We start from the raw sequence: 102,450 nt of genomic DNA, 5'->3' as shown, positions 1-102,450 counted from the left end.
TTATTATATGATAGGACAAATTAATAATTAGCAGTTAGAGTCACAATGAGATGTTTTTACATTATCACCACAAGGTATTGCTTTAAAACTTGTAAAGTGAGATTTGGTGTGACAACCTACTTGCTCATCCAACAGTTATTACAGTTTCAGTAGTTTTATGGATTCTGATAAGAGTTGGGATCAAACGTAAAATATATGTAACTTTTTCAACAATCAAAACCAAAAGCAATCATTTGAAGTGAAGACATTCAACGTCTAAACTCTAGAATTGGAGACAAAACACAGAATTTCCAGATCACCGAGTGTGATACGCCCATTGTGAATGACTCTATTACTGTACAATATGAATGGTGATATTTGAACAGGCATGTTATCATTTATTTTGTTCATGTACAGTATAAAGGGAATAAATTCATATTTGCACCAGTGATGTGTGTTTAATCCAGGAAAAAAAACAAAACAACAACCAGTTTTTCAGTGCAGTCACTCGGTCAGTTTACAATTAAATGATGTGGAAACACAAAGTTAGAATATAAAAAAATTAGTGGTATAAACACATAAACACTGAGAGAAAGACATCATCTTTGAAATAATGTGGAAGTGAAACTCCATGCTAGCTTGTATACTTTAAATGTGTCATTATTAGCTAGACAATGAATCGGATGGAACGACTATCACTGTTTCTCTCTCACACACACACACACACACACACACGCACACACACGCGCACACACACACGCACACACACACGCACACACACACGCACACACACACACACACACACACACACACACACACACACACATACACACCTATATATAAATGTGTGCAGACTCACTGGGCGTACCCACAGCTGCACAAAGCTAAATCTGTTTATTTGCATAACAGTGACCCAGTTTGCATTACGTGTCTGCACGATAAGCCTAAATGAAAGACGTTTTCCTACAAGTGTCACTTTCTCAGCAGTAAATTAAAGGAGGAGGGGCGTGGCGCGGTTCGGTGCTAACTTCTGTAAATATCTGTGATAGAAATAGTTCTCGCTTGAAAAAAATGGCGGGCTCAGTTTTTAAATCTTTCCTCTTAAGCCTATTTAACTCTGACTGATATTCAAACATGATATAGATAACTGTGTGTTGTTTACTTCTCGCTGGCCTTGTTTTTGAACTTGACCACCATGACGGTGATGTTGTCGGGGCAACCACGATAGAAAGACTGCAGGACGATGCTCTTGGCGCCAAAATGAGGCTCAGCCAGTCGTTCCCTGATGAAGCGGACCGCTTCCTCGTTGCTGAAGGTGTCCCACAGGCCGTCAGACGCCAGGATCATGAACTCCGGCTGCAGCTTGTTCAGGTCGAACGACATGATGTCGGGATCAGGAATGACCACGTTGAGGTTCTTGAGCGGGTAGTCGCCCAGAGAGCGGGACATGGCCAGGATGCCCTGGACACGCCACGAGCCGTTGAAGCTGATGAAGCCGCCTAAAGGAGGAAGACAGAAGGGAAACGGTTGGAAAGTGTTGAAACAAAGAGCGGGAAGTGAAGAATGTGAGGAAGTGAAGAGGGTAGAGCAACACAAAGGTGGTAGGAAAAGTAGAGGACCAGATGGTTTCTATGTTAGTGCCATTCAATGCACAAGATGGAATTTTTCTGTTGTAAGGGACCTCTCAATCAAAATGATTAAAAAACAAAAAACAAGTTTGGTGGTGTGGTGAGGCAGCGTGGGATCTTGGGAGTTGTCTTGGTTGCAGTCAACTTCTCCTGTTGACATTCATTCAAACTTTGTACCAACTATGAGCCAAATCATCCAGAGGTCTCCTCCTCTCCAAACAAACAAACCCACCGGTAAAAAAAGAATAAGAATAAAGCAGTTCCTGCTTAAAAATCTGTTTTTTGCTGCTAACATTTGCTCAGCCTGTTTCTCTGACTTAAGATCCAGAAGTACACTACCGGTCAAAAGATTTAGAACACCCCAATTTTTCCAGTTTTTTATTGAAATTCAAGCAGTTCAAGTCAAATGAACAGCTTGAAAGGGTCCAAAGGTAAGTGGTGAACTGCCAGAGGTAAATAAAAAAAGGTAAGCTTAACCAAAACTGGAAAATAATGTACATTTCAGAATTATACAAGTAGGCCTTTTTCAGGGAACAAGAAATGGGTTAACAACTTAACTCTATGGAGTCTTGGGCTATTTTGTCCATTTTTGAATTCTTTTCATGTCTTTGTAAGTCATTTTGTGTCTTTTTTTGGTCATTTTGTGTCTTTTTAGTCATTTTGTGTCTTTTGGTGTCTTTTTTTTGTCATTTTGTGCCTTTTTTAGTCCTTTAGTCCAACATAAAATGCGATTTTGAATCTTTTTTTTACTTTCAAAACACTATCATGCTCAATAAAGAATTTTAAATGTTGCTAATGTGCATTCATTTCAGAGTACACTGAGACATTAAACTGCATAATTTTCAATTAAATTCTGGAAAAGTTGGTGTGTTCTAAAACTTTATTAGTGTATATGAACAAAATCCTTCATCCAGTTAAAATCTATAGTTAAAAACCAGAAAACCAAAAAGGTTTATCCTAAAGATGTGGCTTAAAACTTGATCAAAAGTCAATTAATGATGGCTTCTTGCTATCAACCACAATGCTGATGCATGAGCACAGAGTACATGACGCCATTTATATGATGATGCTGCACAACTCAACATAATATAACATAGCTGCAGCTGTTTTAGGATTGTTTTAATGCTGAAAAGTTCAATATTATACCAATAAACTGTGAAATAAAGATTATATTGTTGGTCTGAGCCAACTGGCAGCATGTCTATTGATTTAATAACGATGAGAACACTGTGTTCATATCGAAATGCTAATAATAATATGGATCAGAGCCATCGACATGTCTTCACTCCGCCTGCTCTTCATGCTGATGGAACGCATTTGTTTGTGTTGGATACTCTTTCAATTCATGTCACATCCTGCGTGTTCAGCTGTGTGTCCTCCGAGGCTGCAGCAGATCTGTGAGGAGGGAATTCTACTGGAAATGATAAGACCAAGACTTTCCCTACAGACAGGAAGCCTCCCTCGTTCCTAGTGAGCAGGCCAGAGCCAGGATTTAAAAACACACCGAGGTTGAGGGTTCAGGCTATAAAAAAAATCCCATTATGTGTAACTTTTTATTATAAACTGCACTTAAGTGAGCAAAAATCCTCCAAATCCCAGAGAGAGCAGAGGACGTGACCTCTGAGTCCCCAACATTAACTCCTGCAGCAGCTACTGCCGCTTTAGTTTACTGCTGTGACATCATTGTTGGGAAATGTTAAGTACAAACTACAATTAGAGAGCAGAGGGACATTAGTGGTTGAGGTATTAACTGGAGCAGTTAGCTGCTGAGGGCAGCAGTTACGCTAATAAAGACTAAAGGTTTTTAATCGTCTTCACATAAACGGCTTGTATTTATTACCGCTGCAACAAGGCTCTGACTTTAGTTCACGAGCAAGATTATAGAAAACTGCTGGCCCCATTTTCATCATTTTTCAGTTCGGATTTTCGTTTAAAATTGTGCAACTGGACATTTTGCCTTGGCAGAAGGAGGCAACTTCACGTTTTAAATGCATTTACATCATGATTTAATTAGTTCTCACTCCCAAATACAGTCAGTTTACTGAAACTGCAGCATTTGTCAGGCATCTAGTTCCACAGAGCCAGTTTCAGTGTTTGGGAATGGTTCTTTCTGCTATAGGGGGAAAACATTTTGTTTGTAATTTCATAACCAATCACAATCACAATGGTCACCACTCAGCCCAGGAGGCAGTGACTGGGCCCCTGCAAGGTAAAGTTGATAGCAGAGAAGGTAGAAAGGGAGGAAAATAACTGACTGCATTTAATTTAGCATGTAGGAGTTACAACAGTTTCAAGAAAATCAGGTTTCCCTCATTAATATGTAAATAAATGCAGCAAGTTGAGACTAATCAGATCATCAGCCCAACTTGTGGAGCCTGTGGTGTCAGGATAAAGTTTCTAGCATTAATTGAGGATGTGTTTACAGAGAAACTGACAAACACCTCTGGGATGAGATAATGCTCCTACTATTATAGTGTGGGAGCAGTTTTTATGAGTAAACTAGAAGTCCCTGTGTATGATAATCTATAATTAAAAGATGAAACACCTCCCCATCCTCTCACTGGAGGAAAAACAGCTGGACATAATCTGTAGTATCATTAATGCAAGCGTGTAACATGAATAAGTAAACTGCATGATGCAAATAAACTGTGTCAGGTTTCCTTTAGTACCCAGTGGGGCCACTAGGTGGAGATGTTGGACCGTGTGACGGTGACTCATCTGGCAAAACGCCATCAAACTCTCCTCAGCAGAGAGAGGATGCAGATAGGATGGAGGAGAATTATGCCTTCAAATACACCTTAAACACTGAGCACTGTCTGGCTGCTTTTGATAACACGCTGCTTCAGAAGCAGATTGTGTTATCAGTCACTGGTTTGATGTCAGCAGAGCACAGAGACACAAGATGTGGAAAGAAAGCATAATGGTGCTCAGCTTTGATCATAAGAGGACTTTTTTTATGCTTTCATGACAACAATCTGAGTTTTGATGTTGCCTGGAGTTGTGACTAAAGCTGGTTCTGCTGCTGAGAACAGTTGAAACAGAACCTCAGCTGGTCTGGACTGCAGCTGTTCTCACCAGCCTTCTTGATCCTCTTGCGTTCTTTCAGCTGGTACGGTTTGTGGTCGTGCGACAGAGGAATGGCGTTGCCGTCTTTATCACAGAGGACGCCACGAGAGTCTCCCACGTTGGCCACCGTCAGCTCCTTATCAGACAGCAGCGCCACCAGACACGTCGTACCTGAGACAGGAGGAGGAGAGAGGAGGAGAGGAGGAGGAGAGAGGAGAACAGGAGGAGGAGAGAGGAGGAGCAGGAGGAAGAAGCAGAGGAGAACCAGAATTAGGGTGATTTTCTGCCAATACATATTATAATTAGAGCGGTCACAATATCAGATTTTCACTATAACAATTTTATCGTTATATGAATAGAACAACTGGGGAATAAGTGAAACAAATTCATCTTTAACTTTGTTCATTGTGGGTTTTTTCTTTTCTATTTTTTTATTTACTTTTTATTCGTTTTTTCTTTTTTCTTTTTTTTTAAACATTTGTTTATTGATTTTTCAGTGACAAAACAAAATCAAGAGATGACATTACGAGAGTCAAAACAGTGTCAAGTGTAACAAGTAAAAAAAAAAAATAATAATAAAAATACATAAAATAAAATGAAATCAGATAAGGAATAACTAATAGTAAGAAGAATTACCTAAATAAATAAATAAATAAATAAATAAATAAATAAATAAATAAAATATTAGTTTTTTCTTAGTAACATACACATCAGTGCCAGTGGGCACAAGAACATACAACATAACATAAACATAATATAACGAGGGGAGGATTGTGCATTAAGTAAAACAGCAGTCAACATAAGCACATCATACATAAAAATATAAGGATGCTGCTTGGAAATAGCGAAGTAATTAAAAATAAAATCTTAAAAAGTTAAAAAGTTGTTTTGTGCCTTCTAAATATGGAGTTTTCCCATAATCCTCGTTATACAACATACATTTTAAAAGTTTTTTTTAGTAAGTTTAATATTTTTTACTTTATTTTATTCTAGTTTTATTGCCCTAACCTGTTTTACTCTGTCCTTGATCAATAAAGGAATATCTGATTTGATCTTACAAACAAAACAAGATATTTCAAGACATCACATGAAACTTTGAGAAACTGCAATGGACATTTGTCATGATTTTCTGTTATTTTAAAGAACAAAACTGTCCGATTAATCAACAATGAATATAATCATCATGTGCAGCCCTAATGATCTCTGATCTCTGAGTAGAGCTAAAGGTTAATGTATCAGTTCTGCAGGTGTTTGGTTATCGATCAAAGAAGCTGCTAATCTTAACTGACGCTGGAGGAAAAATCAGCTGACCAAAGCTCTGACGGTTCATCCTTTGGGGGACATGCATGTTTCTACCAGATTTCATGGCGGTCCATCCAATAGTTGCCAAGATGTTTCACTCAAAATATCAAGTATCATCCTCATGGTGGCGCTAGAGGAGAAGTCAGGTAATCACCAAGTCACCATGTGAGAGCAATACATCCAATAATTAATAGATTTTAGTTAAGGAGCAATATTGTTATTCATAAAGCCACACTTTAGTGCTAATGTGGCCAAAATAATGAAACAGTCCTGCTTAAAGATGATGTGGTGGAAGGTTTTATATCATTTTATACCAACCCTAAATATAGTCCCCGTAATTAAAAGCTGCAGTAACCTGAGCCAAACAATCGCCTCCTTTCCTCCTGCACTACAGTGAAACACATGAATCATGTGCAAACATTGCAACAACTCTTTGAAGTAGATTTCCTCCCTGTACCACTCTCTGAAACGCTTTCATTTCTTCTCCTCCTTCCTCTCTTTGTTTAGCTTCCCAGCCAGGCAGAACAGAGTCTGGACTCAGAATCTGAGGTCTATTGTGTGAGATCCAAAGTCCTGCAGAGAAAGAACAGATCTGCCTGCTGGACCATCTGCTCACACAGAGCAGAGACAAAACTGGAGAGAGAGATGGGGACAGAGGAGGGAGGGAGGAGGAGAAAAAGAGGAGAAGAGTCGGGGGTCCTACTGATCTGGACCACCCGGACGGAGAGAGAGAGGGGGGGCAGCAGGAGCACTGGACAGAAAGTCGAGGGTTTCATCTTTATTAGTTAGGTTGCTTTTGTTGTTGTTGTGTTTGCTTCTGTTTTGTTTCTCTCTTCTCTATCTACTTTTGCTTTCCTATTACCTAAATGTGCTTTATATCCTATGAACCTATTGGAGGGGTGGGAATAGGGAACTCACTGTACAACCTGGTCTCACAGAAATCCGTGGAATAGCCACGGAATCGCTCAAATTTCCGTGAAACTGACACGGATTTCGCTACAATGCAAGTTAATGCCAGTCATATCCCGTGGCTATTCCATGGATATTTGTTCCTATTGGTTTGTTCCAAGTCACGTGACTTTCAAGGTTCCGGCGGTCAGAATAAAAAACATGGCGGACAGTTCTCTCATTTTTAGTGAAAAAATTAATATTTTGACTTAGTTTCTGCATAAAAATGGATTTTGATCACATTTCTAGCGAGAAAATATATGTTTTATTTTCTAAATATTCACTCAGTGAATGTACATAATCACTTTGTATGTTGGAATAGCCACGGGATATGACTGTCATTAACTTGCATTGTAGCGAAATCCGTGTCAGTTTCACGGAAATTTGAGTGATTCCGTGGCTATTTCACGGATTCCTGTGAGACCATGTTGCACTGTATCAACATATTTGCTAAAAACTACACTTGTACATTTTTGGAGATGTACGGGTATGTGTAAATTGAAGTAATGTGCATATGTTCTGTATTTTTCATCTCTGTTGGATCAAAACTGTAAAAACCAATAAAACATATTTACAAAAAAAATAAAATAAAGTAGAGGGTTTCAGTGTAAAATGCCTCAGGAGGTAGCGGGAAGACGAACACAAAGCTGGTTTAAATAATAACCTGATAACTTCTGAGACTTCCTTTACAGTTTCACATCTCACTGTGATGCTGATTAGGGCCTTAAAAGAATATCACGATATTTCCGGCTATTTTTGCGATAACGATATTCTTGACGATATTGCAAAATACTTAAAAATATATAGAAAATATGTTGGTTTTTTTTAGTCTGTATAAATAAATAAAAATCCAAAATGTAGTGTGAAGTGCAAATCTCAACAGTTGCCAAATACAAAAAAATTTACTCTAGACTCTTGAGTATGAGAAAATAATAAAAATAACCATTTAGGGATTAAGGGATTAATGAAATTTTGTGAAGGAGAATATAGGTTCTTGTATGTTTTATTTAAGGCATCTTATTTTGACAGTCTTCTTGTAAGTTCTGTGGTGGATTCTGTTAACACACCGTGCTCTTATTTTGAAAGCTGCATGTGTTTAGCGACAGGGAGTAAGTAGCTTTTTGTGATTAAAACAACTTTAACCACTACATCAAGAAGTAGGAATGTTGCCAATATCATGATATGCATTTTTTTAACCATAAAAAAAATATACCGATATTATCGTGAACGATACGATATGGCACACCCCTAATGCTGATTGACATTTGATGTCTCAGGTGGATTAAATAAATCCATCTCCATCATAAAGGGTCCTTCCAATCAGGGAACAGTTACTCTAAACCTGACTCAGTCTCAGTATCTGGGCGGGGCGATTCATCAAGTTTTATTCTTAATTGTGATTTTGGCTTCCAACGATTATGAAAACAAGATAATCGAGATGAAACTTATTGTGCTGCAGGCTACAGTGATGCTCCCTTGTTTCATCTTCTGCCTGTTTTCACTAAGTTTCTGACTGGAATAAGCTGAATAACTGCAGAACAACATACTTTATGTACTTTATTTTGGCCATTTTTTATTTATGATTTTTATATAATATTTATTTAAATGTGTATATCTTTACACATTGTAATTATTATTATTATTTTTACATTTATTATATTTCTCTTTTTGTAAATTTTTTTTAGTTTTTCAGGATTTAAAGTTAAAGAAGCTGTTAAAAAAACGCTTTTCTTAATTTTTTTAAGTTAATTATTTTTTATATTACTTAAATGTGTGTGTATCATTATTATCATCATTGTTTTCATTATTTTACATATCTATTTTTAAGCATTTTCTTTTTTTTCGTAGATATTTGTTTTTCAGTATTAGCTTCTCTTAAAAAGCCAAATAAATGCACAATGTTTCTGAAGTTAATGAGTAATTGTGATGTCAACATTGGCCAAAATAATCATTTTTTGGCTGTAATCAAGCAGCTCTGCTCTGTATGCCAGTAATGAGAACTACAATCAGCAGTGGATGCAGATGAAATGAAGAGTATGAGTTGAGGAGGAGCAAAGAGAAAGAGAGAGATATGAGAAAAAGAAAGAGAAAAGAGATTACTTCTCAGCAGGAAGATAATTTTATTACTCCCATTTATAGCTTGGGGTGAGAAAAAAGTGATAAACAGGGGAGAGCCACAGAATAACTATGAGAAAGAGCAGCAGCTGGAAGCGAGACCATCATGAATGAAGTGAATATTGATGCCACTTAATTGTAAACGACTCACTAAATCTTTTACACAGTTTGTGAAAAATCCATTTCTATTAGTTTCATCATTGTATGCATCCCTAATCCTGCAGCTCAGCCTATAGCTGCTGCACTGTGCCATGCTGTCCAGCTAATTATCCTTATCTCCATCCCATGGCGCTGCAGATAATGGACTGAGGAGCCTTGCTAGCACACCCTTCCCCAATTAGCCCAGCCATGCCAAGCACACGTTCAGCATTCCCCATTAAAACGGCCCCGTGGCCTGCATGCACCCCGCGCTCACGCTAATTATTGGCTTAGCTTGGCGAGGCACACCTTCAACACTCCAACAAGATTAACATCTCCACCCCCAGTTATCTCCCACTCCAATCTGTATCATTGTCCTGATTCACTCTCTCTGTTAGCAGAAACTCTGGAGAATATAAGTGTCCATAAAGCAGCAGATACATCCCATGGATTTATGTTCTTAACCCAGCTGCTTGGCATTTAGGTGAAAAATGAGGGGGCAGACTGCCATCAGCCTGCTCACCCCGGCTCATCGTCTTAAAGCCTTTCTCAAAAACTCTACCTGCCCATTAGTCCACCCACAACATGAGTTTTGTCCCCTAAGAGCTGCCATCTCGTCTTATCTGCCCTCCCTGGACCTGCTCTGTTAACATTTACAGCGATGCTATTTTTAGCATTTTGCGCTGCATAAAGCATTTTAAACTGCTTTATAATGTCTGTGCAGCGCTCTGGATTTGCATACTATGTCACTATGAAGCTTGGTACTATCTCTGCTTTCTATAATGCATCGTTTTTACCCCATTCATTCCTTTCTATCCCAAATAACTAGCTGCCTCGGGGCCAGCCTCAGACTTTTTTTTGAAGCCTTATGTGAGATTTTGCTTTGGGCTCCTGAACCAATTATTTCTCTAGACTGTTTCTGGTTGCTTTTTGCAATTCATATGATACAAAATAGATAGTAGATGATTATTTATCATGAACTGCTGTCTGTGGCAGCCAGTATGATTTGACTGGCCTATGAAGCATGCATGATGGTTTCGGCAACCTTTTGGCTCAGGAAGTGGTTTAAAAGAGTAATCGACCAATTTTAGCATTGCAAAATTTAGCACTCCTATACCTCGTGGGACTCCTGATGGACAGTGTTTAACACTTAAATGGCCCAGATTAAAACCATTATGTCCTAAAAGTTGTAAAGTTCACTAAAAGTTATTTTTCTGTCTTCTGTTCATGTGAATGAGCCGGAGACTGATTGGATGGATGGAGGCGGGGCTTAAGGAAACACTCGTGTGCTTGCTCTAAGGGCCCAAATATGCAGAAGAAACCTGCAGGAACCTGGAGACAACATTACAGGTGAGATGGGGTATTTATGCTAGTAGCGCCTTGTGTAGCCTGGAGCTGAAATGATCAGGCTACAGGACAGGTGAGCTCATTTCCTTCCAACTCCACACCCACACACAGATTTTTACCTTTTTTTACTTGCTGGTTGAACTATTTTTTACTCCCTAAGACTTTAAAGTGAGCAGGGTTACCCCCCTTTAAGATAATAAGTCTCCTTTATCTCCTCATAACCACCTAGGTGCAGAAAAATAAAAATGCTCCGTGCCTGGTGTCTTTACAAAACTACTCTACTCTCTACTTTACACACACAAAAAAAAGTTCTTCATGCAGAGGTCAGGCAGCCAGAGCACAACATTAAACTTGCAAAGGTTTGGAATTTTCTTGACACGATAGATAATTTATCACAATGTAAATCCTCTCAATCTAATGCTCCTGCAGTCATGCAGGCTCCAGAAACTCATCAGGCATCGGCAGTTTAAAAGTCAGCTGCCAAAAACCGTTGCAATGATGAGCTGCGTTATATTTATTTATTTATTTCTTACTATATTTCTATAGCACCTCTCAAAACCAGGGTTACAAGGTGCTTTAAAAAGTACATTATCATATCATAAAATATGTGTAAGAACGTTAGAAATATATAGTAACAGTTAAAAACAGTTAAAAGTTTGGACACACATTTTCATTCAATGGTTTTTCTTCATATTATATTCACCTTCTGTCATTCTCTCAGTCAGATTCATGAGTTCATCACCTGGAAGGTTTTCAACTAACTAAGGTGTGTCTCTAGGAATGTGTGAGTCCATCATAAAAGTCATCTTAAAACCTATTTTTATTCCTTGGCTTTTAACCAGCATGAGACTCTGCTCTTGTTTTTAGTGTTTTATGGTTTGCTTTTATTTATTGTTTTTTAAATTGTCTTTTAACCCTATAAAGCCTGAACCATGAAACAATTGCCAGAAAATTCTATTTATGTTTATTGAACCTGCTAACCCAAAAAACAAACAAAAAAAATTAATATCAATTTGCATGTATGAATTCTAATTTGCATCATATTTGATACACCGGGTGTTTTCGTGCAACTTTTAAAAATTTTTAACCAATTAATCTTTGACTTTCCTTTCAAAATTTTTCTCAAACATACAAAATATTTTTTTTCCAAATAACACAACATCATACATCTGCTGATATGAAGTTTTCATGCCGCAATGATGGATCCACCAGTGGAACCTGCAAATTATTTGGGCTACATCTGGTGTTTATATAATTTTTTCTTCAACACATGTATACATCAGGTTTTTCAAGAAAAAAAAAAAAGTCACACTGATGATTTAGAGGTCTCAAAAACGTGTGTATCAAATATGATACACTTGGCTTTATAGGGTTAAAAAGCAATGAATCTATTTATTTTAGTGTTTATTTCCTGTTTTATTTATTTTATTGTCTCTTGTTCTGATTGTTTATGTACAGCACTTTGTTGCGGCTGTCGTTGTTTTAAAGTGCTTTACAAATAAAGTTGAGTTGAGTTGAATGAAAGCAAACGGTGGCTACTTTGAAGAATCTAGAATATAAAACATATTCTGATTAGTTGAACACTTTTTTTGTTTACTACATGATTCCACATGTGTTCCATCATAGTTTTGATGTCTATATTATTAATCAACAATGTAGAAGATTTAATAAAAATAAAGAAAAACATTGAATGACGAGGTGTGTTCAAATTTTTGACTGGTATTCTAAATGGGATATTCTTCTTCTTCTTTAATCTTTTTGTGTCTTTTGTCACTAGCATCTTTTACTCTCCTATATGTCAGTCTGTTGGTCCACAGTTTGTCCTAAAATACAGTATTAGTATGATCAAGGCATATTTTTTTATTCCACACTGACAGTGGGCACTAAACTTTCGGTTTTTAAAGAAACAGATGCTTCGTCTCTATTTCAGTCACATAAGACTCAGACAGTTTTGTCTCATTATGATGAAAATGACTGGATGGAGTCACCAGGTCACCTTTTGATCAGGTTGCTGTAGCTTCAAAGCCAAAACAAAGGCATCTATTCTAATGAATGACTGAAACGCATCAGATAAACTGAGTTAGTTAAGAACTGTTCGAAGCAGTCCATAGTTACTACACTCAAAAAAATAATTAAGCCAAAAATGTGGACTTTATGTAATTTAATTACATGTCAATTTTCCATGTAATTTTGTTCCATACTTTGAATTTAAAAGGTCAAATTAAATGCAATGTTTTCCTTTCATTTAAAAGTAACATAAATAAATTAAATAACGTTAATGCAAATTACATAAACTTAATGTGTAAATTTACTTAAAGTTTATGTATACTTTTACATAAACCTTATGAGTTTCTTTATTAACATTAAGCACCAAATTGGGGCAACAGATTACTGTTTAGGGAACACATATTCAACATTAATAAGTTGATTATTAGCATGCAAATAAGTAACATATTGGCTCTTAATGAGTCATTATTAAGTAGTTATTAATGCCTTATTCTACATGGCCTTATTATACAACCAGTGAGACATTAACTAAGAGTTTTCCCTCAATAACCTCAGAATTATTGCTTATTAGTAGTAAGTAAGGAAGGTTTTTTATATGAGTTATGATCTTAATAAGCTTTACTTCGTATGGACTTCATAAGTCTCTTTAACTTTATATGTAATATTGAATGAACTCATAAGGTTTATGTAAAAGTATACGTAAATTTTAAGTAAATCTACACATTAAGTTTATGTAGAAATTTGCATTAACGTTATTTAATTTATCTATATTACTTTTTAATGAAAGAAAAACATTGCATTTAATTTGACCTTTTACATTCAATGTATGGAACAAAATTACATGGAAAATTTACATGTAATTAAATTACATAAAGTCCACATTTTTGGCTTAATAATTTTTTTGAGTGTATAGTGATCAACAGAAAAATGACTGTATGATAACATTATACATAAGTGGAGCTGTGAGAACAGCGTTCGTGTTATTTGGCGCCAAACGCTTCAACAAACAAAACAAACTAAAGGAGGAAACACAAAGAATGTTTGCAGCAGTTTGTTCAAACTCTTCAGCATGAACAAACATTTAGTGAAAGGGGAAAGGAATGTAAAGTGTTTTTAAGTCATCAGACACTTCACTGAGAGAAACAACAGTCCAAACAATGATTAACATTATTGGAGTTGGAGTTGAAAAATGAAATGACTCATAGCAAAAACAAAACCACGACAACGACCACGTCAACATTCAGCTAAAAATAAACATGACAGCAAACAAATGCAAAGCTTAGAACAGCAGAAAGTGAACGACTATTTAAATGGTATTTAACTACACTGAGCTGCACTCTGAAGACGGTTTTTGTGAACATTTATATTGGCTTTGGCTCTTAAAGAAAACCTGATGAACTTTCTACATTTCATATAGTTATTATAGTGGTAAGATACATTATCTTGCAATACAATATCAATAGTCTGGCACCAGTAATATAAATACTTTCTGTAGAATGACTGAGGCAGAAATATTTCCTTCCTTCCTGCAGATATTTGATTTCTAAAAAGGTTCTGCTTTCTGGGACTTTCACCTTTTGCCAGTTTGACATTGAAATGATGCTGCATGTGTTCATGTTGCGTGTGACAGTTCACCCCACAATAAAAAATGTTCTTACCTTGCTATTTATGAGTCTGAGTTGCCAAATTATGCAAGAAAGAAAATACATGAAGCTGCTTGCAACAAGATCGGTGGATAATATTAAGTAAACATGTCATGATATCTGGAAAGATATATTACTGTTGAGTTTTTTAAATGCAGATTTGGTGCTTTGAACACCACAAGCAAGTTGACAAATAGTTCCGTTATATTGGAGAAAAGGCAGACATCATCTCCAACACTCCCACCAAAACTATCTAGGTTATTAAACAGTATTACAGGTAAGAGGAAAAATATGGATTTTTGATCTTGGGGTGAACTGGCCTTCATGTCCACACATTCTCTCATAGTTTACATCACCTGTCTATGAAACATAAATCACTCCATAATGTAGTGAATAATACAGTAAACATACACTGCAAAAAAGCCAACTTGTATTTTTTGGCCTTAAACAGTGATTTAAGTTGGTAAAACTTGGAAATATAAATGATTGACATTTAGGGCAATAATGTAAGTTAGCACAACAAAGGAAGCCAGTTGTCTGCTCAAAAACAAGTTGGTGAGTTGTTGTTACTTATATCTTTAAGTTGGGGTTCACAACAAGGGACAATAGTTCTGATAACTCTTATTTCTTTGTTGGGAAATTCGGTCATTAGCGAAAGCTAGCGGCTAACTGATGCTAGCGGTTAAGTGATGCTAGTGGCTAACTGATGCTAGCGGCGCTGCTTGTTACAGCTACAAGAGTAGCCATTAGCGTATCAATGCTAACTCAAAATTGTGGTCGCAACATTAGCTGACATTTCATAGCAGCGTTACAATCGTGCCAATTCAGCACATTGCAGAAGTTAGTAGAAGTAAGGATTAAAAGTTATTACAATGTAAAATTATAAGTTAGTACAACTTACAGTTGAGTTGACAAAAATCTGAATTCAGAGTTGAGCAAACTCAAAAACCAAACTTTAAATATTGAGTTTAATTGTCCGACTTAAAATTTTATCGACGTTTGTTGGCTTGAAATTTTGAGTTCACCCAACTTTTCTTTTTTTGCAGTATGTCTAATTGCTGCTTTTCAATGTATTTATTTTGCATTTTTAAGAGGTATCTTTTCTCTTCTGAATAATTGATGATAAAAATCTTCTCCCCAAAATATTCCTGCACATATTTCCATGAAGTAATGTAAAAAAAATGTCCGAACCTTTCCTTCCTGTTGCTCTGTATTGCTGCTTGCTATAACTTCAGATTATTGGACTAATGCACAACTGGGTGCTGTTGTGTTTCTGCGTGGGTGCCAATGTGTGCTGAGATGTGCCACGCAGCTACATAAAGGTTAGGACTAACAGAATACCACAGCGCATTAAGGAGACTGTTTCCATAATAGACTCTAAGCTCCTGGCCATTCCCTCAAAGTCCCATCTCCCTTATCTTTCTTTCAAGCGCTTTTGTTGGCTGATAAACAACAGAGGGATGAATGAACAAGGGGATAAATCTGATACGCTGTTGTCCGGGGGACTGGGAGCTGAATCGAGTGTCTCTCTCTATATTCCCTCTCTCTTCCTCCCCTGCCAGCTTAATTTAGGCCCTGATTGCAAGAGAAAGCAGGGAGCTGTGCAGCCTAAATGATGCGATTGTTGAATCAGATACCGGGACAAGAATGCACAACAATTACCTGATCAGCAGATCCCCCGAGACGCTGACAAGAGATAGGACAAATACTGCAGCAAATTCAATCCCTGACCGTCTAATGCTCGGATTAGACAACGCGGGAGGATTTTCATTGTAATGGAGCTCCACTGTACGTTTATCTATAAGCTCAGTGTCAGACCTTCTTGCTGTGCTGCCCAAATAAAGGGATAATAGAAATATAAAGGGATAAGAAAAAAGATATGGACAGATCTTTGGAGCCTGCATGCAACAGGTCACGTAGCTTAGGAACAGGATCAGGAGGGGGATTTACCCGAGAGGAGGAAAAGATCAGGAAGTATAAAACAGGATGAAGAGGTTGAGAGAAAGTAAAAGGTGAGGCAGCTGCAGCATATCAAGCTTTCTGTTCAGGTTGTGATGAGCTGTCGCTGGGCTCTGGAGATTGAATTCTTCTCTCCGACAATCAGTGTATCATATGAGCCATCGTTCTCTAGAGCAGTAGTTCTCAACCTTTTTGAGTCGTGACCCCCAATTTAACATGCATGTTGTCCGCGACCCCCGCTCACTGAACAGAATCTCACAGTTCAGATCATACAAACACAGTTGATACAACACATTTTGGACAAATAATGAAGCACAAAAAAGAAACCAGATGACCAAAAAAAGACACAAAATGACCAAAAAAAACCAAAATGACCACAAAAGACACAAATTGACCACAAAATGGCCAGAAAAGACACAAAATGGCCAGAAAAGACACAAAATGACCAAAAAAGACACAAAATGACCAAAAAAAGACACAAAATGACCAAAAAAAAAGACACAAATTGACCACAAAATGATAAAAAAGACACAAAAAAAGACATAAAATTACCAAAAAAAAGACAAAATGTCTTAAAAAAAGACATAAAATGACCAAAAAAAGACACAAAATGTCTTAAAAAAAAGACAGAAAATGACCAAAAAAAGGAAACAAAATGACCATAAAAGACATTAAATGACCAGAGGAATAAAACACATGAACACTTTAACACAGTGGAGACAGAGCTGACTTCCAAAATGATTTGGCGACCCCCAGAAATCATCTCAAGACCCCAATTGGGGTCCCGACCCCAAGGTTGAGAATAGCTGGACTAGAGGATGTGAGGACTTCTCAATGCTCTTTTCATACCAATAACCTTCCACCAAGCACAATGTGAGTCACATGTCAGCTGTCTGTGGAGCCTCAGTCACAACCTGCTCAGCCGGCCCGTTTGACTCCTTCTCTGTCGGACTAGCTACTGAACTACAAAACTTTTATGACACCAACAAAGTGCTTCAACACTATGGAGTTTCAGTCTCAGTGATGAAGTCTGCAGCAAGCTTGTGCCCAGATCCAATTATGCTGGTGATTGGCTATTGTTACACATTGTAGGGGAAAACACGATGTTACACCCAGAGACAGGGCTCACGTTGGTTTTGTTGAATTGTTTTCAAGACCTGCAACACAACACATTTGATTGAACACGCTGCAATAAGAAGAATGGACTAAATTCATCCTGCTTTCAGCATTTATCCTGGACAGCTCGCCAGACTATTGCAGGTCTGACACATAGAGACGGACAATCACGCTCTCATTCACTCCTATGGGCAATTTAGAGTCACCAATTAAACCTAAGTGCATGTTTTTGGACTGTGGGAAGCCGGAGGAACCAGAGAGAACATTCAAACTCCATACAGAAGAGCTGCAGGCTGAAGATAACATGAAGCCAACATGTTTAATCACTACATGGCTGTTTGCTTAAATTAGAGTTATCGTTAAAGGTACTGTGTGAACTTAAACTTGGATTTATATAACATTAGATATTGTTTGTGTTTGTTTAGCTTTTGGCCATAGATAGCTAGCTGAATTAAAACCTGATGCATTAAGATTAACATTAACTGATCAAAATGAAAAGGACAATGCTGCAGTCTCCACCTGAGATTTAAAAGGTTTGGTGTTTTTTTTCCTTCCCCAAAAAAGACTCCATGGCAGAGGTAAGCAGTTGGCCAATAGATTCTGGGTTATCTTTAAGTCCAAATCACTTTTTATATCAGCAATAACAATACAACTGTCCTGTTGTTGCAGCTGGTGATCTAAAGTCAATTAAAAGGGAACGAGGTAAACTGCTGAGTGTAAAACGCCAAGGAGCTAAAAAAAAATAAAACTCAAGATTTATACTGTCATGTGTAAGGTAACTTTATAAATTGGGTATGAAAAAAAAGGTTTATTTCTGGAGCCGGTATCAAAGTCAAGGCATCAGTAATGTAAATAACCCTTCTGTTTAGAGTTTCATTGTGTTCGCAGAATCTCAACAAATAACTTGGTGAGCATAAGATGGTTACTATAATTTATATGTACGATGAGGAAAACTTTAATGCTTTAAATGCCAGATTGTTTGAAACTGGAATATACCTTTACAGACTCTGTAACTCTGTATTTTTCTCTCATTCCTCCCATATATACTCATATATATATATATATATATATATATACACACACTCACATATGCTTCTAGTTGAGCTGAGAGTTAGTTTAATCTGAGGCACCGGAAGGAAAAGTGACATTCCCACAGGAGCGCTGAGCTCCATCAGGAGGTCACAACAGTTAGTCCATGTAATCATTTCATAATCACTATTTCAACTCTCTTGCCTGCATGTTCAATAAACCAATAATGTGTCCGCCATAGAAACAGAAAGATTCATCTCCAGTGTCGGTGCTCTTGACCTCCTCTAATTTCTCCCTTTAGTCTAGATGTTAAATGAACAGGGCTGGAGGAGAAACCACATGAAACTCATTACTCTGCTGCTCCTCCTCTACTCCTACTGACTCTCTGTTATAAACCTATTTTCCTTTGTTTTAGTCTTAAAAACAAGGCTGTCATGGACTCCAGAACACACACTGCAAAAAAAAAGAAATGTTGGGTGAACTCAAAATTTCAAGGCAACAAACTTCCATAAAATTTTAAGTTGGACAATTAAACTAAATATTTTAAGTTTTGTTTTTGAGTTTGCTCAACTCTGAATTCAGATTTTTGTCAACTCAACTTTAAGTTGTACTAATTTATAATTTAACATTGTAATAACTTTTAATCCTTACTTTTGCTAAGTTCTGCAATTTGAAGATTGTAACGCCGCTATGAAATGTCAGCTAATGTTGCAACCACAATTTTGAGTTAGCATTGATACGCTAATGGCTACTCTTGTAGCTGTAACAAGCAGCGCCGCTAGCATCAGTTAGCCGCTAGCATCAGTTAGCCGCTAGCTTTCGCTAATGACCGAATTTCACCGCTTTCCCGCATTTCCCAACAAAGAAATAAGAGTTATCAGAACTATTGTCCCTTGTTGTGAACCCCAACTTAAAGATATAAGTAACAACAACTCACCAACTTGTTTTTGAGCAGACAACTGGCTTCCTTTGTTGTGCTAACTTACATTATTGCCCTAAATGTCAATAATTTATATTTCCAAGTTTTACCAACTTAAATCACTGTTTTAGGCCAAAAAATACAAGTTGGCTTTTTTTGCAGTGCATACGTTGATGAATAAAGTCCTAATGGCTCTATATTGCACTGTTTGGTCTGTTTGGGGACTTTTTGTTCTCTTCTTCTCTCCCCAAAGGTTTGTTTCGGTTCATTCAGATTGAACCTTTTCATCACTCTTTGTACCAGTGTTCTGTCTCCTCCCCCGCTTTCTGCTGGTCCCTTTCCTGTCTTCCCACTTTATCGTCCTCCGTTCATTTCGCCTGTCGCCCTCTCGTCCCTCTCCACTGTACAGCTCCTACTGGTACCATGTTCTCCTTCCCTCTGACCCCTACACTACCTCTTTCCATCCATCACTCTCTCTCTGGTGTCACCGCTCCCTCCCTGCATCTCTCCAGAGATAATTACTACAAGCCTTGTGAAGATCAGCTTGTATTTAAACAGCTGAATAAGCAAGGCCTGAGGGTGCTGACAGTCACTGTTCAACAACAGTCAGAGTAGAAAATAATAGTTTGCGTGCAGCTTTATAGGGGACATTCAAGAACAAGAACAACGCCCCGGACTTACTGCTGCTTCTTTCTTATTGTGTCCCCAGTAATGAGCAGCACTTATGGTTTAAATCCATCTGTATGTGGCCTCTGCTCTCTATTGTGGCCACGCATTCAAGTTGATATATTGTATGCATACACTAAGATGACTGCTAGTTAATGAACCAGTGTTGTATCCAGACACACCAAAGCACACTTGAATATATCATGCAGTGGTGGTATTCAGTGGTGTTGTGAAATGCGGGAAAGCGGTGAAATTCGGTCATTAGCGAAAGCTAGCGGCTAAGTGATGCTAGTGGCTAACTTATGCTAGCGGCGCTGCTTATTACAGCTACAAAAGTAGCCATATTTTTGCATGCATACACTTGAATATATCATGCAGTGGTGGTATTCAGATCTCTTACTTAAAGTAAATAATACTGTGTTCTTGTTAGCTTGGAATGAGCCCTTCTTATTTACACTGCAAAAAAGCCAACTTGTATTTTTTGGCCTAAAACAGTGATTTAAGTTGGTAAAACTTGGAAATATAAATTATTGACATTTAGGGCAATAATGTAAGTTAGCACAACAAAGGAAGCCAGTTGTCTGCTCAAAAACAAGTTGGTGAGTTGTTGTTACTTATATCTTTAAGTTGGGGTTCACAACAAGGGACAATAGTTCTGATAACTCTTATTTCTTTGTTGGGAAATGCGGGAAAGCAGTGAAATACGATCATTAGCGAAAGCTAGCGGCTAACTGATGCTAGCGGCGCTGCTTGTTACAGCTACAAGAGTAGCCATATTTTTGCATGCAAACACTTGAATATATCCTGCAGTGGTGGTATTCAGATCTCTTACTTAAAGTAAATAATATAAACAACACTGAGAAATAAGTAAAAGTCCTGCATTCAAAACTACTTCAGTGGAAGTACAACATGATCAGCTTCAAAATGTACTTAAAGTATCAAAAGTAAAAGTGCTTGTTGTGCAGATTTTTTTTTTTTTTGTTCCAAATATATTATTAGATTATTTGTATGAATGCATTTATGTAAGCAGCATTTAGGCTTATTTTTTTACTTAATATACTGTTATGAGGTTTAATTTAAAAAAATGTCTGATCACTTTAAATTTACTAACTTAAAGTCACTAAAGCGGCCAACTAAATGTAGTGGAGTAAAAGTAAAAAGTTACATAAAAGAGAAATTCTCAAATTAAGTACACATATCTAAAAAAAAATTATACTTAAGTACAATACTAGAGTAAATGCACTAAATTACATCACACCAGTAGTTCTCAACCTTTTTGAGTCGCGACCCCCAATTTAACATGCATGTTGTCTGTGACCCCCGCTCACTGAACAGAATCTCACACGCACAGTTCAGATCACACAAAAAACAAACAAAAAAGGAAACAAAATGATCAAAAAAAAACACAAAATGACCAGAAAAAAACACAAAATGCCCTGAAAAGACAGAAAATGACCCGAAAAGACACAAAATGATCAAAAAAGACAAAATGACCAAAAAAAGACACAAATTGACCACAAAATGATAAAAAAAGACACAAAATGATGAAAACTCACAAAAAAAGACAAAAAATGACCAAAAAAAACCCACAAAATGACCAAAAAAAGGAAACAAAATGATAAAAAAAGACACAAAATGACCCGAAAAGACACAAAATGACCAAAAAAAAGACACAAAATGACCAAAAAAAGACACAAATTGACCAAAAAAGACAAAAAATGACTAAAAAACCCCAGAAAATGACCAAAAAAAGGAAACAAAATGATAAAAAAAGACACAAATTGACCAAAAAAGACAACAAATGACTAAAAAACCCACAAAATGACCAAAAAAACAAACATTAAATGACCAAAAAGACTAAAATACATGAATACTTTAACACAGTGGAGACAGAGCTGACTTCCAAAATGATTTGTTGACCCCCAGAAATCATCTTGCGACCCCAATTGGGGTCCCGACCCCAAGGTTGAGAATAGCTGCATTACCCCACTGATTTGATGTATATAGTGTGTAAAACATTTTTTTTTACAGTTTGTATTAAAACAAATCTATACCTGCTTCATTGTAAGTGGCGGAGAGCTTGTCCAGCATTTCTCTGTCCAGGTTGAGGATCTGCTGCTCCAGGATGGAGGGGTAGGACAGCCCGCCTCGCTCCTTCTTCTCATCTTTCTCCTTGTCTTTTTCTCTGTCTCGCTCTCTCTCACGTTCATAAGTCAGCAGCTGCTGGCGGAGCGCCTCGGGCAGGTGGGCCTTGGCAAAGTCAGCAGCCGCCTGTTAATGGAGACAGAAGAAGAGTTAGAGGGCTTGGTCAAAAAAAAAAAAAAAAGATATTCTGACCTACACATGAGTGGTTTTCTTTTTAAACTGAATCATGTCAACAAGAAAATTAAATCAACAGTTATTTTGATAATGGAATAGTCCTTTAATGAGGCAGTGTTTAGTATTCAGGGGGACCTATTGACAGAAATTATTCATGATTATGTTATATAATCACCTGAAACAAAGAATCACTGTGTTCTTGTTAGCTTGGAATGAGCCCTTCATATCTACACTGCAAAAAAGCCAACTTGTATTTTTTGGCCTAAAACAGTGATTTAAGTTGGTAAAACTTGGAAATATAAATTATTGACATTTAGGGCAATAATGTAAGTTAGCACAACAAAGGAAGCCAGTTGTCTGCTCAAAAACAAGTTGGTGAGTTGTTGTTACTTATATCTTTAAGTTGGGGTTCACAACAAGGGACAATAGTTCTGATAACTCTTATTTCTTTGTTGTGAAATGCGGGAAAGCGGGGAAATTCGGTCATTAGCGAAAGCTAGCGGCTAACTGATGCTAGCGGCTAACTGATGCTAGCAGCGCTGCTTGTTACAGCTACAAGAGTAGCCATTAGCGTATCAATGCTAACTCAAAATTGTGTGCAACTTAAAAAAAGCAAATCTAAAAACTCAAAGAGGTCAAATAAACTTTTCCCAAAATAAGATTGTTTCTCTTATTTAATGTAGTTCTCATCACACTGATATACACTTTATAATAGGTTCGGTTTCAATTTATTTCATGTTAAAAAATGGGGCTGTAATGTTATGACTGAGGGTTATTCTGTCTGACTTAACCCTTTATCAGGCGAAGAACCGTATTAGGTAACTTCAGCAGATATCCAAAATAAAAATTATTTAGAGAAAAAAGTTGCGAATTTACTAGATTAAAGTGGCAGATCTACAAGAAAAAAAGTCGCAGATTTAAGAGATTTAAAGTGGTGAATCTGCGTGGGAAAAAAAGTCGAGAGTACGAGAAAAAAGTGGGGGGAAAAGCAACTTTTTTTCTCGCAGATTCACCACTTTAAATCTCGTAAATCTGCAACTTTTTTCGTGCAGATTTGCCACTTTAAATCTCGTAAATCTGCAACTTTTTTCGTGCAGATTTGCCACTTTAAATCTCTTAAATCTGCAACTTTTTTTCTTGTGGATTTGCCACTTTAATCTAGTAAATTTGCAACTTTTTTCTCGACCCCATTTTGATATCCACTGAAGTTACCAAATATAGTTCATCGCCTGATAAAGGGTTAACAGCTCCCAACAGAGAGCCTCAATTAACATTATTGATATGAAAAATGTAACTTTGTTCCCAATCCTTTGCAAAAAAACGTGTATATATCTTCAACACATTCAGTGTATTTGGCAAGTGGCATATGCATCAGGTTACAGTGGCAGTAACCTGACTGTCCTTTCTGCCTTGCCGAAGCAGATGAATCAGAGATAAAAAGAGATAAAGAAAGAAAAAGTGCATCGGCAATCAAACGCACACAAGCTCCCACTCACTGTGGGATAGAGCTGAGCCAGAGAAACTCTATCCTCACCTCTATCCATTTTACTCTACGGATAACACCAACTAAACCTTTTCTCACACATCCCTACTGGCGTTTCACAGCAAATAATGCCTCCCTCCCCTGGCTCAGCGCCAAAACAGGGAAGACAAGCCAGTTCAAGGTCACAAAGTTCAAAAAGTTCCAAGTACAAATGTCAGATAATATTCTGCTGACTGGCCACTGATCTGCAGCATTCATAACGCTCATATTTCATACATGGTTTGCACTTACTATAGTCTGCAGTAATTAAAAAGCGGTGCATTAAGAAAACAGAATGAGGCCGTCAGGACTGCAGGAGAGAGAAGGTTTGCAATTTCCTGCTGCTGGATATAATGATTGAGGTCATATGACAGAGGCCCATAGATGAACTTATGTCTCGAGTGCTCACACACTGTCTCCATTTAGCTCTCTATCTATCTATACCTTCCTCTCTTTCTCTCTCTCTCTCTCTCTTTCTATATCTCACTTGGCTCTGGGAAATTACTTCCAAGCACTGAGATAACCCTGCTTCCTCTACTTCTTCTCTGAAAACAACTCATCTACTACTCTCTTGTTATATTTTTTTCTATGTTTTTGAAGCCTTACTCTGTCACTCCCCCCCTTTGTTATCCAGTGAAACCCTTCCAATTTTCCATTTCCCCAAGTCCCTTCTCTCTGCTTCCACAGTGATGTTCAGTCCAACATCACCATGGATCTCTCTGACACACTTCTTTCTCTAGTGTGAAGACAACAGCCAGTGACATACCTTCATCCTGCGGTTACCATGCAGAAAGCCAGAGTCATAAACGGAGTTCAAAGGTCATAAATATAACAAGAAGCCTTTTGTCTGCTTGGGTTATTGTGGTGCCAATTACTGAGTAGTTCAATTATCTGCCTGTCAGCTCTTCACAAAGCACTGGGGTCACAAAACCTTTTTCCCGGGCGCATTCCTTCTGACCGTTTGACTGCAATCAGTCTTGACTGCATGTGTGTCTCAGCTCTCGACAGAACGGGAAGCAGAGGCTAAGTCTTGATTATCGGACAATCTAACCTGCGGGCTAACCAGATCGACACATCGAACACCTGGCTGCAGCCTCTGAGGATGAAAGGATGGAAGGGGGGATGAGGGAGGGATAGCAGGGATGGATGAGGAGGAAGACTGTGGGATAGGGGGATGAAGACAAGATGGCGAGGATCAAGGATAGTAATACAGGAGGGAAGCAGACGGGGGATGAGATTAGCGGTTGGCATAAGAGCACAAGTGAGGAATGCAGGAAGAGAAGAAGCAGAATGCATGGAGTATTAATACTCTGTTTAATGGCAGAGTTATTCTAGCTGGAAGAGACAGAGAGAAGTCAAAGCAGCAGAGGTCGAGAGCTGAAACTCTTAACTTTCAGAGAAAGTAAACATGCTGAAAATGAACATGGTGTGAAAGCAAGACAAACAAAAGTTATATCTACATTCAGTGAGCAGCACATTGTGTAACCTTGAGGGCTGAGGAATGTGTTGAGCACATTTTCTTTTCTCATTAAATATCTGCAAAGCCGTTTTTAAAAAATATATTCAATGGTTTTCCTAGCAGACTTCTGCTTCCCTGGTTTCGTTGGTGCTTTTATGCCATTGATCAGTGAAATAGTGTGAAACCAACAGCAGGATGTTTGAATGTGCATCCCAGTGCGCAGTCCAAACGAAACAGGGAGCCATTTGTAAAAAAACAGTGTTTTATATTGCAGCATATGGCCAAAACCTGACAGTGTGTGTTGAATGACATCATAGAGTTACCGAGAGAGACGACACTAGGGATGGGAATAATTAATCCATGATCAATTAATTATAATCTCAGATTAATTAAATGGACTGCACTTAAATAGCGATTTTATCCAAAGCGCTTTACACGACAGACTACGCTCATTCACCCGTTCACACACACATTCATACTGGTGTTAGAGGCTACCAGGGCACACTGGTGCCACCTGCCACCATTGGGAATTCATTCACACACCGATGAACACAGCATCGGGATCAGTTTGGGGTTCAGTATCTTGCTCAAGGATACTTTGACATGTAGGCTGTCATGGTCGGGGATCGAACCACCAACCTTCTGATCAGTGGGCGACTGCTCTGCCAACTGAGTCACAGCCGCCCCAAGAAGTTTTATGATAGACAGGAAGTGTCTTTTCGCCCTTTCAAAATAAAAGCATCCATTATGAAAACAGGCTTTTGCATATATATATTAGGGCCGGGACTTTAACGTGTTAAGATGAATTCATTACGCAAAAATTAACGGGTTAAAAAAATTGACGCATTTTAATGGCACTTATTTTTTTTTCTTATTTACACTTAATGGAAAAAATTGCACTGGTCTGTTGGACTTGAACAAAAATAAACAATATTTTTGTTGCTTAAGCTTATGTATTCAGTCATTATTCAATGGTATACTAAAAATCCAGGAGAAAAAAATTACTTGTCACTGTTCTCAGGTCAAATATTTATATGCGATTAAAATGCGCGATTAAAAATTTCTAGATGACCCAAGCATCTTTTTGCATTATATTCTCTAAAACAAAGTTTTCATTAGCACATATCTTACAGCATTTACACAGATGCCGATATATCTGTGACAGGCCAATATCGGCTGATAAAATTGGCTAACTGATATATCGGTCCAGCACCAATAAAATATAATAAGAAAGTCCAAAACCCACTTTTGTACTGTCCCATTCCCATTTATACCATCTCGGGTCCTTGCAGCCTCAAGCAGGAGATGTCAGTTAAGTGTGTTAGGGTTCAGGCTTAAGGCCTCATGTGGGGACGTTGGGATTGGGCCATTGTGACTCCCAGTCCCAACACAGGAGAGCCAGCTCAGAGTGCAATCAGTCATGGCTGCAGAGCGTCACATTGGGCTCTCCTTCACACCACACTTCACATGCAAGCACAAAGGCTTGAATGCAAGTACACAAACCTACTCAAACACACACACACACTCACCTCCCAATCTCAACAGGGCCACCAACACACTCTCTATCATCTACCCAAACAATATCCCTGCTGACTGCTGACTGGGAGCCACTCAAACGGACGGCCCAACAGAAATAGTCGGGCCTTTTAAACACTTCCATCCATCACATCACCAGGCCGGCAGAAATGAGGAAAGTCATCCGAGTTTTCCTTTAGAAATCACCCTGAGGGAGTTTCATAAGCGAAGTAGCAAAGTCTCTTTCTGCGGTCTCTCTGACAGATCAAGCAGGCAGATGGAGTGAAGAAGAAGAAAGGGAGCGGAGGGGGGAGCGACTGAAGAGGAGTGTAAGAACTATTCATTAGCATCACTCAGGCACATCATTAAAGAAAGAGAAAGAGAGACAGTCCCTCCAGTTTAAAGACTGAGATAAGTGACAGAAAACCATCAAAGCTGTGCAATACAGAGAAACAGTAGATACTGGAGGTGAGAAAGAACACTTTTCAAAATATTTCTCTTTGTTGTTTTGATTTCCAATTCACAAGTTAGAAATTATAATCACTTGGTTGATCTTTGAGGAGACTATATTCCAATTTTCTACCACCAGAATAGTCAGCAATGTTATGTGCTTAATGCTACCGGCAGGAACAGTGGTGGTTCTAGACCAGTATGGGCCAAGGAGGGGCCAGTGTTTAATCAGAGGGGCACATTAGCACATGAAAAAATGGCAAAGATGATATTTAAGCATTCAAAATCTTTATTTTAGCTTATTTAAACATCTCATTTAAGTATATTTGGAAGATACAAATACACTGATTTAAATAATGAGACTCACCAACAATAACAGTTTTTTTTGTATGACAAGGACATTTCTCATTTTTGTGCACAATCACTTTTTTTATTTTGAAAGTGCAGTACAGTCAGAATGACATATATATATATATATATATATATATATATATATATATATATATTATTGCACAATTAAACTATTATACAATGTACACATTCTGGGTTCCTTTTGTGTACAATTAGATATTGTTTGAACAAAAAAAGGTTAGAATTGTTCCATTGTTCATTGTTATAAATTGATCATTTTATTATTAATTTGACACAGGGGCCACAGCAGGGGCCAAAGGCTTCTTCACAGGGGCAGTGGCCCCTGGAGGCCCCTGTGTAGAACCACCACTGGACAGGAAGCACATTATTATTTGTCTTTGGCAGAAATTAACCAGAGAACAAACATACAGTATTATACTGATAATGTAGAGGGCAAAAAGAAACACATGCTGCTGCAGAGGTGGAGATGTTTCTCCTCAGGACGACATTGCAGAGCTCAGCGGCCTCATTTAATTATCTCACACCTGAGCTTTGTATGTGTCAAGACTACGGCAAGTACGTGTTGTAAGTGGGATTGTGTGTGTGTGTGTGTGTGTGTGTGTGTGTGTGTGTGTACAATGTTGTCACTGTAACATAAATAGAAACCCCCTCGTTTGTACTAGAGAGGAATGTGAATGCAGGAAAACAACAGCGGGGTTCGGTGCTCTTGAACACACTCGTCATTTGAAAGTCTGAAACTAAATTCTCAACATTGAAAACAGAAACCAAGTCCCTTTAGTGAATGTTTTGAAGCGTTTAAGTCAAAAGAGATGGACCATAAAGTCCTAAAAATTCAAAGAATATTTTAAATTTGAACATGTTTAATTCTGTAATAATTGAGCAAACTGCTAAGGATAAATGTGTTACCTCCACCAGGGAGGTTAGGTTTCCAGTTTGGTTTGTTGGTTTGTCTGTTCATCAGCAGGATTGTGGGAAAACTACAGTTTATAATAAAAAAAGCCCAATTATAATTAAACTTGGTTAAAGGCTTCAGCATGAGCCGATGAAGAACCCATTACATGTTGGAGCAGATCTGAATCATGGGGTGGATACATACATTAGTTTTCACTTCTTTTACAATATAAGTCAGGGCATTTGTGAAAGTTTGTACTCTCCAAGTAGGTCCTATTGTTGTTTTTTTAGTTGTTTTTTTTTTGAAAAATCGTAAAACAAAAACATAAAAACCCTGCTGAAGACAAATGTGAGATGTGGTTAAAGCTCCAGAAAAAAGCTCAAGTTAGATTAGGATTGTTTTGTCATATTATTCTTAATAGGTTTTTTATTTTGTTTATTAGAAAGTCTTATTTTTATTATATTCAAGAAATCTACCAGGCAAATACATAAACATTTTTTTTAATCTAATATTTATTATTTTTTAATCTGTTTTGTCAGATTTAAGTTGTGTTGGGAGTACAAAGCTGTACTCATAAACAAATATCTGTTTAAAAAGCTCAACAATGTGCATTATCACTTGAAAAGAAAAGAAAAAGAAGCAATAAATAAGCATTTTCTTCAACATCAAGTGTCATTTTCATGACAGCAGTGGAGCCGCATCACTTACTCATTTCTATTGACCTAATTCTAGAATAGTCCTCAAACAGGAGCAGAAACAATTTGTAGATTAGTTTCACTAGTTTAGAGAAAGAGGATTGTAAGAGGGAGAATTGCAGCTCAGTAATTTGCTTCCTGTGCCGTGTGAGCCCGGAGCCAGATTGGAAATGTTTGTGTGGCCTTGAAAACACCCCCCTGCGCCCAGACACACAGATTTCACCCAGGCATCCCAAAACTATTTCGCTCTCCCAGCTCTTAAATCTCACCCAAAACCACAACAAACATTCTGAGCACAGATGGGCTCAGGGATGGAGCAACGGTAGTACGGTGGACCTCAAATCTCCTTCAGCTGCCAACACACACACACACACACACACACACATCAGTACATTAGCTGGAGAAACATTCAAAAATAAACCACTGTGAGCAACATTCAGACACCAGTCATGTCTCAGAGGGTGTGTGTAATGGCCAACACTGTGCTGCGTGGCTGACAGTGTAAAGAGGACATAAATGACTTCTGTAAAGTGAATGAGGATTTCAGAGGCAAAAAAGCAGAGCTATAAAAGTGGATCAGGACTGGAAAGTTGAATAGAAGTCCATTAAAAGTGGCAGGAAATGCTTCAGTGCCTTCAGCCTTCAGCGAGAGAGAGAGAGAGAGAGAGAGCTCGACATGAAATATTGCCTCTTGGCTAAACAGAGTCAGCCTCGGCTCTTTTCTCTCTCTCGGTGACTGTGAAAGAACGAGAGGTGCAAGACTGGGATGATAAGAACATCTGGTAACCATGGTTACGGCTGCCAAAGCCTCCGATTGGCTGAACATCTGTCCCACCTCGGCACACGTCTCATTCAAAGTCCCCTAAAAGTTGCGTTAACTTACAAAGACCTGCCCCCGAGGACAACAGACCACGGGTTGTTGGCTCATTCAGTTGCCAATAAAGCAGATTTTACAGCAAAGGTGACCGTCTAACACACACACACACACACACACACACACACACACACACGGACAGGTACATACTCAGACACACAAACAGAGACAGATCCTGCCCCTCTTTACTCATAAAGTGAAGGAACTATTACAGAGTTGATTCGCATTCAGGCAGTGAACGACTCGCTGCCATCAGTCTGCCTCTCCACTTGCAACACACACCAGTAGGAGTGAGATCTCCCCGTGTGTCCTTCCCGTGACAGCCGGGTCCATTAGAGGAGGTGAAAACTCATATAAACCTAAACAGTCTATTAGAAAGAGGCCGTCTGGTTGATCCATAGCTTCCTGCAGCGTCACCTCGTAGTACGAGCAGCCTGTCGGCCTGGACACCGACTCTATAATAGACTGATGTTTAGTTTATAGAAAGGAAGCTCAGCATCATTTCCCTCTGTGGCTCTGTTAGCCAGGACATGATTCATAGAACTGCTGCAGTGTGCAGCGGTTCCAGCTGCTTGTGTTACACCCTCAGCGATACTGGATATTTGCTGATGATGCCAATATTGATATTGAAGTTAAAAAAAGGTTTAAAAAAAAAAAATCATACACTGATATTGTAATAGGGATCCCTGAACTTTCTTCTCAAAGTGTCAAGATATGTACAGGGCCACAGCAGGAGGGTCATGGGTTTGAATCTGGCTTTTCTGTGTGGAGTTTGCATGTTCTCCCCGTGTCAGACTGGATTCTCTCTGGGTCCTTCTGCTTCCTCTTGAAGTCCAAATACATGCAGCTTAGGTTTAATTGGTGACTCTAAATTGCCCATAGTAGTGAATGACATGTATTTACATGTATTTGTAAATATTCTGATTTGTTTAGATTGTATATGTATGATGTTGTAAGGCGACCTTGAGTGCCTTGAAAGGCCCCCTATTAAATAAAATGAATTATTATTATTATTAATGAGAGTGTGAATGGTTGTCTGTCTCTATAGGCATGTTTCCACCGAGTTTTGTTTTAGCTACGCCCACTAGTAAGTCTACTCCCATACAGGTACTTTGTAGCGGCTAACCAACATTTGCCAACTTAGCGGCGTTGTCGTGATACTTAGCGACTATTCAGACCCCTCTAGCAACTCTTTTTTTAAAAAGACTAGCGACAATTCTAGTGACTTCTTCTGGTGTTATTGAAGGCTTTTGGAGACTCGTTCCTACTTCTCTTAACGAGTAGCACGCACTATCCCGAAGCACTCAAAAGCGGCCCAGTCCTCCTGCAGCAGTCTCTCCCAGCTGCAGTCAGCAGAGCGGAAGATGTTAACCCAGGGGTGGGCAATTAATTCTCCCAAAGGGCCACATAACCAATACCACAAAGGTTGCTGAGGCCGGACCAAAATTCTGAACTAAATTCTGCTCAATATTAATTTAATCACTTTATAAAATACAGTAAATTATCTGGTTTTGAGCTGCTACTGATAGGAATACATGTTATGTTTGTAAAACACCTAGAAAAAATACAATGTTGTGATGCTTTTATTTTCTAAAAGGTGCTGTCCAGTGTGAAACGGATGCTTTAATTTTGTAAGGTTGTGACAGGAAATAACAGGTGGAATGGTTAAATGAAAAATGAATGGTAAATAATAACGAGTGCGCCGCAACTCATATAAAGTTGATATAAAGTATGAAAAATGTTTCTATAGTGGCTGACAGGACACAAGGTTTGTTAAAGTTTATTTTCTTCTGTCATATATATTAGTGGCTATATTTGTTGTCTTAACTAAGTAAAAGTACTTGTTTGCTCAAGTGCTAATGCTAATGTTTGTTAGCTCTTACGGTGGATTCACAAGGTACCGAGGTAACTCGGGTAACTCAGATACGTAAATCGCCTTCAAAATAAAAGCACTGCGGTTGTATTAATTTCTAGTTTCTGGGTAACCTCACGCGGGCCAGACAAGGATAGCCAACGGGCCGGATGTGGCCCGCGGGCCGCCCAATGCCCAGGTCTGTGTTAACCCCTCAGCTTCCAGTCTGCAAATGAATGGCCTGAGGCAGGTACTTTCTGAGTTGCTACCTGAGCCGTTAACAGGTGAAGCTGGGCGGATCCTCTCTGCCAAACCACACTCCTAGCGGCTCACTGGAGGGAAAGTACCTGATGGGAACACACCTGATGTGTCTGCTCTGTGACAGTCTGGAGACGAGTCCAGCTGGACTGGCTCTAACCCGTGACCCGAGTTTGGACATGCAGTTAAGGATAATGAATGAGCAAAGAAATGTACAAGTAATTTCCAACATTACCTGAGAAGCTCAGTAATTCAAATTTGTTTTTTCTCTGACAAAACATTAACTCAAGCTTTTTTCTAGAGCTTTTAACTGCATCTCAAAATCTTAAGCTGCGCTGCAGAATCAATGACCTAGCTAGGTGCAGATTTAATTGCTAGCCTCAGAAGTAAAACACAACAGCACAGTTTATCTTTTAAGTAATACATTTCACAAGAAAATGAGCACTTTAACATGAAATGAACACTTTCACTAGTCTGCTTGGCTGTGCTGTGTTCTGACAGCTTTACACACTGCAGAGTGTTGCAGTGTTTTGTGGTGAACTACCACGTATGAGCAACGGGGTTTTTAAACTTTGTTTTCCTTCTATATTAAGTCAAGTCAAATGTATTCATAAAGTGCATTCAAAAAAACAACCCATGCTTGTTTGGAACACTGATTATTTGATGTAAACCTCTCCAACCTATTTTATTCACATTTTATCTTTTTGTATGTATCTTATCATTTTTGCTACTGTCATCAATGTTTATTTCATATTTTATTATAGTTTGTTTTATTTCTTTACTTTTATGTTTATCCGATAATTATTTTAAACCTTATTTGCATCACCAAAGAGAGACAGTTGGGTGAAAGGGGGCTAGAGAGAAAAAATGCATGTTTCTGTACACCTAATGTTGGTTCATTCATTTAATTATTCATTATCCAAAACTGCTTATCCAACCTTGAGTTGATGGTGGCTGGAGCCAATCGTAGCCAAGTCTACCTCTCACATGCACACTTTAACCTCTCACATGCACAATTTAACCTCTCACATGCACACTTTAACCTCTCACATGCACACTTTAACCTCTCACATGCACACTTTAACCTCTCACATGCACACTTTTACCTCTCACATGCACACTTACCTCTCACATGCACACTTACCTCTCACATGCACACTTTTAGCTCTCACATGCACACTTTTACCTCTCACATACGCAATTTTACCTCTCACATGCACACTTTAACCTCTCACATGCACACTTTTAGCTCTCACATACACACTTGTACCTCTCACATACACACTTGTACCTCTCACATACACACTTGTACCTCTCACATACACACTTGCACCTCTCACATACACACTTGCACCTCTCACATACACACTTGCACCTCTCACATACACACTTTTACCTCTCACATGCACACTTGCACCTCTCACATTCACACTTGCACCTCTCACATGCACACTTTTACCTCTCACATGCACACTTTTTTTCTCTCACATGCACACTTTTTTCTCTCACATGCACACTTTTACCTCTCACATGCACACTTACCTCTCACATGCACACTTACCTCTCACATGCACACTTTTAGCTCTCACATGCACACTTTTACCTCTCACATACGCAATTTTACCTCTCACATGCACACTTTAACCTCTCACATGCACACTTTTAGCTCTCACATACACACTTGTACCTCTCACATACACACTTGCACCTCTCACATACACACTTGCACCTCTCACATACACACTTGCACCTCTCACATTCACACTTGCACCTCTCACATGCACACTTTTACCTCTCACATGCACACTTTTATCTCTCACATGCACACTTTTATCTCTCACATGCACACTTCTACCTCTCGCATACAACATTTTACCTCTCACATTCACAAAGAATGAAAAATGTGTGCATGTGAGAGGTATTTTTTGTGTATGTGGGAGGGAAGAATAAATTATGGCCCATACGGTCCCTCATACAATCCCCACACATAATGTTTCTTCCAGTAAAAAAAAATACCACCCATGTTGACCAAAGTAGTGAGCAGAAGAGAGCAGGTCGCTAAAATCACAAATAAAAGAAACACCGACATTGCATCAATGCTCACAGATACAAAGAAATCAGAAAAGGTAGAAGTAAAAAATGAGCCACATCAGGACGACTCAAACACTAGAGAGTAAAAGTATTGTTTTGTTCTTTATTCACCTGAAAGCTGGAAGAACACTGCTGCCACTTACACAGCAAAAAAAGAAAAAAAGATCATGGGAAATGTTAAGTGGAAAGGTGCAGAGGCGCTGATGCTCACACATCTCCAGCATGGCAGTAAATAACACTCACACTGAGCCGCCACAGTAGAAATGTAGTGCTGGTCGTTAAGCATGCAGCCCTGTCATTTCTTGGTAATATCTACATGGTAGCAGCAGCACTGCAGAGGAACAGCCTGGCTCTGTGTGCGCATGCGTCTGCCAGTATTCATGCGTTTGTGTCACAGACAGAAACAGTTATTACATTTGGCCTGGGTGCTCCACACGTCACATTCTGTCTCACAGAGCGGAGGGGTGGCAATTAGAATAACTCACACTGACATAAATCAGCACAGGCCATAAACACCACAGAAGAGAGTGATGGGAGCAAAAAAAAATGAAATGAGAAGGTGAGAGGAAGAGAGCAAAGGTGATAAAACCATTTTAGATGTGCACTCAGGTGAGAAAAACGAGCAGGAAGAAAAAAGATGGAGAGGAAGAGAACGAGGAATGAGAATCTCTTCCTCCTCAGATCAGCTTCCAAATTTCTTGGAGGTGTGAGACTGATTAAAACACACACACATGCACACTCAAGCTTTATTTATATGCTTTTTTCATACAGCTGCCTTCCACGGAATAATGATGATTTCTTTTTTTTTTTTGCTAAGCACAAGTCCTTTCATTACTTCCATCCTGTGGGAACTAATAACAGATAGAGTATAAAACCAGAAGGAGCCATGAGTGACCGCCACAAGCTCAGATATAGGGATTTACAGGTCTGGCCAACAACAGAAATTCATTTATAGTGTCACCTTTTTCTTCCCAAACTCATTTCTAGAGCTCCATTTCAAAGAGGTTTTTCTCTGTAAAGCATCTCTTCAGCCGTGATTAGAGGCTATACACGCTGGAACATGATGTTACTGAGAGAAGCTGCTGTTTTCCTGTTGAGATCTCAGCACACACACACACACACACACACACACACACACACACACACACACACACTATCCTGTGGATACTTTCTCATACTCCACCTCCAGTAAGTCTATTATTACCAACAGCTAGCAACAACAAGGCAAAATCCCACGCCTTTACTAGTGCTGCAAGAAAACAAATGATAATTCTGAATAAATATTACACATTCCTGCCAGGTTACCGAGCAAAGACGACTTCCCACGAGTCTCCTCTTCCCAAGTCTCCTTTAGAGACCTGCACACTCTCTTCCTATTGGCTGAAAAGGTCAGAAAGGAGGGGTGGGCGCCAAACAAATGGAGCTATGTCACCAAGTTGCAGGGTCAACGTTTACACCGCACAGATGAGCCTCTGTCTGTTAGAGCAGGCAAAATGTATTATTGATTGTTTGGTGCAGGACAAGGCATTATATAGCAAGAATGATAGGCCCATTCAGAACCAGGACTCAGATTATAATAGGTGACATTAGTTTATTGATCAGTGTAGAGCTGAAGCGAGTAGGCAAATAATGGATCAGTCAAACAACAACAAAAAAAGCTGAAATCATCTGGTGAAGGTGAAAATTTGATCGAAAAAAACAAACAAACACTATCACAACGTCAACTTGGAATTTGGAAGATTGTTTTCTGACATTGCACACCAAATAAATCATTTATTGAGAAAAGTGATAGTCTTTTTGAGAATTGACACAGTATCACAACATATAATAATAATATCGATATTTTCTTGCACCTCTGCTTCTTACTACAGAAAATTGGAAAATTGGCTACTTGAAAAAAAAAAAATCGACAGATTAACGATAATAATTGCTAGTTGCAGCACTCAACGGTAACAATACCATATTGAATAAAACTACAATGGTGGCAATCTGTAAAAAATAACTAAAATGAACTCACACTGACGAGAAGACCATAAACTGGTGTCGTCTATTCAACCACGAGCTGAAAAACACTTTTTGATGCTTATCACACAGAAATATAACAAAAGGCAGACGAAATTATTGCATGTTTGCACTTTTCTTAAATGAACAGCTGTAAGGCTAGAATGATGACGGCTTGTGTTCAGACCCAGGGGGGTTTGGCTAAGCACTTCTCAGATATCCATCAGTTCACAGATGTCCTTGTGCTGAGGACAGAGCCAGCACTATTCAAAGTTCCTGACACACATTTGTACATAACAATAGGTTTTCATCAAAATACAGAAAAGTGCTGATGTACACCTACACGTAGGAGAAGAGAGGAGGATTGAGACACTAATCAAATATAGATGCTGGGTGTCTCCATAGGCTTGTCCTTTGGCATCTATTAGAATTCCACTTGTCCTTCAGACCCCAACACCTACCTCTGCTCTATTTATACACACAGCTCTGCACGATTTCTCTGTGTGTGTGTGTGTGTGTGTGTGTGTGTGTGTGTGTGTGTGTGGACTATACTGCTGACATTTACTTGTCGTCATTCTCTCTTTTGCTTTGCAGGAAAGGAAAAACCTGAGGGAGTTTATTTATATTTCACTAATCAGCAGCTATACTCTTTACATGCAAATTTAAAATGCTGTCTTCTTGTTTTTTTTTCCAGTTGTCTGCATTTCTGCTGTTATTGCCTTTATGTTGTTGTTTGTTTACTTTGTTTCAGTCTTTTACTGTTTACAGGCAACAGCTTACTCTATTTTCAAAGACCTTTAAAAAACAAGTGGTCTTCATATAAAACTCATAATTGGTAATAAGAGACCCTGAGATATCTGAGTGTACAGTACTTGGCTGGAAATTAGAAACTTTTACTTCCTTCCAACTCTTCATAGAGAGAAGATAGTTCTCTTGGTCAATGCAATTGTTTGTAAAACTATTTTCTGATAATGACCGGGTTTATTCATTCATCTGTCACCAGTTTATTTATTTCATTTTTAACTGTACTCATTTCAATCTTCATATAGTCTTGTCCCTGATCTTGTATGTACTTTAATTGATGTTGAATGTGGTGTATGAGAATTGTGGTTGATTGTTCTTATTTTATCATGGTGCTGCCTTCTTGGCCAGATCATTCTTGAAAAAGAGATTTTAATCTCAATGAATTTTACCTGGTTAAATAAAGGATATTGATTGATTGATTGATTGATTGATAGCATTTTATGTGCACAAATAATCCTAATAAATAACAAAATCCTAATTTTGCAGCTGTACAAAAACCTAAGTATCATATTGCCACTGTTATCTAAATATGCTAAGTAATACCCAGCCAAAGCCAACATAATCTAACCACTTGAATCAGATTTGAAGGATAAGTTCACTTTTAAATACAATCTACAGTCATCAACGTCCACCATCGTGGTTTAAAAGCCCCCCTCTTCTCTGCCTACACCAGGTTCATAGTGCTGCTAATGGCATTCATTGTGTGCTTAAAAACTAAGTATTCTGATTAATCAATAGTGCACAGATGGATTTTGGAAATGGAGATGGGATGCCACTTTTTTCCTAAATCAAGTTAAAAATATGCAGATAAAAGAGAATTATTTCAAACAAATGGAATCTTTTATGTAATCAGGGTCCTTTATTATACCCCCAAAGATGCTGGAATATTTATTTAAATTAATACACATTTTGAGTTTCATCCCTCATTATGTTTCACTGTGAAAATCATCATATGCCAGTTTGGTAGACGCTAAAATCAACTTTAGGGTCATTGTTCTCTGAAATCTCTGTCCTGCAGTTGCTGACTGTGAAAAGATCCTTTCCAGTGAAATTCCATTTCTCTGGAAGTAATGTGAGACTGAATCCACAGTCCCCACTATGCAAAATCTATCCCAAAGTTAAATAACAAAGTTTAGTCAGAATAACTCAAACAGTTAGTCTTTTCAGTACAATTCCCCTTTTGTGTTTCCCCAGACACTGTTTTTGTTCTGAGCTGCAGCCGGGGGATTTTTCTACTAAGAAGACTATAACTTTTGACAAAACCCACTTGACTTGTCTAACTGGGACTGTTGAATCCTCGTACGAGCTTCAGCTGAACTTTAGAGGGAATTTTCCACACAGAACAAGAACTGTAGAGTTCACCTGATCTCTTCCACTGGGGAGATTTTCACATCCAGGCAGTAAGAGCTACCAATTATTTTTACAGTGTAAATATCTATGCCGTTGAACCCAATTCGGCACCTATGCACAGTTCCATTATGTTTTACAGACATTTGTAGTTAGCTGATAAGGTAAAACATTTTGTTCATGCTGCATTTTGCTGACTTTCGCGTCACTTCCCTCAAAACAGCCTAATTAAGCCTCAGGTTTTGGCCGGAAAAATGTAAAGTTTATCTCGTACGTACGAGTATGTACGTCTCGTCTCTCTCTCTCTCTCTCAAGGTCTGAATGATATCGAATTGATATTTAATGATAGCAAGGGTGAAAGGGATAATTATAATAATTTCAGCCACTTAAAAATAGAAATATCCTGACAGCTCTGTTGGGGCTTGGGGTTCATCTATAAGATATGCTTTCTTATAAACAATCCCGTATGAACCCGAGACTGTGTGGAACAGCTGATCTGTGTAAATATGCTGCAGAACATAGAATATTAATAACTGTCAGGTCCTGATGATCCAGTGGACCTCGTGCAGAACAAGAACTATAGAGTTCACCTGATCTCTTCCACTGGGGAGATTTTCACATCCAGGCAGTAAGAGCTACCAATTATTTTACAGTGTAAAAGGGTATGCGAGTATTGCTTAATGACAAACTTGAACAAAATGTTAATTTGTCCTTAAAATTAGGGCTGGATACTATATCGATATAAAAATGATATGGATATATTTTTAAATGTGATATTGAATTAGACCATATCGCATATATATCGATATAGTTCAATTTTTTTCTTTATTTAAATATAAATGATGCCCTCACTAGGGTTTGTCATATTTAGTTATTTTGTAATGTTCTTTTTTTCCCTCATATAAATATATTTATTTCAGAAGATTTGCTTATTTTATTTCATAGGCAATTTTTATTTAAGATATTTTTTATTTAAATGTGTTTTTTAAAAAGGTACTACTGTTGTTATACAGTATTTATGTTCACTTAAATAAACAGTTTCAATAAAACTACATGTGACATGTCATATTTGGCTTTGACTGAACATTTGCGCTCACTTTGCGATAAAAATATTGGGATATATATTGTATATGGATATTCAACCTAAATAAATGGGAAATTACTTTTGGTCCATATCGCCCACCCCTAGATCAAATCACATGATTTTTATTGATGACGCTGAAATAAGTGACTGAAATGCTCAATGATATCTAAAAAGGTTGCTTTAAGTTCTTATAGTTCAGCTGTGGTGTCAGTGCAGTGTCTTTCATCTGTTATTTTACTGTACTTTCACACCCAGCTTACTTTATCTGAGCGCTCGGAACAAACAACAAACAACAAACAACAAGACAACAAGACAACACGAAGGATGAGTTGTGAAGACAGCAGGCAAAAAGTTTTTTAAAAAACAAGAGCAAGTGTTCCTCTCCCTCTTTTGAATGTGGGGCACAAAAAGCCTAGAGGAGAAGAGCTAAGTAAATGTCAGCTACGCCTCTCTTTCTCTGTCTGACACACACACACACACACACACACACACACACACACACACACCTATCTCAATCTTACACCCTCCCAATTGCTCATGCACTTGGGGGCCTATAATCTCCCTCTGCGCCCACACACAGATCACACACACACACACACACTTGGCAAGTGTTCTTATTTGTATTCCTGCGATCTGGAGCCTGCGCTCACTGGCAGACTGATATATCAACTGCATGAATATTCATTCACTATAGTCAGAGTGGCAAGCTTCACCAGCCTCCTCTCTCTCCTCACACACACACACACACACACACACACACACACTTCTCTCACACTATGGCGACGTGTTTCTAAACAATGCTAACCTTCCACATGCACGTACAGTATGTCAACCCTGAACTGTTGACGTCTACCACAGTGGGGTCTTTCACTGTGAGCTAATGGACCAAATCAGTGTCTGTCTGTCACACACACACACACACACACACACACACACCCACGGTGTCTAAGAAGAAGTGCATCTCTGTCTCTTCCCCGCTGTGATTGAAGCCTCTTATCAATCATTTCCTGGTTGATTAATTGGTGCAGCGGATCTCCTGCTAGATTAATCACATCTGTCTGAGAGCCTTTTTATGTTTAAAGCAGTTTCACTGAGGAGGATCACACACACACACACACACACACACACACACACACACACACACACACACACACACACACACACACACACTATGAGGGGTATTTTATGCCAGCACACTATACTAAAACGCGTGTACAGCGCCTATGCGATGACATCAAACGTCTAACGTGCGCGTGTAAATTCCATTCACTTTCAATGGACAGACGAGCGTCACGTAGGCGTCACGCAGACGCTGTACACGCGTTGTTGCGGATACGCCTACGTGACGGCTGCGTGACGGGTGAACTACGCCTCAAATACGTGACATGAAGACCCGCGTGACTGTTAAGTACAATTCTACATGAGCGTACAGACACACGCTGTGGTGTTTGTGGAAGTCAAATAGCGATGAGTCATTCGTGCCACGAGCGAACGTAGCGGACGCCTGTGTGCACGCTCGTCTAAATGTACAAATAACTATTCTAGTCTACACGTGCACACATTTAGGCGTCTGAAGCGTTGGCTTTAGGACCATAACACACACGCGTTAACGCGTGTAACAGTTCAGCTGTTACACAGAGTCTCAGGTTCATGTGGGATTGTTTATAAGAAAGCAGAAGTTATAGATGAACAGGATATTTCTATTATTTTCAGGCCCGTTTTTATTTTCTTGTTAACGAAATCTCTCTCTCTCTCTCTCTCATCCTAAACTGTCTCATCGGTCTCTCTTGGTGATACATGAACTGCTTTAATTATGAAGTGAAGCAGCTGTTAAACTCAAAATTCGTCGTCATAAAGTAAATCATTATTTGTACATTGAGACGAGCGTGCACACAGGCGTCCGCTACATTCGCTCGTGGCACTTTTCACCCGTCACCCATGTTATCTGGTGTACTCGCAATACGCGTGTCTGTAAGCACGCCTATTCATCAGACTTTATGCTGGCACAGGCGACGCGTTTAAGGCGTTTAAGTATAGTGTGCTGGCATAAAATACCTCTCATACACACACACACACACACACACACACACACACACACACACACACACACACACACACACACACACACACACACACACACACACACACACACACACACACACACACACACACACACACACACACACACACACACACACACAGACAAAAGACTAGATTAGCGAGAATCTGATAAAGAAATCAGTTAATAATTTAGAAGCTACATTTCTCCACAAAGACTCGACATTATTGGACTTTTAGTTGAGTTTAGTTTCAGTTGAGTGGGAGTGTGGATATCTCGTTGTCATTTGTGGAGAGGAAGCTATTAAGGTGCTGGTGGTGGGGAGACAATTCAAGACCTCTGTCACTGTGCATTCATCATCTCCGCTCACTAACTTTCTCTCCGATGTCTTCACGGCTCATTGCTCCCGTGCTTCATCTCTTTCTCCATTTCTTTCACATACATGCTGCAGCCATGCACCTCCTCTGATGTTTCTCACATCAACACATCACTGGGTCTCAGTGAAATCATGTCCTGATTCTTTTTTTCAGCCGCACTTTCTTCATCTTTGATTGAAAAGGCAATCGTGTCTTCATGAAGCAGAATCTAAACTTAAAACTACCTTTATCTATCTATCCTCCTCCTCCTCCTCCTCCTCCTCGTCTCTTCAGGTGGATACATCCTCTGCACTTATCACATGACAGAAAAGGCAATGACAGCGTGAGAAAATGAAAGTGAAATAAATAGAGATGGAGTACAAAGCTTGCACTATCAGTTAGATCTACAGTGAGCAGAGGAAACACAAAGATTTAGAGATTAACGGAGGGAATGTGAGATAAGAGAATTTCCACTCTTCATACAACAGCTGTAGTTTGAGAGGAAAGCAAACCAAGTTTTCTGTTTACAGATTACCACCTCTGCCGTGCTTGTGTGTTTTATCACACCACAATGCCTTCACTGTGGGCAAGAGAGAAGCCGCGAGATAGGAAGGAAGGAAGGAAGGAAGGGAGGAAGGAGCTGTTTACATATTGAAGTAAACACACTGGTCCACTGTTCCTCCAGCTCTCCTCCATTACTTCTTCCTGTCAGAGGTGAACGCCTTCTACAAATCAGCATCTTATAGAAAAATGAATAAAACTGTGGCATAAAGCTGGGCAGACACCATTGTTTTTTATATGTCATTAACACGCACTTCAGATTTCCTCATTTGTTTTGTACATTTACTATTCAATAGTAAATAATCGCTGTCACCGCTGAAGTTTTATTTATTCATTATTATGAATAAATTATGGCATTTATTCAATATTAAGCTGCAGATAGTTGAAACAATGTGGACAATATGGTCTGAATTGTAGTGAAGATGAGTTTTATTTATACCACAGCAGAGACAGACAGAGAGTCTCTGTGGAGACCACAGGTAGCCACAACATGGAAAACAATGCTCCAATAAGATCAAAGACAGCTCTTTTTAGAAAAGTCATGCAGGAAATTGGATTGTGGAACTGCTCGCACTGCAGACAAAATTTCAGACGTGGAGGATATCCATCTGACCGTCCAGCAGACAGATTGTTGATCGCTCAGACAATTAATCAGGCATGGATGTCAAACGACAGCAAATCTAGCAGAAATTCATCTCCATTCTCATATTTGCCAAGAGTAACCAATCAGGCCTTCAAATCAGGATAAATCTCTACAGCTTTCAACAAAAAGGTGTTAAATATCGGCCCCTGTTATTAGATTAACATGGAAACTTCCTCTAATATTCTTCTATTATTTTATTTGGAATGTTAGAAAATAACAGGGCAACACAAAAAGAGGAAAATATGCAATAACGTTGTTAAATATTACAATATTGTAAAAAAAAAAAATGAACAGATAATTTAGCACTCGGTTGTGCTTTACTGCTGCTGCAAATTTCTTGTTGAATAAAAAATACAAAAAGGACATTAGTTTCAACATTCTTTTAGTGGGCGCATAAATCATTGAAACTTAACACAAAAGGCATAAAAAAAAAATCATTTTTAACAAGCAGTTTTTCAATGACATTCTCTTTCAACCAAATCAAAAAATCCCATCTCTGCATTCTCTCAGGATGTGATTATCACCCTAGAAAACACTGAGTCCAAGACGACATAATGCAGGTTGCTTTGTTCATCTGATCAACAGAATACAACTCAAAGAAATTCACTTTAACCTCAAATATGACAAATAAAAACAGAAAATCTTCAAATTTCAGAAGCTGTCCCAAGGCAAATGATGACATCAGAAAGTGGCCAAATAATTTTCTTAATGTGACCTAACTGATGAATCAACTTATCCTTCAATCAATCAGTCAATCCCCGTTATCAATACATACACCTGATGATTATTGAGATGCAGATCGAGTCTCCCCATTCGTTGACATTCTGAAAGACCCTCACACAGCGCCGCGCTCTGCCAAGTGCCGCTTCCACCGTCCTGAGTCGACAGCTTCCTGGACTCATTCACGGCTTCCTGTGTCCATCCATTCATGATGGCTCTCATCTCCATACAGCTGGCTTCTCTGGCACAACAACTCTTTCAATTAAACAACATTGCACACATGAAAAACAACCCAACACTGGGCATATGGTGCAAAGCAACTATTCCATATTTCAACATGCACACGCGCCTCATTTCCATACACACATACAGCGTGTTGAGCAGCAGCAGGCGGCGGCCCCATAATTGGGGCACCCATAAATAAGGAACAGTGCGACGCCTGGATTCTGCTGATTTGTTTTGCAGGAGATGCATGTGTGAATAAATTGATGGCTTTTCATTTTAATAGCGCCTCCCTCTCGCACCTTTACGTCCTCCTTCTGCACCAGCTCATAACTACACCTTTCATAACTACACCAGCTCATAACTACACCTTCTTTCACTTCTCATCTCGCATCATTTATGATCCCCCCCTTCCTCAGCTTATCCCGGTGCTTCCATCTATATCCTCCTCCTTTTTCTTTTCCTCACCCCCTTTCTCTTGCTGTCACTCTTGAGACAGATGTTGCATTTATCACTTTAATTACAAAGTGCCTGCCTCTTCTCTCGGCCTGATTAGTGACGGGGGGGGGGGCAAACACTGAAGAAAGCCGATACAAGAACCTCTCTAAAGGTGCGTTTCCACTATAGTCGAATACCTGGAATGAGGTGGGTCTCCCTCGCCGAAACGCCCCTAATTTGAATGTGAGTCGTCCCTAGCGGCCGTTTTTTGATCCCCTGAATAAGCCTGGTAGCTGATTGGATAGACCACTAAGCGGGATGTGACGTAGTACTCAACGCCACAACAACACGCGCCATTTTTAAAAAACAGCGAAGTAGCGAGTAGTCACAACAATAATAACCGCCGCCATGTGCATGAACACAGCGACAAGAAACACAGCAGCTCTGCTCCTCCTTCCTTAGTGTTTACCTTTGCGTATGTGACGTCGCGGTAGAAACTGTCGCTAAGCGATTACGCAACGCTCGAAAACCGTACGTCACCTCCGGAGTCTCGTAAATCCCTCCGGGCCTTTTTTTGCAATGGAGACACGCCGAGTGAGTGAACATTTGAGAGGGCGTGGCCTGAAGCTTTTTACCCTAATGGAAACGCTCCTTAAGGCCTTCATTCACATCGAGTTCAAAACAAGTTTACACCAATCCCAACCTGTGTTCTCTGGAGGATTCAGAAATATATTTAATGCTGAAAATGTGACTTCCCTCCAGCCCAAACATCGTCCTCCTGGCATCTCCCCCACTCTGCGCTCCCATTCATCAGAGAGAAGAAAAAACACACAGCGATCAATGGAAAGCCTTTTTGCGTGCGTGTCATAGAGCAAAACCAAACTGCACTAGCTGATAAACATACAGACATTCATAAAAAATCAATACTCATCTACTCCATCCACTGCTGCTGCTCTCATAAAGCTTGCTGGAGAAAATAAAGCCCTTTTTGTGTGTGTGTGTGCATCACTTTGTAGGACCTCCATCAATCAGAACATTGATTAAACTCAATGGACTCTGGATATAAGGTGGATGGTTGAGTGCGTGTGGGGACAGGGTTTTGCATGATGAAGCTATGAATACGGGAAGAGCACAATAGAACAGGACTGGGAAATATGAGTAAGAGTAAACTAAAGAGAAGTAGCTTCTTTCAGCATGTGAGTCATGCCAGATGAAGGGCAGCGACAAAGGTAGATCCTGCATAACATCAGTCTGTGTGACAGGCCTGTCCCTTCCTGCACTGCCTCAGAGTAATGGCTGTCTGTGGAAAATACTAATCTGATCACCTCGTCTTCCAACACTAGTCTTTAATCTGCCAAAAAAATCAAATAAAAACATAAATAAGGCACTGACTGAACCCACATGGGTTAGTCTAGAAGCTGCACAGCGGAATTCTCCTTGGCTCCGTGACACGCTGATGTTCATTTTCCTTTATTTATACCTTAAACTTACTCCCTCAGGTCAGATTGATTTAAGTGGTAAACAGTATAACGACAGATGATGAGGTGGTGATGATGACACACCGTGCTCTGTGATGTTTTAAATCTTCCACACAGCCAAGTTCCCATACAGCATAATGAGGACAGGATGTGTAGCCAGAGACCAGACCCAGTGCCCACTTTCCAAAACAATCCCAAACGCTGCCCGCTGCAGCTCAGAACTGAACCGTGGGCATTCACGTGGAACCCGTCCAGCGACTCTGCTTTCAGTATGGTCCAGCTAATGAACCGAATCCACGCTTACACCCTGAATAAGCCTGCCCACGTAGGGAATAATTTTGGATTTTAAATGCTTCTAATCATTTTTGTTCACTTTTGGTTTGCAAGCGTTTGACAGCTTGTACATTTGTTGTCCTGCCCGCGTGGCGAGGAGGGCTTCAGGCGGCGTGGCAGCGCCAGCAGGCGCCGGGCCACGGCGCTCCGAGGCAGCCCAGTTTCCACAGCAGGTGCAGCACCATCATGGAGCAGACCCACTCCACTTTGGCCTGCTCACTATTTCCAGCCTGAGACACCACTGCCCCCCAAGGGACGGCTAAGAATAGAAGAAGGATGTCTTGGCCTTTGCTGCATTTTTTTTTGTTTTTAAATTCCCCTCCTGCACATCTCCCAGCGCCATGGAGGTGCTTGAAGTTCTCCTTTTTTTCCTCATTAAAACGTTCCTCATGTGATCCGAGGCTCTCTGGATGGAGCTCGCTGTGGAAGTTGTAAAGTATTTTAAAGCTACTTTGTGATTTTTGGCTGTAAAAACTAAATTAACTTGACTCAACTTGAAAGTAAAGTACTCTTTCAAGACTTTATATAAAATGTTAAAATCAACACAAAGACCAAGAGGGAGAGTTCACCAAGAGGTGAAAATAACTATTGAGGTTTCTTGTTGAAATTCACTGAGAAAAGCTGAAGGTTTGAAGAAATCACTTCAATTAAGTCTTGAACTTTCTTGGAGCCACAATAAAGCAGTTATTAAGCCGCTCAGCAGTAAAACTGCTCTGCTCTGACTGTGCCAATGCTTCCGGATGGGAAATCAGTCTAAATTATTTAAACTTTGACCTTGTTTGCCACTGATCTCCCAAATTGCAACCAATGAGATAACTGTAGCTGTAGGTGATGTAGTAACACAAGCAATGAAGAATGATGGAAGAAAAATATCCTCTGTGTTTTAGCAGGAAACTTAAATCATATCAGCTGCCAGACGGGCTACCAGATAGTTTATGAACTTAGTTAAATCAAATGCTCATGTTAGCTTAGCTGTTTTCTGTATGTCAGCTATGCTAGGGGCTATGATCGTATGAGGTATACCTGCATGGCGCCCAACATCACCATGAGCACAGATTTCTTATTATGTGGCGGCAGAATTAGAGTAACTGCTGCTGCCAGTAGCTCAAGTAATTCAGGACTACGACAGCAACCCACAACTTTTTTATAAAGAATGCTGTTGGTTATTTTGATAATTAATTGATTTGTTGTTTGGGCTATAAAATGTAAGAGTGTAACGATCAATATCGATTAATTAGTGAACGATCCAACTGCATCAATGCCATGCCCAATAGATGCAAAGCACTATCTTTAATATACGCTTTTATTTTGAAAATAATGGATTGTTTTTTATTTAAATATCTGGAAAAGCTCAGAAATAAAATGGTAAAATCATGTTTTAGTTGTTTTTTTGTGAGTTGCTGTAACTGTAACATGTTGTGTTATGATATGAGATGACTGTGTTATGATTTATTTATTTATTTATTTATTAGGATCCCCATTAGCCATCACTCCGTTGTGGGAGTAATGTTTATTCTTCCTGGGGTCCTCAAACAAGACACAATTGAAATACATAGTGAAAGCATACAGGGTAACAATTATAATCTAGAATCTCTGGCAGTTATTAGAAAAAACTACAATATTAAATTCAATAAATTACCAAAAAGTGGAATACCGATTACAATTCAAAGAAATGATTAAAAACTGTTTTTAAAACATACAAAATCAATATGATATCGATCACTGGCCCCTGAATCGAACCGAATCAAAGTCATTTCGCGGCAGACTTTGTGAAATGGGCAAATACTGTATCATTGTCCAATGAATCGATTTAATATCATGTTGTGATGAAACCTGCGATTAACACCCCGAATAAAATGTCCGAAAATAGTAAATGAAATAGAAAAATGCCTGTCACAGTTTCCCACAGTCCAAGGTGACGTCTTCAGAAGTCTTGTTTGGTCCGACCAACAATCCAAAGCAGGAAGATATTCGGTTCAGACATTCAGCAGAGAAAAGCAGCAAACGCTCACACTGGAGACGCTAAACCCTGAGAGCTTCTGGCAGTTCTGCTTGAAGAATTATTGGAACACTTACCAAAATAGCTGCCAATTAATTTCCTGATTATCATCTAATTGATTAATCTACTTACCGTTCCAGCTCTAGTCAGGACTTCCTGGGTTTGCAAGACAAACTAGAGTTAACCGGGGTCATGGAAGTGGCATGTGTATGGCAAACTGCCCACAGCGGACATTGTGACAGTTAAACAGTTATACATGCATCTGCAGGGTCCCCAGAGAGCAGGACTCTGTCAGGACTCTGTCAGGACTCTGTGTTCGTCTGTCAGTCTGCAGGAACTCTAAGACCTGTGCACAGTGTAGTGCTGCAGAACCGTCTTCAGAAGACATTATGACTTAGGTTGTGTGTGTGCGTGGGTGTTTGCACGTGCGTGTGTTGTAAGTAAAAGTGGTGGACTCCCCTCAGGACTGGAGGCAGCAGACTCTTTAATATTTCAGAGCAGTGATAAATAAGTCAGACAGACTGCAGAGAGATAAGGTGACTCTGCGGGTAGGGGTGAGGAGGGGGGAGGCAGAGGTGGGAAAGGAAAAGGGGGAAATGGATATAGGGAGGTGGAGAGAGATATATAAGGTAATAGAGCAAAAGGTCAGAGAAGACATGAAGGGGAGGAATGAGGAAAACAGAAAAGACTATAAAAGGAACGGCAGCCCAATCCAGACACCTCTGGCTAACAGGAAATATGTGAAACACTGACAGTTAGCGAGCTAACTATTAACATTTCTCCACACAAGGAACACTAAGAACATCAGAACCTAATAACCTGCAGAGTTCAATTGTTCCTCACATCTCTCCGGTTTCACTCCCTCGACAATACTGACCCGGAGACACTCGGGGTGAATGACAGATTTTGATTTGTGAAGGACAAAAGAGATCAGAAGGAGAGAAAGATAAGTAGGTGAGGCGGAAGGAAAGGGGAGTGGATGAAGAGGTAGGAGGGAGGAGGAGGAGACAGAGACAGTTACTGTGGGGAAAAGGTCAACGGAGACAGAGAGCAAGTGTGAGAGAGAAGATGAAAAACAGAAGAAAGAGGTGGAAAAGTATGTCATGCTTCCCCCACGGTGCCCCGGCCTTCAGTCTGACAGACTTATGATCAAAAGATGGGAAAAAAAACTTCCACTAGCACTTCATACACAATTTAACTCACAGCAGGTTGTACAGTTACAGTATGTTTAGCCTATATATGTCAACTCTTTGCTTCACACCGACTCTTTAAGCCGAAGAATCTACACAAACTTTCTGGCTAACATGAGTTATGCTGCAAGCCTGGAAAATCTTAAGGCATCCATGTTTTTATCCCCATCTCCTGTGAAAATATGACTTCTTCCCTTCCTTCTCTCCACCTCCAAACAGCAGCTTTAGGCTCCATCTTCTAATATCTTCATTTATACTTCTCTAAGCCTGCAGCATATTTATTTCCTCTTTTTTCCTCCTCCCCTCTCCGTCCTCTCTCCGGTCCGGCTGAGGGCACTCATCATCCACGCCATTGCTTTCCTCACCCTCCATGAAGCATCTCTCCTCCTGTGAGTAGCTGTAAGTATAGCTGCCAGCTCTGCTGCTGGATAAGCTCATTAAATCAACTCAGGAAGAGGGCAACACTTCTCAGGATAACAAATACATGCAGGTACTGGATGTGTGAACACAAGAAGGAGGGGAGGAGGATCTAAAAATACCAATAAATCCATCAGGAAGGGAAGGAGGCGATAATTGGGGAAATAAATACAGACAAGTGGGAGATGGGTGGTGGAAAAAATGAAAGTGAATCCATGGAGAGAACCTATAGTCCCAATCTCCCCAGTGGGATTAGTGTAAATCTAATCTGCCCCGCTGTCTCTTCTACTCCTTTTAGCCTCGGCTTAGAGACGCTCTCAGGAAGAGAGCAGGGATCCTAAGAGCCTTGAGCTGTTAGCATTAGCTCACATCATCGTAAGCTTCCTCTGCACCACACTAATCAATTACCAACCCTGCTTATCTGCCTCTGAACTTCCCATCCACTCCCAGCCATCACCAGCCTGTGACCCCCAGCACACACACACACACACACATTCTTGTACTTCTATCTTTATGAGGACCCTCATTGGAACAGTGAATTCCCTTGCAAGGTTATAATAGTTTTGAATTATTCATTAGTTTTAGTTTTAATTTCGTTGTGATTTTTTTTGTTTTCAAATTCAGTTAGTTTTAATGAGTTTTCGACTGAGTTTGTTAGTTTAGTATATATATTTTTTTAAATGCTATAGTTTTAGTTTAGTAGTTAGTTTTAATTTTTTTGTAATGGGTTATGTGTTGGGTGGGAGATTAAAAGAGGTCAGAGTAAATTTTGCCTTTATGTCCTTTGGTTTATCAATCGTCATATCAAACGTCTGAAAAAAGTGACAAAGACGAAAACAAAGGACATTTTCACTATAATTTTAGTTAGTTTTGTGAGGACCGGGCGAAATGTCCTCACTTTGCAAAAATGCTCTCACTCTGTTGGTTAAAAACGTGTTCTGGTCCTCACTATGTAGGAAGAACAAGTACACACACACACACACACACACACACACACACACACTCAAAGCAGAGCTCCTTTAACTGAGAGCCATTTACCAACACGCTGCGTTTAATGTCCGCTGTATATCTGCTGTCTTAATGGGAAGTGCAGCGTCTGAAGTCATCACATCAACACATTAGCATCTTTAGCGCAGTAACCTGCCACGGCTTTATGGGAAAAGCTTGAAACAACCAGTCGATGAATGCATTCATTATTTATTATTGAGATAATAATATCTCAGGTGCTTTCCCATGTCCCTGGGAATATGTTTTGGACTGTTGAATTGTTTATCCTCATGTATTAATACTGCTTGGAACGCCACATTAATCCAAAAGGAAACTTTGAAACTTTAGCTTTGCTTAAAGATGTGACTCATCTGCTTCTCTCTTTAAAAAATACAAATGTAAATTTCACATTTCTCTTATCAATTTTGTATTACAGCTTAGTCTTGACACTTTGATGAATTATGCAATCTGTGTTTTTATCTATTTATCCCTTTTATCATTTAATCCCTTTTTTTAATAAACATCAAAAGCCATTGTGGCTTTTAACAACTATTGCACAATGTTCAAATGTTTTGTAAAAACTTTTCTCTGACATTTTATAGCCTAGCAGATTAATCAATAATGAAAATGATCATGAGCTGCATCTCTAATGTTATGGATGCAGTTGGATTTACTCACAAATAACTTATGCACGCTATAGAACAGCCTGGTTTTACAAAAGTTTGTTTTATTAGTAGTTTCATTTTAAAGCAGCTATAAGAACTTTGATTTTGCATTTAGTTATAAGCTAAATGAGATTCTGGAGAACCTGATTTTGTCTGAATCCAATCCGATAGCACCGTGGTCTGCATTAAGAATAATAGAATAGTCAATATTCTTGCTTATCGTCCCATTTCCTCATATACAATCATATACCATATCTCAATAAATTAGAATATCATTCATGGAAAAGTCCATTTCTAATAGTTCAAGTCAAATAGCCAGAAACCAAGTATTGAGTCATATAGATGGACATACTTTTCAGACGCCAACATTTCCATATTTATGTACTTTTTAAAATTGGTCTTTTGTAATCTTCAAATTTTTGAGACATTGAATTTTAGGTCTTCATTAAATGTAAGCCATAATCAATATAAATAGAAGAAATTAAATAAATTAAGACATGAAATGTTTCATTCTATGTGTAATGGATCTATATAATGTGATATTTCCACTTTTTGAATTGGATTACTGACAGAAATAAACTTTCTATGATATTCTAATTTATTTAGATGCACCTGTAGAGACATCAGTATTACATTTCAAGTGTTTAATAACCAGTTTAAAGTTCCCTGTAGTTGCTTTAAAATGGCCAAAATGTTTACACTAACTTTGAAAGACGAATGGTATGGTGTTAAAATATTACAAAGCATAAGTAGCAAAAGAAGCTTCAAAAAAATATATATTGTGTTTCATCTCATCAGTCATACTGTTTGATTTAATTCCATATTAGCATTAAGTACATTTATGAATTGATATAGAATGAATGATCATTTTAAACTGGATAACTGAACTATGAGCCTGCTTTTGATGTGTAGCGCTAATGAATAAAACAAGCTTGTGTGTCAACAGGAAAAATGAGTGTGAGAGCATTTATGTCATGGGGTCAAAGCATGTGAACATTTCCCATCTCTGATGTTCTGAATGAGGCCAACAATACCTCCAGAGGCCTCCAACATTAAGCTGGCAGCCAGCACATAGCCACGTCCCAGTCAGTGACAGGCTACACTGTAAAAAATAATCTGTTTAATTTACAGTAAAATACCTGCAGCTGTGGTTGCCAGAACTTCACCGTAAAAAGTGTGGTAAAGAGTGGATTTTCTACTGTAAATTTAGATGTAAGTATCAGAAAAATTGTAATTTAGACTGAATATTCTCGTTATTTTTAGGCTAATTGTGTGATTCATTAACACATCATGGTATTTCTCCATTCATTATAAATGAAAATGTTGTATTTTTACAGGAAAACTGTGTGTTTCCTACAGTTTATGACAGTGAAAGTGAAAGTTTTGTGCTATTCTTTGATTCATGGTATTTAAAAGTGTCTACTAGGTGACATACAATTTTGAATTTTACGCCGTATTTCTGATGTAATTTGACAGTGTTTTACTGTAATTATTACAAACATTTTTTACAGTGTAAGTGGAGGTTTTCTCTGGTTGTAAATCTAGCCTTTAGCCACTGTTGACTTGAACAGGATTATAAACAAAAGGTCGGACAAATCCAGACTGGATTTCACTTTAAATCCCACGGGAAGATTAGGTTTATTTACGGCAGTTACCCTGATGAACATGTGGGCTTTGTCTGCAATCTGTTTGCAAATTACTCTCAATCTGCTTCTTTATCCCTCTTCCCTGTTTGTCTTTTTCATTCTCTCTCCAATCTCATCTGTTTTTCTCCTTAGCACCAACAACTTTATCTAACCCTTACACAACAGATGGTTCACCAGAAAGCCTCACTAGTTTAAGATTGCCCTGGCACCTCCCTCCTCTAGAGGAAAACAACAGGAGGGAAAAAACAGTAAGGGTCATAAATCTCTGAGGGCCATAATCAACAGAACATGGCAGAGATCCAGCAAGACCCTGGTATACAAACAATCACACACACTGAGAATGCATGCAGAACACACACAGGCACACAGGCACACACACATATCAGATCCCTCTTTCTCACAATTTTAATCACAAATTAATGACCTGCCGTGGAGTCCGATCCTCTTTTATCCCGTGAGCCTTCGTAACAGTGTAAATTAAAGACAACCTGGCTCAGAGCTGGAACGCCACAGAGTGTGTTTGAAGGTTTATAGCTCACAGTGAATAGAAACCATGTGCAAATATCAAACATTCATATCGGCTGCATTCCTGCCGTCTGGATGGATCGATGTCTGGAAGCTGTGGAGCACATGTGTACAGCAGACTGGCTGCAGCATGCAAACTAAAATATATACACCAACATGTGGAAGTGGAATCATTATAGAAATAGAAGAAGACTAGAATGGAGATTGTTAGCTGTGGTCATTTGGCTGGTACATAAAGTGGCAGGTGTTGTTAGGAGTAGACACTGTTTGGATTATCAATTCATTTTAAAGTCATTTTTCATGCAAAATTTGCAGAAAATGCTCTTTTCAGCATCTAAAATGTGGAGATTTCCTGCTATTAATCACACTAAATTGAATATATTTGGGTTTTGGACTGACAAAACAACCTTTTAAAGACTTTGAGAAACTGGGATGGCTGTTCACTATTTCCCAACAAGTTATAAGACAAACGATGAATCAAGTCAGCTTAGCATCCACACTAAGCCCGCACTTTACTTTAGTTTGTATCTCGTTAGCCCCTTTCCTACAGATGTTTGGAGCAGGGGGATGAATGTCAACCAGCAAAGCCAGCAAGAAGGAAAATATGTGACATATGTTATTTGTGCGACCAACACTCAGTGATAAGATAAGGTCCAGGTCCTTTATAATAAGAAGGACCTGGACCTTATCACAAACACGTCATTCATGTTCAGCAAAATGCAAACAACCTTGCTTGAGTATGTAAAATCTCTACAGCCAGAAACAGCACGATGGGCAGTTCTTCTAACATTAAACTGTACACAAACATACATACTGTACTGTGCTTCTGTGCTGCTGTTACACTACCATCTCCTCACTTTGGTCCCTGATGACTGTAATGTGAATGGAGGCCAATATTACCCTGTTGTGGAATCAGTATGAATGCCACAGCTGAGATTAAGTGGGATAAAGCTACAGTTTGCAAACTGAAAGTTGCCATAGCAATTATAAAACACACAGAAATAGAAGAGTATTCATTTTAGCAAAACTAGCTTTCTCTATCAAACCTTGCTAGCATGAATTATAGGTTTAATTTTATCCAAAACACATTTAAATATGAAGATTACTGTGAAAACTAACCCCATGCCTCTTCGGGGGCTGAAACATAAAACATTGAACTCCTTGACGTTATTTTTACAATTTAATCTCACTTGAGTTAGGTTTACAAATCGACAGTCTTTTTGTCCTTTCAAAATAAAAGCGTCCATTACCAAAATAGGCTTTCGCATGGTACTGTGTATATGTCTTTTATTTCGCGATTAATCAATTAATTGATTGTTAACGTTATAGATGCTGGAGTTGGTAGGTTTCTTCCAAACACCCATCCCTACTTTAAATGTTACAATCATTAAATGGTCACTACATCGGTCACAGTTCTTGTAATGGCAACAATACACATACAAACAGCTGCAGCACTCTGACCATCCTGCTGTGTTGATTCAAACGGTAATATCCATTTAAGTCTATTTCTATTTCTATGGAAGGTATGCATTCAGAGTAATAGTCTAGACGGAATTGTCCAAAAAGTGAAAGTGAGGAGCATTTATGGGTACAAGTCGGGAACCGGCCTACTTTACTTATTCCAAGGGTGCTGAATCCCAAAAAAATGGTTCCCAAGCGAAATTTTTAGTTTTTGACCTTCTAATTTGCATCAAATGGCCACCAAATGCCCATCTTGCACAGTTATTGGACCATTTCCCCTTAGTTTTTTTAGTGGAGGCTCAGTGTCATATATATATATATATATATATGCAAAATACCAACTTTTAAGGTTAAATTAAGCATTATTTGTGTAATTTTTTAAGGCCAACATAAGTATTCAATCAATATCACTTTTAAATGTTCCAGTTGGTATTTTGTATACACATATATATATATATATATATATATATATATATACACACACACACATACCTTAAAAGGCACTGAGCCTCCACTATATCCTTGCTCTGACTCTAGACTATAGATCTAGAAACTTAATTTCCTCAACTTTGATTGCCTACTTACAAAAAAACTAAGGGGAAATAGTCCAATGACTGTGCAAGATGGGCAATTTGGTGGCCATTTGATACAAATTAGAAGGTCAAAAACTCAAAATTTCTCTTGGGAACCATTTTTTTTGGACTCAGCACCCTTGAGATCTGTAAGGTAGGCCGGTTCCTGACTTGTACCCATAAATGCTCCTCACTTCTTATAAGAGGCCTTTTTTCTGAAATCCGTCTCGACTATAAGTGACAATAGAAAACTCATTCTAAATTGTGTAATGTTTCATTTTTAGAGATTTTCAAAAAACAAATTGGGGTATGTCCAACTGGTAGAGTGGTATGAGACAGTGACAGACAAATCCAACCAGGAGGCGTGTTTCCCTGTTTCATTACCCAGGATGCACCTGCCTTACCACAGGCCCATCTGGCCGGCGAGGAAGAGAGGAAGAGCCACAAGTGTGAGTGTGATAAAAAGTCGCGGCCGCTCTCTGAGCCTCACAATCACACCAATGTGGCTAACTCTGAACAGCTGCGCCTCGCTACCTTCTCCCCGCCAACATTCTTCTCCCGCCGTCTTTCACTGCCAAGACAGCGAGCAGGCAAACTCCAACTGACTCATCTATTTTCTCAATCACACACAGACAAACAAACAATTGTGGAGCTGGAGCTGGCACACAGACTTAAGCTCCTATAGAAATTACAGATGATACTAGAATGAAAAAACATGCTTTCATTCAGTTCAGCATTTTACATAACATAGCCTTCTGCGTGGAGAAAGTCCCTTTTTCAAAACAAAGTGTAGATTAGAGCAAGCAGTCCCGTCAATACCAGCCATGTGATTTGATTTAGAGGCTGCTAATAAGCTACAGCACCAGAAACACACAGGACTGTACAGTCTAATAGCTCTGCTTTGGACAAATATAGCACTGCTGGAGGCGAGCATTATGCATTCAGAGCCAGACTCGGAGCTTTGTAACATCTAGAACTGGATTTTAAACCTACACTTCCAACACAAGCAGCATGCTTGGCATCTAAATAGGGAACACATCACATGGGGTGGCGTGGCAAACAGCCGAGGCAAGTGTGGACACAGTGGGGTCTGGGGAGAGGCTATAATAGGGGGACAGCAGGTTGACATGGCCTTGGAGATGGCGTTTTTTGTGAACCATTCATTCACTGCCAACTCCCTAAAGGAGAGGAGGAGATGGAGGGAGGAGGGGAAAGTAGGTGAAAAGAGAAAACAGAGTGATGTGGGGTGACAAGGTGGGGACTTGGCAACCAAACACAACAGCTCCATTACCAGAAACCACCTTTCAGCAACCAAGTCAGCTCAGGCTAGCCCCACAGGGAGAGAAGTGGCTACAAAGAGCAGCTTAACACCACCAAGAAGCTCCAAACAACTTTCCACGCAGAACCCAAAAAACTCAACAAACACAGTGATATGTGACACGATGTGTGTGAACGATGACCTTGTGGCTTCCTGGTGCTCGGAGGTGCGTGTATATATTTAGTCAGGAGGGTTTCAGCAGTGTGTTTGACAGTGAGGGTGTTAAATTATTGAGCAGTCGCTGCCAGCAGGGAAGGACGGCACACTGAGGATGAAGAAGGCTCTCTTATCTTCAGCTTCACACAAACAAACACCTATCAAACAGGAGCATGCATGTTCTTTTTAACCTCCTAAATGCTCCTTTCTTTAGAGATGAGAAGGTTTTTGCATGCTAAGACACACAGAGGTAGAAATATTATTAAAATGATTCTGAATGACATTTCTTTTAGGGAAAAGGGAGACAATGGAAAAGAAGAGATTACAGATGTCTCCTCCAGGGTTTTTAACATTTAGGTGGTTTGACGGGCAGCGTCCCCATTCATGTATTAATTTGGCATGTTTCGCTCCGTGACCGGGCTTCTCCCCGACTGTCGCTCTCGCTACAAGGAAAACAAACCTCAGCACCAGGGACAAATTACCAAAAGGTCAAAGGACTTTTCAGCAGAGTCCTCAAGCTCTGTGGTCTCTCTTCTCTGCTGCTGAACGGGGATTTTCCAGCACGACATGACAACCCGTGTGCTTTCCACTTTCTGCTTCGCTTGACATCAAGAAGGGGCTGAAAAGTTGAGCGCCAGCTTTCGCCACAAGTGACAGAATGGGATAGAGAAGGATAACAGCGGTAATGAGCAATTTTGCTGATCCTCATTAGTAGTAATTCCTCTTTTTGCACCGTGCAGTCGGAGTGCAGAGTAAACTAGCGAAGCTGCCGACTCCAAGACACTCGAGAGTGTGACTGAAGCTTTGTTGCTGATGCTGCTTCAGTCTGAGCCTGGTGCTACTGTTCACTGTGCCATCATGCAGAGAACAGCAGCCAGTCATCTGCTGGTCATGTGATGCTTGTTAGACGGGAATGCGCCGGCTGGTAAAATCACGTCAGCAGAGTTATTTCATGCCCTAAAAGCAGCAATTAGCTAAAATATCGGCCACTTGGGAGCAGCAGGAACAAGCTGTAAACACACAGATAAAACTAACATCGTTGAAAGTATCCCAACTTTTTTGTGTTTAAAACAATACAGTTAACTATACATTTGATTGTATTGAAAGTACAAAAGCTAAACAGAATTAAATCACATTTTAAACTCAAGACTGATGAAATGGATGAAACAACGGTGAAGAAAATCGACTTGTCCTTAACTGCAGTGTGTGCAGACTGTTAACTTTGATAAAAGAATTCATTGGAAAACAACTTTTCCTATTTTGTGTGCCGAGGACTTTTTTAGATTGTATCTAAAAAGGTATGGAATATCGTATTTTTATCATTGTATCGGGGGGAAAAGGTCAAAGATTAGAAGTCCTAATCAAGAATGTCATATCTTGACTATGATATATATCACAATAAAGCATGTTTTCTGGTAATTCAATAAATAAATAGGCTATATGAATAAAAAAAACCAACAAGGTTAAGCATATACCTATGTATCAGAATCAGAATCACTTTATTCGTCCCTTGAAGGGAGATTTGTTTTGCAGCAGGACACACAAGACAAGGTACACAACGATAACATAATAAGACCCAATAAATATCTAATAAAACACAGTAATGTAATTAGATACTTTTGGTTTGGAGGTAGTGTACAGTGAGTTTTAGGAACCTATTTGCTGAAAACAGGCGCTTGTAATGACCGGAGGCCAATCACAGCAGTAAAGTTGCAGGTCATAAAACCAAACAATGAGCAAAAACATGCTACAATCTCTGTGTAGCTGAGGGAAACTGCAGATCCTGGGAATAATTCTGTTGGTACGAGTAATCGCTTTCATATAGAAGTACTCAAATCATCCACTGTCATTATAAAAATATTGATTATAGCCGCTTCAATTCGAAAATGCATGTAGTTTCTTTCAGAATGAGTGCCTGCTGGGTGTATTTTATGAACTGATTGACCACATGATGGACACGGTGTGCAGCAGGTGTCTGCTCCTGATAGGCCCGCGGCATTTCCGTCTCACGGTGAAGTCGCCTCTCCTGGAAGACCAGATAACACCAACTGGCCTCTCATCTCCGTGTGAGTCCTCCACGTCCATAAGGAGAAGCAGCACCTTCCTGTGCTACACACACATAAATATTCATGCACTCACACACGCACACGCGGCTGTCCTTGCTCTTCACACATTCCCTCTCTCCGTTTGCTCTCTCTCTCTAATCCTGTAATGCCAACAGTGCAATTAGTCACATGCCGGCTCTTTCTTTCATCTCTCCAGTGAGAGCAAACTCTGGAGGAATTCAAACTGCTCAGTATCTAAACTATGTAACCCACCCCGTGCTCCTGGAGTAAACACAAACACAAACATGCACATAAACACATTCAAATATCAAAATTCAGACACCAGCCTTTCTGACTATAAAAAGTCTTCCGTTGTGAAGCAGCAAAGGCGGTGAACTGTGCTGCACAACTGCTGCGGTGGCTCCCAGAAGTCCTGTCTACTTTGCAATTCAAGAAATGAATAATGAAGTTGAAAATGAAATGGCTATTCAGCCAGAATATGAAGCAAAGGTGAAGGAAGGACACGCTAGGAGCTGAATAAAGACAGAGAGGAGCCCTCTAAGAAACGGCCACTGTCCCAGTGGCGTTAGCGTTTTATTCTACTTCTTTACTTGGCGCTCTCCTCTCGCCTCCTACACACTCAGAGACGATATATCCATCACAACCCACTCACAAACAAACACCGCAGATCGAAAACTACATGAAAGAGTGAGCCATGATAGAAAAAAAAGAAATCAACAGAACAAAAGCTAAAAGGATGGCAAAACAGACAGTGAGAAGCAGCCCCCGCGCTCCAGCTAAACAGCCTTGTAGTGAATGTTGTCTCTCTACTCTACAGTTAAGGTAATTTTGCAGCGCCTGAAGCCACAACCTGACAGAGAGGCAGGGAGGAGCAGAGCACAGCTGACTTTATACCTGGCAGAGAGGAACCAGCGGTGCATGTTGCCGTTATATGGATGGAGAGCCCAGGGTTATCACTTTCATGCAGGTTATTCCCGAGTGTCAGCTAAAAATCTATCTCCATTTAACAGATAATTCTCCTCCCCGAGCCATCATCTAATATGACTGCGACGGCCGCTGGATGTGTTCACATTTAACACTGATTTTAAACACTTGAAAATTGAATTTGCATTGGTGTGCAGGAGTGGGTGTGTGGTGCGGAGAGATAGAGAAAGAAAAAAAAAGAAAGATTTCCACATGTTATTTAGTACTGAAGCATGATTTAGCTGGTAATAAACTGACTGACTCTCTTTATGTTCTATTCTCCAACATGTTGGGCTCACATCCTGGGATTACAGGATCTGAAAACCCCCGACCAGGTTGCAAATGCAGATTGACGCTGTTGGGTGTAGCTTGACATTTTGGGAGACACGTTTATTTGCTTTCGTGTAGAGAGAGAGAGGGATCGATAACACTCTCATGCATGCTAAGTACACAACTAGAGCCAGGTGGAGATTAGTTTAGCTTAGCTTAACATAGCAACTGGAGGCAGGGGGAAGAAAAAAATACACCCAACACCTACTAATTGTCATACTTTCTTTATTTGATCCATTTCTAAAGCTGCATCTACATCTATGATTACCCCTTTAGCAGGCAAAGAACTATATTTGGTAACTTCAGGTAATATTTTGAGGAAAAAAGTTGCATTTAAGAGATTTAAAGTGGCAAATCTGCGCGAAAAAAGTCGCAGATTTGGGTGGGAAGTGGGAAAAAAGCTTTTTTCTCGCAGATTCACCACTTTAAATCTCATAAATCTTTTTCTATGTTTTTTTACACATTCTGGCAGTATGTAATATCCTCCAATATTCTCTAGGGTTGAAATTTGGAATTTGCAAGTATTTCAATGAGTGTCCTATTAAGGGTTAAAGTGGTGAATCTGGGAGAAAAAAGCTGCTTTTTTACCACTTTTTTCTCGTAAATCTGCGACTTTTTTTCTTGTAGATTTGCCACTTTAATCTAGTAAATTTGCAACTTTTTTCTCGAAATATTACCTGAAGTTACCAAATATAGTTCTTTGCCTGATAAAGGGTTAAAGGTGCATTAAGTGGCCGATTGTGCAAGTGTTGAACAATATTTAATTATAATTTTTTCCCCTGAGTTGATTATTGAAGTCTAAGGAATGAACCATCTTTCTTCCTAAACTCTGTTGAGGGATTGTACAAGTGCATTACCGATGGAGCCGACAGGATCTCCAACCTAACGACAGAACGGATGTTTGTCAATAACATAACATAACAACTAATATGATAATTTGGCAAAACGACCCATATAAGTGTTTCAGTGACACAGAGCGGAGCGTCTAAAAGTAGCACACGTCATTATACATACACGTCCGGTTCAAGGTTGTAAAAAAAAGGCTGCTGTTTCGGCTGCAAAAAAGACAGTTTTAAAAGTGAATTAATGTTCATAAATGCCGGAAGTGAAGTAGTCACGAGGGTGATGTGACTACTGGAAGTGACATAGTTACGTAAAAACGTGATGTCCGACACGTGAGAACGGGAACTGTGTGATGTTTAAATCACATCGTTTACTTTTGCTTTCATATGGGACATAACCCCATTAACCCAGTTCTCTTGGGGGAAAGTCTGATGTGTTTTCGAACCATCCACCTCCCCTCGAGTGCAACTTCCGCCATTAAAACTCTGCATCACTGTCATATTTGTTTAGCTCGCTAGAGGGCAGTGGAGGACAGTCTAAGATGTAAATATGGATCATATTTTGCTGCCTGAACAAAGGACCTATGGGCTTGTTTTTGAGGGGAAACCTGTCTTGATGAGCACTTGCAAGAATATTATATGGCTGTCGGTAAAGATGAAGTTAAGGAGCTGAAGCACAAGAAGCATTTCAACTATTTCAACTGTCCTGGAAACAAGAGTTTAGCTGAGTATCATCAGAGGATGGGGCTGAAACTCCAACTATGTTTTGTACAGTTTGATGCAAGTTTGAGAGCAAGGTAGATAAAATGAGGTTGTTATTCACTGCGTACTCCAGCAAATCATTTATTTACATTACATTAAGTCTTGATTCTTATTAGTTTTTTTGAAAATTGCTAATTAATAAAACCATTTGTATAGAGTCTAGGAAAAACAGACTCAGGACGAGAGAAAAAAACATTAATGTTGAACCCTACATGTGCAATAAGCGATGGGGAAATAGCAATTTGAAGACGTCTCATTGAGTGTTAGGAGCTTGTGATATACATTTCACAGATAAAACTCGATTAAAAGAGAAAATAATCAGCAGATAACTCGATAAAATAATTAATTGCATGTGGATCCACGACCTCTTCCCTTGATGTTTATGTTGAATCTCTGCTCTAATTAGTTGGCACATTCAGTGAAAAACATATTTCTGTCCATTGCTTTGCAAACAGTTTGCAAGACCTGTTGATGTTAATTCAAAGTCTCGGATGCTGGATAGATGTTGACACGAATCGGACATTTCTTTAATGACTGTGCATGGATTGGATGAGTGGATTGTGTGTGTGGAAGCGGCTGACACCTCACTAACTAGCCAGCTGAGCCAGCCAATATTCCTGGTGTTGCCTCTGGCCACACAGCATCCCTCTGCTTTAGTTAATGCCCTCTGGCTAACAAAAAGAAATTCTAGATTTGTTAACGAGAGGAAGTTGTTTCTGAAGGCTGCTGTCTGGCAACCATTCCACACACTTCAAAAGAGGGCGTGGGAATGAAAACAGAGCAAATTGTTGCCCATGGACATGCAGCGATAAAACAGCTTCTCGCCTACATGGGCAAATCTGAACACTCTCTTCTAGCTCGTACTCTCACCATAGATACTCTCCCACTCACTTCTCCTTTTTCTGTCACATATACAAACATATATCTCCTATTTATTTCTCATAGCCTCTTAACCATATGTGTGGTAGCTGCAGCAGGACTCCCAGGTTGGGTCACGGGCGGACTCTAAAAAGGAACTCCACAGAGGGAAGAAGCACGAGGAAGAAGGCCGCAGGGAAAAACAATCCAATGACCACTTTTGGGCAAAAGCTGCAGCAGTCAGCACTGCGGCCTAAAATTTAATTTCCCCTAAAAGAACAGCTATCCTCCATGCTTTTGGCTGCCTATTTTTAGCATGTTATCGTTCAGCCTCAATCAGACCACAGCAGTCAGAGGGAAGACGGTCTCTGTCACGGAGCTCCACAGCAGCTACTGGCTGATCAAACCTGTGTAATGTTTAATGGACAAGCTGAAGAGAGAGACATGGGGTACCCTGCCTCTTACAGTTGCTGGGATTTTTCTGTGTGGCACCAATATTGTCAGCTGAGGTCACGGTTGGAGTCCTGAGAAACAATGCCAGTGTTCTAGCAAGACATGACTTCATGATAAATCAAAGTGTCGATCCAAGTCAAATGCTCTTTGTCTTGACTCTCTTTGTGCTTTGTAAAGCTACACACTGAACGTACTGCCATGTTCATGTCACAATCAACATTAGTTAGCACCAAGGAAGCAGAAAGAAAACGGGTATTTCTAAGTATGGACTGTAGGTGGACAGTGACCAGCTAATCAATGATCTAATGACCCACTTTAGTGATGCTTTGCTCATGTTATTGAGCTCAGCTAGCTGTGTAGATGCTGGTTCATCCTCCTCCTTGCAGCTATAATCATGTTAGACCGTGGGGCCTTTGCTGTCTGCATCCTAAAAATGTTGTTTTGGCCAAAAAAACCCAAAAGATGGATATTTTTGGCATTATTTTTAAGCTGTAAATAGACAGGATGTAGTTGCCTTTTGGAGGAGAACAGATTCAGTGTGGGTGAATGTGTATGCAGGGCTGCAGCAAGGAGTTACAGGATCCTATCCACCGCTGGGGATCCTGGGCCCCTGCTCCACTTATCTACAAATACTTGATTACAAATGTCCAAGGCTGGATATCCAACTCAGGCCACAACATCTCCAGTCTCTCTGTGTCAGCTGGTTTGTCCTTGTATGGGAATATGCAGCATTGACACACAATATCAACAAGTTGTTAAAGAAGGGTTTTTTTAAATTTCCTGTCTTAGGGCAGTCTGTGGCCTAGAGGTTAGGAATCAGGAGGAATCCTTGCATGGTGTGTTCACTTGTGTGAAAAAATGGATGGGTTAAATGCAGATATGGAATTTCCCCATTGTGGGATTAATAAAGTAATCTTCTTCTTCTTCGTATTCCTTATTTCCACTGCATGGTACAACTCAGCTTTTCTCATTTTTATAGTTTCCACTGCAGATAGTACCCCGCCAAAGTAAGTGGGATTCTTAGCTGATATTCATAGCAACATTGCATGTAACGTGACACAGAGTGTGTTGCTCTGTCCTCACTGGACCCTCTAATCATCACCCATACAGAGGAATGTCTGCACTTTATCACCATGGCCCTGTGTGGAGGTCTATTTCTAAAAAGCTGGGTTGTATTAATAAAAAAATGGGTCCCTATTAACAGTAGCTTTATTTAAAAATGGCGAGTTTGTGCAGAATGAGCAGAGTTATGGTTTTCTTTGACAACTAAGCGGTCTGCAGTGTTTTAGCTCAACCTTCTAGTATCGGTCCACTATCCACCAAGGTGGTTTAAAAAAAAGAACCAAGCATCAGGTACTATCAACAACTTTTTCCAATAAAAAAAAACAACCAAAAAGTTGGTTTTCAAGCAAGTTGAGGCAGGTCAAACTGTACCACGGAGTGGAAACAAAGCTTCCAGAGGGCTTTGACCCCGTTGACCCTGTTGGTTTTAAAATGTGTCTTGGGCGATCGGTTCACAAGTGGTCAGCGCTGAATACAGTGTAAACAGGGTGCAAGATGCATCGTGATCAGATCTCAAACCCTTTGCCGAGGTGGTCAAGAATGCATTTGACCACATATATTTAGCAGTGAAAACGTTGATGCATCCCCGACAAGGATGAAAGAGTAAAATACAGCATCAGTGCAGCCATGTGGTGGTCATTATGATGACAGTGGTAAAAAAAAAAAAGAGACGAGACCTGATGTACATGAGGTATGAGGCTATTGCTAGCAAGATAGCAACTAGCTACTCAAGTTGTTGGTTACCCTTAGAGAGGCATGATACACAGGTGTAAATGGCAAGATGCATTTTAAAACAAAGTCTAAACAGGGTGTTTGTCTTTTTTTATATCATTTCTGTGCTTATATGTTGCATATTCCTGAATTTATGTTTGCTCAAATTGCATATACAAATCTGCAGGCAGGTAGTGCTCAAGCAGAGAAAAAAGCTCCACATAGTTTAAAGAGTGGGAGGAATGGCCCAGCAGCGGCCCTGCAACTTTATCACAACTTCACACATTAATCTTACATGAATCTAATATGATGTAATAAATTAGTTATCATTAACATCAATCATTCATCAGCTGACAAACATTTGTTTAGAAAAGTCTAAAACTGTGGCAGCTTGTCAAAAAAAAAAAACAGGCTGTTAATCAGCTCTAACATACTCTGATGGACATTTGACATCATTTTCAGCACTTCATGAAGCTATTTATTTATTTATCTGTCTAAAAAAAGTGTAATTGTTTGATGCTGCCAAACAAGCATTATTTTATCTTATAAATCCCTAAAAAGTCTACGTAGAACAGTTTTGGCTTGCTCCACTTTTTCTCACTTGTGGATTTAATACATTAAATCACAGTAAAATAGACCTGACAGAAAAAGATGCAAAACACTGATAAATATACACTTGGAGATCACATAAAAAGGCATCTTGGCTCATTTTTGGGGGCCCTGCAGCTCCAACTGGGGCCCCTGGGTCCCCACACACACACACACACACGTGTTAGTGTTGAAGTCTCAGAGAGAGAGACTAGACTAGAATAAAGACACCACACGGTCCTCACCTCTCCTCCATGGCCATCAAAAATCCCAAATATCGAGGGGTGACTCTTGTTGACGATGTCGGTCAGCACCTCGAACCGGTCCTCCATGTGTTCCCGCCGGCCTTGGATGGAGTACACGGCCACGTTGTTGCTCTTGAACTCCCAGGTCTTGGAGAACTCCGCGTCCAGGACGTCCAGCCCTCCGAACCGCTCATTCTGCATCATCTCCGCCACTTTCCCCTTGACCATCTTGACCGCATCCCGGCTGGACTTGACGATGGTCTTCACCTCGTCCGTGTGGAAGAAGTAACTCCACAGAGCCAGGCTGATGCAGAGCAGGAACAAGGTCTCCGGTCTGAGCAGAAAATAACGCATGATCCGACCTAACAGGGACAGCAGGGTCATTGTATCCTCTATCATTTATTTATTTACATGCAGGAAATCGCGGCAGGTTGTGTGTCGCTCGCCCCCGCCGCAGATTTCACTCCATCGTCGTTGGTGTGAGCGCTTTGGTTGCGGTGAAACAGACACATCTACCCGAGCGGTGCACACCGGGACACATGCAGACCCCACCAGTGACCAGTCCCTGTGTTTTAAGCGGACCCACCAGGCGGGAGGTGAGGTGTGAGGTGCTCCGGCTGGTTCCTCTAGCATGCAGCCCTGCAGTGAGCAACCCGCGGCGGTGCGTTCACCATCTGATGCTCTGCACACCGACTCCCCCCGGAGAGAAACCCGGATCGCCCTTTCTGGACTTTAAGATGATGAGGCCAGTGTTCTGGCTCGAGTGGAGCCGTGGGCAGAGTCTCAGTTCCCGGCCAGCCCCGCAACGGTTCCCAGTCCTGAAAATAGCGGCGGTGTGTGTTGAAAGCCCCACATTCCCAGCTGCCACACTGGCTGCGACTCTCTGCTGCTGACGGACTGAACGGCCGTGCTGCCTTCAGGTGCAGCTCGGATTTAACTCCATGGTCCTAAGGCGCCAGTGTGATTTAGTGGCCTAATAAATGTTTTCCCCCACTAGCTTGCAGCTTGTCACACACACACACACACACACACACACACACACACACACACACACATATATATATATATATATATATATATATATATATATATATATACATATATATATATATATACATATATATACATATATATATATATATATATATATATATATATATATATATATATATATATATATATGCACACACATAGGCAATTGTTGATAAAAAATGAGATCATATACATATATATATATATATATATATATATATATATATATACATATGTATATGATCTTCTTTCTATTTCTCTTTTTTTATTATTTATTTTTGTATTCTTATTTTATACAGATTTGAATTTTTATTGTGTTTCACTGTAAATGTTATATATATATATAACATTATATATATATTAATATATATATACATATATATATACACACACACACATATATATTATATCTATATATATATATTAATATATTTATAATATTTTATTCTCAATATTATGGGAATATAATTTACTGTTTTTAATATCAATTGGGCTATTTCATTTAAATTTCAAGTTTTTTTCTTCTTTTGCCGAGGATGTTGTTTTTTTGGGAGGGATTGTTTGTAAATGTTTGTTTTGCCTGTTTGTTGAAAATTTGCAAAATTTCAATAAGAATCTTTTCTAAATAAACAAAGGTTTTTAGGACTTTTAGAAATCAAATGGGTTTATTACCAAATAGGTTTTCACTAAAGAAGTTAGTAGAGCTGTGAGTCTTCCCACGCTTCTTGTCATTGTGCCTCTGCTACTTAACCGTTAATGTGCGTTCTTCCGACAGCACGTGAAGGCATCTAGAGAGCTGCCATACCACAGGTGCGCACAAAGACCATGGATTGATATATTCTTAGCAGGGGCCTCACAAACCCTTAAAGGGCAACAAGTTTAAAATTATATCAACTGAAAGTTTTGAAAACGAACTTTTGTTAAATTTTGTTTAGATATAAAGGAAATGCTAGTCTTAAAATCTGGCTGTGAAATGACATGGCTTGGTGTAGTGGTTAGCGCCCTCACCTCACAGCCAGAGGGTTGCTGGTTCAATTCCCTCTGTGTGGAGTTTGCATGTTGTCAGCGTGGGTTCTCACCGGGTACTCCGGTTCCTCCCACAGTCCAAAAACATGCACTTAGATTTAATTGGTGACTAATTGGTTAACGATAATGAATGAATGTATCTGTTGCACCACACTTAATTTAACATTAACCTGACCACGATGCTGTAGACAGTACCTCTCTTAACTCAAACAAAACTTCCTAAAGCAAATATACTTAAATCAATTAAATATATGCTATACTCTCCTTACTTTAATGTTAATTACAAAATTATTTGCAATTAGTTCCAGATAGTGTGTTAATTACTACATGCACCTATGGAATCCTAAATACAAATTAAGGTCTTATATGCTGTAATATTGTAAACATTTCTCAAAAAAAATGTTTCAGTTATTTATTCACTGGTCAGATGTAGCATATCACATTTTTTATGACCTAATATTGCATTGCTGCAGGGCAGAACTTAAGTACCTAACGTATTTTATTTTCCTTAAATGTCTTTTGTTCTGTACAGTTGAATGTTGTTCGGTACTGAGGATTGGTTAATGCAATCATTTAATGCCGGATATGTTCTAACTTTCCCTTTATTAGCTTTGAAACAACAACAACTAATTAATAAAGGATATTTATTCAGGCGAACAAAGACAGTCCCGGGGTCCTTGAGTCCTGCGTGACGTCACCAAGCCTCCCTCGGTCCTCAGCGTGGAAAACGTGGAGGACTTTTACTTCACGCTGTGTTGTAGATTTCCCATCAAAATAACTCCAGTAAGTTTTGTCATCACTCGTTTGTAGCATCTGTAGTTACGGAATACTTCCGGTTGACAGTTTGTGCTCGTTTCTTCCCGAATATCTTTTAGAATCACTCGGAAAACTAGCAATTTAGCATCTAATGCTAACATCAGCATCAGTTAGCACTGCGTGACTACAGAGCATGAACAGCATCTTTTTAACGAGAAAGTGTCTTTATACAACTGTATTATCTGTTTCTGATCATATTATATGACTTGCTTGTTTTTAAAAACAATACCAGTCGTTGTTAAACAGTTCTAGCTACATGCTAACGTTAGCAACTCACTTGTAGACTTGCTGCTGTCAAAACTGTGCCTGTTAAATCTGTCATGTTTCTGTCCACAGGGCTCATAAATCCACTGACCTGACCTCCACACTGAAGGATGGAGTACATGCAAGCTCCTGCCACAAGCAGCCAGGGGAACATGTAAGTAAACATATATTTAATTGTATATATGTACTCGAATCTGTTGTCAGTCCTGATTATTGGCTCTATATTCATTATGTGTGGATGAAGTCTTGATCAAGGAATCAAGTTCAAACTGTAAAAATCCCTGTTTTTACAGTTTCTTTTTTTTTTTTTTTTTTTATTAATTTAGACAAAACACAACACAAATCACCAATGGACAAACACAGAGAGAAAAACAAAAACAAAACAAAAAAACACAGCAACAAAATCACAAAACCAACCCAAATAAATGAATAAAACCACAATAATAAACAAGAACCTTAACACATCAAAACTAAACAAGACACAAGCAAAACATCAAACATAATTACCACATAAAACATACAGTATATCAGTAAACTTGATAAATCAAGAAAAAATAAAAAAGGGTTAAGTTAAATGCCAGCCTTCCACTTCAACAAACCTTTCCCACCTTTCCAAAAACCGTCCAACATCACCATTCCTATTAGCAATATAACCTTCCAAAACAAAATAACGTTTAATAAGCATCCTAAATTGATTAATATTCAAAGAATCTGCATTGACAGCTTTAAAAATAAATCTTTTCCCCAACAAGATAATTAAATTAATAATATAACTACTTGTCTCTGTAACATCACCTAGTATAACAGAAGTGTTTTTACAGTTTCTTTCTGTTAAATGGGACGTCTGTGCGATTATTTTTGTAAAGAATGTTTATGGTTCCCTGTGTTGGGTTCACAAGGTTAAATGTGCCAGTTAGTCCTGTCTCAATAATCACAAAATGTTTTGCCTGCTCTTAATATTACCTGCTGTGTTTACATGCAGGTTTGTTAACTTAATAATGTCACCAACACTTTAGCCAACCTGATGTCTGACAAACAGCAGGGCTTTATAAAACCTGGCAGTGCCTAAGAAATAAAGAAAATACACGTTTTATTGTCATTTCTGTTGTTTTATTTATTGAGGATGTCTTTACATTGTTTACACACTCGTGAATACTTTTTAGGAATTAAAAGTTCATTGCTCTTAAAAGGGTGTATTGTTTATCATTATGAAAGATATCAGTGTTGCCTGTGTTTGTAAAGTTAAACTGTTTACAGTGAGGAAAGTTTGACTTATTGACAGATGTATTATAGCATCCTCTTCATATATGGTTGTCACAAAAGCCCTTTTCATGACATATAACTCTAGTACAGAATAATAATCAGTTTCCAGAGAGCATCTCTAACCAACTCGATCTGAGTCCAGGAAGCTCTCCTACTCTAACATTTTCACAATAATTATCACTTTGGATATCCTGGAGATCTGGTCATCTAAGCCAAGCGCTGATTATTGGATTCAACAGTTGAGTTCTGCACCGCACCGCATTCAAAAGCTAAAGCAACCACACAACCATAAGCTGTATTCACAAACTGTTATATTTTCATTATGAGTCCTCAGAAATTGCTGGTTAACAGTTTTGTTTGGAGCACTGAAGGCAACCTTTACTAAGAAATGAAATAAAGAGTCAGTCTGAGACAGTTCCCATCTAAACTGCAACTGAAATGTCCCAAATCTGAGAGATAAACGGTCACAAGTATTTTTTGAAAGGTTGCTGTTTGCGTGTTTGTTATTAAGTCTTAAATGTCAAAGCTTTCCCCTCCCACCAGATACAGCAACTAGGAGCAGTTTTTTTTAAACAGTCTGTGTTGTTTTGGCAAAACCTTCGACATCTATATGTTCATTGTTTCAATTCATGATCTCATACTAAAGCGAGCTGTCTCGTGGTTAACTTGTTGAATATGTTAAAGTGTAGAGAAACCAACTGCTGATAGAAAGATTGAAGAAAACACAGTAACATTTAGCCTCTCTCCCCTAGCCTGTGCTGTACCTGTGGCATCCCCATCCCTCCCAACCCGGCCAACATGTGTGTCGCCTGCCTGAGAACTCAGGTGGACATCTCCGAGGGAATCCCCAAGCAAGTCACAGTGCACTTCTGCAAGCAGTGTGAAAGGTTTGTCTTATTTCTTTCTAGAAACGGGTACAAAACAATTTCTTGACAAATGTTTTGGTAAAGTTCAGGCTTGACTGTACTTGTTCTTCTGTCATGCAGGTACCTGCAGCCTCCAGCCAGCTGGGTGCAGTGTGCTCTGGAGTCCAGAGAACTTCTGGCACTTTGCCTGAAGAAAATTAAGAGCTCTATGACCAAAGTAAGTACAATTCTTACTCAATTTCCCAACAGTCAATGGCACATTTGGTTGTTTCATTACCAAGTTATTATTGAGCCTGTTTATTTTGATTTTTATAAATACATTACAAAACAGTCAGTACTGTATGTTTGACAATCACAATTTCCTTTTTATGGAGGTGTGCAGATGAAAACTTTCACACATGCAGCAACTGTTTCAGTGAAAAATTGGAGCTTATACTTGTTTTTTTGTAGTCAAGCATACAATTGACCAACAATAGAAGGTGTTTTGTTTAAGTTCATGTATTAAGAAGAGGCTAAAAAATGTAAATAAATAATAAAATTATTAATCAAAGCCTTTAACACATTTTAAATAAAAAATAAACACTGTTTCTTAACATTTCTAGTATTCTTTGCAGGTCATGGATTGCATTACAGGTTTTCCCCCAGAAAAGTTCTTGCTAGCTAAGGTTGCTAACTAGCGTTGGCTTGTGATAGTTAAAAACGTGAAGCTAAATAAAACTGATCTCAGACCTGCCTTTTACTTCACTTTTTACAAACAGATCTCACTGGTTTACTTTCCTATCGTTATTATATATATATATATATATATATATATATATGCACATTTGATAATATTGTGTTCACCTCTCTAATCCAACTTGTCATAATGAGGTGCGCTGTGTTCATAACAGTACTTGTAAAGTACTTCTGAATATTCCATCGGGGCTCGTGATGCTTCATAGGTTCAACAATTCAACTTGACTCAACTCAACTTTCTTTATATATATATATATATATATATATATATATATATATATATATATATATATAGCACCCTTCATACAAACATGGAGCCCAAAGTGCTTCACATAGCTAAAATGCAACAACAAAAAATTAAAAAAGACTTAAAGAATTAAAAAATAATAAATATAATTTTGCAAAACTAAATACAAAAAATATTTTAGATAAAATGATGAAAATCGATAACAAAAGGTCAATAGGATTTAAGTCAAGTCAAATTTTATTTATAGAGCACATTTAAAAACAACCTCAGTTGACCAAAGTGCTGTACAGTTATTAAAATAGAATAAATCAAACACAAATAGGTAATAAAAACAATGACAACAATAAAATACTAAAAACAGTAAAAAAATAAAATAAAATAGAATAAAATAGGAATAAAACTAATTAGATAAAGACTCATAAAAAGTAAGAGATAAAAAAAATTAAATTAAATTAGATTTAAAAAACACCAGTAATGAAAATAATGTAAAAAGCTATGTAAATAATGTAAACACGTCTCTCCTGACAGGTGCGTCTCATCGATGCTGGCTTCCTGTGGACGGAGCCTCACTCCAAAAGGATCAAGATGAAAGTGACCATCCAGAAAGAGGTAAGAGAGCAGAGTGGAAGTGATAAGTGTGGGAGAGTGACATTCAAACTAACGGATTAAAACTGACCTGAGAGGCAACAGCTTCTCATCTAAAGGTTATCTGGCTTTTATTTTTAGGTAGGAATGGGCACCAAGCAAAGTTTATGTTTGAAGTTAAACTTGCGTGTTAAAATATCTGAAAATAATAATGTCATGGTGTAACACGCACATCTAATTACTGTCAGTGGCATTCTGTGGCATTGAGACAAACTTTGAAGATGGAGTTATGTGTGTTTGAAAGAAGTGAGTTTCTGCCAGCGGCTGTCATCTCATCTGGTTGACCTTTAGTGAGAACCCGAGTCCTGCGCTTCTCGGGGCCAACTCTTTTGTTTGTCCTGTTGGAGGGTCTGTATAATAGCGTCTCCAGATCCCACTGCTCACATGGATCCACACAACTTTTTTTTGTCACCATTTGGCTTGCAGTTGGAGCATAATCTTCATACACTTTATTATAGTTTAATTTATCCATATCTTTCATATTGTAGTATAGTTTGGGCACCTTTCCTACTACACTCCATAGAGTTTTGGTTCTTCAGAAACGTTTTGTTAGGATGGAACCAGATCTGAGTCACATGATCATCTGTTCCTCTTTTAGAAATTCCAAATACTTACTGTTCATGACATCAATATTTCTCAAATATGTGTTTTTATTTTTAAGGTATATTCAGATCATGAAAACTTTCCAAAGCACTTTAAGACTTATTTTAAATTTAATTCTCAGATTCACTCTTATTCAACACGTCAATCTTTAGATCTTCATCCTCCAAGATTTCTGACATGCAGAGGTCAATTTATTGTTCAATTTAGGGAATAAATTATGGATAAAAACCTTTTCCCATCTGGCAAAGGACTCCATCTCTGTAAAATGCTTCAAAAGATGTATGAAAGCTCATTTAACTGCTGCTTTGAAATTCTAATTCACACACAAATATACTTTTTTAACATGTTCATTTTTGTTTTTAATTTGTTTTTGTTTTTGTCATTATAACTTGTTGATGTTATACATTTGTTTTTCTATTATCAGTTTATTACTTTCTAATGAAATTTTAGGTGGAGGCTTTAAATCAGCCCAATTGGGTTTTCTGCCTCTCCCTGCACTTTACATTATATGTTATCTTTGTCATTTTATGTCATTCTAACTGTGCAAATAAAATAAAACCTAAAAAAAAAAAAAAAAATCCAATTCAATCCCCTTTATTTATAGAGCACAATTTTAGCAAACACAAGGTTTCCAAAGTGCTGCACAAACAATAAATACATAACACAATACAAAGAGATGTAGTAAACAATAGAACAGTAAGATGCAATAAGATAAATTAAAATGGGATAAAAATAAATAAAATAAAATGTAAAATGTACTGCCCGCACAAAAATAAATATGCATGTATACAAATAAAAACAAAAAATCATAAAATCAACATAAAATCAACACTCTACGTGGTGTTAAAAGCCAACGAGAAGAGGTGGGTTTTAAGAAGAGATTTAAAATGAGACCGTTCCCCGTAGACTAAATGATTTCAAGGGCCCTGTGAATTTATTTATTTACTTATTTATTTTACTGTTTTTTGTTTTTACTTCTCTGTTCACCTCTGTCGGTTTTGTATAGCTGATTTGCATCATTTGTGAAGTTTTAGCATTATTGCTTTTCTTTGTGTCAGAATGTCTGTTTATTTTTCTTATTGTCATTAACGCTAATATATTTGGGACATTCTAATCATGTTTATTTTTATTATTATTATTTCTTATTGATTTTATGGTGTGCGCACAATACATTTTGAGTTTCTGGATGTGTTTGAGTTCATGGATGTTCTTGTGTTGTATGTATTATAAAACCCAATAGAAATATTCACATAAAATGAGACGGTGAGGAGGATGTCTGATGTGCAGCAGCAATTCATTCCACAGTTTTGGAGCTGCGATGGCTAAAGCTTGTTTTGCATCCTGTGTGACTGTTTGCTGTGTTTCCTCTCCAGGTGATGAACGGAGCGATCCTGCAGCAGGTGTTTGTGGTGGAGTTCGTCGTCCAGTACCAGATGTGTGACGACTGCCACCGTGTGGAAGCCAAGGACTTCTGGAAGGCCGTGGTCCAAGTCAGGCAGAAGGTAGGAGTCTGCAGCTGAATTAAATAAATAAATTAAGTATCTGTAGTTTGTCTCATTTTGGTTGTCTGCTGATTTATTCTACCTACTCTACTTGCATTATCAAACTTTTTAAAACTGTGCATTCATGCATGTTTTATGCTGTTTTTTGAAAAACGGAAACTAACTGAAACTGTATTGTGTGGTTACAAAACTAACTAAAATTATAGTGAAAATGTCCTTAGTTTTCGTCTTTGACAACTTTTTTTCATACATAAACCTTTTTGGTTGATATGAAATTTATTTCATCTATCTGGTTTTATGACTTAGTAAATTTATTAGGGCTCAGATGGATCAGACAGAGGAAATAAAGGAAACATTTATTGTGACCTTATTGAATCTGGCACCCAAAAAATACCCCATTACAAAAAACTAAAACTAACACTAAAACTAATAAAAACTAAACTAAAACTAAGCATTTTCCAAAAAATAAAACTAATCAAAACGAACAAACTCACTCTAAAAACTAATTAAAACTAACTGAATTTGAAAACAACAATTGACAACAAAATTAAAACTAAAACTAATGAAAAATCCAAAACTATTATAACCTTGCTTCTAAAGAAGTATTTTATTAATTAGTTTTATTCTGTCAATGTGTTTGATCTGTTAATCTGGTAGTCTTGGTAGCAAAAGGGCATAAAAAGTGGACTGAAAACATGCATGCAAGTAAATTGATACTGAAAGCTTACAAAGGCTGCATACACACATATTCACTAAAATGATGGCCCATTGCATGTTTGCTCCTTCTACAATGCAACTGTGACCCTGTAATTCACTCCCATTTAAGTCTGTATATTTTTGTACCTCTCATTTTTGCATTTTGACGTTTACTCTCTGTTCACTATCTGTTATTTTGTGTTAATTTTGCAATTGCATGTTATAAATTGAAGCTGTGTTTGTGGGGGTTTTATGTAAAACAAACTTAGAGCCCTCGGTAAGTGGAAATACAGCAGTAAGTCCTATGTGCGGAGGTAAACCAGGCTTAGCTGCTGTGCGACAGAGATCTTATGGGAGTATTACTCAGGAATTCAGTCCGATTGTAGATTAAAACCTTCAGCCTCTGTTACCACTTGCAGTCCTTAAACTAAGATACCCCAGGTGATTATATAACGTGATGCCTTCTAAAGCTACTTCACAATAAAAGCCAAGGTCACTTTTCTTCACTGAAAGGCTTTTACTGTGAATGAAATGTACAGGAAGTTGGGAATTAGCAGCTTACTGAAATCATGAACTTGTTGTCACTTGTTTACCAGCAGAGCTTTCCTGCAGAATGTGTCTTCCCAGAAGTAGAATTATCAATATGTCCTCAGGGGCTGAAGGTCTTAAGCCAGATGTTTTTCTGAAAGGTCAAGAATGGCGACAGGTTACAGCAGATGCACAGTTTCATACCAGTAAACGTTTAAATAATTGGGCATGGGGCTGGAAGCATCTGTATGAAACTCTGTATGATGATGCAGAAACATCTGATTATTTTCACAGACGGTTCATAAAAAGACATTCTACTATCTAGAGCAGCTGATCCTCAAGCACAAACTCCACCAGAACGCCCTCAACATCAAAGAAATCAATGGTAGGTCAATGACATATGGTTTTATGTATTTAATTTCTCCATGCCTGAGCTTTAAAGGGAGGGGTGGCGCTCTATTCCTCCGGGCTTCTAACCGAATTACACTGAGACGCGGGGAACTTGTCTGATTCGTCACCAGTGTAACTAATGTGGATTAAAACTGAGCAGAACATAATGATGTGTCGAGTGTTAATTACCTCGTACCAGACGGCAAGCCATGCATGCATATCACCGGCGCCAATCAGCCCATACAGCTGTCCTCCTCGTGTGAGGCCATGCGTCCTGCATCTAATCAGCGTGCTGTAATCAGAGCAGGCATGCCACACCAGATTCCTGCAATGCAAGCTTGATTCATTCCCTATTTAGAGACGCAAACTGCTGCATCACACACACTCAGCACACGTGTTGTGCGTTGAGTGACAGCTCAGCGGCAGGCCTCTGTGCTCTTGGACGCGGCTGTGAAGTGGAGTTTTTGGCTGATGCTATAATTTAAATCATCTCCATGTCTCGGCAGGACTTAAAAAGCTCTACGGAGGTTCCAACATGTGGCTGCCATATTTCCTCCAGTCTTCATCTGCTCTTGTGTGCTTGTGTTTGCTTGCATATGTGTTCTGCAACGGCGATGACCCGTGAAGCGTGCCTTTGTTGAGTTTATTGGTGCGAGGTGTTTGATGGTATTTCTGTTCTGTCCCAGATGGAATTGATTTCTACTTTGGCTCCAAGCAGCACGCTCAGAAGATGGTGGACTTCCTCCAGTGCACCGTGCCCGGCAGGTGAGCAGCGCTTCAGTCTGAGTCCACCAGAACATGGTCCTCATGAGGCTTCAGTACATAGAACAACATTCCCCCTCTTATTTAAATGCTAATTTCAAGAGGATTCAAACTGATTGTGACTGCCTTCTTTCAGTCCTCATCCAACAATCCAGACATTTATGAGCAAGAGAGAAAATGTGACAGAAACATAATTTGCCAGTAGGCGTAGAGGCACAGAATGTGGGTTGGAGTGAATAAATCAGCATTGCCAACTCTTTCCCAAAGAAAGTTGCAAGTACTAGCTCTAAAAGTTGCTGTATGACATCATCGGCTCATTGACATATTGTGGAGGTTCCTGTGCAGCAGCTGACAGGTTGTGTAGTCTCTCTGCTCAAGGTTCAAGAGGAGGGGGGAGACTCTCTTGGCAGAAGAGCTGTGGGCTGTGATGGCTCTGAGCAGCATGCATGAAAACTAATTACAATAATATATTTCTCTCATTTTCTCTGATAATTCTAAGTCACTAAATTTGACGCTAGCTGCTATTTAAAGGGCCGGAGCAGTCCATAAATCTAGAGAGAGAGTTGGCAAATTCATAACACTGGAAAAAATGTCTTAATAAAAGAAAATGCATGTAAAAACAATATAGTTGGATAACAGAATTTATACAATAGCATTATAATTTTGTAATGGTTTGCAAAACAAAACTGCAGGTGTTTTCTGAATGATAAAAACTCAATTGTTGCTTCATCAGTTCCTCCACATGCGGTCATGACCTTCAACAGGTCAGCTGAGTTCAGACTGCACATTATACGAATCTTTTCCATGTGTGCAGAACATTTTCTTGCACTCAGTTCCTTTTTGTTGGGAAAGAGCTGCAACGATGAGTTGACTGATGTTAGTCGGCCAACAGAAACAGTCGTCAACTATTCAGAGAAATCATTTCATTATTAAAGTAAATGTTCATGCAAAAATGTTCGAAAAATAATGCTGTTTTTAGCTTTTCAAATATGTTTTCCTGTTTTTTTTATATTATATTAAACTAAATATCTTTGGGTTTTTGACAGAAAAACATTTATCACCTTGGATACTGAGAAACGGCTGGACATTTTTCACTATTTTCTGACATTGTTATTTTTCTATAGAAAAAATTAATCGTGAAATGAATGATTTGATTAATTAGTGATTAATTGGTCATGAAAATGATTTTAAGCAGCCCTAATTAACTATTCTGTGTCTCTGAATGACTGATTTAGATAAAATAAATAATAATAAACTCTTTCTTTTCTTTTCTCTTTTTAAAAAGGTCAAAGACGTCCCAGCGCCTCATCTCTCACGACATCCATTCAAACACATTCAACTATAAGAGCACCTTCTCTGTGGAGATTGTACCTGTCTGCAAGGTGATTTATTATTTTATTATTATTATTTATTAATTATTATTTCTTACGCTCTCTTCACACACTAAAGCTGAGACACACCCAAACCTGCTCAGCACCTCAGACAAGCCGGAGCTGTTGTATTTCTTTATGTCACCTGTGAAGAATCACTGTGTTAGTTTAGTATAAATGTTGTGTTAGAGAGCAGATGGAAACCTGAAGCTGGCCAACAATCTTTCATGTTGTAGTTGTTTCTGACAGTGGCAGGTAACGGTAATGAATGTACCTTAACATTAATACTAAGGTAAGATTCTTGGCACGTTTGTCAGATTTATAAGCGGCTAAATCCTGTTTGACATGTAGCTTTAGTTCTTTATTTTTCACTCTTATAAACAAAGATTCAAGTGTATTTTCTTAGCTGATTTGATTGACAGGGTCATCCAGGGTGTTTTCAATAAATGAAAACAGGACTCTGAATAGTGCTTTGTTTGTTTCATCACATATCAACAGTTTACTGGATTGTTTTTTAGACTCTGAGCCTCTAACAGAAACTTTTTTCATCCAGGCTGCTGGATAATGAGTGCTTTCTTTCCCGATACATTGTAAACTTTTGTGGCCGGTCCAAAGTCTTTTTTACTCTCCCTTCGACCTCAGTTTGAACTCGGGTTGTCCTGTTTTTGTCTCGTTGCCAGGACAACGTAGTGTGCCTTTCACCACGGCTGGCGCAGAGCCTGGGGAACATGGGTCAAGTGTGTGTGTGCGCCCGAGTCACCAGCACCATTCACCTCATCGATCCCAACACCCTGCAGAGTGAGTATTCCTCTCCACAGGTCCAGCTGACACCACAGTCCACTTTAACCACAGCGTATCACACTGTAGTTAAATATAGCTGCAGGCTGCTGGATCTGGTTGTTGTCAGCTGAGTCAGAGTCTGAATTACTACCCTCACTGATTCAGTATTGTGAGTTCTATGTATAAACTTTATAAAAGACTTGATTCACAACATGTCAGAGGTTTCTGGAGCTTTTCATTAAGGATGCTTCATCCGTCATCAGCTGATCCATAACCATATCCTTAACCCAGCGGGTCCCAAACTTTTTTAGCCGCGCACCCCCTTCTATGTCCCCACCGGGTTGACGCACCCCCACACCTTAAAAAAAATGCAAGAAACTTTTTTATAGCCATATTAACCCATTGACGCCTAAAACTTCCTGTAAAACCTCTGGGCGATTTTAAAATCAGCCCCTAAAACCTGAAGTTTTTCTGGAAATTCAACAGAAGTTTCAACGATTCTACTAAATAATAGATTTTTCAGCCTCTGTAGTAGATAGAAATGAAATTCAAAAAGTATTTGAGAGCTTATACAAATACTACAAAACAACGTATCCGCTTTCCAGGCTTCAATGGGTTAAAGGCGGCATGTTTAATCATGCTCAAATGACCAGAACACACATATAATAATATAATCACAACAATGAGCTCTCGCATTTGAATTAATCTGAAACACAGTTTCAATATAATGCAACAAATTTGTGCGCAAGCTTCCAATTTTAAGAGCAAAGAGGATGATGACAGGCTCAGGATCAGAGGCAGAAGGCACATAAGTTTGGAAAATGTTATAATATTTTGAGCCGCGTTGAACAAAAATTGCAGCAAGTTTAAATGAGCGTGGAGCTAAACAACCCGTCATCATAACACAGGCTGGAAACATGGAAGAAGAGAACTTCTTCTACGCTTCATTTTAAGATGAAGTGCATTTTGAATAGCCTCTATTTATTTATTTATTAATTTATATTACAGTTTTTGATTTCACATTTTACAAAGAAAATGTTTATTTGCACGTCTTTATTGTGTGGGGGGAAAAAAATGTAATTGTGTAATTATCAGACCGCCATTACATTTTTCATCTTGCACACCCCCTAGTGGCAGCTCGTGCACCCCTAGGGGTCCACGCACCACACTTTGGAAACCCTGCCTTAACCGATTATTCCAACTCGGGTGTATGACACGCTGTCATGGGGAGAACATGCAAACTCCACACAAAAGAGCTGCAGGCCAGCGAGCCTCTTGCTGTGAAGCGAGACTTTTGTTATTGGCTGATATTCATTCTAAATAGTTGTATTTGTGTTCTCTATAAAGGCTGAACAGATGAGGCAAAACACACGAGACTATTTCTGTTCATGATGCTAAAACGACCCGCCTGGCAGTTCTTTGTGGCTGTCGGAAACAAAGCGTATCAGATGCAAATTTGCACACATGCTCTCGTTTTAATCTGTGCTGCTGCAGTCTGCACCGGCTCCATGCAGGATCCTGTCTCAAAAAACCCTTCGCAAAAAAAGAAAAGCTGGGTGAACTCAAAATTTCAAGGCAACAAACTTCAACAAAATTTTAAGGTGGACAATTAAACTAAATATTTTAAGTTTTGTTTTTGAGTCTGCTCAACTCTGAATTCAGATTTTTGAACTTGAAATTTAACATTGTAATAACTTTTAATCCTTACTTCTGCTAACTTCTGCAATGTGCTGAATTGGCACGATTGTAACGCCGCTATGAAATGTCAGCTAATGTTGCGACCACAATGTTGAGTTAGCATTGATACGCTAATGGCTACTCTTGTAGCTGTAACAAGCAGCGCCGCTAGCATCAGTTAGCCGCTAGCATCAGTTAGCCGCTAGCATCAGTTAGCCGCTAGCTTTCGCTAATGACCGAATTTCCCAACAAAGAAATAAGAGTTATCAGAACTATTGTCCCTTGTTGTGAACCCCAACTTAAAGATATAAGTAACAACAACTCACCAACTTGTTTTTGAGCAGACAACTGGCTTCCTTTGTTGTGCTAACTTACATTATTATTTATATATAATTTATATTTCCAAGTTTCACCAACTTAAATCACTGTTTTAGGCCAAAAAATACAAGTTGGCTTTTTTTGCAGTGCAGTTGCATCTCACTCGCATAATCCAACCTGAAGAACTTCCTTACACTTCAAGTTTAGTTTTTTGTCGAATGTTTTTTTATTCTGTCAATAAGCGTATGAACACAAGTTTGATGCCTAACACAGGGTTCATACAAAGTCTTAAACAATTAATAAAATGCTTAATTTCAACCTTTTATGTAGTTACGGTCAGGAATGTGCTTGAATATATCCTTGGAATATGCTTGATTATTCAACACAATCTTGTGTTTTATCCACACAATCACTCATGTAAACCAAAAATCTTTCAATATTTGAAAAAGAGATCCTGTCATCATATGTGTTTGTCTTCCACTGGACACAAAGTGGAAAGGACCAGAGCTAGACTGACCAAAATGAAAAGCGGAATGTTAACAACTTAGATGTGGTGATTAGAGATTTGGAGAATCTGGACATTTTTCGTTTTGGTACTTTGAAAGTGCTTAAATTCTCCTTTTAAAAAGGTTTATGAACCTTGCAATAAAAAGCCACTGAATATACATGCTTATCTATGTTTTAAGCAGAGTCTGTATTTCTGCACAGAGCAGAAAATCATTTTTTGCGGCCGTACATAAGTCACACACATTTTTGCTTAGATAATGACTTGAACAGGTAAATAATTATCAAAATAATTTCCATTTATTGATTGACAAATCGACTCGGTTTCCACATCTGCATTTTATTAGTCTTGTATTATTGTATTCTTGTTGTATTTTAAGATTGACACTCTGGCACAAGTTTTGCATGTTTATGCATTGCTGTCTTTGGGTATTTTAACAAGAAGCATCACCTCCTGTGTGTTACCATGGTGATCTAACTGAGTCAGTACTTGAGTGAAACCCTTCGGTGTTGCACTAAGCTGACCCCAGTCTGCTCACCACATGCTCCCCACAGCTGTCGGACTCAACAGCTTCCTTCTGCAGAACCAGACACAAAGAGAAAAGAAAAACAGATTTGGTACATGCTGTCAACTTGGCTTATTGGAGAGATTTATAATCAATACAAGAATGCTGACAATTAGCGCCGATGTGTTTCCTCCGTATCTGCTGTAATCACTCATTCTGTGAGAGGCTGAGGCGCTCCTCAGCAGAATTCTGACATTTTGTCGGCGTCACACACGTTTTTAATTACTCCTCAAAGAGCAGGCTATTTTTGTTCCAGAAAGTTTTGGAGCAGGCTGAATCGCTGAGACGTCCTCCAGGCAGAGCTCTGTTCGGCACATTTCAGATGCAGTAGGCAATTAACTGGAGTATTAAAAATATTTGTGTTGCTGTTTGTCTGCCTCACGGAGACAGAAACATTGTTCTGTCTCGCTTATTTGGAATATAAACAAACTGACAGATAAATAACATTCATCTTACTTTTATGACCCTTGTGGCTTTTAGATAAAGAAACTTAGAATATGTTGAAATTTATCAAGGAATCTTGAAAGGGTGTCTATGAAATGCTAACGACTGAATCATTTTTTCAAGTTTATCTTTACTTTATCTTCTTGGCTGTCTGCGCTAATGAGAGTCTTTTTAGACTTGAGCTGTCAGTAATAAATACATAATAAACTCTTTATATTAGGGGACATATATTCACAATTAACTGGTAGCTTATTAGCATGCATATTAGTAGCATATTGGCACTTTATAAGTCATTATAAAGCACTTATTATTCTCTCATTTTGCACGATCTTCTTCTACAACTGTTAGGACATTCACTTATAGTTTTCTATCTATAATTATCCTGATTACTGCCTGTTGATTGATGGTGAGGAGGGATGCTGTTGCACATGAATCCTAATCTTCATCAGTATTGTCCCTTTAGCATTAGTTTTCTGTATTTTGGGCGACTGGATGGCACTTCAGTTCTGTAAACTGCTGCAAAAAAACACTTATTGGCAAAAGACATAGGCCTCCTCTGAATGCCCTGTGTCTCTAGTTTGTGGTTGTAAAGTTTCACAAGGCTGTAATTACCCCAGAGGTCCCAGCAGGTCACTTTATACAGTGAGCTGCAATAGAAAAGCTTCTATGGGGACTCGCACACGAATAAGATTGGGCTCATTGGATCCATAAGAGTACTTCCAGTCATATCCAAGTTATGAAAATCACAGATTGTTAAGAGACCCAAGTATGCAGATATATTGAAATACAGGTAAAGAAACACATTTTACTGCATGGAATTATCATGAAGAGGGCATATAACAGGGGACACATGGAGCCCATTATAGATTTTCAAGTTTCACATGATACCAATATTTTTTTCAGGGGTTAATAACTTAATAAATATGGTCAATACTTATGTAACAAAACCAAAACTACAAGTGTTAATAGTTTGCAATTAACTCCAAGTTCAGTATGATAACAAATACACTACTGGTCAAAAGTTTTAGAACACACCAACAGAATTTAATTGAAAATGATGCAGTTTAATGTCTCAGTGTACTCCTGAAATGAATGCCCATTTGCAACATTTAAAATTCTTTATTGAGCATGATAGTGTTTTGAAAGTAAAAGAAAGATTCAAAATCACATTTTATGTTGGACTAAAGGACTAAAAAAAGACACAAAATGACCAAAAAAAGACACAAAATGACAAAAAAGACACCTAAAGACACAAAATGACTAAAAAAAGACACATAATGACTTACAAAGACATGAAAAGAATTCAAAAATGGACAAAATAGCCCAAGACTCCATAGAGTTAAGTTGTTAACCCATTTCTTGTTCCCTGAAAAAGGCCTACTTGTATAATTCTGAAATGTACATTATTTTTCTGGCAGTTCACCACTTACCTTTGGACCCTTTCAAGCTGTTCATTTGACTTGAACTGCTTGAATTTCAATAAAAAACTGGAAAAATTGGGGTGTTCTAAAACTTTTAACCGGTAGTGTACATAGAGAGGTTTAGGCAGTTAATTTGTTCTTGGCCTCAAATTAACTTTAATAATGTTGTAAATATGCATGCTAAAAAGCAAATATCTTCCTCACCAGTTGCTGAGGTGGACAACAACACGTACTGGAGGAACCCCTTCAACAGCCTCTGCTACCCGAAGCAGCTGGAGGAGTTCATCGTGATGGACATCGACATCATCAGGAACCAGAAGCTGGCTGCTGGAGCCGGCATCAGGTCCAATAAGGTGAGGAGGCTGTGTTTGTGTGTGTTGTTGCAGAACAGATTGCATTATGGGGGAACATTGCTTTTCTCTTGGAAGCTAAAATCAATAGCGAAGCATTACATTATCCCCGAGTCTGTATGCAGGATTCAAGCCAACACAACAGGAACACACAGGAGTGTTTGTTTCTGTGCAGCAGGGGAAGATGTTTGAGGAGACACCGTCTCTCTCTCCGTCTCTGTCTCAGTGTTGCATCAGTATCGAGGCAACTGACTGTTCTTTTCAACCAATTTGTTCAGTTTGTTTTTTCGGAGGCTTAACCCTTAATAGGACACTCATTGAAATGCTTGCAAATTCCAAATTTCAACCCTAGAGAATATTGGAGGATATTACATACAGCCAGAATGTGTAAAAAAAACAACAACATACGGACCCGGGGGATGAGGATGATTGTACTTTTTTAAAAAAGTTTTACAACTAATCTCAATTTAACATATTTTTCTGACAGGCACCTGGTAGATAGGCATTGTTTTTGTAGCATATGAGGCATTTTTTAGTTGTCTTTGTTGCAATTGTGCATTTTTTGTTCTTCATTCTTATTGTGAAAATATCCTCCAGGTTGCAAGTTACAACTTATTCTGATACACTGAAAAAAAGAATAATTGTAAAACACTTACATTCAAATAACAGTAAACAACCATAAGTTATTTTACAGATAATGTCTCTAAAAATAGGTATACACACATTTAATATCTGTTTTTAGAAATATCTATCCGTACAATAAAGTTTTTTTTGGTTAACTTTAATGATGGAGTTTGGCAAATTTTGCTGCTAGACTTTTTCTGATTTTTTTTTTTTTTTACAATTTCTTTTTTACTTTTTTTTTCTTTAACCCTTTATCAGGCAAAGAACTATATTTGGTAACTTCAGGTAATATTTCGAGAAAAAAAGTTGCAAATTTACTAGATTAAAGCGGCAAATCTACTAGAAAAAAAGTCGCAGATTTACGAGAAAAAAGTGGGGAAAAAAGCAACTTTTTTCTCGCAGATTCACCACTTTAACCCTTAATAGGGCACTCATTGAAATACTTGCAAATTCCAAATTTCAACCCTAGAGAATATTGGAGGATATTACATACAGCCAGAATGTGAAAAAAAAACATACAGAAATAATATTTAGAAAAAAAGTTTACCAGATTAAAGTGGCAAATCTACGAGAAAAACGTGCAGATTTATGAGATTTAAAGTGGTGAATCTGTGAGAAAAAAGCTTTTTTCCCCACTTTTTTCTCGTAAATCTGTGATTTATTTTCTTGTAGATTTGCCACTTTAATCTCATAAATGTGCAACTTTTTTCTCGAAATATTACCCCACCCGGATTTTTATTTTTATTTTTATTCATACTTGGCCCTAATATGCCGTCATAGTCAAGTTCTCCTGGTACAAGTCACTGAAGAATATGTTTTTCCTAAATGTTTAATTTTAACATTGGAGGTCAAGGTGAATAAAGTTAATATTATATTATTATTATCATACTGATTGGTCAGATGTCATGGAGTCTGTCTGTGTAGCCTGATCTTTGCTGATTAGCTGGGAGAAGAGAGACAGACATGGGGACTCCAGTTTAGATATCTGCTGAAGTTACCAAATAAGGTTCTTCGCCCGATAAAAGGTTAAAACTATATTTATATTCCCCTCCCTTGTTTGTGGCAGCACACCCTGGCTGAGGTCTGGGTCCAGAAGACTTCAGAGATGGACACCAGTCAACAGTATCACTGCCGCACATTCCTGGGCCACCTGCTCAACATCGGAGACTTTGTGCTGGGGTGAGTGAGGGAGTGACCAGTAAAGCCAGTAAAGGCTGATGGCAGGCTGCCAGTTTATCACTTCACACCACATTTACTTCTCTCTCGCTCTACAGATTCGACTTTGCCAATTCCAACGTCAATGACGAGTACCTGAACAAGATGAACCCTCACCATGTTCCTGATGTGGTGAGACTGTCTGTTGTCCTCTTGATGAACACTGACCCCTAGTGGTGACATGGAGTACTGACTCTAGATTTGATCACATCCTTGTAAAAAAAACGACATTTCTGCATAGCATAGCAGACGATGTGTTTTGGTGTTTTTAATTAATCCGATGTGAATGTGCGTCCTGTAAGGTTCTGATCAAGAAGAGCTACGACCGCTCCAGGAGGGTGAAGCGCAGGAACTGGAAGCTGCAGGAGATGCCGAGAGACCGTGAGGGCATGGACACCGATGATGAGAGGTAGGAGATCATGCAGAGCTTCTGGATTCTCTTAGAGCAGAGGTGTTAAACTCTGGCCCGCAGTGTAATTTTATTTGTCCCGCGAGGCAATACCAAATTATTATATAATTATTGTACTATAAAAGCTGACCCGCCGGTATTATACGGCGCATTTACCGCTAATACTACAAATCCCACAATGCCCTGCTGTTGTTTTGGCGCGTCAATCAGGACAGGACCCAGAAACGCTCCTCTGTGACAGTCGTCATAGCAACCTCAAGCTAGAGCTGTCTCCCAGCTACCCCTTCCCAAAAATGGAGAAAAGAAAGGCAGAATTTATTAACCTGTTGAACAAGTTTATTTTGATATTTAAATCAGAAGGATGCAAATAGAAAAGAGGCATACGATTTTTATTTAACTTTTATTTAATAAATTAATGACATTGATGTGTTTTTTATTTGAAATTAGATTTTGCATGTCTGCACTATTTAGTTATATATTGTATGTTTATAAGCGTTGCTGGTTCCATATTTAATGTTAAAGCAAAACATGTTTGGTATATATTAAAAGGTTTATTTGTTCAATGTTGGCCCGCGATTTTATTCAAGTTTTACATTTTGGCCCACTGTGTATTTGAGTTTGACACCCCTGACTTAGAGTAAATTAATTGAAGTTTCCAGAATTTGTCCTCACAATCACAGATCTCTCTGATGTTTAACTATTTATTTTCAAAAGGATAAGGCTAAGTGTTTCTATATTAAAAAGGCTTATTAAGTGACATAAACAGCTGGGCACTGTTAGCAAATGTTACTTAAACAGGAGTCCATTTATTGTGGACTATTTCCAGACTTGGAGTAATGCAACAATTCTGAATATTTCAGACAGTTTCAGTACTCATTTTCAACAACATTGATACATCAGAACAAGCTGATATTTCTCACTCTCTCTTTTTTCCAATGCTGAGTTGAGACACAACTCTACAGTACTCACCCCGATTGCTGTATTCCTGTCTCATTCACTATGTTTAAATATGATTTAGTTGTGGTGTTATCTTATTTTAAATGTCAGCAGCAGAGAAGTCTCCCATAGCGGGACACGTCTCCACAGTCAGTGGTGCTGGAGAAAGGTCTCGCTGCACTCATTATCTTTCTGCTATAGGGGAAGAAACGCCCAGCTTTGTATTTTTTTTAAACTTATCGCAATCTGAGCTAGCGAAGAGGAGAGAGAACACCACATGAGACACAACCAGCAGCAGCTTATAGCAACAGTCTGCAGCCAGTCAATCACACTCAGTGCAGAGTTTCTGCCACAAGTTTTGGCTTCTAAAGAAATCAGGATTGCTGTTTGGAAATACTTCACATTTAGTGGAGAAGCTAAGAAGATAAGGCAAAAAATACACACAAGCCCACATTTAAGTGATGCTATAGAGGAGTGAGTGCTCCCTGTGCTATTTTAAAAGTGGTATTGAATGCCAATATTTCAAGGTATTGTATCAAAGTTAGAAATTCTAGTATTTTGACAACAGTACTCTAGAGCAGCTATTCTCAACCTTTTTGAGTCGAGACCCCCAATTTAACATGTATGTTGTCCGTGACCCCCGCTCACTGAACACAATCTCACACGCACAGTTCAGATCACCCAAAAAAGAAACAAAATGACCAAAAAAAGTAAACAAAATGATCAGAAAAGACACAAATTGACCACAAAATGACAAAAAAAGACACAAAATCACTAGAAGACACAAAATGACCAAAAAAGACACAAAATGACCAAAAAAGACACAAAATGACCAAATAAAGACACAAAATGACTAAAAAAAGACACAAAATGATGAAAAAAAGACAAAATGACCAAATAAAGACACAAAATGACCAAATAAAGACACAAAATGATGAAAAAAAGACACAAAATGACCAAAAAAGACACAAATTGACCCCAAAATGACCTAAAAAGACACAAAATGAAAAAAAAAAGACATTAAGTGACCAAAAAGACTAAAACACATTAACACAGTGGAGACAGAGCTGACTTCCAAAATGATTTGGCGACCCCCAGAAATCATCTCAGGACCCCAAGGTTGAGAACCACTGCTCTAGTGAGTATTTATAGCTCCCGTGGTCTTCATGATTAAAACACTTGGCACTCAGTAGTGTCTCTCATTTGTGTTTTAATCATTTTCTGGGCAACAACAAGGCTCTGAGGCTGAAAGGATGCTACACAGGCAATACCTGGAGCAGGATCAATTCTTGTTGGTTTAAAAGAAAAACAGACTTCAGAACAACTTGTCCTTAGAAAAGACCTAACTTAATAAACAGCTGTTTTGTGTAAATGCTTAAAGTTTGTTTCGGAGTAAACACTTGAAATCTGAAATGGTGAATAAAGACACAACATGGTTTTGGTGAGTTAGTTTGTGCCAAGTATCATGGAAACGTGTTTTCTTTTAACTTTCTTTTCTGTCTCCAGACAATTCCAGGACTTCCTGGAGGACCTGGAGGAGGACGAGGCTCTGAGGAAGAACGTCAACATCTACAGAGGTGAGCAGCCGGACACTACACACTGAGTCATCTACTGTCACACAGGTTTATTATAGACCATGCATTGGATAGTTAATGAATAGAGGTTGAGTTATATATACACTACCGGTCAAAAGTTTTAGAACACCCCAATTTTTCCAGTTTTTTATTGAAATTCAAGCAGTTCAAGTCAAATGAACAGCTTGAAAGAGTCCAAAGGTAAGTGGTGAACTGCCAGAGGTAAATAAAAAAAGGTAAGCTTAACCAAAACTGGAAAATAATGTACATTTCAGAATTATACAAGTAGGCCTTTTTCAGGGAACAAGAAATGGGTTAACAACTTAACTCTATGGAGTCTTGGGCTATTTTGTCCATTTTTGAATTCTTTTCATGTCATGGTTCATGTTCATGGTAATTTGGTGTCTTTTTTTGTCATTTTGTGTCTTTTTTTGGTCATATTGTGTCTTTTGGTGTCTTTTTTTGTCATTTTGTGTCTTTTTTGGGTAATTTTGTGTCTTTTTTTAGTCATTTTGTGTCTTTTGGTGTCTTTTTTTTTGTCATTTTGTGTCTTTTTTTGGTCATTTTGTGTCTTTTTTTAGTCATTTTGTGTCTTTTGGTGTCTTTTTTTTTTTTTGTCATTTTGTGTCTTTTTTTGGTTATTTTGTGTCTTTTTTTAGTCCTTTAGTCCAACATAAAATGTGATTTTGAATCTTTTTTTTTACTTTCAAAACACTATCATGCTCAATAAAGAATTGTAAATGTTGCAAATGTGCATTAATTTTAGAGTACACTGAGACATTAAACTGCATCATTTTCAATTAAATTCTGGAAAAGTTGGTGTGTTCTAAAACTTTTGACCAGTACTGTTTATATATTTATATTTCTTTCATTTCAGATGCATCAAAGATCCCGGTGGAGAGTGACGCTGAGGATGACGGTGCTCCTCGTGTCTCCTTGGCTGAGATGTTGGAGGAGCTCAGCCTCAATGATGCAACAGGAGGAGAAGGAGCCGACATGATGACGGAGTAGCTGCTCGCTGATCTGTCAGATAATAATACAGTGATACAATTACACACAGAGCTGAACTGACAGCAGGTTGAGGACTGAAAAAAACCATCATCACCAGACTGATGTAGTGACTCATCAGTTAAAACCCAGAAACTCTGAGTTCTACTCGTGAAACTGACTTCATGTTGTTTCAACTGATAATTAACTTTCCCTCATCATCCCAGTAGCTTTCTATCTCCACAACGGGCCTAAATAAATAAATGAATGAAGGTTTTCAGCTGTTTCTAAAGAACTCTTCTCCCTTTTTGTCCTGTAACATTTTGAAGTGATGTGAAAATGAACTGCTTCTTTTTCACTAAATCAAAAATAAATATTTGTCCTGATGAACACATCACTGATATTTTGAATTGAGATAAGCTGTTTCCCAAACCCATTTTCTGTAAATATTTACTACACAGACAAAATAGTTTTATTTAAGGAGTTATAGCTGAAGTGCAGCCTATTTACCCAATGAACATCCGTTAAATTGCCAAACAAGTTCACACAATCCTGATTTTTTTTTTTTTAAACTTTATTTTTAATATTTCAAATTTTTCCAGTGTCTTACACAGACAATCAAAACATATGAATCTCATAAATCAGAACATACATCTTAGAGAAAAAGTCAACATCTCCATTTCATATATCTCTCTTACAGTGGCTGACCACTCTCCCACCGTTGGTGGCTCTCTGTTAAGCCATTTCCTAGTTATTGTTTTTTTTCCAGCTGCCAATAGTATCTTTAGTAGGTATTTATCTTGGGATGTAAGGTCAGTTGGTAGATTGCACAAATAAACGGTTTGAAAATTATATTCAATGTCAAAACCAAGAATTAAGTTTATTTCTTCAACTACACCTATCCAATAACACTGAATCACTGGGCAGCACCAAAAGATGTGACTGTGGTCAGCCATCACATTATTACAATGTCTCCAGCAATGTCCAGATTCATCTCTACCACTCTGTAAATATTTTCTTCTTGGGGTAACAAAAAACCTAATGACATTTTTCCAAGCAAACTCCCTCCATTTCCCTGAACTGGTGGTGAACACACACAATCCTGATTGAGCCTGTTGCCAACATGGAGATCTCTGTAATTCACAGTAAACCAGAATTTTATCTGTGGCGACTTAACTAACTTACTGCTCTTGGACAGGTTGGTAGAAATTTAAAAAAAAAATAGTGTCCATTAAAATTTTGCCTGTTTGGAATTTGTTATAAGCACATCTCAGCAGTGTTTGTGTAATTACTCTCATTTCAAGAAGTGGGAGACTAAAGTTCCACACTGCAGGTTTAAAACAGGTTTCAGGAGTATCAGAAGCACACAATCAATACTGATGCTTTGAGAATACTTTCATTTCATTTGTTTTCATTTTATTAATTCTTCTTTTCGAACCAAAAAAATAAACAGCATAAACTACAACAGCGTAGGCTAGATGCATATACATATTCATACACATACTCACATAGACACCATTAAACAGATGTACATAAACATATAAACATTTACACACATACAGTATATAAAGCCCTATACATATACATGCATCTGCCCCGTCTAATAAGATAGAAATAAGAACCAGTTAACTTAATATTCAATATGCATTTCCTGATATCATTTTGTTTTGGAAAAAAAGGGAGTAGGCTGAAGTATAAAAATACTTATCTAGGCCTAAACCCTGATACTTCAAAATAAGAAATTGTATCTCTATATATAGATAGATAGATAGATAGATAGATAGATAGATTACTTTATTCATCCCCGAAGGGAAATTCGGTTGTCACAGCAGTCCGGTATTCAAGTACAATAAAATACAATAGAATAAAATACTGAGGCAGCATGAATAAAAACAACAATAGAAAAAAAACACAGAATAGAAGAAGAACACTTAAGAAGTTAAAAAAAGAACATCAGTTGGTAGGATGGTTGACAAGATGAAGGTAATTAAACTGGTGATATGATGCAACAATGCTATAGTGACTAGACGGTATATAATAATAATAATAATAATAATAATAGTACAGTATATATTATATATAATATAATATGTAATAATAGATAATAAACAATATAGAAATAAAATGAAAAATATAAATAAAGTAATTATAAGTAAAATAATATGATATATAATATATAATAATAATAGTAATAATAATAATAATAAATAAGGCTGGTAAGGCCGGTATAATAATAATAATAGTAGAATATTACAGTATATAGTAATAATAGTAATAATGGCAGCAACAGTATATATTATAATAATAATAGTAATAATATTAATAACTATTATTATAGCCACTTAATGTCAAATAAATATGTATTATTATTATTTATTTACTTATTTTCTTATTAGTCAGTGTTCTTTTGTCACTTGAACATACTGCACACTCGAAACCAAATATAGAAATAGAAATATATAATTTGGACATGGTGGTTTCATTAACTGCTTCACTGTACATCTCCAGCAGAGGGCGCTCTGGGCCTCTAACTAAATATAAATAATGCATTCAAATAGTCACACTGAGGCTTCGTCTGTTAAGATATCATTTGACTGCCACTGGCTTTATTCAAATCCTCCCACAGCTGCAACACCTTCCAGCCAGAGACAGAGCTGTTTCTGCTCTGATATGTCTTCAAGCTTGATCTGAATAACAGAGATGATCTCGTATGATCTTTAGAGAGAGACACTTCCATCTCAATCTGTCACCGTTTAAACACCAAAGGTACACAGACACAGATTTAAACTTCTGCTGTACTAGAGTCCTTTATATATTTGCATAATGACACAATTACATTAAAGACAATTGAAGCTATCAAATGAGGAGCTTATTAAGTTATTTTTTTATGATAAAAGTATTAATTGTTAAAAAAAATTGGGGGGCAGATTTTATTAAATTTAATAAATATAATAATATATATATATAAATAATTAAAATTAACCCTTTATCAGGCAAAGAACTATATTTGGTAACTTCAGGTAATATTTAGAGAAAAAAGTTGCATATTTACTAGATTAAAGTGGCAAATCTACAAGAAAAAAAGTCGCAAATCTACGAGAAAAAAAATGCATAGATTTATGATATTTAAATATTTTTTTCTTGTAAATCTGCGACTTTTTTCGCACAAAATCCATACATTTGACAGGAATAAAATAAGAGCTATTAAATGAATAGGCTCTACATATTATAGCGATATAAAAATAATAAAATTGCAAAAATAATTGGAAATGAACATGTTCTATACAATACTCTACAACATTTTATAGAAACAAAGGTATCAAGGTATTGCTGCTTTTAATGGAACAAAATCTGAAGGATACCTTGTTGTATATTTACATTTAAATAGAAAACATTATTCGTGATCCCTGATGATTTAGTGACTAAAATCATGAAAGCTACACACACACACACACACACACACACGGCATTACAGCAAAACAGAATCTGCTATTATGTAATTTTCTTGAGCTGGAGTGCAGTTTTTATTTGTCTTTGGTTTGTTTCCTGTACATACGAGCTCAGGTACTTCTATTGTTGCTTAAAGTAATATGTTTTAACCCTTTATCAGGCAAAGAACTATATTTGGTAACTTCAGGTAATATTTTGAGAAAAAAGTTGCAAATTTATTAGATTAAAGTGGCAAATCTATAAGAAAAAAGTTGCAGATTTAAGAGATTTAAAGTGGCAAATCTGTGGGGAAAAAGTCGCAGATTTATGAGAAAAAAGTGGGAAAAAGCAACTTTTTTCTCCCAGATTCATCACTTTAAATCACACACACACACACACACACACACACACACACACAGAGCCTTCTCTACAGCATTGAAGCCAAACATAAGAGTTAAAGTGAGTTTTAGAGGCTTTTTGTCACCAGATTTGTAGTTCGACTGGGCAGACGCTCTGATATGAAGCTTTATGTAATCTAAGCCAGCAGAAGAATGTGTTTCAGGGTTTATTGGACCGGGGGGGAGGCAGCTGCTCTTGTTTTCCACCAACCTGAGCTAGTTGTTAATGGTAATCTGATCTACTTGGGAAAGTGAATGAGGTGAATCCTCTCTGGGTGTGTGTTGGTTTGGGCAGCAACATGTAGAGTAGGGGCTTCCTTTTCTCTGATCACCTCCCGTTGACCTGATTCTCTCAACACCTTTTGCATGAGCACAAACTGACCCAAATGTTTTGTCCTTTACCTCATTTCTACTGTTACAGACCCACTTCCTCTCAGAATACCAAAGATGCTGAGCTATGAAGATGGCTGATGTCCTGATTTGAATACTGATATCCAAATGAGCATGTCAGGACAGTTTACAACTGGTAAAGCTCTGCAAGAGGAAGTTTTTATTCATGCAATGTGTCCTCATTGTTGTGACGCCGACAAAATTACAGTGTATCCAACGGAGCGCCACGGCGGCACTGCCCGTGTTTACACATCAATAATGCATATCCAGGCAAGTCAGCAAACCCTGAGCAGATAACAGATAAGATTTCATAACTGTTTGTCTGATTGCCCCAAAACAAAAGGGGGCAACGTCTCAGCTTATACTCAGATTTCTTTTCAGGGGTGTTTTGCTTGTTGGTCCTCCTTTAATTGAAGGTTCAGGTTTGTCCCATTATATCTGCAAACGTTTGTTCTCAACTCTAATTTACAACGACTGAGTTTATACTTTCCTGAATGTATTTTTTGTGTGTGTAAACAGGCTTTTAGTGTTTTTGCAAGACCAACGTTGGTTGGTAAACCAGTCACACACCTCAGTAACTCTCCCTGTATGTAGAAACACACAGACTAAATATGAGGACAGAGAGTAAACCCGGATGACTGATTTGATTGACCTTTTACCCCAATTTGCTAATTATAGTATCTAGGAAAACACTGGTCATATAAATGTTGCATGCAGTGATGTTATATTATAGAAAACATGCAAAACATTCCTATGAAAGGGGTTAGATTAGATTAGATTAGATTAGATTAGATTAGATTTTTATTTGTCATTGCACAGAAATTCAACGAAATTCAATGCACTCAGGTACTGGACTCATAAAAAAGCATAATAAATAGTAAATAACAAGATACATTCTTATCTCATCTCAATAAATAGTAAATAGAAAAGATAGATTCTCATTCTCTCAGCACTTAGTTTATTCATGTCATTCATTCACTGTACCATCAACTTAGTGCCATTGTATGCATTAAAACAATAGTGTTATTATATAATATAATTAGTGCAGAGCATTGTGTTAGGTGTGGATGTCGGACCAGTGAGTCTGTTTTCAGCTCTGAGTTGAGTCTGGTGATAGCTGCAGGATAGAAACTGTTCATGAATCTTGTGGTGCGTGTTCTGATGGACCTGTTATACCTTGATTATTATTTAGTCTAAACATAAATAATAAAAGAAGCAGGACTGTTGGTGCATGGTTTAGCGTTTTGTTTTGTTTTTTTGTGCGCAAAACTGTATCATAATATATAAATCATTTCAGATTTCACGTTTGTTCAGTATTTAGTTTGTATAATATCTATAATGAACTGCAGCATCCCTCCGCTGCACCACTGCTGCTGCTGCTGTCGGCTTGTTTCTCCATCCTGCTGCTGCTGCTGCTGCTACGTCAGAGGTGGAGCTGCGGCGCAGTGTCTGGCTGCAGCATGGTGGATGGATGCGACACGGACTGGACAAAGTTTAAAGATGCTGCACAAGAAGCAGCGGACTTACAGAGCTGCAACCAAAGACACCGACTCATCCTTTTTCTTTTCTCTGCACACACATGCGCACACACACAAACACACATACCAGCCTATGCGTTATTGTAGTCCTCGGTCACTCCACCTGCATGCTACGTGAGCCAGGTGAGTGTAAGCACTAGGAGTGGGTGTGGTGTGGTTCTCACAGTGTGTATGGCCTCCTACATATAGGCCAGAGAGAACTGGTGCGGCAGCTTTTGGTTTACACAAAGCAGCAGCAGCAGCGGGACGGCTGGAGTCTGTCTGGTCCTGGATTTATCTCTCAGCAGGAGATTTCAGGGGATCTCACGTCGGCTGCTAAGGTGAGTCCCAATATATGGATTCAGTTACACACAATACATCAAGAGCTGATATATCCCCTCTTATATTCTGTCTATTAAAAGAATCTCAATTAACTAAGGCATATAGGGAGGAAATGTGTCTTTGCTTTGTGCGGATCATTATTTATTCAACATGATGACAGGGAGTTTAATATTTGCAGAAGTTAGTTTTGCAGGCCAAACTTTATATTTTTTATTATTTCTAATTCAGATTCAATGATGCTGATCGCCTGAACGCTTTGCTTGTACCTTCAGTACTACTGTACTTTTTTTTCTAAATTAAGTGAACTTGGTTGTATAGTAAACTCTAGCTCTGCCGTATTATTTTAATAATAAAAAAAGACGCACTGTGTTTTCCAGGTACGTGCACCTGCACTTGTAGCGCACCTGTTGGCCCCGCCCACACCTGTGTGGCTGGATCTAATAGTGCCTGCGGTTATGCAAAGCTTCAAATACACACATTTTTCTTTAATCACATATTTAGACAAACGTTTAACTGCTAAAGTGTGTGTTACCCGTTCCTCTGCTCACATAACATAAACTTATTAGTAAGTGTCCCATGTGAGTGGGAACACGTGGGTGGAGTGTGCCAAGAGAAATAATAATAATAATGTGTGACTCCAGGGTTTAATTTCATTGGTGCTACTCTCCAAACACACCTGTAATCCTGTAGGACCCTGAGCTCCTGTTATTGGCCCCTGGGGGCTAATCATGTGCTCTTAATTCACTTTCACACCTCCACATTAATAAACAAACAGCCACAAGGACTGTTTATTCACTCAAGCATTGTTTTTCACTGAAGCAGAACATATCTTAATCTGTAGTGTTTATTTTTTACTTTATATATTTTTTATTGGAAATTAGCATTCATAAGCATCAGTACAAGACATAACTTATTCCACAGCTGTTTTCCACATGTTTGTTTTTTAAAGGGTACATTAGAACAAAGAACCACAAAAGAAAAATAAATACAAAACAAAACAAAATACATAGTATTATAATAATATATAATAATATATAGGGAGGCAAAAAAGCAGAGAAACAGAAACATTAACAAGTATGCTAATAATACCAATACATAAATAAACACAGGATGCCAAGTATGCTCATTTAAAAAATAAAAAAAATATTTAAAAAATACCTTAATAAAATAAAATCTGTAGTATTTATGACTGAATATTTAAAGCCCAATCTTGTAATTATGACAGTAATCTTTGTACACAGTACATTCTGTATTTTTTTTCCAGAGTCAATCAGTGTCAATTCCAGTGTTTCCTTGTTAATTTACCAAATTAAACACAAGTTGTGTTTAATGCATTAATCCTGATGCAAAGTAACTAAGTAAATTTACTCAAGTATACTCCTTGTAACTTGAGTATGCTGTTTATATGTTACATGCACAATATTTCAGAGGAAAATACTGTACTTTTTTCTTCTCCACACTTGTTTGACAAGTTTAGTTACTTTTTGAATCAAGGAGTTACGTCTTAAATACATAACTGGCTCATAAAATATGATGCATTGTTGTAGATTAAGCTACCCAACAGTGTATGAAGCAGCTTTACTTGGATAAAGTTACAATGCTGCTTAAACAGTAATGTAAAATACTGACACAGGCTCTTTTCCTAAGTTTAGATTAGAGATACATTTAAGGTATTCATCTTTCCTAATTTCACATAACATATTTTTTCTGACAGGCACCTGGTAGATAGGCATTGTTTTTGTAGCATATGAGGCATTTTTTAGTTTTCTTTGTTGCAATTGTGGATTTTTTATTCTTCATTCTTATTGTGAAAATATCCCCCAGGTTGCAAGTAACAACTTATCTGATACACTGAAAAAAATAATAATTGTAAAACACTTACATTCAAATAACAGTAAACAACCATAAGTTATTTTACAGATAATGTCTCTAAAAATAGGTATACACACATTTAATATCTGTTTTTAAAAATATCTATCTGTACAATAAAGTTTTTTTTTGTTAACTCTAATGATGGTGTTCGGCACATTTTGCTGCTAGACTTTTTCAGATTTTTTTTACAATTTCTTTTTAACATTTTTTTTTCTTTAACCCTTTATCAGGCAAAGAACTATATTTGGTAACTTCAGGTAATATTTCCAGAAAAAAGTTGCAAATTTACTAGATTAAAGTGGCAAATCTACAAGAAAAAAAGTTGCAGATTTACGAGAAAAAAGTGGGGAAAAAGCAACTTTTTTCTCCCAGATTCACCACTTTAACCCTTAATAGGACACTCATTGAAATACTTGCAAGTTCCAAATTTCAACCCTAGAGAATATTGGAGGATATTACATACTGCCAGAATGTGTTAAAAAAAAAATACGAAAATAATATTTTGAGAAAAAAGTTTATGAGATTAAAGTGGCAAATCTACGAGAAAAAAATGTGCAGATTTATGAGATTCAAAGTGGCGAATCTGGGAGAAAAAAATTGCTTTTTCCCACTTTTTTCCTCTTAAATCTGCAAATTTTTTCTTGTAGGTTTGCCATTTTAATCTAGTAAATTTGCAACTTTTTTCTCGAAATATGACCTGAAGTTACCAAATATAGTTCTTTGCCTGATAAAGGGTTAAATAAAAGGTTTTACTGTACGTTTTTTTAATTTTTTTTTTACATAGAATTCACTGTATTTGCCATTCAAGACCACTGAGCAATTGAAATATACAATTTCAACTTCCATTTTATGGTTAATATTTGAAATAAAAATAATGTACCTTATTTCATGGCATTTGCATTTAATGTAGAAAAAAACAAACCCTCTCTTCCTGTTTCCCTTCTGTGCAGCTTGCATGATGAGCTTTAAGAACCTCCGGGAGTACCTGGCCTGGCTCTACTACCAGTACCTGCTCATCACCGGCATCTACGTGCTGGAGCCCTGGGAAAAGTCCATCTTCAACTCCATCCTCTTCTCCGCCATCGCCATGGTGATCTACACCTCTTATGTCTTTGTGCCCATCCACGTGCGCCTCGCACTTGAGTTTTTCTCTGGGATCTTTGGAGGCCAGCCTGAGAGCACCATGGCGCTCATGAACTAAAACATGGAGGAAATATGGAGGAAAGAGAGGCAGCGACCGGGTGGATCGTCAGGAAATCAGAGCCTTACTATCTTCTTTACATCCCAAACCCTCTGGCCTTACCGCACGGTATTAGACACACGACTGTGCATCACTTTCACGTCCTCGCTGTGAAACGTCTTGTAAAACGTTGTTTGTCCTGATTGTTTTTGTCTTCCTCACCATGTGACCTGTGTGAGTGCAGACCTGCTCTGGGTCTTGCATGATGGGTCGTTCATGGGTAGAACATTTGCATGCTCGTCTCACTACAAAAATACTGCTAGAGTCTCAGTTTTAAAGGGGCAGTCCGGCGAAGTAGTTTGTAAAAAGAGAGTGATCGTAATCAAAGCAGCTTTTTAAAACCCTAAAACAATTCATCCTACATTTCCCACAATACAACTTGATATTTTGTGTATTTTGGCACCTTTAAACACCCCAAATTTGGGCTATTATCCGAAAATCACAATACTATATAGCACACCACATTTGCTGAGATGTAGGCACTATTTATTGTCTTCAAATGTTGCAACAATAGACACTTTTCACAGCAGAAAGTTTGGTTTGTCACAGTATGAAAAACTAATATAATGGATGACTTTGAGCGGTCCTGGTACGGTGCATGCTGGCTCACTGGCTTACTGGGACACTAAATGGAATTGAACCATCTATGAACATATAATGACAAGTCAACATTTCTGCGGTGAAAGGGAAAGGGCTGCAGAAGCAGGAGTGTAACTCCCCAGCTGTCAGTGAGGACGCAAAATGATTCTGAATTCCAAAATGTCCTTCTCACTCAGCCAAGTCTCCTAAAATCTGACATTCCCTTGCAACTCAACCTCAATTATGTTTCTAGAGAAACATATTTTCTTCTGGTTCGTGATGGAAATGTTTACAATCAGAGTCCATTGATAATCATGTGTGAATGAATGAGTCAAACAAATATGGAACTAAAGTCAATCACGAGTTATTTATCTTTTACTACACCTAACCTTGTGTAGTTTTGTTGCTTCTAATTGTTACAAGTTATATTGCAAACACATTTATTTTAACCTGAAGCATTTACTAACCTAAGTAGTTTTGGTACCTACACCTAACCAAACTGTGACCCTTTCACAACTTTACCCATAAGTTTTTTAATCTGTGACTGCAATCCAGGAGAAAACAAGTTTCCCTCAAAATGTAATTGAGAATGCACTTTAGTCAATTTATAGGAATGTTTGTTTTAGGAGACAGTGTAACTAAGTGTTTGTAAGGAGAAGTAGACGAGGGAGTGATGTCAGTCACAGAAAAAACATTATACAACGGTTTCTGCAGGGTGCATAGGAGTCGATGTGGAAATTGAACTGAACTTGATGTATATAATCGGTGGAGTGCCCCTTTAAGAGTTTATCTGTTGCATCTTATCACTGATCTCTGAGAAAAGGAGCTGGATCTCATCCCAACATGTTTTTGACAAGCACTTAATGTTTCTGGTTGATCTGTGGTTTTGTATCAGAGCCATTCTCCTCCTTTAGTTCCTTTATGCACTATAATGCTTACAGACAGGGCACACTGCACATGTCCAAGTCACTGTGGAGCTGATCAGTTAATGTAGTAGTAATGTAGTCTGAGCTATGCAACAAATCCAAACGATCTGTTGTGGAATTTACAGATTTACATTTAGATCAACGTGAGTAATAAAACAAAATAACGGCATAGATTTGTGCTGAGCCCTTTATCTGCTGTTCTGTATGTCAGGAAGGTGTGCTCAGCACTGAGCATGAACAAATATTGATACAACACACCTTTGTGTTTTAGGCTTGGCTTTGTTAATGATGAAGCTTCACTTAATCGACAGCCTCTGAACTCAAAGCTGGACTGAATGGGCCAAAAAACAAAATAACAAAAGTCTTCCTCCCCTATAGTTGATCTATAGAGAATGAGTGGTAGTGTAGTTGTGATGAGTATTGCATTTAGTTGTGTGCTTAATCTTTGATTATTTGTGCTTTGGGTCAAGGGCTCGCTAATTATAGTCCAATCATTACCTTAAAGTTAACTTTATTTATATGGAGCTATATATTTATATACACTGGTAAATGCTTGGCTGGTTACAATGTCAATTACCAAACTTTTTTTTGATTATTTATATGTGTGTACACTTGTGGCCATAAACGATTTGTTCTTTACTTTTGTTTTTTCCACCTTTTATATTGTTCCCAGTTTGTGTCATGTCCTTTCGGTTTAAACAGATAGTCCCAAACATTTCCTGTACCGAGAATTAGGAGCTTTTTTCTCTCCACCAAAATAATTGTTTCATTAATACATGATAGCAACACGTCACTGCAATATTCAGAAAATAAAGACATCTGAAGATACTTGGCCAACTGTTGTTTCTCTTATACTAGTTTGTTTTTATTTTTTTATGAATGTCAATGCATGTCTATGATGGTTTGGAATATATATTCATGCTGCACAGTGAGTCTGTTTTGCCTGCAGCCAAGCAGAGCAGCTATTTTGAAATGCAAGAACAAGCAAAACAAAGAGCTATGGGCTGCACATTCCTGACACAATTAAATGTACCACATGAAGTGATTCAACACAATAAGAGGCAGAGCCACCAAACCAGTTCTCCCTCAGCAGTGCAGGAATGAATCCCCAGGGGCTTTGCTTTCTGTCCTGCAAGTACCTGGCAACCTGCGTTTACTCATAAAGCTCCGTTTAACTGAAGGCT

The 102,450-nt window shown here is 38.4% G+C and overlaps 3 protein-coding genes across 3 annotated transcripts; 2 read left to right on the top strand and 1 right to left on the bottom strand.

Moving 5' to 3' along the window:
- Window positions 1-747: 747 nt before the first annotated feature.
- ppm1lb (protein phosphatase, Mg2+/Mn2+ dependent, 1Lb) lies at window positions 748-66,922 on the bottom strand. Its single transcript, XM_059331331.1, has 4 exons — window positions 66,024-66,922; window positions 21,917-22,133; window positions 4,683-4,844; window positions 748-1,478 (listed from the first exon to the last, which is right to left on the bottom strand). Exons 1-4 carry the CDS (start codon window positions 66,420-66,422, stop codon window positions 1,138-1,140), a joined length of 1,119 nt encoding a protein of 372 aa, XP_059187314.1. The 5' UTR covers window positions 66,423-66,922; the 3' UTR covers window positions 748-1,137.
- A 2,281-nt stretch (window positions 66,923-69,203) lies between these two features.
- nmd3 (NMD3 ribosome export adaptor) lies at window positions 69,204-90,963 on the top strand. The gene is made up of 15 exons (XM_059331326.1): window positions 69,204-69,315; window positions 71,177-71,311; window positions 71,411-71,507; window positions 72,801-72,881; window positions 74,894-75,022; window positions 76,541-76,631; window positions 77,323-77,401; window positions 78,684-78,780; window positions 79,449-79,566; window positions 84,686-84,831; window positions 86,519-86,631; window positions 86,727-86,799; window positions 86,970-87,076; window positions 89,519-89,589; window positions 90,464-90,963. The coding sequence occupies exons 1-15, from the start codon at window positions 69,272-69,274 to the stop codon at window positions 90,595-90,597; spliced, it is 1,515 nt and encodes a 504-aa protein (XP_059187309.1). The 5' UTR covers window positions 69,204-69,271; the 3' UTR covers window positions 90,598-90,963.
- Window positions 90,964-96,379: 5,416 nt separating this feature from the next.
- sptssb (serine palmitoyltransferase, small subunit B) lies at window positions 96,380-100,197 on the top strand. The gene is made up of 2 exons (XM_059331886.1): window positions 96,380-96,648; window positions 99,472-100,197. Exon 2 carries the CDS (start codon window positions 99,477-99,479, stop codon window positions 99,720-99,722), a length of 246 nt encoding a protein of 81 aa, XP_059187869.1. The 5' UTR covers window positions 96,380-96,648; window positions 99,472-99,476; the 3' UTR covers window positions 99,723-100,197.
- Window positions 100,198-102,450: the final 2,253 nt, after the last annotated feature.

This window comes from Centropristis striata, chromosome 4 (assembly GCF_030273125.1).
Source record: "Centropristis striata isolate RG_2023a ecotype Rhode Island chromosome 4, C.striata_1.0, whole genome shotgun sequence".
Lineage (NCBI taxonomy): Eukaryota > Metazoa > Chordata > Actinopteri > Perciformes > Serranidae > Centropristis > Centropristis striata.
Note: the sequence above shows the minus strand (reverse complement) of the source record. Positions and strands in the feature narration are given on the sequence as shown.

Excerpts from the sequence above, each read along its gene's own strand:
- ppm1lb (XM_059331331.1), bottom strand. The coding sequence starts at position 66,422 with ATGATAGAGGATACAATGACCCTGCTGTCCCTGTTAGGTCGGATCATG. Across the intron at positions 22,134-66,023 it reads TTGATGGCCATGGAGGAGAG|GCGGCTGCTGACTTTGCCAA; the intron begins GTGAGGACCGTG and ends CTCCATTAACAG. Across the intron at positions 4,845-21,916 it reads CGCCACTTACAATGAAGCAG|GTACGACGTGTCTGGTGGCG; the intron begins GTATAGATTTGT and ends CTCCTGTCTCAG.
- nmd3 (XM_059331326.1), top strand. The coding sequence starts at position 69,272 with ATGGAGTACATGCAAGCTCCTGCCACAAGCAGCCAGGGGAACAT. Across the intron at positions 71,312-71,410 it reads TTCTGCAAGCAGTGTGAAAG|GTACCTGCAGCCTCCAGCCA; the intron begins GTTTGTCTTATT and ends TCTGTCATGCAG. Across the intron at positions 86,800-86,969 it reads CTCACCATGTTCCTGATGTG|GTTCTGATCAAGAAGAGCTA; the intron begins GTGAGACTGTCT and ends GCGTCCTGTAAG.
- sptssb (XM_059331886.1), top strand. The coding sequence starts at position 99,477 with ATGATGAGCTTTAAGAACCTCCGGGAGTACCTGGCCTGGCTCTACTAC.